At 38.4% G+C, this 144,179-nt stretch overlaps 3 protein-coding genes across 3 annotated transcripts in view; 2 read left to right on the forward strand and 1 right to left on the reverse strand.

Annotated features, from left to right (window-relative positions):
• The first annotated feature begins 5,476 nt into the window (after positions 1-5,476).
• Positions 5,477-28,556, forward strand: LOC146003661 (uncharacterized). The gene is made up of 4 exons (XM_083142015.1): positions 5,477-5,927; positions 15,670-15,864; positions 18,417-18,688; positions 20,789-28,556. Exons 1-4 carry the CDS (start codon positions 5,748-5,750, stop codon positions 24,834-24,836), a joined length of 4,695 nt encoding a protein of 1,564 aa, XP_082998141.1. The 5' UTR covers positions 5,477-5,747; the 3' UTR covers positions 24,837-28,556.
• A 1,417-nt stretch (positions 28,557-29,973) lies between these two features.
• LOC146003785 (androglobin-like) lies at positions 29,974-120,178 on the reverse strand. The gene is made up of 26 exons (XM_083142200.1): positions 120,095-120,178; positions 117,238-117,454; positions 115,824-116,009; positions 110,250-110,468; positions 108,877-109,094; positions 106,897-107,176; positions 105,519-105,681; positions 99,685-99,791; positions 87,438-87,682; positions 83,948-84,132; positions 81,959-82,271; positions 78,616-78,758; positions 69,972-70,114; positions 68,849-68,950; positions 66,927-67,090; positions 64,743-64,928; positions 61,424-61,586; positions 59,488-59,619; positions 58,141-58,355; positions 54,650-54,822; positions 44,995-45,105; positions 43,883-44,046; positions 38,065-38,203; positions 33,522-33,703; positions 32,446-32,586; positions 29,974-30,546 (listed from the first exon to the last, which is right to left on the reverse strand). The coding sequence occupies exons 2-26, from the start codon at positions 117,379-117,381 to the stop codon at positions 30,364-30,366; spliced, it is 4,401 nt and encodes a 1,466-aa protein (XP_082998326.1). The 5' UTR covers positions 117,382-117,454; positions 120,095-120,178; the 3' UTR covers positions 29,974-30,363.
• Positions 120,179-129,081: 8,903 nt separating this feature from the next.
• The window catches only part of LOC146003513 (sialin-like), a 45,368-nt gene continuing 30,270 nt past the window's right edge, over positions 129,082-144,179 (forward strand). Inside the window, exons 1-4 of the mRNA XM_083141800.1 lie at positions 129,082-129,232; positions 132,790-132,992; positions 137,630-137,866; positions 140,866-140,953. Coding sequence (XP_082997926.1) covers positions 129,208-129,232; positions 132,790-132,992; positions 137,630-137,866; positions 140,866-140,953 — 553 coding nt within the window. The 5' untranslated portion in view covers positions 129,082-129,207. The remainder of the gene's footprint in view (positions 129,233-132,789; positions 132,993-137,629; positions 137,867-140,865; positions 140,954-144,179) is intronic.

Here is a 144,179-nt window from a genome sequence, read left to right on the forward strand (position 1 = left end):
AGTAAGAAATGTCACCCTTGCTACTGTGTACGTTTGCAAGACCAAAAGGTTGTATTTTATGGAAGCAAGCGTGGCCAAGATAGAAGAAAAGCTATTACTAGAATGATACCCCTTTTTTGTTCTGAAATAGATCTTTCATGTACGCAATCTGGCAACCCTAGTTTAAAGAGAGCGTTAAATCAGAAATGTACGTTAAAAAGGCTTCATTGAAAATTTCAAGGATATTAGATATTTTCAACAATCATTCCCAAGACAATTCTTACAACATGACTTGGAAGATGCGAATCTCCATGTGCTGCTTAAATGCGAGTACTCGCGATCGAATTAATTTTCTATGTACTTAATTCAGTGTGGGGCAAAATAACACAGTATTTTATATAATAATAATAATCACAGAAAGAATGCTGATCGCTGAACTTGAAACTAAACTAAATTATATACCTATTTATTCGACTATTAATTGTCGTTATGTGCGAGCACTTTGTTCCAAGAACAGATCCCGTGTAACCGCTCAGTTTTCCACTTGATTGGAAGTTAGTTCTAATCACTACTCCAAAGCCATTACAGACGCCACCAGTGAAAGTAGAGTGTGACACACGAGTCTCTGCCCCGAGCGGCGCAACATAATGCGAGAACCAGTGTTGCTAATGGAACATATAGAAAAATCGCTACAGTGCGCCGAGGCACAGGAAATCAGAGAGTTGAGTTTTAAACGCCATGCATTATAACCAGGGCTGGGTTTAATATGTACTAACAAGTGGCTTTATATGTGCATACATATAGACGAAAACTTCGCAAAATATGAAGTAACATGAGTAATTTTACCCAAAATGATGCAAAGAAGACTTCTTCACAGTGATTCGTTATTTGTGTGATTTCAAATAAAGTAAACAATGTATTATTTTTCCATTCCATTAATGGACCTGGTGACATTTTAACTGTTCACTCCCAATAAACCCGTCCGCATTGGTAGTTCAACTGTAACGACATGTGATACACGACTGATACTACAACTGGTTTGAGAACTAATAAGCTTCGAACGTGTTGAACCGCGACAATTGGACCACAAACACTCCTCCTTAATCAGTATTATTGCCTCTCTGTGATGGGTGACAGTCGGCTGCCTTTGTTGTACATTTTGCAGGCTTTCGCAACAATAACAAGAAGAATAGCAAGTATTGCCTGCCACCAGCCGATAAGCCGCGTGGCTTTTTCTTTTGTTATGAACTTGTCACCCATCAAAACTTAGCATAATATTATGATGCTTCAAATCCAACAAAACTCACCGTCACTTCGACTTTTTCTCCTTCCATGATAGAAATAGCGCTTTATTACAGTTGGCAATAGTAATTACTAGCTAGCCAATGAAAATGCACTTCATGAAAGAAGCAACCACTACGTAATGCTATATTGCCACATTAACGTCCCTGCCGAACGGTGTAAACCGTGATATGGAGCGCTATTCAATTGTTTTCAATTATGTTTGCGCGAGTGTGTCCAGGAATGGAATGACAATTGGCAACAATGGCGAAGATGGTCGAGCAGGGTAGAACACGAGACGCTGAGGGAGGGAGACGAAACGAAAATGGGATCTGCGCCGCGGCAGAGACTGGTGTGTCAGTCTCCTAATCCACGATTTATAAGTTACTTTCAATCTCTTGAATGCTGCCCAGTGTTGCTGATTTGATGTTTTGTAACGAAATCTAGTACATTATGTTAGAATTTCAATCTAACTACGTTACAGGATATCTGTGAGTAATCATTCTAGTTTTTTTCTTTTGAAATTTCTTTGCTGTGTGTGTTGTGTGAGAATGATCAACTTGAGCAAGCTAGTAATCAATAATCGATATAGAGGAGTTATGAAATTATTTAGTGGCATGTGTTATGCGGAACGCCGATTAGGAAGGCAGTTGAGCATTCTGCCATGAGATTGGACAACGAGCGAACTGTCTCCAAACCCGTTACGGAATATACTGGATTCTGTATTGCGTGCATTTCATTGTGCGCAAAAGAGAAATAAAAGGGAAAACAGGGAGAAGAGGATGACCTTCAACCGCCAGTACTAGCGAAACATGTTTTATGTTGCGAATCGAAAGTAGGGAGGCCCATTTGCCCTTTGTTAATTACGTGTAGACATGTTTATTTTGTTTCGTATTAATAGTTTCATTGATGTTTTATGTAAACTGTTGTGTTATTTTTTGTTCAAAATTTTCGAAATCTGTTCGCCGGAAAATCCTGTTAAGCCTCTCGAGCAGAGGCTTAGCATAATTTTCTAGCTCCCTGGAACGAGGCTAACAAATTCTCTCTTTTTCCCAACCCACTCTCTCGTGGGTGCTTCCGTAGCAGCAAACAGTTGTCCAGTTTCTGAGCAAACACACATTTATAGTGCCTTCGCTGCGTTATCGCACGTTCCTTCGTTAAAACGATTGTTTCACATTCGATTTGAATAGGTTCGGATCTAGAGTCGTTTTCACGTTCAGAAGACACAATGGGCTCTTATGAGCAATGCTTTTCTTATGGGAAATACGAGCGCGCTGTTGCGAAATTTCTGGATTTACAAATTTAGCTTAAGTAAAATCGGTTCCTGCAGTTTTTCAGGAAATTTTGTAGAGAATACGATGGTGAACACAAAAAACTGGTAACTTGCTTACATAATTTTAAATAAATTAAAAACGCACATTTTCTGTGAAAACACAATTTTTACATTGTTTTCATTCTTAACGTTGAAACATGCCGTAAAATTTAAGCTTTCATTATTAAAAAAATTGACACTGTTTTGTAATTGTCATAGGTGATGGAGGTACTCAGAATTTATCAATACTTTAAAGCATATTTGCATTAAAAAATATTCAAATAAAGTATGTGGAGATTTTTTATATTCGTGCAGTAGAAAATGTCGCTGGCCATTTCTTGTTCTGTAATTCCAAGTAAAAACTTCCAGCGACAAAGTTGTGGAGAAAATAATGAAATTATTTTTTATAACCACTCAAAGGTTCCCAGAAATATTACTTCCATGCATTTGGAGTTTCTTTTTAACCCGAGCCGCGCGCGAAGTAAGGAGACGTTGTCTGGCCATCTTGAGCCGGCTCACCGCAGCATTCCGGCTAATCACCACCAAGTTTTAGAGTTGTCATTTTATTTCCATTCAGTAAAAATATGAACTTCATGCAGTTTGTTATAATAGAATTGAAATTACTTAAATTTAATAATTGACAATTATTTCCAATGCTGCTGTTGTGAGCAACATTAGTGCTGTCGCAAATACACCTTGTTTTTGTTCACATTACTGTCGACATTAATACTGAAATGAAGATCACCTTTCAGTTTCCAACGTACACATAAATTCATAGACACCATATTAACCTTTGAAAGGCTTTCCAACACGTGACAAAATATGGGGCTTCAAGATAGAAATATGACATGCCTTGCTTGAGTCATTCATGTCTTAACAGTTCACGTGGGCCATAACTCATTTGTTTGTTTGGGTTGCAACTTAATCTAACCCATGTGTCAGGTTCCCCTTACTTGAGTGAGAGATCTGCTTTGGTATGTTTAGACTTTTTCCCTCTCTCGAAAAAGTGTTTTCGTTGTGTGATCGCTCAGTGATTTTTACTTTTTTAAGTGATTAGATATTCGTGCATTACACTCGCGTGTGTAGTGATCGCAATGGATCATAGTACAAAGGATAACTGTAACGTTCACAGTATAATATTAATATTAATAATTACATATAATTATCATTATATATACAAAATATGTAACCCCTTCATTGTGAAGGAAGGTCATCATTTCCCGGCGACATAAGCTAGCGCTGTATTGGCAACACTGTGCGGTTTCTCCATAAGCGCCATTGTGTCTTCTGAACGTGAAAACGACTCTAGAGCCGAAAGATTTCCTTACACTATTGAGAATTGTATAGTTAGGAATACTTCTGAGTTGTAACAACTCCATTGACTTTCAGTGGGGCCAAACAGAGTATATAACAGAAAAAAATATATTTAAAAGCAGAATATACTCTCTCCTTTGAGCTGAGCTTTTTATTGACATCTTCTACAAATGTGAGAAGCGGGAGAGTATATTCCTTCATGTTTACGGTCGGGTGTTTATTATCCCTTGCTGTTTCTGTGTTTACGTCAAAGATCGCGAGCTCGCAAAAAACTCAGACCGACAGTCTTTTTTTACTGATCATCTGTACAGTACATATGGATTTTATATTACGTATTATGGTTAACAATCTTTAATATTAATAGAAACTATTAACATTAGCACGTTTTTCATTTACATTTACGTATTTAATTTATAAATCGGTATATTTAACAATAGGCAGTATATTTTCGTCAAATGTTAACGACAAGAATAAAAATTCTTGTCTCTTCAAATGCTTGCGGATCCCATGGGAGCACAGACATCCCTTTGGGAATCCGCGGACCGCAGGTTAAGGCTCGACTGGACCTTTGGCAACCGCCAGGGCGATTATTTTCAAACCCCTTGGAAAATCCGCTGTGATATTCCAAAATCTGAAAAATTACATCAGCTTGTAATCAACATTTCAAAGCTTGGTAAATTTGTTTTTGCAGCTTAGACGGTTGTTTGAGTTTGATGGTTCGCAGTGCGTGGGTTTGTTTAATTTAGAATCCCTTCTAGAGCATTGATTATTCATTATTTTCCAGATATTAACGATAGTTTCATAGACTTACGTAATCGCGAATATATTGAGAATATCTAGATAACAGTGAAAGCAAATTAACGAAAATTCATGTCAATGCTCTAAAAGGAATTCTAAGCTGATGTAATTTTTCAGATTTTGGAATATCACAGCGGTTTTTCGAACGGAGACGAAAATTTGGAAAAAAGAAAAAGCCCTGACGGCTGCCAAAGGTCCAGTTGAGCGAAATGTCTTTACCATTTGTAAATCCTATACTATCTAGGGGCTTCTACTCTGGATTATTCCTTATTCGCAAAGAGGTGAAGGTAGGGTAGGGTGCATTGGCGTTATAATCATCGCGGCCCGGTATAGTTGCAGCCAGGGCACGGCACCAGTCAGTGGCCAGGCTGTTGAGAACACTGATCTAGAGCACAGTGGACAGATACTGATGTTTATGAACAGTGGCGGCGATTAGAGGGTGGGGTGGGAATCAGTTCTCCCCTACTTTTTGCCACTTTTGCCCCGCTAAACCTTATATACCAAGGGAAAGCAAACTGTCCTTGCCCCTCCGCCTCCAGTTTTGGTACCCATTCGCCGCCACTGTTCATGAAATATTTCGGCTGTTCTGTTCTTCGTGTAATTTGCAGCCGCTTTCATCATAAATAAATAACAGAAAACTCTTCCATTATGAATTAAAATAGCGGTTACCCAAAGTTACGTGAGCAGCGCTGAACCCAACTGTTCGTCTAGTGCCAGCGCACCGAATTTTCAAACTGTTCTTTCGGTGAGTGCGGTGTACTGATCTAGATGCAGACAGACGGGACCCTTGGACGGGACGAACACAAAAACACAGCTTTTCGCGCGTTATGTATGCGTGTGTGTGAGTGATTAACTGAAATTTTCTAAAATCATATTAGTTATGAATGTGGATGATGTGAATGAATATACAAAAAGTCAGAAGTTGGACAAAGCATTAATGGTAATCGGAAGTGAAGAAAATGTAAACGAATACGTAACGAACCATGCAGAGTTCCGTCTTTCCAGCTGAACGAAATCACCTGTTCGGTTCCTTCGTGAGTTTTGTGTACAGTGAATTGCGGAAATGTACAGAAATATAAATATGATTAGGAGTACAATGGATTTGAACACATCATTCGCTACAAACTGGATAAATTCCTGCCGTTTGTGTTTAATGGATGACGGAATCCAGTTGGAAATATTCGGAGAGGAAGGAACAAGTAGAGAGGTCTCGCACAAGATACAGGCATGTTTCCCAATAGTGGTAAGTATAGGGTGACCAGATCCTTACCAGCAAAAAACAGTACACACACATACCATGACAAACTTTCTTCAAAAAAGGAAAAGCATAAAGGACAAAAGTTTTAAAAATAATTATTCTTTTATTTGATGAATCCCTGGTACTACTTTACTATACGTGAGACGCCTATCAATGATTTATTTCGCAGCTTTTTACATTACTAACGTACTATTCTGCATTGCGGAACATTTCTTTAGGTGAAATAATGAATTTCCAACGAAAATAATGGGTACTAGTTTACTAAACATTTACCCTTACCCGTTCATCGCGCGTTGTGGCAGTGTTTTGTCGATTTGGAGTGTGCATGCAGTATTGCAACTTGTTCACCTTAAAAATACCTAAATTTAAAAAAAAAAACAAATTGAAAACATTTCACGAAATTTTTTCACCAAAAAAAGTTGAATTTTTGACAAAGAGTAATTATTAAACCATTGATGTTAGCCCCAAAAACCATTGATGTTTGCCCCACAAACCATCCACGGGTAGCCCCAAATACCATTAACGTTAGCCCAAAAATTCACGATAGCCCCCACGAACCATCACGGGGACGAGGTATGCCTACTAGGCTAGGTTAGGCATGTAACAGTGATATAGCCACCCCAAAATTGCTCATTTGTCGCCATATGGATCAGTTACCGATCTAGCCACTAATGATATAGCCTATCGGGTCGTGAGAAAGCATGACAGTTGCATTTCATGATTTTAATATACTGCTGGACAAAGAAAACCGGACACCTTAATATTTGACATCTGAATTGCAATGACAGCTCGCAGGTATATTACAGAATGTTTGGCAGATCATGTCATACCATATGCACCATTCATAGGCCCGCACTTTGATTATGCATTCGTACTTAATTCAGTTTCTGCGTCATTTAGTTAGCCTTCGAATCAGAGCTTTTATCGACCCATTGCATTATCACAAAAAATGCAAGTGTCCGGTTTATTTTGTCCAGCAGTGTATAAAGAATAAACATCAAGCATGAAATGCAACGAGTCATTTTAGGGGTGGCTATATCTTTGTTACTTGTAGACACTTACCATAGAAACTTTTTTTTGGTTGTGTTCCTTGATGTTTATTCTTTGTATTAAAATCATGAAATGCAACTTTCATGCTTTCCTAATATCCGAAATGGTCATTTGTATCTGGGTCGCGAAGGACTGGTTTCCGCGTACATAGTTTGAGGAAATGAAGAAAATTATTCATTTATTTACAGTATTTTGCACTATACTGACATATATTTTTTTAGTTATGCATATATACATTGCGTATGTGTGCAATGTCAGTTTACTTACCTTATTCTACGATAAATCGTGCTTCATTCCATACATTAAAATTTTTTAAATTCGCGGATTGCAACCCTGCCATAAGGGGCGTGGCTTGTATTTGTGGCTGGAGAAAATGTGGCGTTCTTCACATACGTTCCTTGGGCGAGGTTCAGCAAATGCTGATCTACCACCTAACCCGTTGGTTATCATCAAAACCACCTTTTTTTTTCTTTTTTTTTCTTTAATCTGACACAATTGGCGCAATTTATATTCACAATTCACTGCTACAAAGGAAATTTGCCGCAGTCACAAAAGTTCAATAAAAAATATTTTCAAATGTACTGTGGCACTAAAGTGGTCCTTTTATTATAAACAAACAAGTTTTTCCCATCTGGCAATCTGGAAAAAAAATATGCACACTTTTTTTTCATCATTCAACTCCAGTCCACATGACAGAACAAGAGGTAAACGACATAGGGTTTCTGAAATTCAACCCACTTCAATACTCATACTCTTGCCTGGGTATAGGTGTTCTTTGTTACAGTCCCTTCATCAATTTCATCACATCATCGTTCATCCAACCAACCTCCTGTATACTTTGATCTTTGTAACCCTTTCACTGTTGAATGTATATTTGTGACAAGGTGCTCAGTGCTGAATATTTTTTGCAATTGGGGTTAATAGGATAATTACTACTTCAGTATGGTCCCAACACCTCTCACTCATTTATTTCGTAATTTTTAACATTCGTACTTACCTATTCTGCATTGCGAAAGATTCTTCAAGGTGATATTTTGCTGTTGTAACGAAAATAATTTGAATTTTTGACAGGAGGAGTAATTATTGTTCTTCCTTTTTTTGCTTGCGAAACACACAATATGGCAAGACAGCTTGACTAGTGTGGTAGATCATCAGTGGGTATGCAGTGTTTCCAACCTTCTCAACCAAAAAATCCCCACGAACCATACACGCATAGCCCCACAAACCATGCAGGGATAGGCCCACAAACCATGCACGGCAAGGTTAGGTTAGGCAAACATGGTTAAAATTGTCATCTTTTTGCAAAACAGTGGCATGGTTGGAAACACTGACAGTGGTTACGTCATCAAACATACACAACATCTGGTTCACGTAGTGGAAGGAAATGAAAGCAACGGCAATTGTGCGTCGGAAAGATATTTCTGTTGAAAAATGCATGTATTCCAGGTGAAATACATTCCACGATGAAAGAAAATACCTCCATGAACTTCTAAATGCTACAGAAACTCATTTCCGTAAGTAGTTTCTTGTGTAAAAAATGAAGAAATCAGTTGGGACCATATCGAAGTGTTACCATAGGATATAATCCTTAGGTGATGCCTGAAGATCAAACAATATCCAGGTGCCTTGGAAATTTCCTCTTCCCACATAAAATAAATTATAACGCATTAACTTAGTTTTATGCATTGAAGGGGCCAGTCTTCACAGTCAGAACTAAATAATTGATAATGTTTAAGATTGTTTTATGATTTTTTTCAAATTCTCCTAGCAGAAAGATTAATTATCATAGAATTTTGGCAATCATTGTCGCACGAAATTTGAACTTTCCTTAAAGTAATGAACACTGTTTGAAAAAAAAAAAAGAAAACTTTCGCAGCATTCACGGTTTCCATGGACAACACATTCTCTGTTGATAGAAGCAGCAAGTATTGTAAACTAGTGGGAATGAATGTAGAAGTGAATTGGAACCTTTCTGAAACTAATCAGCACAGTTGTTATTTTGAAAGAGTCCAATTTGTGGGCAAAAATAAGATGAGAGCAGTGGCGGAGCGTGACCTTTCCAACAGTGTAAGCCTAGCATAAGCCTAGCATAACGAATGCTATTCCCCGTTGTGCTTATTTTTGGGCTGACATGGTTAGTGATTTATCCACACACATCGACACCCCCCCCCCCATTTTTTCAGAACACTTCCCTGGAATTTTTCACCAAATTAAAAATTCTGGATATCTGATAATTAAGTCAGTGTTATTCCTATCACAATGAGTAACGTATCGATACAAAATATGCAAAGTTAGATAAAATAAATAATAATAAACAAACGAAAACAGAAGGAAACAGACAGGTGCTGAATACTTTTTACAACCGCATAACCAAGTATCAGCTCCGTATCATGAATCGCAAAATCGGCGCACTTTATTTTTTGTTTCTGTTACTATGTCTGCTAAAGAAGGAAGGGGTGGGCATACCTATATCCACAAGTTTCTTCTTGGCAGCAAAATCCTTGCTGGACAACGGCGTCTTCAACAAGTTCTCCACCCCACCGCACAATCACACTCATTTTATTCCATAATGCATTTCACTACTGTATCACACCACAGCACATGGACGACAGTCCGCTTTTCAATAGATGGAATTCGCAAAAGCAATACCTCGAGACTTTAACAAACACACAGCAAGAAGGGGGAAACAAAAAGAAACCAGATCCAAAATCGGTCACTGCACAAAGCAGTGATCTTTCTGACTGTGAGGGGAATATCCCTTTCGGATATAAATAAATTCCCTCTCTTGCCTTAAAATTCCCTATATTTAGTAAAAAAAAAAAAAAAATTCAATATAATAGAAATGCTCACAAATTGTAGGGATATATCCAGAAATTTCTATCAAAGGACATGTACAAGTGCTTTCTTAGGATAGTGTAAAAGCAAATCTAGCACCTAAAATAACATAAACAGGCTTTTCGTAGGTTGTTCAAAGAGTGTTTGAATCACGGACTATGTAATTAATAATATTTGGTTCACATCTGACATGAAATTTGTAAAATTGGTTCAATCTTCAGTTTTCATTAACATTTATTTCACTTTTTATCTCAATTATTACCAGCTGAGTTCATACATAAACGGAAAACAGAGTCTTAATATGTCTAATGTTTATGCTCTCCTACAAGCGAAAAACAGAAACAACAAGAATTTAGCACATTAATGTGTATCTAGTTTTCCCGTATCCCGCTCATTTCTAGGTTTCTCCATTTTCCCCTTCCTGTTAGTTTTTTGCTTCAGAATTCCCTGTTCCTGGGGAAAAAAACCCTCCTTGAAGCACCACCGGCTCAAATTTCCTTTGCAGTCAACCATTCATACCCAACAACGCTGGAGCCCCTCCTCTCGCAGGACCTGTGTCTCGCTGGTGCGTATTCAGTGAAGCCAACCCAAGCATAATGGTGCTAAATCTCGCAAAAGTTTAAAAAGTCGTTTGTAAGTTGGGAATATAAATAAATCAAGAGGGTCACTTTTAGTTGTGGTTGAATTTTCTCAAACTTTTTACATAACGTCGAACTCATGCCGTTGATTAAACCATTCGAATTTATATTTGTTTATGTTATAAATTAATATTTATAATATGAAAATCACAGAACAATTTAGTAGTATGTAGCATAATTTCGGAGTTTAAACGACACCATGGATCTCCAGAAGGGGAAGGGGAGGAGACACTTCCTGAAAAATGAATGCCCACCATTTTCACACATATAATTTCATTTCAGTCACATCAAATTGTTAATTATTGTAAGGGCGTTGCAGAAAAATGTTAACTTCAAATTGAATTAGTATATTTTGAGAAGGATAATATACCTAGTTTTCCCCAACCCCTGAAAAAAAATACTTTGCTTAATCCTCCCTGGTGGAAAGAAATACTGCGGACGTCCATGAACAACACTTTTTCTAAACATGAGGTTTGCAACGCTGCTGTAAGCCTCTGCCCGTAGGTTTACACACCTAGGGTTTCGACGCGCTCTTCTCCCTATACTCCTTGCTCTTCTCTTTCCAGATACGGTGGGCGACGGTAGGCACTGCTCCTTCGAGGTCAGAAATTTGTAAGGCAACATTCAGACGGCTTACAACTTTCCCCAAGCAAAAGGCAGGAGTTCTCATGTGCCCCCTGGTGCTGAAGTGTTGCAATCTAACAAACAGGATCTCGAAGACTGGTATAGGGCCGAGATGAAATTTGAAGTATTTACGAATTTTGCCATATAATTACATACATTTTACTAGAACTAATAAAGTGTAAGCCCGGCTTACATGGACGCTCTGCGCCTGTGTTAGAGGTACCTTGTGCAAAACTCCCCATTTCGCATGACTATTTCCCTCTTCCTCAAGGGTCTCCCTTATCGTACAACCTTGTGTTCTGACGTCATTGGGGAATACTTTCATTGTTAGAACCTAAGGTATTAGGTTTAGTTCTCTTAGCATAAGTAATAAATTTACAGTGTATTTATGCTAAGAGAACCTAACCTAACAATGTAGGCATTCTTCATCTGAATGCAAAGTTGTCCTCACGTAAATCAAAATTGAACCATGTAAAACTGCATACGTAGCTTGATGAAATCACTATAAAACAAAAGGAACTTGAGCCAAATCATTTATAAGAACCAGAATGTCCATCATTCGATTCATTTGTAGTTAGTAATTTTTCCATTTCTGCTTCTATATTGCTTTTCACGGCCAAATCGTCCGCAGAGCGGCGGAAAGCGCACTTGGCGGCAAGAGCTCGTCTGCTGGCAAACTTGGTGCAACATCCGCATAACTGGAACCGCCAGCTGTGTGATGAAATAAGATTGTACAATTGCATGGACAGTTACAATTAGAATAAACATGTACGATGTTACACGAGGTGTTGGGAATGTTCTCCTCCTGCATCCAAACCATTTACGGTATCTTTTTAGCAAATTTTCACTAACAAGTATCGGTTTCTCTTCAGAAATTGCTTAATTTCTCTCCTGATATTTTCTTTCAATTTTTCTAATGTATGGTTCAGGTTTAAATGCTTGGTAGCTCGCCGCGCAGGCAACTTAAAAATGTCTGTTTCTTGTGCAAGGGGAAGGGGGGATTTTTTAGGATTATGTTCCAATCGTGCTCTAACTTTGTCTACTTTCTCCTCAGTAAGCACACGTTGTTTCACTCTTCGCTTCTTATCAAGAACAAACCCTGTTTCCCGAAATTTGTTCACAAGTTTTCGAACACTGTCTCTGTGCGGAACAGGAACATCTGGGAATTCTGCTGCGATACGGCTTATAACTTCCTTCCGTACAAGAATTTGTCATGACTTAAGAGTTGTAGTACATAAAAATTTGTTGTTTCAAATTGCACAGATAGTGTGGCATTATTAGAATACAGAAAAGCACCTGTAATACGTAAAGTAAAACAAAACAATCTAAAACACTTGTTAACGCCTTAACAACTTCACAAACATGTGCAAACTGGACACCAGCTATCTGGATACTGAAGCATTGACGCGTCCAGTGCCAAGGTCAGCATACAGCTGTGGGTCTAAATCCTGGCAGACGTCCTCCCAACTGCCCAGCGAGCAGGCTGCAGTTCCACAGACGACTCGACCGTGAAAGGCACTGTATAAGGTAGCATGAGGAATGCAACACAACAGGTGTATCTCAGTGTGAGGTTGTTGAAAGTAAATTGTGTTCAACCAAGTAGACGCTGTATGCAAAATGAGGGGTGTTTGAGTTCAGAAGATTCAACAAATGCCTGTCTGCTACTTTCGTTTATTTGATTGGTTAGCATGCACCACATGACCATACGTCACACTGTATACCATTCCAGAATGCATTGCAAATGGTGCAGACACCAAATACACTATGTGACACAAAATCAACAAAGTAGAGGACTTTGTGTTGCACTTTGTAACCAGTGCTAATCAGTGGCGGCTCGTGGTGATCCAAAGTGGAGGGGCGATAGCTCACAAATTTGCTTTATTTTACTTCGACTTTTGTGCAACATTTGGCTAATTTGTGAAGATGGGGATGAGTGATATGATTAAATTGATGAATGGACACTCACAAAATCCATGCCCAGGTAGGGATTCGAACACGGGACCCCTGGCATCGTAGCACGATGTGCTAACTACTCCGTCACGAGGGCCGGCACAAATTTGCTCTACTAGTAATGTGAGTTTAAATGATGAATTTCTTACAATAGCCAAAGTGATAAGAAATTGATACGTTCGTGTTTACCGAATATCATGTTTTACACGTTTTAAATTAATAATTATTTAACAGTAATGCGTAGAAGATGGAAGAAGAAATAGAATTCTAACAAATTTAGTCGTTTAACAGAGGGGAAAATTCAGAAGATGGTATATTTACACATCTTGATAAGCACAGTGACGAATATTTACGTGCATTGATCGTGAAAATTTCTAGTAAAAAGTTACACAGAAAATGTCTCCTGTCCAACATGACTAATTGATATGTGAAATAGGGCACCAAAATATATATCTCACTGGAAAGGTGATATCTGCGTTACCAGAAGCTCTAGTAAAAACTTCAAACTTACCAGAAATCTTCAGACATGATTGTAACTGAAGTTCATTCTTCTGTCCTTCAACGTGAAATTTGCGAGTGAACTCACGACTTCCCTTCTTTGACACTTGTTCTAGATTCAAATTTGGACTAGATTTTTTATGTTTATTTTTTCATCAGACTTCTGGTTGAAAAACTTCGCACCAACAATTTCTCCACACTGTTCATCGCGACAAATGCACAACTACAGCACACAACTACCGAAAAGGCTTCTTCACTTTTCCATGGAAAACGAAGAAACAACAAGTGTCAATACTATCTATCGTCTTCCCATCTGGTCGTTTTATTGCTTCGGGGTTGACAGACAATTTTGCCAAATTTTAAGAAATTTGTAGTTCACAGGTTCCTGTAGGGGCTCTTGGTGAGTTTAGATGATGAGTTTCTAATTCATTTAACATACGCCTTGAAAATAAATTGGAGAACTGTGTCACATTATCAGGAATTTTTTCAAATGTGCTAATCAAAATCTGTATTTAAATCTACATGATGTACTTCACATCATTGTAATCCAAATGTACTTTTCACTAAACTCAGAAAAAATACAACGCAGATATACGATAATTTTGCGTGTAACAAGAATCTATAGCCAACTTCCATGGCTAGCATACCTTATTACAAAGCCAGGGCTCCTGGGTTCGAATCCTGGCATGGGTATGTGTGTTCTTTGTGAGTGTCCCTCCATCAATGTCATTATATCATCACTCATCCTCATCGTCGTGATTACCGAAAAGTAGCAGAAAGCGACGGTAAATAACAAAAATCATGCAAGAGTCTGTACTTTTCCAGTTATCGACATTTTCTTTCCTCGTTGAAAATTGCGTTATTTATTTCTCTACTCTTATGTTATAAATGAATAAGATTATGGAATACAGAATATTTTTTTTTCAACGGTTGGTAATTTTCTTTCTTATGTTAACTTCATTGCTTCTGGCAACTCTTCATTGTTTACCGTTCTCCGGAGAGAGGGCCAGTTTCGCCTAGGGGGTGGGTTTCGGACGACAAACCCTCCGTCCTCCCAGCCAGAGATCCCGCGCATGTTATTCCCACACCCACAGTTCCCTCGCCTCTTACCCCTTGCGGCCGTGCCTGAGAATGCTCTATGTCTCGTAAAGTGGGAGAACAGCACCCCGCCAGATTTCTCTCGAAGTTCTTTATTCCCCCACACGGTGGCGTGCAAACTTTGCAATTGTCGCGGAAGAATGAATACAGAACTGACTAACCAACGATCTAAAAGCAGTGGAATATTTGCAATTCAGACAATGTAAAAGCTAATATATAAATGTTAATGTAATGTTTGTTCACTTGTGGTTGCACATGGCAGTGCGGCGTCCGTATCGTCCTTATGACCGGCCGCCCCTGGTGCTAATACAATAAAAAATGCGAAAAAAATCTGTAAATATATTAAAACGTGTAACATATCACTCACTATTTATCATAGATAAAAATTTAAACTAAGTAACTAACTCTGTAGCCTTCTTAAACCCGAAGGTTCATGGCTGCAGCAACACAGGCCTTCCATCTGTCCCTATCTTGATCAAGATCTATATACTCTTTTCCATCCCTACCGATTTCCTTTAGGTCTCAACGCTGTCTTGGCCTTCCTACAGGTCTCTTACCATCAGGTTTCCCAACAAGAATCCTCTTTCCTCTCCCATTCGTGCCACATGGCCTGCCCACCTAAGTCTTCTTGATTTAATCATTCTAATAATATCGGGACATGAATACAAATTATGTAGTTCTAAATTATGTAACCTTCTCCACTCACCTGTCTCCTCATCCCTTTTAGGTCCAAATATTCTCCTAAGGATCTTATTTTCAAATACTCTCAATTTATGTTCCTCTTTTAATGTAAGGGACCAAGTTTCACACCCATATAATACTACAGGCAAAAATTACTGTTTTGTATATTTTAACTTTTAGTTTCTTAGATATTAAACGAGAAGACAAAAGTTTATGAAGAGAGAAGTAACATGCATTTCCTGAATTAAGCCTACTTTTTATATCCTCTTTAATATAATTTTCATTTGTTAATATTACTCCTAAGTAACTTAATTGTGTCTAAGATAAAAATCTGCATTTTTTATGTGTTGCAGCTTTATAAAACGGATCCACTTCCCAAGAAAATATGTCACAGATGCCTCTTCAAATTGGAAACAATTTACGAGTTTCGAAAGCAATGTGTTGAAATCAACAATGCACTGTTGAACCATCTCTCATCTTTGAAGCATTTACAGGAAGTCAGAAAATATTTTACTTGTTTAAAGGAAACCAGTTCATCATCCTACAAGGTAATGTTATATGAATAGTTTACATAGTGATGTGTAATACTTTACAATATTAAGTATGCTAGCGTGGTTAGTTTTTATAATAATTTTGAATATTTTATATTGGAGGACTCTCTATTATTTTACAGTAAAGTGTAAATGATGAATTTTGAATATTGCTGTTATTAATGTTAATTGTTCAATGTTTGTGCTGTGATATTTACCATTACAGGGTCTCTACCAATCAAGAATGTCAAGAAAAAGTCAAGAAATCAAGAGGTAGGTCAAGAAAGTCAAGAAATTGTACTTGTGGTCAAGAATTTTGTTTTCTTCTTCAGTATAGTGAATTTACATTGTCACATACCTGTACTGAGATTTGATAAAATTGAATATTTGGAAATCTAAAATTGTATTGATTTGTGGTTAAGATTTGTTTATGTTTCTTAACAATTACATTCTTGTATGCTTGGAGCTTTGTAAAAATATTAAATAAAGTAATGTGGCCATTCCCCATCCAGGATGAACTCTGAAGCATTAATAATTAAAGCAACTAAATGTCTTATTAAAGTACAGCTTCAGTTTTTCCTTGTGGTAGGGGTTTTTCATTGAATAAAAATATATATTTTCTTAATTTACAACTATGCCTAAGTAGGGGATGATTAAATAAATGTTAAGAAAAAGTCACAAATTTTGAATTTGTTTTTTTGATAGGCACCCTGCATTATCTTTCTGGTATCCTGCAACAGCATGATAACAAGGATAGTGGTGAAATTGTGGTCTATTTCTAGATACATGTAGATGCAACCTTGCCATATTATTACTCTGTGGATTTAACTCATATTCTATATTCCTTTTCCGGAATGTCTGGAGTAGCTATGCGCAGAGGCGAAAGCTTGTGGGCGGGGCCAGACTAGGTGGGGAAGGGTGCAGAATTCTCCTAGTAGGCTTGCGAGCTGTCATGCTTACTACAGAACTACTGGACCAGTCAAGTCGCCCCCTCCCACGTGGTTCTGTCCCCTCCGTGCGTTCATTGGACGAGGCACACAGCCGCAACGTGCGCCAAGGACGCGGAAAAGGAATATAGATTTATTTTTATGCAAATTGTGATAGCTATCTTGTAGATCAAAAATAAGTGCCAATCCACAAATTTCTGTGTGATTATTCATAATTGTGTGTGTTACAACTTTCATTGCTATATTAGAATAAATTTATGATTTACCTTAGTAGTATAGTTTTTCTAGAGTGGATGTTTTGACCAATGAACAGTTGTCTTCATCAAGAAAAGCGTAAAATGTTCTTGCAGCTAAAATAACATGAATTGGAAATTCAGTGAAATATTCAGGTCAAAATAGATGAAAATGTACAGGAATATTAATAATAATAAACAACTAAATGACAACGTGCTGTTGTTATCTGGAAAGGTATAGAATGAGGAACTGGAGGTAAAATCAGCTGAATAATGTCATTCCAACTGCCATAATGTACAAGTCATCTCACTGACCGAGCACATTAAAGGTCAACTTTTGGACTCCACCAAAATTCCTGGGTTCAAATCCTGGCCTGGGTGTTATTCATGTCTCTTCATAAATTCAATTTAATCATCACTTATATCCATGGTGCAGCTAGCCAAAATTCGACAGAAAAACAAAAATGCAAATAACATTTGATAATTAGAGGCATGATGATTTTATCATCCCCGTGATGAAGACAATTGTTCATTAGTCGAAACGGTTAGTCTACAAAAATCTACACCACCATAAGTTACCTTGCAATTTTATTTTACTGCAAATTTCTGTGCCATGAGTTGAACAACCTAACAATGAGCCTTATGATTAGAGGCATGCAAATTTCGTTTTTGACGAAAACACGAAATCTGAAATAACATGATGTCATGTTCCTTTTTCATGTTTCTGAAAGGTCTGAGGTGCATTTTTCTACCCTGTTTTGTCACGAAATAATGCGAAATGAACTGCAAAATGTGAAATTGACTCTCAAACACGAAATTTACTGTTTATATACCAACACGACACTTTCTGAAGTCTGAAATGTCCTGTGAGTTATGCACCTCATGGAAAATTGATTAATTCTGCTGTAAATATTTGAGAAGTAAAAATGGACCCCTTTACACAGGAATAAACTTAATACTCTGGTAACTACATAAATGTGCTATTAGAAGGGATACGTTTATTTTGTGTAATAAGTGCAGTTTTTGAATCAAATTTAGGATTATATTCACAATTTTAAAACCAAAATGTCATCTTATATATCACTTTTGATGTGATCATTCACCGCTATAACACCGAAATTTTATTTTATTTACTGCTTTTGAACCCGAAATCAACTCTGTTTTTGTACCGAAATTTTGCTTTTTTTTTTACCAAAAATATGTGCCTCTACTTATGATGTTTTTTTTCCTATGCAAATTTACTATAAATTTCTATGTGACATGTATGTTCAACAACTTAACAATTAATGCGAATATGATGCTTTTTTCTATTCTTTTGCATGTTGACTGACAATGTCAATTGCAATTTCGATAAAACTGAAAGTAATATATTTTCACTGATTTCTTCTAGAATGTTGTGGAGCACATTGATAAAATTGCAGAATTTGAGAACCCTGCTCCAGTTCCTCATGTGGATAAGGAAAAAGAAAAGAGCAAAGAGGTTGAATCACATGTTGAGAAAAGATCACCTGAACAAGAAAAGGACAAAACGGAATTTCAAGGGGTATTCCTCGAAGAGGGTTCAGCTAACATATTTCTGAAGGAATATGTTGATGATGACGAAGATGATGTCCAAATTATCAGTGAAGATACTGTTGTTGAAACAATAACGATACTGGATGGGTAAATATTTACTTCTCTGTCTCTCTTTTAGAACTCGCCTGGCTCAAGCTCTGATTGTGTAATTATTATGACACATTTGCATTTCCTACTTGAATCCAATGCTTTGTGGGGCCTCCCCGATGGCACAGTGGTATGGTTGTTGCCTTGTAATCAAGGGGTCCTGGGTTCTACACCCGGTGGTTTGGATCCCACTTTAAACTGTAAGCCCAGTCCCGATTAGCCTTACTGTGCATAAAGTGGACTTAAAACACCAACTCAGTCAATCACATGATTTTTATTTAATGTTGTGATGATTTTTTAAATTTAAATGGGATCTTTTTGATTTAAATCTATTTTTTGATTTTAAAAAAAAGTGCTTAATATTTGTTGTTTATTTTTAGAGAGGGGGGAGGGGGGAGATAATACATTTTCATATTGTCTTACAGTTAACAATGTGTTCACTCTGATGGAACAAAACAAGGTTTCAGCATTTTTAATTTTTTTTACATTTATTTAGCTTAAAAGTTCAATTTCGCCTTTTTTAGGATCTCAACTCCTTTTAGCCATTTTTAGGACCTATAGGATTCATGTATTTCATTAACGAATGGCTAAAATAAAAATATATGTTAGAATAGTGACGTTACCAAGTAAGGAATAAAATAGGTTAAAACCTGAGAATCCGGGTCCTAGTTTTGAGGCAAGATAATTAGTGTGTTTGCAGTTTAGTTTACATGTTACATTTTTCTTTTGTATGAGCGTCACTTTTCAGGACATTTATTTTGTTCACGTGCTTTTCCTTTGAAAGTGTCTTGAGTATCCAAGGATGATTGATGATTGAATGATTACAAGATCCTGTAAATGCCCAGCTGGTACTTATACCGGGTGGCCAGAATTAAAGTTACCCAACTCAGAACACTCTGTAGCCTGTTTGAGGCATCGTAGAACTCTGAAATTTGGTGAATCCACTATGCAGACCATGGGGAAGAGGATGCCGATAAAAAAAAATAGTTCAATTTTCCACCACCCGGTTAAAATGTGGCGCTGCACTTCCATGATGGGTTGTGATAATGACGTAAACTGCTCCAATTGGTTATGTATTTGCCTTTACCTTGCAATCTTGCAATAAATGAGAGATTATTTTCTTGCAACTTCCACCCACTAACAAATGTCTTTCTAATTAGTCTTTCTAATTAATAAATCGACTAAATCACTTGACATGATTATTTGTACAACCCATCATAGGAGTACAGTGCCACATTTCAACCTGGTGGCGGAAAATTGAACTATTTTTTTTATCACCATCCTCTTCCCTATGGTCTGCATAGTGGATTCACCAAATTTCAGAGTTCTAAGATGCCTCAAACAGGCTACAGAGGGCTCCAAGTTGTGTAACTTTAGTTCTGGCCACCCGGTATGTACCAGTCACCATCATCATGTAGTGTGACTTGGATAATGTTTAGATATACATGACTGGAGTTTTACATAAACCTTAAATTATGTTGTTAATAATTAGTCAAGTGAAATTTGATTCTGGTAGTATTTTTGGGGGGGGATAATACTGAACTTTTGGTTATATACAAGGCATGTTGTATTACTTTTGAATTTTTTTCTGTAATTAGCAATAACAATTGCCTAATTTTTTCAGTGTGAATGAAACACACATATAGCAACTTGTATGTACCATTTTTAACTATCAGGTGCCTCTTTGGGGACAGGCTGAATTTGAAATTTTGCAGAAAATACTTTTTTTTAACTTTTTTTCCCCATAAACTTATAGCCCAACCTGTACTGAACAAAATGAGAAATGATTTGTAATTCATATTAAATTTGTTTAAAATGTAGTGGAATTTTAAATTTCCCACTGAAAACATGTTGGGCGTTCACACAAACACCAGGGAAAACAGCTTGAATATCTAACGGTTAATGTATTTTCAGTGGATGTCTTTCCGAAATTTACAAAATATTGTTGTGCATCAATCTATAAATTATTTCTTCAACTTCTTTAACCTGAGAGTGATTTAAATCTTAATTTTTAAAAATCAAATAACCTCTGATTTTTGTTCTTCCAAGTTCAATATGAGGTGCTTAATAAAGATTTATTTTGTGATTCCCATTTTTTAGAGACGGAGAGAAGGTTGTGGACCTGGACATCGAGGATGATCCTCTGTCAAGATCTGCCAACAGTGAGAAACAAAGAAGCAGCAGCCTTACAAGTAAAGAGTTGGAGGAAAGAAGATATGGGTGTAATATATGCGACAAAGTGTTCAACAGAAGATTCAAGTTAGCCGACCACATGAGAGAGCACGAAACAACCACCACTGGAATGATTGAAGAAAAACCCAGCACATCAGCACTAGTTCAAGGAGAGAACAGTGCAACACCGGCACCACTTGTGAAAATTGAAACCAACAACATTGAACCAACGATGCCGAAGCGATATTATTGCAATGTGTGCCCGGCTCAGTACCGATCAGAACAGTCGCTCGAAGAGCATTGCAAAATTCACGACAAGAAAGTGAAGATAGAAGAACCCGTGGTGCCTCAAGTTGCCGAGCCTGAAAATTTGAGGTGCGGAGTCTGTTCGTTAACATTTAGCAGTAGATTCCGATACGATGCTCACTACAGTGGACACTTGAAGTGCTCAGTATGTAAAACTCGGTTTCACAGTGTAACCCGTAAGCAGGACCATGTGTGCCCATGCAGGGTGTACACTGCAACCGCATTGATTGTATGTGAGCCGTGCGGTGGTGCTACATATAGTACAGCGTCCAAACTCGTAGTCCATCGCGATAGATTTCATCCTGATGGTATAAACAAATGCGAGATGTGCAAAAAACAGTTTATGTTCAGAAATGATTTGTATAAACATTTACTTTGCCACCTTAGCGTTAAGTTAAAAATCAAGGAATCAGATTTACATCCATGTAAATGCGGCAGGAATTTTGTGCACACGAAGATGTTGTTATATCATCAGAAAGTTGGCTGCAAACGTGAGGCACAAGAGTATGTAGAGCATGTAGAAACTGAAAAGAGGTATGAATGTGAAATATGTTGGAAAGTGTTCACTAAAAATGAGGTATATGTAAGCCACAAGTGGAGTCACATTAAGGAAGGGGTCGATGTACACATATGTAATGTATGTAATGATGTATACACTAGGGTGGACAAATTGAAGATGCATGAAGCAACGCATAACAGTGAAAAGGAAGGAACAGAGTGTAAAATACCCAAACTGGAGACTTCTAAAACAAAAGTTGATGCGAAAAATGAGATAAGAAGCAAAGCACGTGACGTAAAAAGGATAAGTTTTAAGTGTAAAAAATGCCCAAAGACATGCAGTACATTTAGTAAATTGAGGGTTCATGAGAGAACGCAACATGGAAAGAGAGAATTAAATGAAGGAAAGCCAGAAGAGTGCAAGACTGCGAATCCAGAAAACAGAGTTGAAGAAGGCAGCCAGGATGTCACAAGTGGGACCAATATAGACGAGGACAGGACAGAGAGAAATAGTGATAGGTTGAGTACTACAAGTGATGCCGCAGTCAGTTCTACAGGTGATGCAACTCCTAAAACTGGAGACGAGATGTTCGTTTGCGAGTGCACTAAAATCTTCAGGAGCTACCGAAAATTCGTAAAACACAAGGAAAGCCACAGTCAGAATAAAAGATTTCCGTGCAAGTATTGCAATGAAAGGTTCCCGCATTCGGATTTACTTTGGTACCACATGAAAGAAGTGCACAGTGGAGACAACTCTTACAAATGCAGCGAGTGTCATAGAACATTCAATCTTGTCTCGGCATTAGCGAAACACCGCCAAGTCCATTTAAAAGCTAAACAGTATATGTGTAAGATATGCGGAATGAAGTTCTCTGAGAGAGATGCATTGAAGGAACACAAGAACAAATCTGACGGTAGTTGCTGTAAATATCATACGTGCTCCATATGCATGAAAAAATTCAGCAATACCATGACATGGAAAATTCACGTTGACATCCACGAAAAAGTTGTAGAGAAGAACCCAGAGCTGGCAGATGCATATAAGAACTTAGATTCGCTGAAACAGAATCGAACTCTAGCAGAAAAGGATGGGCTTCTGTGCTGTGACTTTTGCAACAAAACGTTTCCAGAAGCAGTAGCTTTGGTGTCACATTTAAAGGACCATGCATACGAAACATGTAACTTGGATGAACTTAATCGAGCCAGTTTGGACAGCGACGAGGAAGCGTTTGCAGATGGCGGTGAAGAAGATGCCAGCTATAAGTGTAATTACTGTGGGACTAGATTCAAGATGAAAGTGCAGCTTCAAAGACATGTTGCACGTGTCCATGAAGAACTAAAGGTGATACCATGCGACCTATGTGATAAGCGATTTATTAATTCTAAAGCTGTGCTTAGACACAAAGGTCACTGTCATCCTGAGAGGACCCGTGAAAAGAAAGAATGCACTAGGGTAACCAGATGTACTTTGACAGTCGAACAAGAAAATCAACCTGTGGTAGGATCAAGTGTGTCGGATACTTCAAGTGATGTGTTGAAAAGTCAGCAAGAACCAAGCCATAACAGTTCAAATGTTGAGCCAGAAACTCTTCGAGTGAGTGAAATTGAACAAGAAGAAACCTCTGGTCAAAGCTCAAGCATTTCGCTGGTTCCCTCGGATCAGTCTGCGAGAGAAAGTCTGGTGCAAACTGTTTCAGCAATCAAGAACGAAACATGCACATATACCACGGAAAGTGGTAATTCAGTAGAAACTGAGAAAGCATCCGTAAAGAATCTGGCTCTCCAAGAGGAATCTCAAAATTCTCGAGAGGAAGAATGTGCCGAAGAGGAGAGTAAGCATGACAAAGATTCTTTGAACAGTCTGAGTTGTAGTAACAGAAGTAAAATAGTTGATGATTGTAATGATGTACGTCGAGAGAAGGCGAGCGAAGAGAGTAATAGGGCAAAGCAAACTGCTGCTGGAACCTCAACATCAGAGCATCGTTCACCAAGTGATAATACAAATTTGCTAGCAGAGACAAGCTCAGACATGGAAAGCCATCAAGACAGTACGCTAGGAAAAACATCAGTTGACAAAAACCGAGAAGAATTTGAAGGAAAGCATGAAGAATATAAGAAAAAACAGCACGAAGACATAAAGAGTACAGATCATAACAGCAAGGAGAGTAAAGAAAAGAACAGCGACTTTCAGATGACAAGTGATGGTCGATTTGGATGCTCAAAATGTGACAAGGTCTTCGAGGAAGAAGATTCATTCACGTCACACTTCAAGAAACATACTGATAGTCTGGATTATCACTGCAAGTACTGTTCATCTGCTTATCACTCTAGACACAGGCTAAAATCCCACATTAAGCACAAGCACAAAGAAAAATATATGGAAGCAAAAGAGAGAAAAACAAACTGGAATAACGTTACAAGCAAATTGAGTGAGAAAACATCTACGTCAACAACTGCGACTGAAAATGCAGGTGAAAATCAGAGATCAGAAAATAATCCAACTTCTGGTCAGGCGAACTTTAGTAAATTCCATAGCAAACAAATGCTTTTTAGAACCAACATTTTGCAAAATCCTTTAGATGTATTTGCCGATATCAGGTTCATGCCTAAACCTGGAAATACTCTGGGTAAGGAAAGTGGAGAAGGTGAAGATTCTGCCAGCAGTATTTCTACAAGTAATTGGCAAGCTCACAATGAGACAATGGAAGAAACAGGGTTAGAAAAAACATCAGAGGATAATATGGCCAATGACAAGCGAGATTCTACGAAAGACCTTTCAAGGGTGAATAATACCGAAAGTAGTACGTCAGACGAGATCTACACGCCACATGCAAGTAAAAGTGAAGATTCTACAATGAACTTAGCGGCTAAAGACAATACAAATAAAGAAATAAAGACTGATCAAAGTTCGTCAGCAAGTAAGGAACTACATCAAGACAGAGTCATGGTTGAAACAATGTTTGAAGATTCGTCCGAGGAGATGGATATCGAAGATACAGTCACAAGTGTGGGTAAGGTAAAAGAGGATGAGATTCGACAAAAAATTCTTGCCAATATGAAGATGCTGTATGATGATGATTCGATGGACAAATCAGCTGCTGGCTCTCCTTTACAGACTGACCATGCCAAAGACACTGCAGACTCCTCCAAAGAATCACGTGAAAAATCATAACACGAATTTGTTTTTGTAGTCAGAGAGATTCTTCACTTATCTTTGCAAGCATAATTTGACTGGTTAATATTGCTTTTAATAGTATTTACACAATTGTATATGTAATTTAAACTTTACCTTTTTTGATACTTTTTTTGTTCTTACATGTAAAATGAAGCGAATTTTCTAGTATTCATGTATTTTTTTTGTGTAATAGGAATAATGTGAAATGGAATGAAAGTAATTTGTTTTTCTGAATCGTTTGAATGGTTGTAGAATCAATTACCATATTGTAATATTCACAATCATATTGAAGTGTGAGTATTTTGTCAGTGCTTTTTTGTTAATGTCCATATTGTTCTTATCTTCAGCGTCATTGTCAGTGTGATAAAAATGGCTGAAGACAATATTCAATTATTGAATTTAGAATCAAGATATTTTCAGTTTGTGTGTATATTTTTCCGCATCAACCATCTTAATAATAATATTGTTATTTTCTGTTTCGTGAGGATCAGTGTGTGTCAGGTGTTGTGCAACACAATCAAGAATTTAGGTTGTGAATATTTAGTTCAGCTTTTTATTTTATGAAATGAATGAAGTTTCCTTGTATTGCTTTTTTTTTTTTTTCTTGAATGAGAAATGAAATTTCTATATGCTGTATTTTCTCTGGCAATGATGTTTTTGTTTCTTTGTTATGTTTTGTGAGGTATTGAGAAAGATTATGTATGTTAGGTTGGTGCACAATATGAGACCAGTTTAAATTGCACTGAAGCACATTTGCACCAACATTGCACAAACTCGTGAGTTTGAAAATCCATGGGTCAGGGTAACCCTAGACTTGGGATCATTTTCCATTGCAGCAATCTGAAAGGCATTCAGTGCAAATCATGAAACCCCAGCTTTACTCTAGGATAGCAGCTAGCCTCAAAGCAAGTGCCTAAACGTCATACAGATGGAAGCACGTGATTGGTTACCTGTTTCGAGAAAGCGTGGTTCCACTCGTGGTGCAACTGCATGACAAAAAAAGAGAGAAAAAGTGGGGGTAACGGGACTTTGGTATCTCCGTAAACAGTGACAAGGGACTGCAACAGGAAAAATTGAAGCACGTGATAAAGATGGGGAAAAATATTTACGTGAATAAATGTTGATATTTTATTGCAGCTTGCGATCATAGTAAGTAGTTTTACTGTGAGGTTTGCAGTACATTTCGATGTATGTACATGTACCTTCATGTAATATTCACGATCGTTTTATGGCTAGGACTATTCCACTTTCTCTGGCTACTGGGTGTATGTTTACGTTTGTATTGAGTCTGCAATTTTACGTACTCTATAGTGCAGAATGTGCACAGTAAACATCTGCCCAAGTATATATTTAATATCATTCTAAATATTTCACGCTTTTTACATACACAGTTTGTGTCTGATACTACCACCCATTTTGCATTTCTTTAGTTTTGAAATTCCGAAGTGATACATTACCGGTTGCAGATGGCAGCCATTACTCTGCTGCACGTGGGTAAGCTCCACTTTTACTCACTGATCTCGGAGGGTAAAGTTGACCCTCTTTTTACTCGCAGCTTACCCAGCGTTTCTGTTGGTGCAACAGATAATCAGACGATTCTTGGGTAAGTGGGAGTTTGCTCTTAGTCACAAGTAAATCACTAGTCCCATCTAGTTGGCTGCACTTTTTGACACTCGGTTCAGTGCAGGTGTATCCAGGGTAATAGTGGTGCAAAAAAAATGACGTTCAACCAACTAGATGGAAAACGGTGTTCAAGTTCAGAAGATTCAACAAATGCCTGTCTGCTGCTTTAAATGGTCATTTGATTAGTTCGTACTCACCACGTGACCACACACCGACCCAGAACGTAGTGCAGATGGTACAGACACCAAATACACTACTTGACTCCAAATTAATGTACTAGACGACTCGGTGTTGCACCGTGCAACCAACTAGATGGGGCTAATGTTGATGCAAACGGGCATTAGTGCTTCTGTGCAGAATTGGTGATTGCATTATTATAACTAAATTTAATGTGTAATATACAATTATTAGAAATAATTGTGAGCAAATAATCGTTGTGATAGAACCAGACGAATGTAACTCCAAATGCTCTGAAGAACTCCATTTGGAGTCAGGCGAATTTACATCTACTTTTAAATTATTTTGTTAGCACCTTCCAATATTATGTAACTCTATCAATTTCATTTCCCCCATCTCAATTTTCAGCTACAGAAAATATATATATATATTTTTTTTGGAATTGTGATGGTCTGACACTCCTTGAGACTTGACTCTAGGACCATCCTCAGTCTTTAGAAAACTGTGAAATATATCGATTTACTGAAATAATTTTCTTTTAATTTCACAGCAAACTTTACTCTTCATTTAGATGCTTTTATTTTCTAAAAATATTATGCCATACTTTTTTGACAGATGTGACATCATGCACATTATTTACTTTGTAGTAGGGATGGGCCGATATGAAATTTTGGCCGATACAGATATAAAATTTACCAGTACCGATATTCAACTGATCCAATATAAAATTAGAAATGGTCCTTGAAGAACTGCCTTTTTAATAAATGTGTGTTTCAAGGCAACTGCAGTGCAAGAGAAATTGCATATTTAGACATTTACTTTTTTAGAACGTATGGCATGTATATTATCCATAAAAATTACAACAAAATATAGAATTTTGCACTAAATTATCAGATAATAATAGATATATCGGATCGGTAAAATAATCGGTAATTTTACCGATAAACTGATATGATGCTAAAGCTGGAAAAAAAATGTGTTTGTGTGAAACAATTACAACATAACAATTGATTTCTTACTTCAAAATATTTTTTGAAATTGGCCAGAATTCACACTATTCGTGGTAACATTAATTGTTTCATGCTTTTATTACCCTTAAGTGTGGTCTGCCTTGCTAACACTTGAAGTTTTAGAATTGGAATTCTTATTGATTGATTTGCGAAGATGGGGATGAGTGATGAAATTGATGAATGGACACTCGCAAACATCCATGTCCAGGCCATGATTCGAACCTGGGACCCCTGGCGTTGTAGCATGATGTGCTAACCACTCTGCCATGGGGTGGCTTATGTAGGAATATGGTTACTCAAGTTACAGTGTGAATGCACAGCATGCAAATTGAAGGAGTTTATATTTATATGTAGGATGCTCTTTGTAATTTTATATTCATGTGTGAGAAATCTTATCATGTTTGTCATAAAAGTAACCGTAGCACTTTAATTCTTATGCATGTGTATTACAAAATGTTACCGTTTTGCATTTCATGGATGTGATCATACAATGACGAAACATTGTAGCCAGAAATATGTTCTTAATATGGCTAATTGGTTCCTACATGCAAGTATTAACTTGGTTTGCATAATATGTATATGCTATTGTGATATGCAAAGTGGAGTTGGAATAATAACTTTTAATTTCATGTACACGCGATGTTTTACTTCGCATGTGATCATAATGGAGAATTTCTTGTTTCTTTTGCACTATATGCGAATATACACATTTATTTTACATTGTAAGAGGCCAAATCTCACTGCACCAAATTTGTTCAACAAGCAATGCAAATAAATATCCTGTATTGAGTGAAGGTTTACATTAAAATGGCAAATTTAAGTTTTCAAATAATTACTGGAGTCAAAAGTCTTGCAATGTACTGTCAAAGATAGTCAGTGTAAATAAATGAATTTATAATAAAAAGTTTGTACAAAAAATTGATTTATATTAATATTTTAAACTTCAATGCGGGATACATTAATATAACAACTGACATGTGTATTCGCACATCATTCTCAAAGCAGCTGTCAAATGCATGGCATGTCAGGAAAGTAAAGATACAATGGAAAATATTTAAGGCATAAGTTGACAACATTTTCAGTACTGAGAATGAATGCTACTGGAAAGAGTAAGTATCATGGTTACTGTGAATGTTGTCTACTTATGCCTTGCATATTTTCCATTGCATCTTTACTTTCCTGACATGCCTTGTACTTCTATTTTGTAGACTAATTATTGGAAACAGGGCGACAGAGGCATATCCTGATAATTTGACTTGGTTTACCACAACAATTCTTATTTGTTGTACAGTGCCTTTCTCGGTCTAGTCGCCTGCGGAACAGTGGTTAGCGCGGCGGAAAATAAGATCGTGTCTACCGGCAAAGAGGATGCAATATCTGCGTAAGTGGAGCCGCTAGCTACGTAAGGAAAAAAGCTCATACAATAACATGGACAGTTACAATTAATATGAGCATGTATCTTCTTACACAAGGTGTTGGAAATGATGTCCTCGTGCATCTACACATTTACGGTATTTTTAAAAGAAATTTTTACTAACACGTATCAGTTTCTCTTCCGAAATTGCTTCAGTTTCCCTCCTGATATTTTCTTTCAATTCTTCTAATGTAATGTATGGTTTCAGGTTTGAAAGCTTGGTAGCTCGCCATGCAGACGCCGGAGGGATTTTTGATCGTGTTTCAACGTTTCTACTCATTGAACACATGCCGTTTTATCCTTAGCTTCTTATCGAGAACAGACCCTGATTACCTAAATTTGTTCACAAATATCCGAACACTGTCTGGAACAGCAACATCTGAAAATTCTGCTGCAAAACGTTTTTTAACTTCCCTACAAGAATTCGTAATGATATGCATAAAAGTACCTGTAATACGTAAACTAAAACAATCCAAAACACTTGTTAACACCTTAACACTTCACAAACATGTGTAAAGTGGACAGTCAGTGTACAGCTGTGGGTCTAAATGCCGAAAGATGCAATCTTACTTCCATCCGAGCTACCTGCCATTCTGTGGGCGACTTGACCAAAAAAGGCACTTATTTATTATACACTCCATCTAGATGAATTATATGTAATCGAAATAAAACACGAATGCAGGTCTGCAAATAAAACAAATACGGAAGTCTGACAACTAAATTTTTGGGCAATTTCGATATTTTTCATACAATTTCCCTTTCCACCAAAATTTAGACCTGGATTTTCCTTCATGTAGCAACACTGCCTCTACCAGGCGATGACAAAGGGGAAAAAAATACCATACTGATATAAAATTAGCACTATACTAATAATCACTGATTTGAATTACAAACATTTTGTGCAGTACCTGAATAATTTATTTACGTCCATGTTATGTTAGCTGACAATACAGGTCATGAAACATTTATCTTGCCAGAAAAACCATGCTTAAAACAACTTTTCAATTTGATAACTTAGAACAGGACTATAAACACAATATTGTATCATTGGGTATAAACTAATTATAAAGAGCAGAGACTAAAGTATAATTTGATACTTAGTAAAATAATTAATAGCTGAAGGGAATTAGAAACCAGGTAATAATCATCAATATACTACATGCATGGGGGACAATTCTGTGAACAACGATACTGCAAAATGAGTACTTTATTATTTATTGCAACAAAATTCAGGCTGAACAGCACAAGTCGCATATACAGTATTTAGGCAGTAATCTTTTTACTACATACTGGCTATTATTTATTTCTTTTTCCCTTTGGTGCCTCCTTTGTCTGACTTGCCTGTACCCTTTCCTGCCTTCTCGTCCTTCTTGCTTTGACCTTCCAATTCCTTTTGCTTTGCAAGCTCTATTTCTTTTAGCTTTCTCCTTACATAACCATCCCTCTCTGCATAAGATGCTTCCATTTCAATTACGGAATTATGCTGTTTAGGAAAGGCATAAACTTAGTATTGTGACAACTACAGAAATTTGCTATTTTTTGTGTACTCTAAGTATAGTTTTTAAAACAAATTCTTGGGGTTTTATTCACAATTTTAACATACGAATACAAATGCTATTTTATATACCGGTTTAGATTCCAAAATGTGTTCAGTTTTTGAATCGAAATCTGGTTTGATTGATTAATTTGTTGTTTTAAGTCCACTTCATGCACAGAAAAGCTAATCGGGACTGGACCTACAGTTTAAAGTGGGATCTGAACCACTATGTGCCTCCACCGGGTATCGAACTTGGGAACCTGGGACCCCTTGATTACAAGGCGGCAATGCTACCACTGCGCCATCGGGGAGGCCTGTGTCAAAATCTGGAACTTTTATTCACCGTAAATATGTTTGGTTTTTAGTTTCTACGAGGGTCGTTCAAGGAAAAAGTTTCCCTATGTTGCAAAAAATTTATTTCTTAAGTTACAGACAAAAATCAAGTTGCACCAAGTAGCATGGTTCTTTCTCACTTTTCAACATCATTTCCAAGGTGGCACAAGCATTTGTCCCATCTTTCCACAAGTTTTTGAAAGCCATCTGCAAAAAATTTGGGGTCCAGGGAACGAAGGACACTTTTCACGTCTGTTTGAATTCTGGAGTGTAGTGATGAACGAAGCTCTCATCCTTATCTACAATACGGCAGAGAAAGTTGTTCCCTTCATTGTGGTACCGGGTCAGAGAATCCTGGCAACATGTCATATGAGTTGTCGTGGGACCCAATGCGATGAAACCTTCACGTATCCCAATTACAGAATCTCCATAAACAACAACCAGCTTCCTGTGGATGTCGATAGGAGCAAGAGCATTTGCCCACTCATACCGGATCACAGAATGAATCTCCTTTTTACTCCACAGCGCCGAAACACGTTGTTCCACCATGACTCGCTACTCCTTATGACCAGGGCACGCTTCTCACTGCATGACTCATGTGAATCACGTGCCACGCATGAACATTGCATTGTGTGTAAATGTAGAGGAAAGACGAAAGAACACATTGCTAGATTAATTTCATTTGTTGGGCTCCTACTTTCTCTTTCTAAAAAAAAAAAAAAAAAAAAAACTTTTCCCTTGAACGACCCTCGTACATTGCTTTTCTGGGGCCTCCACAGTGTCATTGTTGCCTTGTAATCAAGGGTCCTGGGGGGTTCGATACCTGGTTGAGGTGCACAGTGGTTCAGATCCCACTTTAAACTTTAGGTCCAGTCCCGATTAGTATCTGTGCATAAACACACAAACAAACATTGCTTTTATACCTGCTGTGCATGTGTATCAGAAGGGGAACAGGGCGTCAAACTGTTCCATCACCCTCCTCCCCCTGCAAATTACCGCTCATTCGAAGTTGCAAAGAAGCAGAGAGCTTATTATTTTTATTGTTAATAACAGAAATAAAGTTCAGTTAGTATTCACACAGAATAACCAAAGAAAAAACTGTGTTAGATCAAAAAAGTTGAGTATAAAATACAGGGACCAGGTTACATATATTTTTTCAACTTTCTACATTTTATTTATTTTTTATAGATTTGCTTTATTTTACTTCGCCTTTTGTGCCACTTTTGGATAATAAGTGATGATATGATGAAATTGATGAATGGACACTCACAATCTTCCATGCCCAGGCCGGGATTCGAACCCGGGACCCCTTGCATCGTAGCACAATCTGCTAATCACAAGGGCCGGCCAAAAATTAAGAGTTTCATGCAAGATGTCAACCAACATAAAATTTCTTCCTAGTTAGGCAACTCCTAAATCTTTTCCTTGAACAAGGTACGTAAAAGTTAATAACTAAATAGAGTACAGACTCCATTGCATTTTTCTCAAACCTAATCATAATAAAACACTTACGTGAGCCTGTGACAAAATTTGAGAAACCTTCTTATGATTTTCTCTTTGAGTGGCAAGTATCTCGGCATGGTTATCAAAGAAGTTCTTTTCAGATTCTTGAAATGATGCTTCCAGTGCAATTTTCATTTGGTCATCATCTTCCTGCAATGAAAAGTGAAAGCAAATGTTCTCCCATACAGTGATTTGTACGTTGTGTCTGGAAAACTATGGACTAGGGATGGCCAAATTACTACCTGCAATTCTGAGAGTAAAACTGGAGAATCTGTATTTTCAAGACAATCTGAATTTTGAAGGGAGTGTGGATTGTGGAAGGAACGCAGATTTCAGACAATCCAGATTGCTCAAAAATTTGGACTCTCTCCAGAATCCCGATTCTGGATATTTTTCTCCATTCGTAATATCAACCACTATTGGTGATTACATTTGAACTGATATTTTTCCACCGATTATATCAACTATACTGCTCATCAACCATTCAGCTTATAGTTACGGTGCTAACATGGAAGTCACACGTGTGTGAGCAAATTTCACACACATTACAATACAAAAATTAATTTCTATAGGAATCCATTGCGATCCATTATGAAATTTTGTACACAAATAGTCAATTGATGTCTTTAAAACATATTTTTCAAAAAAAAAAAAAAAAGTGTTTTTGAAAAATTACAAAATTCAAATAGCACAGTCAATGTTGAATTTCAAATTAAAGCTCATTAAAAGCAGAAGAGAATGGCACCAATTTGAGCTCTCTAGGTCAAATAGTTTTTGATCTACAGCTGTTTAAAGATTTCAAACTATCAAATTTTGTGATTTTTGCTTTTTTTGAAGTTAATAAATCAAAAACTAAGAACCCAAAAAATCTGAAAATTGGCAGTTTGTGTCAACTTTACTGGTACTACCATTGTACCAAAAATTATCAATTTTGACATGGAATGACCCGTGTAGTGACTGCATCAAGTAGTGGTAATGCAACAGAATCTGTTGCCTTTGAATTAATGATGCTCTTGATTAAATTTCTAAGCAGTACGTTAGTGTGTGCCAAAGGTGAAGGCATTACCATGATTAAATCAGCGTACCTTAATGTCCGCCAGGACAACTTGCTCCTCTTCCACTTCCTGTATGAAGGCAGAAAAGTCTCTGTCCAGATTTGGTGGGGCGAACAGCACATTTGGAAATTCTGTGAAGCGCACTTCGCTTTCGATAATCGGCTCCCCTTCCAGAGAATCTAGTGTTGTGTCTCTTTTGCTTTCCAGTTCACCTACAAATACACAAAATAAAAAAAATTAGAGTTTTTGATGATAGCTCCAGTAAACGTGGTTTTAGTATTGAGTACATAAACAGGGTGGCTACTCACCAGGAATTGTGCGTGAATTATTGGCTCCGGGATTTACGAATGAATTCTGCTTCAATTTATCTCCGTAGACGTGAAAAATTACAACTTTTATTAATCCAAATCCCATTCATGTTATACCAGATGTGCCGGTTAATAATTCTTAATTTCGTCGTTGGATGGCGCGGGAAGCAAGGGTTGGTGCACAGTCTGAACTGTTACATCAGTGTGTTGCCAGGACAGTACCTGTCAAAATGCCGTGGATGTGCAACCGAGTGCGAGTGATCGTGATATTGCGTTTGTGTGGTAAACATGTCGACCTTCAAACCAAATAAGGAGCATGTGCGCAACGTCCTGCTTTTCTTGTTCAATCAAAAGAAAAATGCGAGTGAAAGCCATCGTATCCTTGTGGAAACATACAGTGGCAATGTCCTAATGGAAAACGTGTGTGCGCGTTGGTTTCGACGATTCAAAAGTGGTTATTTCGACTTGAAAGACAAAGATCACCCAGGCCAGCTGAAAAAAAATTCCAAGATGCCAAATTGCAAGCACTGTTGGACGAAGACGATACGCAAACGCAACAACAACTGGCAGAGAAGTTAAATGTTGGTCGCCAAACCATATCTCATAGTCTTCATGCCATGGGAAAGATCCAGATTGGGCGACAAGACACGGAAAAGTGATTTTGCAGCATGACAACACCTAATCACACACAGCGAGAGGCATCAGAGACATCATTTCTGCACTTGGCTGGGAATTCTTGCCCCACCCGCCATACGCACCAGACTTAGCCCCTTCAGATACCAGTTGTTTTCATCGAGGTCTCACTCACTTTCCCAGCAACACTTCAACAATTACGAAGATGTCGAACAATGGCTTGCTAACTGGATCACCTCAAAATGTGAATGATTTTTCTGGTAGGGCATCCACAATTTGACGGACAGATGGGCAAAATGTATAGCTAGCGATGGCACATACTCTGAATAAAGCATTTGTTACCTTTCTCCCCAGATACACTTGTTTTCTTTCGGATCAATTAAGAATTATTAACCGGCACATCTGGTACATACTTATTTTCTGAATCCGTTTGCTTTGTTAGTGTCCTTTGCAGATAGACGGAAGATTATGGCAAGATAAGATATCTTGAAGTTGATTAGTTAAATTTGAAATTGTTAAACAATTAACAATTTTTTGTAGATGAGTATATCCCGTAAAATTTAAGACTTGTGTTTGTAGATGTACTGTATTTCTAGGTTAAGTATGTGAAATAGCATTGAATTAGAATTTTGGATACATTGGAATTGTACAGACCCTATATATTGTTAATATATATGTATTTGTGTGGGCACGCATGGGGGGTGGGGGGGGGATGAGGCGGTGGTGAAACGTAAGGTTGAAATAAAGAAAACATCTGCTTGTACCCTTGAATTTTTGGAAAGTTTGCCTTGAAAACCGGGAATTATACTTGAATGTTATCATGGTGCTAGAGTGGCCAGCCTGATAAAGTTTGGTGTTTCAGTGTTGCAAATTTGAATAAACTGAGGATGTGGCATTTGGGACAGAGATGGTAGAGCATCACTGATGAAGATTGTAGTTAGTGTCATTCCGTTCACATAAATAAAATTATACCTTCTTTTTTTTACATCTGGTTCAAACTTGTTCGTAAAAAAAACAACAAAAAAAACTTTTATTAACACAGGCAAAGTTTGAAAGTGGGACCCTCAATGGACTGTTTTTAAAGTTATATAGATACTCGCTGATTCTTTCAAGACAGCCAGTTCCCCGCGCATACAGTACCATGTCATGAAGGCACATTTAGGGAATGTGGGGGTAGAGCCTGACATATTCTCGATGTCTGCCATTTTGGAGATGATTTGAACAGCACCATGCTCAGCACCTTTACCCCCAAGTACCCATTGATTTGAGGCTTGGTGAGCCCCTGAGTTCCTTTATGCGGGGACAAAGCTGGAAATATTCCAACCTTAGATCACCCCCCTGCCCCCCTCCCAGGGGAATTGAACTGGGTCTACCGCATGTAAGTCAGATACCCTACCGACTAGAATACCATGGCTTTTCAGAGAATACAATACAATACAATTATCCTTTTGTATACTAAACAATCCTGGACAGGTATTTGAATCCTGGGATTCCATTTAAGTTTTGTTCTGTAGATATTGCATACTCTCATATACAGGGTGTTTCTGTGACTGTGTTACAGACTTGCAGAGATGATGGAAGGGAACAAGCACAACAAAATGAGATAGGGAACTCTGGTCCAGAAATGCCCCAGTCAAAAGTTACAAGCCAAAACCTTCGAAGGGCAGGCAACGATGCACAACGCAGAGGGGAACCATAAAAGATGTGCACAGAAGAATCACTGTAGTGACTTTAATGAGTAGTAACTGCAGCCACAATTACAGCAGGCATGACAGTGTCACAATAAGCTCTGTCGCATCTGCTCTAATATCCCAGGAGTCGTTCAGACCAGATCACAGGCTGCAAGGATTCTTGCCAAGAGTTCCTCTACATTACTCACTGGTGTCTCGTAGACAACACTTTTGACATGACCCCACACAAAAATCAAGTGGGGTCAGATCAGGTGAACGGGGCAAACCAAGCAACAGGTCTGCCTTTCTCTATCCACCACTGTGGGAAGGTCTGCGTCAGAATATCACAAGCACCAGCTACGAAGTGAGCTGGAACCTCATCATGCTGAAACCACATACGTTGACGAACGAGAATTGGGACATGTTCGAATAACTCGGGGAGGATGTCTCTCAGAAACACAGTGTACGCTGATCTAGTTAATCGTGGCGGTAAAAGATACGAACCTATTAAATGTCCGTAAGTCAGCTGGACCCAAGGCATGAACATGCTGTGTTTGGAAAGGGTGCAGCTGCTGCTTCCTCAGAACTTTCTAAACATTGATTGATTGATTTTATTTGGTGTTTAAGTCCACTTTGTGCACAGTAAGGCTAATCGGGACTGGACCTACAGTTTAAAGTGGGATTCGAACCACTATGTGCCTCCACCAGGTATTGAACCCGGAACTCCTTGATTACAAGGTAGCAACGCTACCACTGCGCCATCGGGGAGGCCCAAACTTTCTAAACAGTATTAGGGCCACACGAATCTCACGTACCACAGCCCGTGTTCTAATGGATGATTATCCTTCCACCCGATCCAGCACTGCTTTTTCAAGGTCGTATCCTTGCGGTTTTTGTCCTCTTTGCTCATGGAATTGAGGTCACACTTGCTCAGTTTCCCGTAATCGTTGGAAAAATCTGGGGAACATGGTGTGCATTGGATGTCTGAGCTGTGGATACGTGGTCTGATACAACCTTTCTGCTTCCCTACAGTTTCCATTTGCTCGTTCATACACAAACACCATATCAGCCAGTTCCTCTAGCGTATACTCCATTGCACTGATTGCAGCCACGACATTGGGGTTTTAGACTACACACGTACACGTCGAGTTTGACGTTACATCTTCTCCGGCATGCACGGTGGATTCTTTCCCCTTTCTTTTGTGGTTCCTCTCCACATTGTGCGTGGTTGCCTGCCCTTTGAAGGTTTTGGCTCGTAACTTTTGACTGGGGCATTTCCGGACCAGGGTTCCCTACCTCATTTTGTTGCATTTGTTCCCTTCCATCATCCCTGCAAGTCTGTAACAAGGTCACAGAAACACCTTGCATATTGTATTTGGGTCTTGGGTATAGCACACTAGATTGTGGGGTACTCGAAGGATTATGAGCAAGGAAAAGTGATCCCATGCAGGACTCTAGTACTGGTGCCTCCATATTCTTCAAAATCAATCAATTGATTATGCAATAGAAGTTACTTAATAATTAGTTAACATTAGAGTTGGGCCAATATCATTTTGGACCGATGCTTGAAAATTGTAACAATTAGAAGATATTGAAATATTGATTAATATTAGTTTGTAAGTATTCGCTCCAATTATATATATCAATTTATCAATAATTTGGCTTTAGAGCATACAATAATTATATCAGATTATTAAAATACATGTTATGCAATCACAATATCCAGTTTTTCACACAAAACTGATGCAAATAAAAATAAAGTTTGAATTTTGCACAATTTACAGGGTAATTCAGCTACGCAAAAGTGTTGTTCGACATTTTTACGGATTCTGTTAAAGACCAAAATGCTGGATAAGTATTGGCCAGTATCGGTAAATAAAATCCAACCGATACTTTCTGATACCAACACATCCGTTCAGCCCTACTTAACATGTGCCAAATCAAATTATATGATTAATATACCTTGAATCGGTTGAGAGTTTAAGTACATTTCCCTCAACTGTTTTCCTCTTTCGTTTCTCCCAGGGTCATTCTCTTCCCAGGATAACTTCAGCTGCTTGTAGCTTTCCTCTTTACGTTTGTCAACTGTAACAGTTGCTGCCTGCAAAGTAATTATTATTTTTTAACAGCGTAATACAAGAAACCAAAACAACAATTCTAGACAAAATGAAATGCACAGACGTATCATAAATAAAAATTCAGAAGAAAATTAAATCATACAGCACAATGACAAAAGTGCCACGATCTTCTAAAGGCAACATGGCATCAAAAGAAAGAAAATGTTGCACCCTTCACACAGCTTTTGCATGCAGGATGTGCACGTTCTATCATGCTTTGTTTCATCTAATCATCATCCATCTTCATTGTCGCAATTAGCTCTTTAAAAGGTTATAGAGGAGTGACCTTTAATACAACACGTTAAGCATTGTGTGTTCACTCTATTAAAAGACGGACATAAATGAATAGTATTTGAAAATAAAATCCTAAGAAAAAAAATTTGGACCTAAAAGGGATGAGGAGACAGGTGAGTGGAGATCATATATAATGTAGAACTGCACAATTTGTATTCCTGTCCAGATATTACTAGAATAATTAAATCAAGAAGACTTAAGTGTGGCATGAATGGAAGAGAAAACAACGAGTTTACAGGAGTTTCGTTGGGAAACCTGATGGAGGACCAAGACAAAGATGGAGGAATACCGTTGAGATGGACCTAAAGGAAATAGGTAAGGATGGAAAAGTTTGGATTGATCTTGCCCAGGATAGGGATTGATGAAAGGCTTGTGTTGCTGCAGCCATAAACCTTCGGGTTTAAGATGGATAGAGATCTAGTTCACTTTGTGATGAATTTCTTCAGTTCCAATCTATTTATGTTACCAAAATTATAAATAAATTAAAGAGGAGACAAAAAAGCTATGGGAAAGATATGTGAAGTAAACATTACTTCTGTGGAGTGATAAACTCCTGTGTTTTTACTTGCATTTACATCTGTAGCTTGAGTCATGTAGCAGAAGCTCTGGGGAATGCTTGCTGCGGCACGTGTCACCAGACTAGCAGCTCCTGACTTTCGCCACCATTTTGAGACAAGACATCGATGAAAAAACAAGTGGCAGCTATGTGACAAGCGATGATGTCTAAAGTGAAGCGTTCATCACAGAAACATGATGAAATTACAAATTTGCTTATTTATAGTATGTATATAAAAGGACGTTAAAAACTGTACTTACGTGTGCGAGTATGTTGTTCCTATTTTTCTTTCTTTAGAACTACGTTTCGGAGATTAACTATCCCCTTCTTCAGGTTCCTATGAAAAAACTAGGTACTTAGCATAGTACCACGTCGAAATGTAATTAAAGGATTTTGGACAAGGGTTGGTGTGGATACATTTAAGATATTATATCCCCACTCCAGACACACATAAAAAGCTCGTCGTTCACTAAAAACTTGCACAATAAACCTATTCTCATGTTAAAAACGTTAAAAAACTAAAAAAAAACGTGTGTCACTATATACAATTTGCAGGTTCGGCCATTCCTGCTCAACTGTGCTTCCTAATCTACATAAACATCAATCCTCCACGAACGCATTCCTATCCCCTTTATTTCCTCATTTCCCCTTACCACGTCACAAATCCAACGTAAATTCTCGTTTTTCCCGAGCAGCTTGGATAACTTCCGGAGTGACGTGGAAACCAATATTGGGTGCAATCTTCCAGGCTTTGTCCCATTTTTTGAGGAAATTGATCCACCCTTCTTCTAAAGTTCCTTCATACCTATTAAGATTATTCTTCCCCCTCTACAAATATACACATTTCTTCCTAACTTCCTCTTTTCTTTTCTAATGATTTCCTTTTTTGCAATTCTACGAGGGGGGGCTGGAAAGTTCGTGAAATCACCCAGAAGGAATACAGCTGGAACAACCATTTTAATACATTTTTCAAGGTATTCCCCCCGAAGCTCAATACATGTTTCACAACAATGTTTCAACATTTGTAACCCTTTCAAATAGAAGGTTTTGTCCTGCCATGCAAAACAGCCCTCCACCTCCTCAACCAGTGCTTCTTCGGACGGAAAATGTGTGCCCTTGAGATGTTTTTTGAGGTTTGGAAAGAGGTGATAGTCGGATGGGGCGATATCAGGGGAATAGGGTGGGTGGGGTACACAGGTAAAGCCCAGATCCGCCAGCAATTGCATGGTTTGATGGGCCTTGTGCGAGGGCGCATTGTCCTGGAGAAATTGCACACCACGGCTCAATTTTCCCCGACGTTTTTCCTTCAGAGCCACCATCAATTCAATCAAATATTGGGAATAAACAGCAGCACTGATGTTTTCACCCTGTTTAAGATATTTTATGAGGATGACACAGTCCTTATCCCAAAAGACCGATGCCAGAACCTTCCCTGCTGACCTTTGACTTCGGAACTTTTTCGGTCGAGGAGACCCACTGTGGCGCATCTCCATGGGTTGCTTTTTAGTCTGTGGGTCATAATGGTGAATACATGTTTCATCTTCAGTCACCAGACAGCGCAAAAAATCATAAGGGTGTTGAAATTTGCGCACGATCTCCCGTGACATCTGCACTTGTGTTCTCTTCTGGTCAGCATTCAGACATTTTGGGTTCCATTTCGCACTGAGCTTCCGCATGTCCAGATACTCTGATATTATGACACCCACACACTCACGCAATATCCCCAGATACGCAGCAATGGTTTTGGTGGATATGCGCTTATCCTCCATGAACATGTCGTGCACTTTGACAATGTTTTCCCTAGTCACTGCACTTGCAGGCCTGCCAGAGCAGGGTTCATCTTCAGTCTCACCATGTCCAGTCCTAAAACGCCTCACCCATTTGGCTACTGTTGTATATCCTGGGGCATGTTCCCCCAAAGTCTCATGCAAAGTTTTATGGATATCCATGGGGGATTTGTCTTGCAACACGAAAAACTTGATGACACTGCGAAGCTCATTCTTCTTAAATTTCCTTAGGTCCTCCGCCATCTCTTCTTACTGAACGTGAAACAAAAAAAATAACAATGACAAAAGGATCATATGCAGGATAAGAGGTTTACAATATATGCTCTTTCTAATGGCTACAACAATTTGTTTCAATTTTTATTTCTTCTGGGTGATTTCATGAACTTTCCAGCCCCCCCTCGTATGTCTGCTTTCCAAAATGTGTTCCGAGAGGCCTGTTTTGGGAACTTTTTATTTTATATCTTTTTCATGTTCGCTCCATCTTTTACCCATATTTCGACCAGTCTGTCTTATGTACTCCTTCCCGCATTAACATTCTATTCAATATACTCCCTTTTGTTTTTCCGGTATTTCCCTAGTCGTTTTTCCTTTCTTACAATCTTCATTGACCTTGTTCAGTGCTACCCTCTTTCCTATAATCAAGATATCATTTACATATCTCCCGTAATATTTAATACCTATTCCCGTTCTTTCCAAAGCTGCCTTCTCTATGAAATGCATAAAAATGCTGGCTACTATACCTGAAATGAGGTTTCCCATCAACAAACCTTGTTTTAGTTTATAAATTTTGTCACCGACGTAGAAAAAGTTATATTCCGTTACAAGGTTATACCATCGTACATATTCCTAGGCTGTTAGGATGTCTATTCCTTTTTCTAATAGCCACCTCTGTAAACAGTCTCCCGCCTTCGCTCTCGGTACACTTGGGTATAGGTTAATAACATCGAAACTACTTATTACATCTTCGTCATCTATTTCCAGTTTTTCAATACATTCTTTAACTTCCACGGCATTTCTAACGCTATATTGGGTGTTCTCATTTATTTTCTTTATTCTTTTTACCAGCATTTTTGCTAGCCCATACCCCAGATGTTCGTAGGTTGGTATAATAGGCCTAAGCGGTATGCCTTGTTTGTGCATCTTAGGTATTCCAAACGTGATTGGCATGTTGCCTTCTTTGCCCAATGTAATGCTTGTCTCTATCCCTTTTTTTATGTCACTTCTAATCTTATTAATAGGATCTTTCTCTATTTCCTCAAAATCATTACCTTTAAAGCTTTCTTCCCATTTTCGGTGATATTCTTCTCTATCTATAATAACCATCTTGTTTTCCTTATCCGACCTAATCAGATATACCTTATTCTCTTTCACCCATTTTTTTACATTGCTCAAATCACGCCATAGGTTTTTGTTTATTTTCTCTTTCTCCGTTCTATTTCCCTGTTTCATCTTCATTTCCTTTTTAATTTCTTTTTGCAAATGTTGTTCCACGATATTACATATCCTTTGTCTAACTTCAATTTTATCCTCCTTTTCGTCAATAGTTGTTACAATCGTTTCTGTTGCTATTATGAATTCCTCTTTTTCAAGTTTCTGTTCCCCAATTGCAAATTTCTTCCCCTTATTCATAAAGAAGAAGGGAATAGGATTAGAACAGGAGTACATCATAAACCCCTATCGGGGAACCTATATATTAATAAGGAATCGGCGCATCCTGAAAAAACAAAGAAAAATGTATTCCTAAACTTTTTATTAGAGCTGGTAGACTATGCATTAGTGGAAAAGAAAAATAAAATGAAATTTGGTGGATAAGAAAAACAGGATTGAAAAACGGATACACAAATAAAGAAATGGATAGGATTGCGGGAAGAGCACAGAAAATTATTATGAAAGAAACCAAAAAAGAGGAAGGAGATCAAAAAGAAAAGGAAAAATAACGAAAAAATCGAAAATGCAAAGGTAAAGTACGTTGGCATCCCTTACCATCAAATTGTATCCGAAAAATCGGAAAAATAACAAGAGATTTCGGGATCGTTTGCGAGATGAAAGCCCCAAAGAACGTGGAAAAATACTTTACCGATTATAAGAAAGGAAAAACGACTAGGGAAATACCGGAAAAACAGAAGGGAGTATATTGAATAGAATGTTAATGTGGGAAGGAGTACATAGGACAGACTGGTCGAAATATGGGTAAAAGATGGAGCGAACATGAAAAAGATATAAAATAAAAAGTTCCCAAAACAGGCCTCTCGGAACACATTTTGGAAAGCGGACATAGAATTGCAAAATAGGAAATCATTAGAAAAGAAAAGAGGAAGTTAGGAAGAAATGTGTATATTTGTAGAGGGGGAAGAATAATCTTAATAGGGATGAAGGAAGTTTAGAAGAAGGGTGGATCAATTTCCTCAAAAAAATGGGACAAAGCCTGGAAGATTGCACCCAATATTGGTTTTCACGTCACTCCGGAAGTTATCCAAGGTGCTCGGGAAGAACGAGAATTTATGTTGGATTTGCGACGTGGTAAGGGGAAATGAGGAAATAAAGGGGATAGGAATGTGTTCGTGGAGGATTGCCCTTCATGTAGATTAGGAAGCACAGTTGAGCAGGAATGGCCGAACCTGCAAATTGTATATAGTGACACACGTTTTTTTTTGGTTTTTTAACGTTTTTAACATGAGAATAGGTTTATTGTGCAAGTTTTTTGTGAACGACGAGCTTTTTATATATGTCTGGGGTGGGGATATAATATCTTAAATGTATCCACACCAACCCTTGTCCACAATCCTTATATTACATTTCGACGTGGTACTATGCTAAGTACCTAGTTTTTTCATAGGAACCTGAAGAAGGGGATAGTTAATCTCCGAAACGTAGTTCTAAAGAAAGAAAAATAGGAACAATATACTCGCATATGTAAGTACAGTTTTTAACGTTAATTTTTTAACGTCCATTTATATTCTGGAATTGTGAGTAATACGCACCAAACCTACAAAATGTTATATAGTATGTATTATGCATGAACACACCTTGGCTGAGTCTAAGACGGTCTGCAGAAGCCAATGTGGATTTCCATGAATCAGAATCTGACTCGTAGACTTCTGCCTCTTTAAGCTGGTTGTTGACACAGTTGTTGATCGTGAAGATGCGCTCTGTGGCGTTGTTGCTGATGGAACCCTTTCTTCACTGAAAACTAAAAGATGCAATTACTTATTTATTTGCTTACACTGTGAAGTTATCACATTTAAAAGAAATATGGAGAAGCTATGTGTGTGAAGTGGAGACAGCACTTCATCAGTTATTCAGTAAATTTGACAATAAGCTAAAGCTTCTTGAAGACTGCTACTTCTTGAAAATTATCTTATTTTTAGAGCTGAGCCGTTACCGATACCAATGTATCAGTATTGGAAAGTATTGGTTAGATTTTATTTACCGATACCTGCCGATATACTTTTTTGGTATTTTGGTCTTTCACAGGTCCACAAAAATGCTAGATGACCCTGTTTCTAATTATGCAAAATTAAGTTATTTTTATTTTCCACCAGTTTTGTGTATAGTGGTTTGGATCCCACTTTAAACTGTACGTCCAGTCCGGATTAGCCTTTATTTGCAGAAAGTGGTCATAAAACTCCAACTCAACCAGTGTTGTGTGAAAAATTGAATTTTGGGATTACATTACAGCTATTTTAATATTAAGATGTAATTCTTGAATATTTTGAAGCAAAACTGGTAAATGGATGCCAATATCCACTGTCACTTGAATGCCAGGCAACATGTTTGGTGGGACATTTCTAAAGAACAGGGAACTTAAATTGTCTTACCATGCTCTCACAATATGCAAGGGCACTCCAAAAATATATATATATATATATATATAAAAAGACACAGTAACAAAAAGCACAGTCAGTTATCCTTGACATAGTCCTAGCAATCAGAAACTGGCAACACAAAGCACAAAACAAATGTACTCTCAAAATAAAATAGTGTTCAAATTAGTGTTTCGCTGCTGTGTACTGCATATTAGAAAGAAATTATTTTTACTGTAGATGAATACATCAGTTTTGTACTTTTGAAATTACTACTTGAGGAACTGAAAATATTCCATGATGAACATATACAAATTCCAACAGTATGCTCTTACCTAGAAGTTCTGCACTTCTTTTGTCAACCAAACTTTTCACGAACTTCCATTCAGCAAATGTCAATGGCCAAGTATTACGCAGGACCTCTGCTTCTAGTATATATAATGTCTCTATAATTGAAAAAATATATTATAAGTGCTTTTCCAAAATAATTTAAAAACTCAAATAAAATAAAATTCATCTAACAACAACCATATGATAATATATGGTCAAAATTGGACGAATCTGTAAAATATGGGAAAATTGTAAGCAACATATTGTGGCCCTATAATTTGACTTCCACACAGGAGATACATTACATAGAATTTTCAGGAAAAAATCCAGGACTTGAACCCAAGAAGGGTGGCTAAAAATAATAATTTTTTATTTAAAAAAATTTTGATTATTTATTTTATTTAAATTGATTTTTGGCACCATACAAGTACATATAGATATATGTTGTTTTATAAAAAGCTTTTTTGTGGTAAACGGACCTGTAAAATACGAGGCGCATCCAGAAAGTAAGTTTCCCTATTTTTTTCCCGTGAAAGTAAACATAATGAGCCGTGTAAATTGCGCATGCGCAGCAGAGCTAAGACGTATCAATCATATGCCAGGCGGAGAGATCCCGCCCGGCGCCAGTAGCGAGGCAGCAGTGGTCCGAAGTGGAAGCTCGAATTCCTTCTCCCGCCGCATGCCAGTAGCGAGGCAGCAGTGGTCCGAAATGGAAGCTCGTATTCCTTCTCCTGCCGCATGCGAGGTTCGGTCGGTGATAAAGTTCCTGAATGCACAAAGCATTGCGCCAATTGACATTTATCGTCAGCTCTGTGAGGTCTATGGGCCGAACATTATGAGTAAGCAGATGGTGCGTCACTGGTGTCGGTAGTTTTCGGAAGGTCGTCAAAGTGTCCATGATGAAGAGCGCAGTGGGCGTCCGTCCCTCATCACTGATGATCTGGTTGAGCTGGTGCGGCAGCGCATCGTAGAGAACCGTCGCCTCACGATTACGGAGATGAGTAGCCTTTTTCCGCAGATATCGCGATCTGTGTTGCATGAGATTGTCACGCAGCGCCTGCTGTTCAAAAAATTGTGTGCCAGGTGGGTGCCGAGAAACCTGACACCCGAACACAAAATGAAACGTTCAGGAGCAGCACTGACATTCCTGCAACGGTACCATGATGACGGCGATGATTTCCTCGACAGGATCGTCACGGGCGATGAGACGTGGATTTCGCACTTCACCCCGAAACCAAGCAGCAGTCAATGCATTGGCGGCATAGTGGATCTCCGGTCAAGAAGAAATTCAAACAGATGCTGTCGGTACAGAAAGTGATGTGCACCGTGTTTTGGGACAGGAAGGGCATTTTACTCATTGACTTCCTTCCCAGAGGTGAAACGGTGAACGCTGACCATTACTGTGAAACACTAAGGAAATTGCGACGTGCCATTCAAAACAAGAGGCGTGGCATGCTTACTGCAGGTGTTGTGCTCCTCCATGACGATGCTCGTCCACATACGGCTCGGCGCACAGCAGCTGTTTTGACGGAATTTGGCTGGGAGTTGTTTGATCATCCACCTTACAGTCCTGATCTGGCTCCCAGCGATTTTCACGTTTTCTTGCACCTCAAGAAATTCCTGTCCTCCGGTGAGCGTTTTGGCAACGATGAAGAGCTGAAGACGTCTGTCACACGCTGGTTCCATTCACAGGTGGCAGAGTTCTACGACAGTGGGATCCAAAAGTTGATACCACGATACGACAAGTGTCTCAATTCTGGTGGTTGCTATGTTGAAAAATAGCTGAACCTTTGCTGTACCTGTTGCCAATAAATGGTTTCCTGAAGCTGTGTTGGTTTTTTCTAAAAAAAATAGGGAAACTTACTTTCTGGATGCGCCTCGTATTTGAATAGGTTGATTAAAGCAAAGAAAAAATTATATGTGAATATAAATTTTTCTCTTTCTGATACTGTATGGAAATGTTTGTTGAGTGTGTTAATAAAACTATAATAATCTCAGTAACTTTTCTTCCAGTGAAAATAAAACATTTTGGGTGTACTATATAATTGTAACGTAACATTTTCTTTATAGTCTTTGTAGCTAAATTTGGGCATTTTTTTAATGATAGTTTGGAAAATATCAGCTGCTATGTTTATTTACAGTGCAATGATAATGACACTATTCATGGTTTAACACGATTAGTATTTTGTATATTATGCTACACCAAATTTTTGCTATCTTTTCCTATACAAATTATTGACTTTAAATCAAGATAAAGTTAAGTGTTTTTACAGTGTGCACATTACATTTCCTTTCGTATGAGCTTCACCCCATCACTACATATAGGCATGGGCATCGGCAGGGGGTCAAACCGGCTGGACGACCCTTCCCCCTGGAAATTTCCATTTATGTAGGGCTACCATATTTTGAAATGCTAAAAAGAGGACATTTTCTTCGAAAGCCACACACACCATCAACTTATTCACAAACACGAAAACATTACATAAATCACACAATTTATCAGCAGCACTTACTTTATCTTCATGTTCACTGCCAGGTTTCGTGAAAAACTGAGTCAGTTTTGCTTTTCGCACTCCACGTGGGCTTGCAAGTCTAGCCCTCCTTTGTTTGCCACAGACACATATGTACCGGGTTTACAAACCACACACTCGCTTTCAAAATCGTCTCTACCACATCTGAAACATGAATACTTGTCGTATGCCGATTGAACTTGAACGCCAGACCTGGTTATTAAATGTTGTTTGTTATCAGTCCGTATATTGTTCCTGTCATGTATGCCTAAAAAGTCATAGCCGTTCTTCGTGACGAGACTTCTTTCATTTATACCAATATGTAAGTTGTTGTACTTGTTCTGTTACTGTGTTCCGGAATTATACACTTTTGTTTGTGTTGCAAATACTGTCTTATTCTTGACTCCATTTTCTGGATTACGGAAGAACTGAAAGAACCCAAAACTCAACAATGGCGACGAGGATCTTGGAAACTTCATTTGATAGATTCGAGCATTTCTGCAAAGCTTCAGACATTCCCGATGATAAGGCTAAACATGTTGTATTAGCAGCAATAGGGCACAGAACGTATGCTGATTTATACAATCTCATACAACCTAAATCAATATCAGAGCTCAGTCTTGCTCAAATTCAACAAACATTAATCCGCCATTATGAGCCCAAGAAGAATCTCGTACTTGAAAGGCATAAGTTCTTTCTTATTAAACAGAAAGATAATCAAAGCATTCCTGATTTCATTGTGCAAATCAAAGAGCAAGCCTCAAAATGTGATTTTGGTGATCTCATTGATTCAATGTGTCGCGACGTATTTATTCTTGGTATGAGAAGTGTGTGCGTTAGAAATAGACTGTTATCAGATCCTGATTTGACCTTGAAAAAGGCAATAGATATGGCCATGTATCTCAACGAACTAGAATTAAATGAGGGAATTGTTAACCAAAGTCACTCAAAGAATGCTGTGGAACATTCTGAAACTCCGACTGAATTCACTTCGCAAATCCAAAACAGGTACAAGGGCAATCTTCGAATGAACATCAGACAAAATAGAACTGATACAAGGAATATTGGTAACAAATCAAACAATGATTCTGGTAAACCGTGTGATAATTGTAATTATTTTCATCCTAATGGAAAATGTCCAGCTTTCGGAGCTACTTGCAGATATTGTAAAAAGAAAAATCATTTCTTAACAGCCTGCAAGAAGAGAGAATATAACAATTCTAACAAAAACAAATTGGTTTCTAGCACAAACATTGTGCTTAACACACATATCAATGAAAGATCTATCCATGTTCCAGCTAATTCAAAACCTACGATTGTACCAAACAATCACAGCAATTTCAAACATATAATCCGAGAATCATCCATTGATTTTTCAGATGTTAATGTGCCGTGCATTCCCATAGATCACAAATTTGCAGATATTCAAGAAGAAAAATCTAAGAGCGAATTTGTTGATTACAGCACCGCTGGTATCCAATGTAACGCTCAGTGTCCAGAAATTTTCACTACTTTCGTTACCAAAGAAAGTGAATCTGTTTGGCATACACAGGGATCGTTGTTTATCGACTTACAAGTCAACAATTCTAAGATTCCATTCCTAGTGGATACAGGTTCTGTTTATACTTTAATTGACAGTAGACAATTTGAGTCTTCATTGCAAGGTTGCACTATACACAATTTTCCTATCATCTTGAAAGCAGCAAATGGTAATAATCTTGGTGTATTAGGAAAAGTTAATGTTGAAGTTGTACTTCAAGGAATGAAACATAACTTAGATATGATTGTTGTAAAGACAAAATTGAATCGTGCGATTATGGGTTTGTCTTGGATTGATATTTTCATGCCTGAATGGCGAAACATTTTTGTTTCACATGTTCCTCAGATGGTTGCAACTACTGTTGAATCATCAGCAATAAAGGAACTGGTTGCGAATCTAAGGAAAGATTTTCCTATACCTTTTGATGGTGACATCTCCAAGTCGATCAAGCGCTTCGAGATAGACTTGCCATTGAAAGACGATGCTACGCCAGTGTTCAAGAGATATTACGACGTACCGGACTCGCTTAAGGAACCAGTCAAGGATGAATTACAGAAGTTGGTTAGTGACGGAGTCATTGAACCGATCAAATCATCATCGTGGGCTTCTCCTCTTGTTGTTGTTCGTAAGAAAAACGGTGAATTAAGGCTATGTGTGTCCTACAAGAACACTGTAAATCCGCAACTTAGGAAGATGGGACATCTGTTACCTAAAATAGAGGACCTCTTCAACAAGATGGTTGGTTGCAGTTGGTTCGTTTCATTTGACCTTCGAAGGGCTTTCCTTCAGTTACACCTATCTGTACAGGCTCAGAAGGTCCTTGTCTTCAACACGGAATTCGGGTTATTCAGACAGTCGAAGCTTCCCTTCGGAGTAAACTCTGCCAGTGCCATTTTCCAAGCCACGATGGAGCAGATATTGATGGGTGTAGACAAGGTTTCCATTTTCCATGACGACATTTTAGTAGGAGGAGTTACTCTTGAGGAGTGCAATGATAATGCACGAAAGGTGCTGAATCTTTTCTCCGATTATGGCGTCCGCATAAATGAACAAAAGTCTGTGTTCTTTGTGCAAAGTGTGAAGTATCTGGGACATTCTCTTTCACAGGAGGGAATTCGTCCTCTGAAAGAAAACATTGATAAAATAATTTAGTGTAAACCACCCACTAATGTTGGCGAATTGAAGTCATTTCTCGGTATGGTCACGTATTACGCTTCGTACCTGCCAAACCTAGCTGACTGTGTTGCCAATTTATATGATTTGTTGAAGAATGGGGTACGCTGGTCATTTACAGATGTTCATCAGAAGGAATTCCAGGATGTCAAGGATCTGCTATCTAAGGACTTAGTACGTACTGTATATGATCCTTACAAAGACTTATACCTCATGTCGGATGCATCTCCTACCGCCACGGGAGCAGCCATAATGCACAAGATAAACGGAGTCCTAAAGCCTATCATGTGTATGGCCGGTACTTTATCCGCTGCGGAAAGGAACTACACTCAATTAGAAAGGGAATCACTTGCATTAGTCCGTGGAGTCAAATACTTTCACAAGTATCTCATTGGACGACATTTTGTTGCGTTCACCGACTCGAAACCTTTATCTCACCTGCTGGATCCTAGAAGTAACCTGCCTGCTTTAGCCATCAGCAGAATCAACAGATGGAAGTTAGTATTGGAAGAATATGACTTCAAAACTGTTTACACGCCTCATGTTGAGTTGGCTGATGCATTGTCTAGAATTTGTGTTGCAGACGATTCAGTTCATGATTATTATGATGATTTCGCATGTCAGTTGACAGCTGAGCCGGTTGTCCTTAATCTTATTGAATCTTCGGTGTTGACGCGCATTTCGCTGGAATCACAACGTGATCCTGAGCTTTCTAAAGTCTTCGAATATGTTCAAGGGAGATGGCCACAATTCATCGGGAGAACAAAAGGTCATTCTCTCAGAAAAATATTCGACAGGCGATATGATGTCCACATACAGAAGGGATGTATTTTCGTGGGCGAGAGACTGGTCGTACCTCAATCTTGTATCCAAAGTGTCCTAACTCTGTTGCACAAATTCCACCAGAGAACATGCAAAATGAAGGAAATAGCTCGTTCATCGTTCTTCTGGAACACGACGAACGAAGATATTAAGAGGGTTACGTCTTTGTGTGACACACGTTTGCGATACAATAACAGGCCCAACATACCGGGTACCGCATTCGAAACGTGGCCTATTGCATCGCAGCCTTTTGAGCGTGTTCATCTTGATTTATTCCATTTCTCAGATATGAATTTCCTGTTGCTGGTTGACGCTTATTCTCATTGGATATCTGTATGGAGAGTGAAGAATATGCAATTTGACACAATGATTGGTTATTTAGATGAATTTTCTTCATGCTTTGGATATCCGAAAACCTATGTTACAGACAATGGCAAACCATTTGCATCTTCAGAGTTCAACTCTTATTGCTCAAAGAGGAATATCAAGCTTCTTCACTCAGCTCGGTACACCCCCCGATCAAATGGTCTAGCTGAAAGGAATGTTGGGGTGGTGAAGAACTTACTCGAAAAGAACTTTTCAAATCGTTCATGCATCACGTTGAGAGAGATGGACAAGTTCGTTCTTGAGCTTTTAGGCAGATTAAGGAATACTCCAGTGCACGGGTATAGTCCAGCCGACCGTTTGCTTAAGTTTTGGCCAAGAACAGACATTTCCGTTTTGACACGTCAAATGGTCCTAAGAATCAGCCTATTAGTCCCGTTCCGTTTATGCCGGGGGAAAAGGTACTTGTGGAACGTCACAAGAAACAATTCAGCCATGGGTCCAAGTACAAAATCGGCGAAATTGTTAAATTGATAGGCTGGAAGATGGCGAAGGTGATTGTAGATAATGACCTGATTGTTGTTCATCTCACGAAGATCAAGAGGTATCCCGACAATGTTGGAGAAGACACCTTTGTCCGAAATCAAAGTCGACCGCGCAGAAACAACCCAATGCTTGTTAGAGAGGAGGACTATCTTCCAGTACCTGCTACTGAAGATCAAGGGGAGCCTCCAAATGCGACCTGCGACAATCAACCGGTTAGGAGATCACAGAGACCAAGACGACCGCCTGACCGCTATGGGCAAACTCCATGAAATGGGAGTCTCTTCAGCCGAAGGGGAGGAGAGTGTCGTATGCCGATTGAACTTGAACGCCAGACCTGGTTATTAAATGTTGTTTGTTATCAGTCCGTATATTGTTCCTGTCATGTATGCCTAAAAAGTCATAGCCGTTCTTCGTGACGAGATTCATTTATACCAATATGTAAGTTGTTGTACTTGTTCTGTTACTGTGTTCCGGAATTATACACTTTTGTTTGTGTTGCAAATACTGTCTTATTCTTAACTCCATTTTCTGGATTACGGAAGAACTGAAAGAACCCAAAACTCAACAATACTTTTCTTGTAACTCATTAGAACTTGCACTTTCTTTTAGGCATATTAGTAGCTAACACCGTGTTCGCAAACTCTAACTTCCACTTCGAAACACGAACAAACAAATGACGTGGAAATCACATCGACCGGAACTTGAAACTGTAACAACAAACGACTAACGCTTAGCGCATTGTCCAGTACTGCCAACATCAGAAGTTTAATGATTCAAAAAGTTGTAACTTCATGATCTCTGACCTATGATGATTGGATAAAAGGGTCCAAAAAGAGGACATGTCCGGGAAAACCAGGATGTATGGTAGCCCTAATTTATGGCAATTTTTAAATGAAGCACTTCATTTCACTTCATTTTGCGTCATTGTTTAAAAATGGTCTTGAGATATCGAATTTGGTACGAAACTTTCATAATTTGCAACACTGAAACTCTGCTAATTTGTAACTTTACACATTTCGAAACTTATACTACTGTGTTTGCTGCTGCTGCTGCTACTGCTACTAATGTTAGAAGTAACCATTATGTAATCTTGGTTGTAAGAAGTACTATATTATTCATATAAAAAATTTATTGGATGCTACACTAAACTAAACTAAAACTGCTACTGCTGCTACTACTAGTAATATTATTATTATTATTATTATTAACAAAAACAACAACAACATAATTTAAAATACCCATTATGCAATAATTTTAAAAATGAACCCCACCTTGACAAACTTCTGCATATGCCACTAGTTTTGTGTCACAATATTTTTGAGGGGAGTCTCCTCGACATCTTTGATTCAACCCCCCTAGGAAAATTTCTGGCAACGTCCATGCATATACGGTATTTTGTTTTCTTTATTTTCCTTTCTTAGAGCTTCGTAAACACCATTAAATGAGTATGGCACTAACGTACTTTCACCAAAAGTGATTCTGATATCTACAAAATCCTGATTTACATTATTCTTTAAATTAATTATTTAAAGTAATTTAAATGAACCACCTTGAACCGAGGTCTGTAGCATACCATGATATTGCTCTACCTCAAGGGGGTCAGATATCAGAAACACTTTTGGTGAAAGTACATTACTCTTGTAATCGTGATTATTACTTTCTAAGATAGGAAAATAAAGGAAATAAAATATATGTACTGATGGTGCAGGAAATGTAAACACAGAGGATTTCTCTAGATTTAAAATTCCATAATTTTATGGCAAAAATAACGAACATTTTGTGTAGAAAAATATACAAGATACTAATCATGTAAAACCATAAATAGTTTCAATATCATTAAATTGTAAATAAACGTGGCAGCTGATATTTTTCGAACTATCATTAAAAAAATGTTCAAACTTCTGGTACAAAGACTGTAAAAATATTTAAGTTAATATTTTAAGTTACAATTATAGAGTACATCCAGAATGTTTTAGTTTCACTGGAAGGAAAGTTACTGAAATTATTATTAGTTTCATTAACAAACTCAACAAACATTTCCATAGTAGTTACAGTATCAGAAAAATGTATGTTTTACATATATTTTTTATTTTCCTTAATCAAACTGTTTAAATATTTTACAGGGCCATTTACTAGAAAGTACATTTCTATAAAAAATATATATCTATGTGCATGGTGCCAAAAATCATGCAAGCAATTTTAAGCATGTTTTTTTTTAAAAATTGTGGCCGTGGTGGCTCAGTCGGTAAAGCGTCTGACTACCATGCTAAAGGTCTTGGGTTCGATCCCTGGCCGGTTCAAATCCGGGAACTTTTCTAACGTTGGAAGCAGCCCCGGCGCCCACCCAGCGTCAAATGGCATGGGTACCTGGGGGAAATCCTGGGGGGGGGGTAAAGGTGGTCAGGGGCATGATGCTGATCACATCACCCCCGCTCACGACCGGATCAAGAAAGTGTGGGGCGTTACCCCCACACCCCCTATATGCTTTCATGGCATGGTGCTAAGCACAGGGGAACACTTTACCTTTTTTTAAAAAAAAAAATGATTTTTTAAAATAAAATCGTGACTTTTATCCAGCTTGCTCATAATACAGCCCCTCCGCAAAGGGCTTACAGATTTAGTTTTGGGTAGAGGCATATAATAATTCTACTACTACTTTAAAGTTCAAGTCCTGTCACGGATAGCCCACATGAGCGTAATGTTGACGAAACACATTTTATTGTATAATTTAGAAGATATCATTACCTGGCATGCCAGATCCTAGAACAACAACTGGTATAATAGCTGTAGTCTGAGCAGTTAGACTTTTCAGAAGAGAACCACTTTCAGACTTCAACCGTAATTCAAATTCAACAGGTTCATATGATACCTTGAATCTGAAGGATACTAAAGCCCTGCCGTAAACTTTTATGAGCCACCTGTAATAGACAAAAAATAATAATAGTACAAAGAATCTTGCCTTAAATACCATGATTCTGATTTATTTTTATATACAGGGTGCAGCAATGAATCTGGCCATTTTGCAACACTAGACACAGCTAGTTGTTGTGCCAGATGTAATGTGGCTACCGCCAGCTTGCAGCCCTTCCTTCACCATTTAGTTATAATGGGAGTCGTAGAATGAGACACATCGGGCATTCACTCTAAAGCATATTACAAGAAAGCGGGGATATTCTTTGGCCCACCAGATCTCTCCGCACGTGGTTATTTTCTTTGGGAGTAAGTGGAAGCCCCTCAATGAACTTAAAGATCGAATCAGGGAAGAGGTGTCTCAAATTCCTATCTTACTGACAGAATGTGTGGAACAAAATGGAGGTCATTGTAGTAATGTTATTTCCAAACCCATCACAATGTAAGGACTTAATTTGTATTTTCTTTTGGTATTTCTTCTTCAATGAATAAAATAGTAATTTTTGTCAAAATTATGAATGTTTTGTGTGTATTATGTATTATTTTTGTCTTAAGTGTCTAGTATTTAAAATTGGCTGATCAGTGACGTGCACTGAGGAGTAGCTAGTCTAGCAGAGATAGATCAATCAATCTCACATCTCGAATTATATTCAAATCCCAATATTTATTGTCTTGTTAAAGCCACCACAGCTCATACGCAACACTGTCTTTTCCAAACGCTTCTCGTCCATCGGTGTTTTCCGTGGGCAAAGCTGGCTGGATACCATAGCTCGCTCTTCTTCCGCCAGACCAGTTTCCAGGTAGAAACGGCCGGCCCAAGGAAAAGGAAGATTTCTACCTCTAACTCCCTTGCCTCCTCACCCCCCGCTGCAATGGTTGAAAGCCCGTGCTTTCAGGTCCCCCAGTCTATCTCCTATAGGACAGATAGGGGATTGGTCTCTCATAATTTTTTTGTAAATTCTCTAAAGAACTCAGGGTAAAATTTTCTGCAGTACTTATGTTCTCTGTATTTACACAATCTTTTACATGTTGTACAATATGTGCGTATGTATAATATGGGATGTAGTTTTATTATTTATGAAATGGGAACGTGTTATGTGCAGACAATAATGTTATGCTTTCTTTCTTTTTTTCTTTTTCAAATATGGAATATATAATGATTAAATTACAAATATGTGCTCAGGCTCTCTCTGACTCTCGTTTTAGTAGTGTTTTATTTAAATATGCTACTCTTGGTCTCTAACGATCTGTTGTTTCAAGTCCACTTTATGCACAGTAAGGCTAATCGGGACTGGACCTACAGTTTAAAGTGGGATCCGAACCACTATGTGTTTCCACCGGGAATCGAACCCGGAACCCCTTGCTTACAAGGCGACGACGCTACCATTGCACCATCGGGGAGGCCTTGGTCTCTAAGAGTCATAAATACGGATGTATTTATTTGGGCAAGAGAACGCGTGTTCATATTGTTGTTGGTTTGGTTTATTTTACTTCGCTTTTCTGCCACATTTGGTTATCGCGAAAATGAGGATTGAGTGATGATATGATGAAATTGGTGAAGGGACCTCATATGAACAATCCAGGCCAGGATTCGAACCCGTGATGAGTGCGCATTCTTGTCCTATGTGTTGCAGTGAATAATGAAATAATTTGGAATGAAAAATGTATCTCAGAACTCAAAAAGTCAAATGAATATCATTGAAGAAACTACAAAAAAGTGTGTTGTGTATTGTTACTTGTCACCAAATCAACCAAGCATGGGGGAGTGGTTATCTATCACAGCGCGCTACGACACCAGGAGTTCCGGGTTCGAACCCCGACCCGGGCATGGGCGTTCCCTGTGCTCGTCCCTTCATCAATTTCATCGTATCATCTTCGCAATTAACCAAATGTGACAAAAAAGCGACGCTAAGTAACAAAAATGAAATCAAATCATTGATTAATTGCTCAATTTGGTTTATTTTACTTCGCTTTTCCGCCACCTTTGGTACGACAAAATTGATGAAGGGACACACACACAAAGAACACAAATGGCTAATCCGAGATTCGAACCCAGGATCTCTGGCTTAGAGTCAAATCAAATAGTTTTTTATTTTCGAATGTGGGTGGGGTTACGTGTACTTTTTTCTAGTACTCATTCATAATTTTGCAATCTTTTCCTGTTATTGACATTCTTCTTTTTTGTAGGAATACTGGCCCTAAAGGGAGGAGGGGTGTGATCCACACCAACCCCCAACCCCCTTGAGCACGCCACTGACTGCTACCCCAAGTGTCGACGTCACCGCACGTCACTGTGGCTGATTCATTGCCCCACCCTATGTATCAACACTTTCAAGACACCATGAACAATAGTGGTTAGTGTATTCTTCAAATCCAAGATGTCATCGAATGTAAACAGGAAACACACTTAATTTGGTGTCCATCATTGGCTACACCCAGTGACAGCACTTTGTCTCCAACCACCACCTCCAACCAGTTTCTTGATGACCCCAGGATTAGGTTAAGCTTGTTTTGTGCAGTTTTTGTAGCCCCAAAACCTGGATAACAGATATTAGGATTTCAAATTATCCAATATCCATTTCAGATGCAAGAGATATCTAAATATCTAGATAATTCAGATATCCAGATAGTACAGATTTGATGAACGTTTTGTAGAAAATCTATACAGTGAAATACAAACATGAAGAATAATAGCCTGTAAAATGGGCAAACAATAAAACTCTCCAGATAATGCACACATCGGATATCCGGACATTTTGGATAACTTGGATGATCTGAAAATCCAGATATTTCAGATAATATGTATATCCAGATATCAGAATATCTGATATCTGAATATTTGAAATCTGGATAGAAAATTATCAGATATCCGGATAAAATTTTATCTGGATTTGGCCATCCCTAGTAGGGATCTTTCAGACCAAAGCAACACGAACACATGCACATTTATTTCTGAAGGTTGGTTTGCAAGAGACACGTGTCGTTTGTTGCTTCAGTCTGAAAGCTCCCGTACATGTTGTGTTCAAATAATAGGATGTTCCCAGCATGTTTTATATGATCACATAATCAAATTTCCAGCATTTAATCAAGAAAAATCACTTTAACCATACAAGATTAACTCAAAACTGTACATTTTGCTAAATTTCAAGAATATTTGGATTCTGCAAAAGTGTCAGTCAACATTCTGCGATTCTGGCATCCATCAGCCAGTACCAGTGATTCTGATACTAACAGTACTGTGCAGAATCAACTCAGCCATAGTGTTACACATACCACACTTTTAACATATTCACTGAAATATATTCACTTATATGCAATATACAAACCTTTCTATCATATTATCCTTACTGGGTATATAGTAACCTGTAAGTTCATCTATATACGGTTGAGGAACTTTATTTATTGGCGAACATGTATTATTGGCCTTTGTACATGCATGAATCACACCGTAACCTGGTTCTGTCATTACACGAAGCCTCCACTGATTGTCTTTTGTTTTCGTTCCTTCAGTATATCCATAGGCAAATACTGTATAACCATCCTAAATGAAAACACCAAAAGCCTAATGTCATTTTTATATTTTTAAGTTACAATGGTGATGAGAATGAATGGTGATTTGATGAAAGACTAACCAATCGTGGCCTCTCTGGGACTTTAAACCCAGAACCTTCACTAGAAGTATGTGAAGTTATCAATTTTTCAGTTATTAGTGAGTCTCCCTGATGGCATAGTGATAAGGTTGTTGCCTTGTAATCAAGGGGGTTCTGGGTTCGATACCCGGTGGAGGCACATAATAGTTCGGATCCCACTTTAAACGGTCCAGTCCCAATTAGCCTATCTGTACACAAAGTGAACATAAAACAAGAACTCGGTTATTAGTGTACTTTCCTTTAGACAATAATCCTACATATGTATATTTGTGTGTGTGTGTGACAGAGAAAGGGAGAGGGGGGGAGAATGAAAGAGGGCAAAGTAAAGCATGTGACCCCCTCCCTCCAGACGAGAAAAGTTGGTGAGCGTTTTTCAGTTTTTAATTATACAAATGTCCCTAGTATCACTTGGTACCTTTGCATGGCGTCCTCTGACTTTTGCTGCTATTAGGCAGACAGCAATTGATGTCGATGACCAGGAGCATATCCTGATTGTCATTTGTGCATGTTTAGCCTTTACTAGTGGTCTCAGCGGGAAGGGGGGCCGGGGTGGATTACATGTTTAATGTTCACGTTTTCAACTTTTTTAAACTTTAAACATCGTCATCAATTCTTTATTTATCTAGTACAATATAGTATTGCGATGATGTGCAGTATTCCAGATGAAGTATGTGAAAGTTTTGGTTACCATTGAGGACTGTACCAATGTACAGCCTCAACGGTACATGCTACGCTTAAAATTCAAGCACATTAGATTCAAACCCGCATATTTCCAACAACTTCCCTCTTTTTCCCATTTTTCAATATGTACACTAATAATAGAGTTGTCCTATGGGACAATACTTTTGAATCACCCTGTCGCTAACAAATATAATATTTTCCCCTAATATCTTCAAAATTGCTTTCGTGGCTATTTCACAGATGAGGACAAGCAACGTAAGCAAATAAAATACCTAGTAGTGTGCATTTAATTAATTGCCTACAAACTTTATCCTAATAAAACTAGAAAAAATGACAACCTACCTCATTTGGGGTATATTCATATGGCTGAACACCAGTTGCTGTTTTTGGTAATTCTAAACCAGTGTCGTTATCCATGACATGCACGACATAATAAATTAGAGAGCAAAATACATCAATGGCACAGGGTACAGCCTGGGGGGGAAAAAGACTGACATGAAAAAGACTCTGGAAACTCAATTACAAAATTAAACAAGACAATAGCCACAATATTTACTTCGTTTTTTACAAAAAGAAATTGAATTGATATTGGAAAGGTTATCAGAAAGTACAAATATGATTGACTCATGGTTTTGCCGCCAATTTCCATGGTGGAATGGTTAGCACTAGGACTGAGCTGATAACAATACTCTTAGTTAATCCCACTGATAGCGATAATACCAACCTCTCTGGTGGAGTGGTTATCACAGCATGCTACAATGTCAACGGTTCTGAGTTCGAATCCCAGCCATAGCATCAATTTGTTGTGTTTTAAAATATTAAAAAAATATTTAAAAATTACATCAGAATATAAAAATACCTGTTTTATAATCACAAAATACAGTATTTTGGTGCAAAATCAATGGAAAGTGTGCAGATTGGTTCAAAATGGTATCGGCACAGACATGGATGCCCGATTGTTTATGTCCGTGTGTTAGCGACTGTGCTTGTATATGGGTCTTTGACCCACCACCCCACCTTGGGAAAAAATCCTATGGGAACCAATGGGTACAGCCCCAAATATAACAGGGTGTCTGCCAAAATAACAAATCCAAAATTCTTGGCTTTTTCATGACTTTTTTTTCTTAACCTTTATTTATTCAATCCCTAATTAGGTACAGTTGGAAATTAGCAATTAAGAAAATAAATATTTGTTTTATGAAAAGAAAAAAAGCTACAAAAAAAAAAACAACAGTTAAGATGAAAACTGAAGCTGTATTTAACAAGATAATTAAACTTCGTTTATCTAATAATGCATCCTGGACTGGCTTTGGCAGACCAGCGAGGCTCTGACATCTGGACTCACAGCCAGTATAATCTTATGTAGGGTTCATGATTGTCCCTTCGTCCACCTTATCTAACCACCATTCATCATCATCTTAGCAATTAAGGCGAGGAGAAACAGTTTCACACCATGTGTGCATTTATTTGAATGTATCATCGGAATGGACAATGCTACTGAAGAACGTGGGAGTACAAGAGAGTATGAATTTCTCCACATGTGGCAGGTCGAAGCATTTTTCAAAGTTGATTATTAAGCTAGATATGACCTGTAAAAAATATGACGAATAGTGAATCATAGTAAGGCACGGTGGCAGACACCCTAGTTCACAGGCAAACAAGGGCACAAAAGAGCCAGATCTGGCTCCAAGAGAGCTAAGTTGGCAATACTGACTTGGATGGAAAAGCCGGGTGGAGACTGTCTCCCATGCCCTTAACCAAAAGGGACAGAAAAGTGACATAAAATAAACTAAATCAATCAATCAGACATTGTGATAGCTCAAATTCCTAACCAAAATGGACAGAAAAGTGACATAAAATAAACTAAATCAATCAATCAGACATTGTGATAGCTCAAATTCTTAACCAAAAGGGACAGAAAAGTGACATAAAATAAACTAAATCAATCAATCAGACATTGTGATAGCTAAAAAATCCTTAACCAAAAGGGACAGAAAAGTGACATAAAATAAACTAAATCAATCAATCAGACATTGTGATAGCTCAAATTCTTAACCAAAAGGGACAGAAAAGTGACATAAAATAAATTAAATCAATCAATTGGACATTGTGATAGCTCAAATTCTTGACCACCTATAATTTCTTGACTTTTTATTGACTTCCTAACCTACTTGTTAATTTCTCTACTTTTTCTTGACTTCCTTGACTGGTAGACATCCTGTATAATGAAATTTGACAGTGTGAGGTTGAACTGACATCAATCAATCGTCTATCTTACCGTAACAGAATGGCAGTTCAATGTGACGCGAAATAGAAGAGCCCATTCACTGGCAGGCATAACATTGTAGGCTCCTTTGAGCTCAAGCAGAGAGAAGCAATAGTTCAAGTCTCGCCCCAGCGGAAAATATTTGGTAATAGGAGGATTGCTGACAAACATTTTTCTGTAATGAATAAAAAAAAACATATTTTCTTTATCTTTGCATTCAAGGAACATAAAAAAGTAAGTGCCCACATTTATTACTTTCTTTACTTCAAATATTACTTAAAAGTTTCTTACAAGTCCACTTTATTCTCAGATGAGCTACCTGGGGTGGACCTACAGTTTAAATTGGGATCCAAACCAGTGTGCAATGTGCTTCCTCCGGGATAAAACTCTGAACCCGTTGATTACAAGGTAACACCATTACCCCTCCTCCATTGGAGAGGTCCTCAATTATTAGTTATAAATGGATAAAGCAAAGTATCACTGAAGTAGCACAAAGATATCATGTTTTCTAAAGTACAATGAAATGCCTACAACATACATATCAGAGGAGTTCGATTGCGAATTTGTTTTTTAAGTCCACTTTATGCACAGAAAGGCTAATTGAGCCTGGACCTACAGTTTAAAGGGGATCTGAACCACGACCCAGTACCTCTTAATTACAAGTTAATGATCTTATCACTGCACTATCAGGGAGACCCATGTTAGAGATGTAATTCATATCTATCATTATCTGCATTGGAGTATGGGAGCACTTTCACTCAGTCATACTTATTAGAGTAACCTCGAGGCTCGAGCATATACATTGGCATATCATTTTAATGTGACAATTATTGTAAACACTAGAGTACTGCATTGGACCACTTTCGCTTGCTCAAACTCGATCGAATCTCCCATGCTCGAACGTGATTCGCTCGAATATATAGAATGTCAAATATCATTTCAATGTGACAATTATCGTACAAATATATGTGTAAAATTCATCCTGGTAGTTTCAGCCCATAATCATCTCTTCATTTTCATATATTGCTATGTATTGGTAAGATAGACTAAATCACATTTTAACATGGAGATGATTACTATGTTCACTTTAGTTTTAATTTCACTGCATCTTTCACTTCACGAAGCATATTTGAACACCCACTACCACAGACAAATTACGGTTGTACGTGAACTATGAGGGGCAGTCAAATGAAAACCGAACACCCACTACAAAGTGACAATGGAGTTTGTTTTATTCAAAAGTAATTGCCACAAGTGTTAAGACATTTATCCCACTGGGACACGAGACGATCAATTCCAGTCTTGTAGAAAGAGGTAGGTCGCTGACGGATCCACAACACTGTTGCACTTCCTCGTCCGAATGAAACCGACATCCACAAATGTCTTTCTTCAGGTCACCAAAAATGTGGAAGTCACAAGGGGAAATATTGGGGCTGTACGGAGGATGTTCAAGCGTTTCCCAGCCAAATGTCTGAAGCTTATCCCTCACCAGATTGGCAGTATGGGGGCGGGCGTTATCATGCAAAAGGATGATTCCGTCCGACAGCATTCCAGGGTGTTTTGACTTTATGGCACGTCGCAGTTTCTGCAACGTGTCTGCATAGCGCTGCACATTGATTGTAGCTCCACGCTCTAGGAAGTCGACAAGCAGAGGGCACTTGCAGACGAAGAAGCAGCTCATCATGACCTTACCGGAACTCGTATGGACAGCTTTCGATTTCTTTGGCTGGGGAGAATTGACGTGTTTCCATTGTTGGCTTTGCCGTTTGCTCTCGGGCTCAAAATGGTGGCACCACGTTTCGTCCCCTGTGACGATACATGACAGAAACGCATACTCTTCCTCGTGGTACCGCTGCAAATGACTCAGACATGCAGTCATTCTGTCAATCTTTTGTCCCTCCGTCAGTTGATGCGGAACCCACTGCATGCAAATTTTTCGGAACTGCAGGTGATCTTTGATAATGGCATACACAGAGCCATGACTAATGCCAACCTGAACACGAATTTCTTCCTCTGTGATTCCTCGGTCTTCCCGGATCAGACCATCGATCCTTGCAATCACATCAGGTGTAATGGCTCGATGGGCCTGTCCCGGGTGCAGATCGTCTTGCAGTGATGTGCGTCCTTCGCAGAATCTCTTCTGCCACTTGTGCACACTTGTTAGGGAGATGCAGTGTTCGCCATACACTGCAGACATGCGAAGATGAATTTCGCATGTTCCAGCACCCTCAGCCACCAAGAAACGAACCACACCTCTCTGCTCTTCTTTGCTTGCCTCCATTTCCAATGCTGGACGAACACACTTTTCACTATGCTCACCTCCTGAGCAATGACGAAGCAACTGTGTGTGGACCTGTGCTTTTTCACTATGCATTTCTCCTACCCTATCGATACGTAACAACAGTGTTGCCAACTTTTGCAAGGAATGTGTTTTATGGTGGGTGTTCGGTTTTCATTTGACTGCCCCTCATACTTGGCTTCAAACGTTTGCCTGTTTGAGCGTTATTCACTCGAGCGAAGAAACTGTCGATTCCGTAAGCCATCTAGCGTCATCCGTGCGAACTATTAGACGATAGAGCAAAACAGCCTCGATGCAGCACTCTAGTAGAGTAGACACATAAATGTAAAATATCCATCGCGGTACAATCATCTATTTCATTTTCATGTATCACTGTATTGGTAAGATAGACTAAACTACATTTTAACATGGAAGTAATGACTAAGGTTACGTAAGTTTCAATATTACTGTGTCTTTCACTTCACGATCCATATTTGAGGGCAAATTACGGTTATACGTGTACTACTGGGCTTCAAGTGTGTACTGCTTGTTTTGCCTGTTCAAGTGTTATTTCGCTCGAATGAAGTAGCTCTCGATTCTGTACTCTATCTAGCGTCGTCCATGCAAACTATTTGGCACTCCAACGAAATCCTCTCCTTGCAACACTCTAATCTGCATATAATGGTGTGTTAGTAAATTGGTAGAATTTCTGATATTTTTACCAAACTAAAACATCTGTAAATAGTTTGTAATTGTGTGTAAGATCTGCTATTATTTTATTGTTCTCATGGATATGAAAAATGTACCTCATGTTCATTTTTGTGAAAAAATTCTAAACACACAGGTTTTGCCTTAGTAAAAAAGAAAGTATCAAAGTCATTGTTGCATACACTGATTAAGAAGGTTCTTCATGTAATATGTGTAACCAGTCAGTGCTAAATTTTATTATAGTACTGGTTAGAATCCTATTATTAACAACAGAATACAAATAATAAATATATTGTCTTGCTGTAACTAGACAACCAATAGGTTTCATTAACCATAACTAATTACCTCATGATATCAACTCCAACTCGCTCCTTCTTGCTTAATGTTGTAACAACCGCAGCCATCTTTTGCAAATTGTCATAAAGTTTAGTATATTCTGGTGACAAAGGACTGTGCTTCTTTCTCATTCTCATAACCTGGTATCTTCGTATGTGCGACTGAAGACAAACAACACACTCTTCTTTGTTTATACTAAAAAAAATAATATGAAACAGTTTTGACAACACAATAGTGTGTAGCTGATGCTACTTTGATACCAATGCTTGATAATTGCAAATTAAAAATTGTTCAAAATATTAATTTATATTAAAATGTGAGTATTCCACTGCAATTATAGTCATCAATTTACTTGAGTTTTGCTTTAAAATATTAAGGAATTGTATCGGAATATCACAATATTGGTTTGTGAATATTAAATCCATTTTCTCACACAACAGTGGTGCAAAATAAATATATAAACTTTGAATTTTGCAAAATTTTCAAGATTTTTAAGAATCCATCTCATCACATTTCTGTGGACTCTGTAAAAGCCAAATTCTGGAAAAGAATCTGCTGATATTGATACACTGGCATTGATACAATAGAATACTATAGCCCAGTGGTGTGGGGTGACTTTTTCAAAAGTGTTACCGGCCATCCGATGTTATCATCTCCACCCTACCCTTCCCCCCCCCCTTAAAAATATGCCTTTGATCTAGATTTTTGTTCATTTCGTTCTTTTTTTTTTCAATCCACTCAGTGATTTAGCCACAATCATCCTACAAAGAACTACCACTCATGAGAAAGTTACCATGAAAATCCAGTGAATAGCAAAGAGGTGGAAAGGGGAAGAAGAACCACACATTCGGGTCAGTTTGACGTTTGTGCGGTGAGCAGACGACAGAATTCCCCTCCTCCAGCGGTGGAAGAGAAGTCCAGATGTTTGTACTACTGTTGCCAACTTAATTTTTTGGAGCAAGGTTTGTCCAAATCACGAATTGCATCAAGTACTTATCTTTTTGTCTATTACCTCAACGGTCTCAGTTGTAGTTAAATCCAGTTTTGGCTTTGCAGTCTAGCTTTAGTTGTTTCAGAGAAATAGTATCCCCGTTTTAGGCGGGATTTACCACTTTTCTGGAAATCCAATGTGACAACACTTGCTGATCCAGTAGGCTGGACCGGCAACTGGGCCCCTAAACAGGCATATGAATAACCCCATAGCACACTTGCCTCTAAGTATTTCCCCACTCTTCCCTTGCATTGGCACCCTTTTCCTTTGTTATCTCTTGAGGGTAGCGGAACGACCTGCCTCTTCTCTTCTGTCTGCTGCAGAAAAAATGTCCTCTGCAATATACACTCGACTGCAACACTGTCGGTTAACGTATTTAACAATGTTGTTATTTTATTGAAATTTTTTTTTAAAATTTCTTTACATTTTGCTGTTACCTGCAGTAACACTGGTTACATGCACACCACACCTATCCTATAGCCCTACAATAAATAAAGGTAGAAATAAATTAGCACAGATAAGGGGACAGTTTTGGGGGACTCCATTTTCTATTAAAAATTATTTATTTATTTGTTGTGTCTTCTTTAATGTATACCAGAATAAAATTATTATGGGTATTAGAAACAAACTTCAACATGAGACTGGCCTATTGAGCACCCATATTTGATTAATAAATAATTTTTAATACATGAATGGACCAGATTCTAGTCTTTCAGACGTGCTCACAGTGGCTCGCTCATCAATTAGAAGATTTTTCCTGGGATTTTGCATCATTCATAGATTTCCAAACATGTTCTTAAATATGAATTATCTAATTCGTAAAATAGGTAGCTGGGGTGTGGTGCTGATTACATCACCTCTACATCTACCCCCGGTTATACATCATCCATGGCACTTTGCAGTGCCCAGAAGGTACTTTTTCCATTTGAAACACAAAAATTCGCTATAAAATTCAAAACAAGTGCCAGAAAAAAAAATGATTCAATTTGTAACTTTGGCCTACTAGTTCATACCCTATTTTGCACCTAAACCCTGTGTTGTGCACCTAAAATTCCTTCAGTGGGCAAAAACTGCTATTTCTGCCTATATAAGAACCTTAAAAGGTCTGAAATGTGCTGTCATTTTCACGTACTAAAAATTAATTTCACAAAAAAATATTTGTACATCATGTAAGTAAGAGAACCAAAGTATTTAATACATACGAGTGATCTTCTGGAATAGTTTTGACATTTTCTGTCCAACTATACTGATTAGCAAACTCCTTGCTATGCATATGAAGTGTCTCATCAAATTCTTCGATGATTTCTTTCTCTGTCCTCTCAGCAGCGTAACGTGAAAATACAGGATGCTTTTCCGTCATCCCAATCTAAATAAAGGAGCATGGGAATGTAGCACTTGTATTTAATCCTTGCTAGTTCAACACAAATGTTAAAATAAAAAAGATGATAAGTCACACCACTTGTCATCAATATCATAAAAACAGCCAAGACAAAATCATTAGATATTTTTGTAGAATTTTTCAGCGAAAAATGCAGGCTCGACCAGGACACGAACCTGGGTCTCTGGCATACTGTGCCATTTCTCTAACCACTGAGCTACCGAGCCAGACTGGCTTCACCTGATTTTTCGTTGCCGCTGCTTTACCTGTGTGGAATCGTCTCTGCTAGTGCTACCGCAACAGGTTCTGTTGCCTTTAAAACACTGTGGATGTCGACGTTGCCTGGTTCCTCCAAGCATAGAGATGTTAATTCTTTAAATTAGGCACACACAGGAGATACAGTGTTTCAAAGACAACACATCCCGTTGCGGTAGCACCAGCAGAGACAATTCCACACAAATAAAACAGTGGCAGCGAAAAATCAGGCGAAGCCAGGCTGGCTCGGTAACTCAGTGGTTACATCATTGGCATGGTATGCCAGAGACCTGGATTTGTGTACTGATCAAGCCTGCATTTTTCACTGAAAAATTCTACATAGTACATTTCCTGTGTGTGCCTATTAAATATAGTTTTTGGTTTTGTTGTTAGCAGTGGAAGGACAATTCCGCCTATGTGATCAAGTTTTTATATTTTTCAATTAGGACTGAGCCAATATCACTTTGGAACTATACCAATACTAATGGCGATACTCTTATTAACGGTGATGCTTGAAAATTGTAACAATCAAAAATTGTTTAAAAGTCAAGTTTAAACTGGCACCTACCCTTCGAAATGCAATTACCCCCCCCCCCCCCAGAGACATAGAAGTAAAAATAAACCACTTATTACAAGAAGAGTAAATGGTGTCCTCCCACTTTTCTTTTATATCTAAAATAAAGTTACCACCCCTAGACTACAGGTGATGGACAAAAATATGGAAACACCACATCGGAACGGGTGATATCGACACAACTGTTACCAAAGTAGCCATGTTATTTGACTTATCGAGAGGGACTTCATCCAAGATCATGATGACATAATAGTGTGTCCGGATAGAAATGTTCAGATAAACACCTGCGTGGACGAAAATGTACACTGGGTGACAAGAGACAGAAGGACACCGAGAAGGACTGTGGCCATGTTTTGCATACCATCCAGGACTTGTATTTGTCCATTTCTCAGAGACTGCAGGCCGTATTAAAGCTACATGTGGTCCTGCACCTTATTAGCTACAGCATTCCGGCTTTTCTTCGCAGCTGTTTCCATATTTTTGTCCATCCCCTGTACATCTCAAGGTAATATAGCTTTCAATTATGCTAGTACCCCTGCTGGAAATTTACACAGTTTACAGTAGACAAAATCTACTGTTATGATGTTTCAACGCTTATTAATCTACTGAAAACAGTACATAAAAATTTTCAGCAGGGACAGGACGATAGCTAAAACAAGTGTATTTAGAATTAAATATGGATCCTTTTGACAGCTGTAAAGAAAAATCGAGCAGAAATTCATGCACGATTCCCTGTGCCAAACATTCCTAGAATTCAAGGGATTCCCAATCAGTGGACACCCTGTATTATTAGGTATATCTACACAACACTTAAATGCCCTGGAAAGAATTCAAAACAGATCTAACTGTCAAGTTAGGCCCATGAAATACTTGTGAATTCCAAAACTTCCATCTACAGGTAAAACAATGAACTATACCTTTGGATTCATAAAGAGTGTCCGCAATAATCTTGGTAGGATTTTTAGTTGCTCTCCAGTAAGCTTGGCCTTAAGAAAATCATACAGGGCCTTTTGGAACCTCTGGAAAGGCAAAAAAATTAGTGTAAAATAGAAAATGGCAATGAATAAAAACCCAAATACCAGAAAACTATACTTTATTAAAAATTTACACTATGTCTAACAATTTCCTAAAATTTTTGGTTTACAAGGGAGCACTAAATAGGTAGTTATTGTTGAAATATTGAGCTACTTTGCAAGTATTATTAATTCACTGTGCATTCTAATTCTTACATCTGTCCAGGGGTGCCCATAGGGGAGATACATAACGTGCATATGCCATGGGAATTTCTTGGGGGGGGGGGTCAGTTCGTTTGATTGACTTGTTATTGATTTTTAGTTATGGTTATTATGTACAGTTGGGGTTCAAATGAAACACCATCTCTTATGCCTTTAGAATCAGTTTGGAAGAGCAAGGTTAGTCAAGCAGACAAACTGTTAAGAATTAGGTTCAGTACACTAACAGTGGCAGTGAGCCTAAGCAGTTTTGTACGTTTTATGTTAGCAAACACGAAAGTGAGCCATGCTTTTTCTTTCTTTAGTCTTCTAATTTCTACTGCAATGAAAGGTTACAAATGTCATGCGCCTTTCGATTGTTGCCATCTCGGCCATGGTAAAGTTCTGAGTCAGCTAGTAACTTCTGACGTGGGAACTTCAGTTTTAGTGTTGGATGATTTCGACACGGATTTGTTTCACTTGTGTGTGTGTTCCTGTAATTCGACTGACTGGATACTAGTAAAATACTGTCAATTTTCACTGTAAATTTATTTTAGAGAATGAAATCAAATTATCAACATTCAAACAAAAATCAATTACTGCAAATCAATTACTGTTTGTCCAAACTATATTTGTGTGTGCGTATGCGTGAGGGGGTTATGATGAACAATTCTTTTGGGGGAATGGGGGGGGGGCGATGTGTCCATGGCTTGGGGGAAGGAGATGGGCACCCCTGCATCTGTCCAAGAGAGTAAAGGCCATAAACCAAAACAAATATCTGTTACAGCAAGGAGAAATGAAAATAATAATTTGTATAAATATTATTCACCTCATGATTTCCCTTTTGAATAAGTTTCTGTTCTGCGGTTTGCACTGGTATCTTATACGTCAGGCAGAACTGTTGAAGTGCAGATGCAAAAGTTAACTTCCCAAATGCTTCCGTGAGGATTGGTAAATTCACAACTATAGCATCTTCAAAGACAAACATATTTATGGCAATATAAATATAAAGAAATCATATTTTCCATCATATTGTAAATACAATTTGATTACACTACATTGTTTGTTCTAATTATGGTGAGGGATGTAAAATGTAGTATTTTTTGCACTTTACTTCCCTTATTCTACCTCACTTTTGGATAGTTGTGACCAAATGATGAGGATGAAAGATGATGGGATGTAATTGATGAAGAGACACTCATTTGGCTGCTAGGAGGCAGGTTTTACAAGATGGCAGGTCATGGCTGTGAGAAGTCATTTTTTGCACTCAAATTCCAGTAAAGTCAGTCAGTTACGATTGAGCCACACACTTCTCCGAAAGTCTTGTTTCGATTATTATGTATTAAAGCTCGAAGAAGCAGAAGCAATATGGCTTCATTCTTAGTCAGTTTTGGTTTGCAGAGTTCCCTTCGATTTTGAAGGGCTCCATTGGAAAGCCTCTCCTCTAATGTGGTCCACTTCTGCTTCCGATTTATCCATTATGCTGGCACCCTGTTTCCTGAAACTGTGTGTATCACCGGCGACAGTGACGTGGGACCGGGTTTGATTTCTAGGGTGTGTGATCTAAGGTTGGAATTTTTCCAGCCTTGTCCCCGCATAAAGCGGCTCTGGGGCTCACCCAACTTCAAATAAATGGGTACCTAGGGGCAACCCTGGTGGGGGTTAAGGTGGCCGGATAGTGGTGCTGATCAGAACACACCACATCTGAAATGGCCCAAAATCGAGAATGTGTGGGGCCCTACCCCACATCCCCTAAATATGCCTTCACAGCATGGTGCTATATGCAACGCCCCTCTAGTGCACTTCTTAAAATAAACTTATACCACGGCTACAGATATCTTAATCTCAGGGGATAGGTTCTTTATTCGAGAATTCCAAATAAGAAAGCGTTTTATAGCCAAGAGGATATAGTTAAATGCGGATCTATATTCTGAAAACTATACACAATACAGAGAAAATATATAGCGAAGCTTGTATATACATTGAAATATATATATATGTATAATTGAAAGGAAATCTTCTTCTTTTCTTCCTTCTATTTTGGTAAAAGGCTTCTTCTTCCTTGGGAAAGGCTTTTTCTTCTTTTCTATCGTTTATTAGTGAAAAGGCTTCTTCTTTTTCTTCCTTCTATTTTGGTAAAATGCTTCTTCTTCTTTTCTTCTTTCTATTTTTGGAAAAGGTTTCTTTTTCTTTTCTTCTTTCTATTTTTGGAAAAGGCTTCTTCTTCTTTCTATTTTTGGAAAAGGCTTCTTCTTCTTTCTATTTTTGGAAAAGGCTTCTTCTTCTTTTCTTTCTTTCTTCTAATTTATTGTCTTTCCTTTTAAAGCGTAATCTTATTTATTACATATATGCGCTCGCTTTCCCCGCTTCTTTGGCAAACAATACAAGCTATACTTATAGAAAGAGTAGGGTCGACTAAACTGACAATAGCGCCACCTCCTATGTAACGACCAAAAGGGGAATAGCCCAGGATCGCCAACCGCAAGCACTGCCTATGGCCCAGTGCGTCTAATAAGAAGCGCAACCGTAACTGCTTCGGGGCATCTAATTTGACCACAGCGCCACCGAGGGACAGACAAATACAAAAGCTGACGATATTCTCCTCGTCAGAGGTATTAAATCAAATTCTGATCACTAAGATCTGAATGGAGAGAGAGATATATTTCTGAATTCATTTGCTCGCTTATTAACTTTCCTAGAGTCGCAGAGCTATATGAAAGCGGCTGACCTTGAACAAGCCTCGATGCGCAGTAGCAAAAGGAGGAGGTACAGACTGCCGTGGAAAACGAGGGATGTCGTTCTTTTGTTTTTCGAGCGGCAAGAATCGGTTTGGTTTTCGTTGTGACTGTTCGTGTTTCTTCAGTGTGATCACAAAATTTTGTCAATATACGTGTGCAAGATGGCTACAGAAACACATAAGCGTCGTGTTCTACACAAACAAGCACGAGATATGGTGTACAAAGTATCAGTTCTTCCAAAGTGAATCTCGCAGTGCAGACAGTGCCTCGTGTTCGTCAGGAAGCAGTGTTGCCAAATGTCAGGGGCGTACAGCGGCTGCATGTGGGATAGGTCTGCGTACAGTTCAGACGATTGCGAAGGAACCCAGGTCGTCGATCGGTGATACAGGGTCGGTTTCTTTTCGCTCGCCTGGCAAACGTCGTAATCGGCGAAAGAATGTTACGCACTTGGACGATTTTGATAAGGGGGTATTGCGTAATATTATATTTGATATGTACGCAAATGGCGAATTTCCTACTGCAGTGAAACTTAGGGCTAAATTGAAGGAAGCTATCGGGTTTGCAGGCAGTACGTGGTCAGTGTTAAAAATTTTGAAAAACATGGGGTTCAGATATAGGAAAGGCAACGACGGGAGGAAATTTTTAATGGAGAGGGGTGATGTTGTAGCTGCGAGAGTGATCTTCCTCAGAACCATGCACGAAATCAGGAAAGCTGGTACTGCAAATATATACTATTTAGATGAAACCTGGGTCAACCAGAATCACACGAAGACGAGCTGCTGGAGAATGAGTGATGGTTCTGGTGGGTTAAAGGTACCATTAGGAAAAGGTGCTCGTCTTATAGTGTGTCATGCGGGTTCAGCTGCTACAGGCTTTGTGCCCCAAAGTAAATTGGTTTTCCGCTCCAAAACAAACAGTACTGACTATCATTCAGAAATGACGTCTGCCGTGTTTCGAAAATGGTTTTGCTAGCAGTTCTTGCAGTTTCTCGCCCCCGAATCCGTGATTGTAATGGACAACGCGAGCATACATTCCTTGCAAGTGCATAAAACGTCTTGTTGGATCACAAGGAAGGCGGATATTATGGCATGGCTCTGTAACAAGAACATTCCCCACACAAGCACGCAAACCCGAGCAGAATTGTTGCAGTTGGTGAAACATCATACACCAATTCACAAAAGTTACGAAATCGATATAATAGCAAGAGAATATGGTCACAGAGTTGTTCGTCTCCCACCTTATCATTGTCAGTACAACCCGATTGAAATGATTTGGGCCCAGGTGAAGGGGTACGTAGCTGACAAGAACAAGACTTTCAAAATTGCCGACGTACAGAAACTGACTCACGAAGCAATAGACAGAATAGGTGTTTCCGAGTGGGCAGATTGTGTGGCTCACGCAGAGAAAATACAAGAAGATGACTTCCAGCGTGAAATAGTCAGAGACGATGTCATCGAGAAGGTCATTATAAATTTGCAAGACACGGATTCCGAAGAACTTGAATCAAGTGACGAGGTTGACAGCAGTACGGAATGAGCGTTATGTAAGTAAATGGCATTTTAATTTTTCTTTTCAGTTCATGTTATGCATGCCAGACAGTTGTTTTGTTATTGCGAGTGCCACAAGACCGGCGCATGATATCTGCGGCAAACGAAGTTGCCTTTGCCGCGCCGCGAAAGAATGAATCAAGTTCTTCTCTCGTTTTCTCAGTAACCAAATAACATATCGCTGTAAATATTATACGAACTTAAAATTTGGAGTTTTCTTTGTAACTTTCTCACTGGAAGTTATTTCAAATCTAATTTAATAAAAATCGGCTCGCAAGAGAACTTTTTCTCTATATAATAATGGTCAATAAAATATTTAATTTCTTTCACTTACTTTCAAGATTCTACACGTTTAATTTACAGCATAATACGATTGTCTAAAGCTTTCTGGTAATACTCGTGCAGGATTGGTATCGATTGTTGCAATAATAGCCGTGCAGCTGCAATTTACAATTGTTCGAATGTAAGCCATTGTTTTTTATTTTGAAAGAGCTGGCGAGAACCCCGAACAGTGAGTAGGTGGCAACAGCGGAAATGTATCTCCCTCTCTCTCTGCGCGGACTTGTCAAGGTCAGCCGCTGTCATATCGCTCGTTGACTCTAATTGTTTCACATACGAGCATATTCTTAATTATCTTAATTTGCTATATACAACATTTTATTTACTCCTTCTATAATTTTTATATTCATCCTTTATGTATTTTGCATTTACTATAATATATACAGGGTGTGATTTTAATGGCGCCCACGGACCACAGATTCGTATAGAGGACATCAAAACAAACAACTTTTCTCAGTAACATTTTTTTCATTGGTGCGTTGATTCGATGCTACAGCAGTTCAAAAAAGACAGTTTTGCCACCTGGATGCTGGCAACCCAACACAACATTTGATCGTATCTGTGACGTCATTTCCTGCGGCGAAACGGCGCACGGCAGGGTTGCAAGGAACACACAATTTTTTTGAAAAATTACATACTACCATTATTAGCTGTAAAACGAAGCGAGAAACACCTCCAGTAGACCGAACATCATAACGTACAAGCCAGATCAGCAGTCATCTCAGGGGAAGGGGGAAGGGGGAAGTGAACCAACGATATGAGAAATGGTAAAAACGTATTCAAAATGAAGTGTCAATATCGGATTTTGTCTCAGCCTACATGTCAAATATCAACAACAACAAATTTTATTGGATTTGCAGCTTACATGTGGCTGTTTACGCCCAGCTACATGTGAAATATTTGCAAATCTCGTTGCACGGTTGATATCTACAGGTTTGTGTCCAAATGCCTTGTGGTACTTTTGTGCTGACAACGGAAGTATCAGAGGTTCACGTAGTTACATTACGGCTAAAACACGTACAACCACAGTAACAATCTAATGATGAATCAGTAGCGAATATACTGCTCTGTTCAGAGTTGCAAACTATTACATGTGTATCCAGTGCATAGATAAACACAGTCGTCGGAGAGCTTGTATTACTACTACTTATATCCCTGTTTTTTCAACCATTTTTGCCACTTGCCTCATAATGCCCTGAATATACATTATATTATGTGTTGCTTACCTTTGGAATTTTGAGTTCTTTCATTTCTATTTTGTCATCTGTTCAGTGTGTCACAGACAACTAGTATCAGAATGATGAAGTGGATAGACTAAATTGTAGATGCCAACTTGGTAACTAGATTAACAAATATTTGACATGTAAGCTGAGACAAAATTCGATATGACCACGTCCACTTGAATTCTATTTTCTTTTCTACCATTTTTTGTATCGTTTGTTTACTTCCTGTTGGGTTACAGAACGTGTTTTCTCGTTTTGTGTTACGGTACATAATGTGGGTGATTGTAGCTATGTCATTTTTCACAGAACATGTCTGTTCCTGGCAACCCTGGAATGCATCGCTTCACGACGGGATATGGCGTCAGAAATGCAATCAAATGTTGTGTGTGGTTGCCAGCATTCAGGCGGCAAAATGGGCTTTTTTGAACGACTGTAGAGCCGAAACGATGCACCAACGAGAAAAACGTTACTGAGAAAAGTTGTTTGTCTTGATGTCCTCTATACGTTTCCGTGGTCCGTGGGCGCCATTAAAATGACACCCTGTATAATCGCTTTTCTCCGCTCCTAGTTTCTACAATTAACTCTGCTCTTCTTCTGCCATCTATCGTTGCTTTTGGGAAACATTTCTTCCTTGCATTTTTCATTGTGTCGTCGGAACTGGCACATGACACATAAGCATGAGGAACTTCACCTATGCACGGACATACAAGCAGACAGGGAATTTTAAGAAAGCACTCTTTGAAAACAATAAAAACTTGAAAGAAAGGCATTGAGTTCAAATTCCGAGTACAGTATGAATGTTTAGGACTTTCCTTATCACCATGAGTTCGTTCGTCACTTGTCGCTTTGCAATTAAAATTCAAAAACAGAAAAGTGATATGAAATGGCACTAATGTAAATTAGCACAGCGAGAAAACTGATAAGGAGATTTTTTGTGCGTAATTTGACCCTTGTACAGTTTTTCACTGTACTTTGTCTGACAAAGTACAATACATCTAGCCCCAACCTCCACCCCTTCAAAATTTCAGATTGTTAGGCTTATCAAAATGTATTGATGAGTTCTCTACTTGTTTTTTTTTATGTAATTTCATTCCTTACTGGAAAAATAAGAAATGTTTCCAGCAATTCGTCCGCACGCAAAATACTCACTTTCTCATTTCATAATTAATAAGACTGAAACTATAATTGATTGATTGAGTTTGTGTTTTAAGTCCACTTTATGCACTGCAAAGCTAATCGGGACTGCACCTACAGTTTAAAGTGGGATTGGAACCACTATGTGTCTCCACCGGGTATCGAACCTGGGACCCCTTGATTACAAGTCGACGATGCTACCCCTGCACATAAATGAAATGTGCAAGATTTGTGGTGTAAATATTGGAATAAAACTCCCGAGCTTCTTGAAATGAAAGGGAATCGAGGGAAACCAATCCTCTACTATGTAGGCGATAGACTGGGCTACCTGGAGAAAAAAAAATGGGCTTGCAACCATGGCTCTGGCTGGAGGGTTCGAGGCGAGGAGGTGGGGGGAGTAAACAGAAATCTTTCCTTCCCTTTCCGATGCAGTCTCTATAAATGAAACTAGTCTGGCACCGGAAAGGTCAGCTGGAGTAGCTTCTTCCAGGCTGGCTAGCGATCGTACCAGTGGGTGGGCAGTGCATGAAAAAAAAGTGTTGCATATGAAGTGTGGCTTCAAAAAGACAATAAATATTGCAATTTAAATATAATTAGATCCGTGAGATCATTGATCTATCACTGCTAGGCTAGCTACTCCTCAGTGCCAGTCACTTTCCGACGAATGGAATTTGTCATTGGACAACAGCAACTGGCTCACTATGATAAGGTGACCAGACATCCTATATTAAACATTTTTTTTTCTTAGTCTCTGTCCCGATTTTTTCAAAATGTAAAACAGGATGCCAAAATGTCCCTTTCTTGTGACAATGACTTATCGACATAAAATTACTGCAACCATGGTTGGTTTGATTTGATTTAGTGTATTTTACTTGGCGTTTTGTGCCTCTTGGCTAATTTGCGAAGATGGGGATGAGTGATGAAATGATGAAATTGATGAATGAACATTCACAAACAACCAAGCCCGACCGGGATTCGAACCCGGGACCCTTGGCGTCGCAGCACGATGTGCTAACCACTCGGCCACAGGGTCGGGCGCAACCATGGTTGGCAAGGTAATTTACTCGTTATGTTTTTTACGTAAGTTACATGTAATTTACTAGTAATTTACTTTGCGTAGAAAACCAGTTCTTTTTACGCAGATGTAAAGAACTAATTTTCTTTCATAAATTAGTAATAGAAATGTTTCAATTATATTACACTTTAAACTTTAATTTTCTTTCATATTTAGGGCCTCCCCGATGGATCAGTGGTAGCATCGTTGCGTTGTAATCAAGGGGTCCCGGGTTCGATACCCAGTGGAGGCACATAGTGGTTCGGATCCCACTTTAAACTTTAGGCCCAGTCCCGATTAGCCTTACTGTACATAAAGTTGACTTAAAACATCAACTCAACTAAACTCTTTCATATTTCAACACAAAATCATTATTTTCTGAAGCTTGTTTACACAGCCACCTCACGCCCTCACCTTCACTAACAGATTTTTAAAAATAGAACTCTTCTTTCATAATTTAAAAAAATGAGAAACCTGTCAATATATACGTCTTGCACTATTACTTCTATTTATAACATAACATAACGATAATTTATTTGAATTGGATTTCAAAGTTTTAGTAACAGCTTCAAATTCCTTTTTCATATGTATTATGCACTTGCATAGGCTATTTATGATGTGAATGTGAATATGGCAGTTTGTAAAATTCCTACATACGAGCACATACAAATTCAGAAGGAAAGTTTTTAAAGCCTTTTTTTGTTTTTGTTTCCTGCCATGCCAACTGCCATACATAACAATAATCATCACAAAACCATGTGTTATTTTTATTTTTATGTTTGATTCTAGCTTTTTTTACATATTTTACATGTCTTTTACGCATAATTTACATGTCATGTTGAAAACCTTTTTTTAAATGCATAATTGACAGCAACAATACACCTTCTCTACTATTACTATGAAGCATAAGAAGCGATTGATGTCCCAACTTTTGTCGCTCTGCACGATGGCAAGAAGAAACTGACGGCCAAATATTCTAAATATTTATGAGAACAGTTTTTATATTAGGATATGTACAATTTGCCATCCCGTTTTTCCTTCAGGAAAATATGAAAAATGTCCCGTTTTGTTGTTTTAAAAATCTGGTCACCTTAGATTATGACGAAACTCAAAAAAAATGCCTTCTTAGAGCCGTGACCCACCATCTTGTAAAACCTACCTCCTACCAGTGAAATGCATACTTACAGGTCACTGCCTATTACGAAAGAAAACTTTGAGTGTGTGTCTATCAATTGGTGCAGTTGCCAAATGTTTAATGACCTACTTATGAAAAAAATACTGAAACCCCGACAATCATTTTGAATAACCCTGTACTTATGACTGTTAATTATCTATTATCCTGCATACAATCCGCTAATATTTGCAACATTAACCTACAGTTGCTACTAAACATCAACAAACTGATTATATAATGTATTTTTCTACATTTGTCACGTACCTCCACATGCTACCAATCTGTCACTCTCATCACCCATGTATTCAAGGATTTTATCACGGTTTCCCACCACAAATGGAGATGTTGATACCATTTGGATTACATAGGCCGATTGCACCCTCGCCCATATTCGTAAAACAGTGCGCCTGTAAAGTAAGGAGTCTTTAAATTAAAACTTTCATTTTTTAAAATTAAATTTGCACCTTAGTATAAATAGTAGTAGTAGTAGTAATAAAGTAACATACTGTTAGTGGATGAGCATGTATTTCTCAACATTTGGACTAAATAGTATAGTATATTATATTATATATGTTGAAATATAATGTTTCAGCCACTAATGGTACTACATCTGTATTTTTGTGGTTTATCACTTACCCCCTCCCCACACACACACACAGACAGAGACAGACTGAGCTTGGAGGAGGGGCAGGGGTAGAAAGATAAATATCCTTATTATTATTGTTCCATTAATTTCCGTGGCCATCTTCATTGGAACTTGCTGCACTTTTTCTGTTGTTTTTGATTTGTTGAATGTTCCTAGATGCACTGTTGTTGTCTGCATACTTGCACTAATGTCATCTGCTGTAGTAGGATTAACAATGTTCTTCTTAAAGGTTCGCATAATTTACAGATGCAAAATAATATATGGCTATTTTAAATTGGGTTTTTTTCATGCAATATTTCGTCCAGGTTTCCCAGAACTTTCTCAAGCTTACATACAAGGCTAACCAGAGCTGTGTGAAGACACCAGTGGGAAGAACAGAGTGGTTCAGTATAAGTAATGGACTAAAACAGGGAAGTGCTCTTTCCCCACTGCTCGTCATAATTACAATGGATGCAATTAACGAAAAGGTGGGGAAGAAGATATGAGAGGGAGATATGAAGGCCCTGTTGTGCACTAATAGTGATGACTTACTAATATGGGGAAACAGGGAAGAAGAAGTACAGAGACAGCTTGATAGTTGGAATGAGGAAATCAGAAGAGCAGGAATGAAATTCAGTGCAGAAAAGAGTGAGGTGCTAATAACAACAAGAAACAGAGCCAGAAATGAACCAAGAGTAAAGATGGACACGGAAGAGTTGAGGGTAGTGGAGAGCTTCAAATATCTAGGAAGCATAATTGAGAAAAGTGGAAGAATAGATGAGGAGGTAGACAGAAGAGGACAAATGGGTGGTGGACTATATCAAAGTGTTCGAAGATTAATATGGAACAGGGATGTACCCTTGAAATAAAAGAAGGTAATATACAACACATACAATGTGCTGATAATTATGTATGGAGCAGAGACTTGGACAATGGCAGAGAGAGACAAAAGAAAGATGCAGGCAGTGGAGATGAAATTTTTAAGGAGTATCGTATCATGCCACAGGTATATTGGGGAAGACTAGAAGGGATAGAATAAGGAATGAGGAGATCCGACAAACAGTGGGTGTGGTGAAGTTTCAGGCCAGGATAGATCAGGCACAGATGAGATGGTTCAAACACATGAAGAGGATGGATGCAGAAAGACTGCCAGTAAGAGCTTTCAATACACAAGGAGTGGGAATAAGGCCAAGGGGGAGACCAACATGTTGGTGGAAAGAGCAGATAGTGGAGAGTGTTAGGAGAAGAGGACAAGATTGGAAGACCGTGGGAAGAGAGACGAGTGGTGGAAGGCCAGGGAAAAATGGAGAGGCTTGACTTCTATGCCGACCCAGCCAGAGGCAGGAAACGGCGAAGAATGATGAAGACACCTAGATAACCACACCCACAACACACAACTTTACATGACTAGTCACTCTACACTTCTAAGGAACCTCCTAGGAAAACTGGTTCTATCTAGACACACTAAAAACCCTCAAAATAGGCAGACAAAAAACACCAAAAAATACAAACTAGGCATTAAAAGTAATGAACATCAACAGATTTTTATTATTTTCAAAGAAGCAGTTATCTTTGAAATACGAACTTAAGACTAAAATAGACAAAAACTATGATAAAATTCATGCATTCCTCTTAGAAATGGCCTGAAATAGTTTTTAAATGAGAAGCTGACATGAAAAACAGGCAGTAATTTAAGAGAGAGAAATGTGATATTTAAACACACAAGAGCGACATGACATAGAGTGGGATGAGGCTAAGCAGATAGGAAGGGAGAAGAGAATGCTAGTGAGAAAATGGAAGGAGGCCAAGGAAATAGAGAAGAAAGGTGAAGAAGACACAATGAACTGGAATGGGGGACTGAAGTTAAAGAAAGAATGGAAGAAGGTGTTAGAAAGAGTGGAAAGGACAAGAGAGAAAGAGGAGAGAAGAAGGAAGAAAAATGAAGGAAAAAGAGCGTGAGATAAAGAGTCCAACCACATTCTATATGGAAGTAAATATGTTTAGCCTTTTAGGTGACAGTACAGTTGACCGACAAGGGAAAGCCACCTGCTAGAATGTTCCAGATCAACTTTCTAATAGTCTGGAGGGAGTAATGTTTGTGTATATATAATGTCCTGTTTTTGTATCTTGTTACATTTGTACTTGGTACACAGTCTGAAGAAGACCTTGCTAGAAGGTTGAAACGTTACATTTAGTTTATGTTTTATAATAAAATAAATTACTGCCTTGGTCAGCATATATAGTTTTTCATATCATGGAAACAAGGCTTAATGGTGTTATAAAAGCTGACATTTTCTGAACAAGGAACAAAAAAAAAAAAAAGGCATTTTAGGGCAAATCTTCAGCCAACATACGACATATTGTCCTGTACCAACTGAATATCTATGCCATCAGTGTGTGCCAGACCTTGTTATTATATGTTGTTTAATGTCAGTTTTTTGTTATCTAGTTTCCATCATGTATGCCACAAAATCTATACCGTCCTTCGTGACGAGACGTCTAGCATCTATACCATTATGTAAGTTGTTTATACATATTGTGTTATACTGTTTGTGAATTATATACTTTTGCTTGTGTCTAAACTCTAGTCGTATTCTTTACTTCATACTCCGGAATATCGAAGAATCCAAAGAACCCATACTCAACACACATATTATCGCATAAACTTATAAAACAAATGTCCAAGTTCAACCCACCCAATGTTTGTCAAAGTTGTCATTACCGAATGTAACACCAACCAAGATAAGCCGGACCCTGTGGCCGAGTGGTTAGCACATCGTACTGCGATGCCAAGGGTCCCGGGTTCGAATCCCGCTCGGGCTTGGTTGTTTGTGAATTTCCATTCATCGAGTTCATCATTTCATCACTCATCCCCATCTTCACAAATTAGCCAAGAGGCACAAAACGCGAAGTAAAATAAACTAAGTAAATCAATCAATCAAACCAACCAAGATAATGCTAAGATTTCTGTGAAACACCTACCCTTCATCCAGCTGTAGCAATACAGCAAATCTGCCCACGGTCTTGAGCAATTTGAAAGGTCGACCGATTTCTGCACTCTTCCAAGTGAAATCTTCCACAAAAAGAGATGCGGAGAACAGTTGTGGTGTGGGAGCTGTTACCACACCTTCTTCACTCTCTTCTCCACCAGTTTCCACATCCATTACATTCCCCTGGGTGACTGAAACAGCCGTGTCGGTCGGAAGAGCAGAAACAGAAGCAGAGTTTTTTATTTTTAAGAAAGGAACAACTGCTAAAGACAAAACGATATTCTTCTTTTCAGGCGATTCAGTAACTGAATGTTAGTTAAGGATTATTAGTATTATTATAGGAATGATCAGTAATCAGAACGCTACACTTTAAAAGTAGCTTTGTTATTCAGGGTGTCTGCCAGTCACGAAAGTCAAGAAAGAAATCAACTGGCAGGTCAAGAAGTCAAGAAAAAGTCAATAAATCATTAATAATTTATGATGATAATTTGAGCAGGTGACCGAGTTAGCATCTTTGCTTTATTATTTGAATTGTGGTAAGGATTTGTTAACCTTTGTTTCTTAATAATTACATTCTTGTATGCGTGAAGTTTTGTAAAAATATTAAATAAAGTGATGTGAACATCCCCATCCAGGATGAACTCTGAAGCAATTATTATTACATGCATTAATAGATAAAGCAAGTCTAATTCTCTTGTTAAATTACAGCTTCAGTTTTCATCTTCACCAGCAGTTTGGTTGGGTTTTTTCATTAAATAAAAAAAAAAGTATTTTTCGTAATTGCTAATTTCCAACTTTACCTAAATAGGGATCGATTAAATAAGGGTTAAGAAAAATGAAAAAAGTCGAGAGAAGTCATGAACAAATGAAGAATTTTGGATTTGCTTCTCTCTGCTATAGCTACTCTCCACACTACGAGTACTCGCTACTGTTGTGTAAAAAAATTAACCAACCATATGAATATTCAAAAAAAGCTCTCCACAGGTTCTGAAAGGTTCTGTTGTTTAATATCATGCCATTGTTTCATATATTTTGATAGCAGTGTTACCATTTGTGACTTGCTTTCACTAGTTTCTGAGAATGACAAGGTGCCTATATATTAGTGCCCTAGCAACTCGAACTTGATATCTGATAATTGCAATTAGAATGCTGTCCAAATGAATGTTTACAACCATATATAAATATAATTTGATGGGCTACTTGTGTTACTATATCAACATATTTTTATTAGGAATAATTAGAGGCATGCATAATTCGTTTTTGACAAAAACACGAAATGTGAAATAACACATTCTAATGTTAATTTTTCATGTTTCTGAAAGGTGTGAGGTGCATTTTCCTGCCCTGTTTTGTCACGAAATGATGCGAAATGAACTGCAAAATGCGAAATAGACTCTTAAACACGAAATTTACAGTTTATATGCAGACGTGACACTTTCTGAAGTCTGAAGTATCCTGTGAGTTATGCAATTCACGGAGAAAATTGATTAATTCTGCTGTAAATATTTGAGAAGCAAAAATGGACTCCTTTATACAGGAATAAGCTATTAGAAGGGATATGATTATTTTGTGTAATAATGCAGTTTTTAAATCAAATTTTGGATTATATTCACATTTTTTAAAACCAAAATGTCATTTTTATATGGCACTTTTTCACCGCTATGACAGTGAAATTTCATTTTATTTACCGCTTTTGAACCCGAAATTGACTTTGTTCTTGTACTGAAATTTTGTTTTCTTATTTACCAAAAATATGGGCCTCTCGGAATTATCATTCCATTTTTAATAAACTAACATGAAGGCAGTATTTTAGATGAAAAATATCAATGACAACCGTACCAACGCACCAAATGAGAATGACCTAAAGACAAAGGTTGTATTTATACTTGCTAAGGAACAAAGGAATCATATATATGATTCAGCTATAGAGAATATCTTGATAGTTAAGAATTTGAGTGACAAATCACGGATAGAAGGATACACAAGTATATACCATCATTGCGAGACTGTGCCAGTTTCACTGGAATACTCAACTGGAAATTTCCAGGCATATCTTTGGGGTTCTTCTTGTCTTTTGCAGCACTCTTTGGTTCTGCAGTACTTCCTGCATCCGTTATCCTGTAAATGTACGGGTATGCTGAAGTTTTGTGAAAAATGATGAACCTCCTGAAATTTTAAACAAATGCATCACATAATTAATATTTCATAATAATAATTAGAATTATTGGTGAATTAGAAAGTTAGAATTCCCACATATTTTGCAAAACCACTTTTTCTGATTTTTGCATGTTTTCCAGGTACTTTTAAATAACTTTTCAGACAAGTTTACAATGCTTCTTTGTAGCTGATCAGTGGCGATTCATTCATTTTGAGTAGGGATGTGCCGAAGCCGATTACAGATGTATGAAAATCGGCAGAAATTGACATATCGGCATCGGCAAAAATCCGATATTTAAACCGGTACAGGTAATACTAGTTTTACCTTCTAATAAGTTTTATATTCTAGTTTTGTAAGATTTATTGAAAATTAGGTTGTGATTCTTCATCATTTGTAATACAATTATTGCAAACTCTCATTCAGAGGATCAACCTACCTCAAAATCAGAAATAAAACAGTACATTGCTGAACCAATCAAAATGAGTATCCAAACCTGAGGCAAGTGGCAAGAAAATACTTGGGCATACCTGCTGCATCAGCATTCAGTGAACGAGTGTTCAATGTTGTTGGACAGATTTGCGATAAGAGAAGAAGTAGGTTACTTCCTGAAGTGCTTCCAAATCTCGTGTTTCCGTAGTTGAATCTGCCAGCATTAAAATTACAAGATTAAGAACAGGAATTCATTTTGCATTTCAAAGAACTGCTTGTCAAATCTCTTGAGAATCTATGTTCTTCTTAAAGGTTCACATAACCACTTTTTTATATATGCAAATGTACATTTGCATCTCTTGAGAATAGATATGTATATACATATGATATGCAATAGAAATGTATATAGCAAATATATTCTTGTCATGCTGAAAATAACATCCCATTTCTGTTGAATAATCTTATGTATCGGAATCGGTTAAATATCAGCATCGGTATCGGTTCCAAAAATTATCAGTGAGTACATCGGCATCGGTAAATTTTCAGCTTTGTCACATCCCTAATTTTGAGTTATTTTACTCTTAACCACTGTTTTAAATCTTTATGAGCCTATGTTTCGGAGACTGATTCTGTCTCCATCCTCAGGGTAGTGTGTACTGTGTTTATGAATAAGTTTACAAAATTCCCTAATATTTCCATGATTTTTTCACACCTACGTTGATTTCAGAGTTTTCCAGGATTCCAGCGTGGAGGATCCTGAAAGCAAAATTTCAGTACTTAATTTTATATTATCGAAATAAGAAATACAGGGTGTGTAAAAATTATTTGTCAGTATTGCAAGGCCACATTTTCACAAATAGTGAACAGTAATACAAGATATTACCACCATTTGAAAGAGGAATATATGCCATTTTACACAGACTTTAAATGCATTCGATGTGCACCCCCATGTGTGGCAGACCGATGTCCAGGTTGCACTTCCATTCTCACCAAAACTTCTCAAGCATGTCTCATATGACGTTTCCGATGTTGATTCACATTTGCAATTCTGGCTTTGTCTCTGGAAGTGGAGGAACGTAAACATTGTTTTTGATGAAACCCCACAGGCAGAAATTGCATAGAGTCCCATCGGAAATGCTACAGAAGACATGCTTGAGAAGAATTGTAGCTTTCCTGGGAACATGATTTGAACAGGTGTTTTATGGGGTTACCAGCCAGGTTAAATCGGCGTTAGAAGCCAACCATGAGGACGAGGCCCTTACAAAACCCGATTATGCACCGCACAGCCCCTCTTCTAGTAGCAACACAGGACAGGAACACTCCACTGTAGCAGTTTTACCATTCGTCGAACACACCTCCAGGAAGTTGAGCAGAATTCTAGCCAGGCACGGGGTAAAGACCATTCACAGGCCGCTACTGAAAACCAAGGCCCTACTCTGTTCATTCAAAGATGACACAGTAGTTTACTGTGTACTATGCGAGTGTGGGACACCATATATAGTCCAAACAGGACGCACTGTTGAACAGTGACGTAATGAACATTAGCACAACATCAGGATATTCCAACCAGAAAAGTCAGGACTTGTGGAACACAGCATCACCGAGGGCACAGGCTTTTATTTGCAAACACCAAAATAACTGCCAAATGTGCCGGTTATGGGACCAACGAGTGAAGGAAGTTACAGTCATTTCAAGATAAAGAACCAATTTCAACAGGGATGTGGGACTCCAGTTGAGTCACACCTGGAACCCACTCCTCTGCAAAAATACGACACCAGCCAATGAGAACACCAGGATCCAGAGCAAGCCAATATGAAGACAGCATCCAAGCTCCGCCCCCATTATAGTCATATATATAGGGTGTTCCGTGTACAGCTCCGAATTTGAATCGAGTGCTATTGTTTTGTTTCGAGGTTGGCAGACCTGTTCTTACCAATGTTGGCATCTGCCGATCAATGTAGCCTCAATTGTTTTGACTCGTTTGTTGTGGTTACGATTGAGCAACGTGTTCTCATTGTGAAGACATTTTACCAAAGTTGTGAAAGTGCAATGCAGACAGTGTGAAAACTTCGTATGATTTTCGGAAGGAATAAAGCACCTAACAAGTTCACAGACTAATGTTGAAGTTTCAGTCAACTGGTTCAGTGTCAACGGTGAAATTGCCTAGGCGGAATCATTCTCATCGGACAGAGCAACAAATAATCAATAATTTTGTGGAGGGTATAAATGCATGCAGACTCAGTAGGGGTGGACATACGCCTGACATTGTCTTTCATACGTAAATGGGAGATGTTACTGCTTACATATATGTGAAATATAACTATTTTCATGACATTTTCCCTATTTTTATTTAATTTTCTAATACGGCATCCTATACGGAACACCCTATATGACCCTACACTGGTCTCCATTTTTACATTCCCTGAAGATGAGAGCAATGTATGCGCTCGAAATTTTGGAAGCTAACGCCAATTTAACCTGGCTGGTAACCCGAGAACACCTGTTTGAATGCTTGAGAAGGTTTGGTGAGAATGGAAGTACAGTGGAACCTCGATTTTACATTTTTCAGGGGACCATGCTGAAAAAAACTAAAAATGCGGGAAAATGTAAAACAGGGGAAATTTCATAACATTTTGCTACGTTGGGACCATCAAGCTTGAATGTAAAATCCGGGAATGTAAAATTGGGGTTTCACTGTACCACCTGGATATCTACATGCAACACATGGGGTACACATCAAATGCATTTAAGGTCTGCAGAAATGGTGCTAATATCATGTATTTCTCTTCACTATTTGTGAAAATATGGCCTTACAATATTTACCAATCACTTTCGCACACAGTGCATAATAATAAAATAATGTACAAATAAGGATTTCATTTACTTGACTGCAGAACACAGCTGTCGCAGAGGAACCCATGTTGTTAATTCCATAATATCAGGTTTGACAACTACTTCTTCTCCTTTCTTCTCCTGGCCCTTGGAAAGATCTTTTTCTTCCTTCTTGCCCTTGGAAACATCTTTTTCTTCCTTCTTGCCCTTTGCAGCCTTTCCACCTTTACCCTTTGCATCCCCGTTACCTTTCTCACCCTTATCTTTGGAAGGGATAGCCAAAACGTCATTAGAAACCTGAGGAGGAAAATACATTGTTCTGAATTTTGGAAATTGTGTTTCTATTCCAGGTTCAGGGTGGCTACTCTAGGACCATGATAAAATTCAAGTATAATTCCAGGTTTTCAAGGTGAACTTTATAAAAATTCAAGCAGATGTTTCCTCTATTTCAACCTTACGTATTACCGCCTTTCAACATCCACACACAAAGATCGTAATAATATAAAACGTCTATGTGATTCCAACATCCAAAAATTATAATTCAATTAAATGGTATACGTAATATAATTAAAATATTTAATTTAAGGTGCTGAGTTTCTATTTACAATCAGAGGTGCAACCATGAATTTTTGTCTGTGGGGGGCAAGTACCAGGATAAACATACTAATACTACTACTACTAATAATAGCATTAATAATATTATTATAACATTATTATTATTATTATTATTGATTTGCTTTATTTTACTTCACTTCTTGTGCCACGTTTTGGCTAATTTGCGAAGATGGGGATGAGTGATATGTTGAAATTGATGAATGAAGTCACAAACATCCATGCCCAAGCTGGGATTCGAACCCGCCAGGACCAACATTATTATTATTATTATTATTAATATTATTATTATCAAAGATGTTATCCTCGTAAATTATGCAAAAAGGGGGTAGAAGTTGGTGCTAAAGCATTTGTGTTAGAGCAAACGATTTGAATTATTTTTTCAATACGTTAAATTTCACATTAATAATGAAAAACAAGCACACAAACTATTTTTGAAAGACAGAAAATGCTTGATAAATGCATTCCAAATATAATTCTTTTTTACATTAACATGTATAACTTTCATGCACGATATAGAGAGAGGACGAGGGATTTTTTTTTTTTATATGTTTCACATATACGCAACATAAACCGACATGTTGCTCACAATAAACCAACAGTAAAAATTACATAAAATGTCTCTCAAATGTACACGCTCCCTTTCCTCCAAACAATTGTTCGTGCATTTAAAACATAATCAATTAAGACAAGTGTTATTTCTCTGTCTGATAATTTACAATACAATGCATTACGGAGAACAGAGCAAGAAAATTTTTGGATCTAATTTTTTGCAGGTTGAAATCAATATTGATTTAATAGGGTGCAAATAATTTCACGGGATGCCAATGCATTCTCTCTTTTACAACTTTTATGCCTCCAGATGGTGTAGTGGTAACATCGTCGCCTTGTGATCAAGGGGTCACTGGTTCGATACCCAGTGGAGGCACATGGCACAGTGGTTCGGATCCCACTTTAAACTGTACGTCCAGTGCTGATTAACCTTTCTGTGCGTAAAGTGGACATCAATTTTACAACTTTTTTCCATTTAGATAGTTCAGCGCCCAGGGCCGACTTCCGCCGCCCCCTAGCTATGGTTATAAACTTGATAAGACTAGGAAAAGGAGAAATTGCAAGCAAAGCAAGGAAGAAAATTTTAATAAAATAATTTTTATTGCATAAAATGTGAATAGGATTTGGATTAATAAAAGTTGTAATTTTTCACGTCTACGGAGAAAAATTCAAGTAGAATTTACACATAATTCCCGGAGCCAATAATTCACGCATAATTCCCAGAATTCAAGGAATTTCCGGTGAGTAGCCACCCTGAGGTTGCAATATGAATTACCATTATTGATTTAAATTCACCTTCACCGAGTTAAACATAATGTCCTGCACCGTGGCAGTGCGGTCTAAGGTGTCATGCTTTGAGCTTGGGCAATGGGACGTGTGCAGGTTCGAGTCTCCTGAGGGAAGCGTAACAAATTTCCTCCTGAGATTTCAGCCTGTGTATGGGACCGGGGACCACCCACCATCGTAAGATAATTTGGCAGCTACGAATGAGTAGTGCAACCTGGTCATGGAAACCTATAACAATGACTGGGGGATCGTCGTGCTGACTACTAGTGTTGGGCGATATGAACTAAATGATATATCGTCACGACATTTTGCCAATTTATATCATGTCAGCAATATATCGTCACGATATTTTGGAATATACAGGGTGTCTCAAAAGTAATTGTGCAAACTGACACAGGTGAAAGTACACGATAATAGAAGCAAAAAAGTCTCAGTAAACATGGGTCAGCAAACGAGCCGTTTTCGAGAGAAAATTGCGAATGTGTGGTTACAAGCCGCCACAGACTTCATTGTTTGTAAACATCGTCCTAGTTTGTAAAATTCTTCCGAACACCCCCGTTTCATTTCTGAATTGGTCACAAGCATGTACAATTCTCCATACTGATTGTATCCATCCTGTTCGATTCCAACGTCACCTCTAGGATATGTTCTGTTTTGTAAACAAAGAGCAAACCTCGGAACGCGCAAGGAGTAAAGCACTTGGTGTTTACAAAATGCAATCAATGACGGCTTGTAACCACACATTCGCACAATTATTAGCATTTTACCAACTAGGACGACGTTTACAAACAATGAAGTCAGTGGAGGCTTGTAATCACACATTCGCGATTATCTCGAAAACGGCTCATTTGCAGACCCACGTTTACTGAGACTTTCTTGCTTCTATTATCATGTACTTTCACCTGTGTCAGTTTGCGCTATTACTTATAAGACACCCTGTATATCATGTCAGTGATATCACGATATTTAGTGATATACATATATCGTGGAGATGATATATTGCTGATATCACAACATGGAAAAAATATCGCTTGTGACGATATTTTCTTGATGATATATCGTGATCAAATTTCCGTTATCATCCATCCCTATTGACCATACGTCACCCTGTAACTAGTTGGAAGATCTCCACCTCGGCAGGAAGGAATGAGGCCGGTAGTCGGTATGTAGGCCCTGGTCCTCATACTGTTGCGCCACGAGTTATTCTTATTGATTGATTGATTTGCTATATTTTACTTCGCTTCTTGTGCCACTTTTTTGGATAATTTGCGAAGATGAGGATGAGTGATGATATTATGAAACTGATGAATGGACACTCGCAAACTTCCAAGCCCAGGCCAGGATTCGAACCTGGGACCCCTAGCGTCACAGCATGATGTGATAACCACTCCGCCATCGGGACTGGTGGGATTATTCTTATTATATGAGTTAAACTTAATATTTTAACTGCCGTGTGTATGGTTTTTAATAAACAGACAATGTGTATTGTTGATGATAAAGCAAGAATTCAATGTAGACAGCATGTTAGGGTAGCTACAAACAAGCAGAAATAAAATTCCCAGACTTTTCCAGGTTTTCCAGGACAAAATTTACATTTTTCCCTGACAATTACAAACTAAACTAAATCGATGTTTTTGCAAATGGAAATAAGAAACTCATACAGATCCACGTATGGTTTTGCTAAGTACCAATATTATCTTCTATTAAATTGACTTAATTTCTCTATTCTCTATGATTTCAATTCAAACTGCAAAATAGTGAATTTGGAAAATTATTACAATTCACAAGCTAAGGAAGGATTATGGAATTTTGTCATACCCAGTAAGTTTAAAATAAAATACTTGATTATTTTTAAAGTTAAGACTAAATGAGATAAGAGTGAAGAGTGAATGATTAAGAAATACAATTTGTAATTTATCAGTCTCCTTATACATTCTCGGTATTATATGTTGATATTTCCACTGAGGTTTGGAACCCTCTGCTTGCAAAAACTATGAGTGCGGACTCATTTTTCAATTCATAAAGCTACTTCTCTCTTCTCTGTAAAGCAAACAACTTAACTCTTGCATATAAGTGAAACAACTGAATAGAACAAAAGAAAGTGTCATATTTCCTTACATTATCGATGGAATTTCTGCTTCAGTACAGTATATTCAAGTGAAGTGCTGTGAAACTGACAACATGCAGTTATACCAGTAATGCTGACGAAAAGGATATGTAAGTATTAGAAATTTAACGCAAGGAATTTATAGAATTGCATTGTATAGGTACCTGATTTAGCTAACCAACACATTAAAACAGGAACACTCTAATAATAAAAGCTTCTGAAAGTTCATATACGAGGGGAATCCTGAAAAAAGCTCAAATGGTGCTTATACGCAGCACTAGTGGTCGAAGAGCGACACACACACACATGCAGGCAGGAAGAAGTGGCCTGTAGCTGTAATCTGGTACAGTTGCAATGCAGCCGGTTTAGGACAGTTCTAGGTTAAAGATTACACCTCTCATACAGTCTCCCACCGACTGCGATGTAGCCTACATTGCATGCTCAGAATTTGGCACAGAGCCACCAGCAATCGTGTGAGTTGTGCAGACCGGACGTCGTGAGTGATAGTATGGTCAGACGATGGTGCAGACAATTCACGGAAGGCCAATCGAATGTGCACAACCCCATACAGCTGAGTACACACGGGCCCTTTGCATCACTTCAGGTGAGAGATCTTAGACCACTCCCTGTACAGCCCTGGCCTTCAATGTACCGATTTTCATCTCTTTGTTTAACTGAAGAGGTTTCTAGTAGGGCAAGGATTTGACAGCTATATTGCGGTAGAGATAGTTCCAGTCTTTGCCGTCAGACACATATACCATGGGCATACAAAATTTAGTTCCATGCTATGACACATGCCAGAACAACGGTGGTGATTATGCCGAAAATTAGGCAATAAATTGCAACTGATATTCTTGTTTTATTTATGCCTAATCGGTAGGGACCTTGATATTTTTTTTTTCAAATTGGTGTATTTTCTTATTTTTTATTTTTTACTATTCGGTGTTATTTTTCCCAAAATTCACATTTTCATTTTAGCGCATTTTCTGGCAAATATCTGAAATTATACCTTCATGGTGTTTTTAAACTACTGTTTCAAATTGTAAGTCACATGGCTTACGCGTCTTCGCGAGAGTTTGATATCTAGAAAGTTATTTTGGGAAAGTTATTTTCCATACCCCTTTATGAATTTTAAGGTAAGGATTTTAGATAATGGAATTTTGGTGTGGAGTTAGGGCCAACCACTTTCTTGATCACGGCTGAAGGTGGGGGTGATGTGATCAGCACCACACTCCTGGCTACCTTTATCCCTCAAAGATTCCTCAAGGTACCAGCTTCATATGATGCTGGGTGGGTGCCGGAGCAGTTTGAATAGGTGGAAAACATCCCGGTTCTCCCCCGTAGGGGATCGACCCCGGGTCTCTCGCATAGTAGTCAGATGCCATAACGACTGAGCTCCATTATTACTCGCTCGACAAATGCCGATGGTGAGCACTTAGCTTGGTATTTCAAAACATATCTCGTGCGACAAATACGAAGATGTGGCTCCCGTGTGACGGTAGATACGCACTCGATCTCCTGTTAGAACCCTGCCACTTTGTTCTGTGATGCAAATGGTTTTGATAGAAGTTGAAAAAATCGTGGGAAATAAATGATTTAATGTGGCTGTCGGAATTATTCCACGTACGTATAACTCTATAGTTTATTCTTGAGTAAAATGTTGGAAAACTTGCATGTTCTATGTACACAAACATGGCCTAGAAAAGACAATGATGTTGGATTTCATGGAATATTTCGTTGTTTTAGGACATTTCTTTTAAAAAAATTGCTAAAAACGCCAACAATTTGCATTTTTTGCCAAATTCGCATTATTTCGATATTTCGAACGGGCGAGAAATGTGTCCAGACATCACTGCACATTCCTAAACATAGTTTCGCAGCAATTACCATTTTTCACGGTTTTGGCGTTTGCTAAAAATCAATGTACCTACTAATTGGAAATTACTTTCTGGCCACGCCTTGTATAAATCAGTAGATGGAAAGTGAAAATTTAGCAGGGCTGGCAGAAAAAAGTCAATTCTTGCAGGAAGTGATTTGCTGTTATGATTGAATGATTCGAGTAAATAAAATATTAAAATATTTACGTATTTATTATTAGTATTTTATTTCATAATATTGGACATTAACTTCACTCAGTGAGAGATTAAAGACCATCTCTCACGAGATTAAACAGACAGGACAGAGAGTGGCGTTAATTTCATTGCAATATTAGTGTTGCAGTAAATTTGAGGTTGGGAGCAAGCACTTGCCAATTTTTATAACGTTCACCAATGCAGATTTACGTTTCACTTTTTCGTGATAGTATTCAATATATATCCCGTTTGGTTGGATTCTTCTTGATATCTAAGAATATTGCAATGTCATTGTAAACGTATGTTAACTTGTGCGAAACCAGTAATACGTCAGGATGATAAAAGAAAGCCTTCGTAAGAACTGCTACATTAAATACAGTGAAGTGAGCCAGAAGAGTAATAAAATTCCAGCAGCATATTTGCAGTCTAAAGCTCTTCTTGTTTATGCATGCGATTTTTGTTCGATGTTGCAGTCCATGCAATTTCTGTCGCCTGTTGTAGTGAGATACTTTGTCAGGTGGCGATATTCGACAAAAATCGTATGTATCAATGGAACCTACTTGTTTCCATGTTCCTTCAGTTTGTCCAACAAAATGCCTTACTACGACATCCGACAACTATCGGATGGCGCCACCTGCTCTTATCCCCTCCATCTGTTGACAAGTCCCCTTACTACTCCCATACGGACAACAAAAAATGATAATTCAATCCATTTTCCATGTAATATTTAGAGGCTTAACCTTTACTCCCCCGATGATACCATATGGCATCATCAAAGTAAGGTCGTACTGGCCCGATGATACCATATGGTATCATGGTGCTGATTACGAAATGAATGTGCTTTTCGGAACTTCATACTCTTATGTTTGGGTGGAAACTCTGACACAGGTCTGGAGCAAGCCTGTGAAATTCATATTGATGACCAACCTCCCCCTCTCCCCAACATATCCATGCCACATTTCCGAACAGAGTTTCACATTTTGGCTCATTATTCAACTTGTATGGCACCCAGGAACATGAAACATATTTCATTCTCTTGAGAAATTTCCATTCTTTGAAAAGAATGTAGAAAACTCCAAATTTTTTTACCATTGAAATTCGGGGGTCGCACCCCTACCCCACCCCCAAACCCTCCTTCCTCGGTTCGGCGTTCCGAATTGTACACGGTTGCATGCTATGATGTTTTATCTGCAAAATATCCGAAGTAGATTGCTCCCTTAGTGCCCGAGTTATAACAATTTTCCTCCAAAAAAGCAAATTACCTATTTTTCGTACAAAAAAAATCACATTTTGGCTTATTATTCAACTTGTATGGCACCCAAGAACATGAAACATGTTTCATTCTCTTGAGAAATGTCCATTCTTTGAAAAGAATACTAAAGTTCGCACTTTCTCCTCAAAATAGCGGGTGAAAAGGGGCAAACTCCAGATTTCCATGTTTTTTCCATTGAAATTCGGGGGACGTGCCCCCCCAAACCCCCCTTCCTCGGTCCGATGTTCAAAATTGTACACCGTTGCATGCGCTGATGTTTTAACTGCAAAACAAAACTTATCCGAAGTAGATTGCTCCCATAGTGCCTGAGTTATAACAATTTTCGTCAAAAGAGTGTTCGAAGTCAATGAAGACGAAATTCCCTGACATTTCCCTGACTTTTCCCAGTTTTCCAGGTTTGTCGCCACCCTGCATGTACATGGAAATGCACACACATCACAAATAACAGAATTTGTAGCTACAACAGGCACAACATTATTACTATCAGACACACAGCAGATTGGAAAACACAAAATGGCAGTAGAGTGATATCCACCATCATTTATGGTGATAATCAGGACCTGGATTTCGATGACATGTCATCTTTTTTTCCTTATGTATTAGGTGCATCCAGAAAGTAAGTTTCCCTGGAGTCTTGCACAAAAAGGAAACATTATTTCATTCAATGATTTATTGCCACAGATACAGCACTTGTCAAGTTACTTGTCAACATAACTCCCGCCGGAATTCAGGCACTTGTCATAGTATGGGACCAACTTCTGTATACCTGCATCGTAGAAGTCCGCAGCCTGGGTGCAGAACCACTGTGTGACAGCCATCTGAACCTCTTCGTCGCTGTGAAAATGTTGACCGGACAGGAACTTTTTAAGGTGCAAGAACAGGTGGTAATCACTGGGAACAAGATCCGGGCTGTATGATGGATGATCGAACACCTCCCAACCGAACCTGTCCAGAAGGGCAGCAGTGCACCTAGCCATATGCGGCTTTGCATTGTCGTGCAGCAAGATCACCCCAGCACTGAGCTTACCGCGTCGCTTATTCTGAATGGCTCATCACAATGTCCTCAGTGTTTCACAGTAACAGTTAGCGTTCACAGTCTCATCTCTGGACAGAAACTCTAGCAGAATGCCTTGTCTGTCCCAAAACACCGTGCACATCACTTTTCGCGCCGACACAGTCTGTTTGAATTTCGTCCTGCATGGAGATCCACTGTGACACCAATGCATGGACTGCTGCTTGCAGTATGCAACCTACGTTTCATCCCCATTGATGATCCTGTTGAGAAAATTGTCAACATCATGGTAACGCTGCAGAAATGTCAGCACCGTGCCCATGTGTTTTCCTTTGTGTTCGGCAGCCAACGGGCACACAATTTCCGGAACAACAGGCATTTGGTAACAATGTCGTGCATCAACGATCAAGAAAACTGCGGGAAATGGCTGCTGAGTTCCGTGATTGATGCGACAATCCTCCAATATGCACTGCTGAACCTGCTATACAAGCTCGTCCATAACGGCCGATGGCTGCCCACTGTGCTCATCATCATGCACATTTTACCGGCCTTCAGTAAATGTCCTGCACCATCTACTTGCTCATGACGTCTGGCCCACACACCTGGCACAGCTGACGATGAATTTCGATCGGCTGTATATTTTGTGCGTTCATGAACTTGATCACCAAACGAACCTCGCACGCGGCGGGAGATGGAATAAGAGCCACCAGGTTTCATCGCTGCTGCGACGCTACTGAGGACTTTCGGGAGGAGTCTTCTAGGACATTCACTACCCAGGGCATGTGCCTATCACGCATGCACAAAACCGGTTTCAATACACATGGCCTGCCACCTGTGGGTGAGTGGGAAACTTACTTTCTGGTTGCGCCTAATAGTATGCTTTGCTCTTAAGTATTAAAATCTAAAATGAATCTCTGATTATAAAAACGTGAAGTTTTAGGTCATTTTTACAAGTTTTACATAATTTTTCTGTAGTTTTACATCATTTTTCGGTCATTTTTTACAAGTTTTACATCATTTTTCGCATTTTACTTCTTTTTCTGGTCTTTTTTTTGTTGTAATTGAAGAAAAAAGTAATTAATTGCATTACGTTTCACTCAATCATTTTTGCCAGGAACTGACATTTATCGCCTTGATGTCTGTAACAATGAAAACAAAAATTCTATCGCCATGTGATTTTGTAAGGACAAAGCAACATGTTGCTCGACATTACCTACTGCAATAATTTTGAATAACTTAAGATTCTTGTAGATTCTTATACTTAAAATTCACATACACCAGGTTTCATCGCTACACCAGTTCTAACGTTACAGAAATTAGAACTATGCCGTACTAACTGTCATAATCTGAAATAAAGACAACATTTTTAGGTCATTTTATAGATTACATTTCAGATATTTCAAGTCATCAAAATCCGGGCCCTGGTGATAATCAACGTGTTGATGTAATTAATACCTTCAGCTTTAAAAGTGACAGGGCACTGAGAATAAAAAGTGAATTTATATCACAATGTAAACAGAGTCAAGCAAGGACCTTTATTCATGCCTGTGGAGGGAAGGGTCCACCCACAATTAGACTTAAAAGTATCACATACAGTCACTATGAACAAAGAAGTGGTATTTTTTGGGACCGACGAAAACTGCAGGGGAGAGGAGTGTAACTTGCTACCCCACGTATGAAATCTTCCCAAAAGGAGATATTATGGACATTGAAACCTTATCCAAAACAGGGGATATAAAGATTGGAAAGCGAATTTTGAGGCAATCATGAGGAAATTTTCAGTCTGAACCAAGAACAGCACCGAAAAGAGAATGACCAGTAGTTAAATTGGAGGGTTAACAAGTGGGCTGCAATTTCAAGAATGAAACCTCTTTCGAACAAGTTTAAGGAATTCAGATTGTTTGAAAATATTTCTGCAGGGTGCCCACTCTAAGGCCACGATAAAAGCAAACTTTCCAAAATTCAAGGGTAAAAGCAGGTGTTTTCTCTATTGCAAACTTAGGTATTGCCGTCTCTCGCCACCCACACACAAATATTTTGCCTGTAGTATTATATGGATGTGAAACTTGGTCCCTTACATTGAAAGAGGAACATAAATTGAGAGTATTTGAAAATAAGATCCTTAGGAAAATCTTTGGACCTAAAAGGGATGAGGAGACAGGTGAGTGGAGAAGGTTACATAATTTGCAACTATATAATTTGTATTCATGTCCAGATATTATTAGAATAATTAAATCAAGAAGACTTAGGTGGGCAGGCCATGTGGCACGAATGGGAGAGGAAAGAGGAGTTTACAGGATTCTTGTTGGGAAACCTGATGGTAAGAGACCTGTAGGAAGGCCAAGACGAAGATGGAGGGACAACATTGAGATCGATTTAAAGGAAATCGGTAGGGATGGAAAAGAGTACATAGATCTTGCTCAAGATAGGGACAGATGGAAGGCCTGTGTTGCTGCAGCCATGAACCTTCGGGTTTAAGAAGGCTAGAGAGTTATATATATAATTTAAAGTGTGGAGTTTACATTTGCCATTTCACATTCTCAAACTAGAAATACATCTACAAACACAAGTCAAAAATGTTACGAGATATAGTATTCTACGAAAAATTGTTACTGGTACAAGAATTTCAAATTTCCCTAATCAACTTAAAGAAATCAACTTCAAGATATTTTATCTTGTAATAATCATGTTGTAGATTGTTTTGCAAAGGACACTAACCAAGCTAACAGATTGAGAGAATTCTCTCTTATTTTCAAAGGAGCTTATTCTTTTCCTTCCTCAATAAAAATAAAAGAAAAACTGTGAAAAATTAGTCTCAGGGCATTAATAAATATGTACAAATCCAATAGGACTTGCAATAATAAAAGTTGCAATTTTTCACATCTACAAAAAAAAATCAAGCAGAATTCACACATACGAGGGTCATCCAGAAAATAAAAGCCTGTTTAATAATACAAAATGAAAAACACAATATTTATTGGAAAAAAAACAATTCTGTGACATACCTGAAGCTTCCTTCACTTCTCTACATAATCACCTCCTACATTTAAACATTTGTCGTATCTGGGCACAAGCTTCAGAATTCCCATGTTATACTCTTCTGCCGCCAGTTCATTAAGCCAGATGGTCACTGCATTCTCCAACTCATCATCACTTCCAAAACGTTTACCGCCCAGAAACTCTTTCAGCTTAGGTGGAAATCGCTAGGAGCAAGGTCCAGACTATAGGGTTAATGATCAAAAATTTCCCATCCGAATTGATCCAGCAATTCTTGATTTGCACCAGCAGCGTGAGGGTGGGCATTGTCGTGCAGAAGCACAATTCCTCCAGAAAGCATTCCTCACCTCCTGTTTTGGATGGCTTGCCGTAGTTTTCTTAGAGTCTCACAATAACGATTTGCATTGATCGTAGTGCCTTTTGGCAGAAATGCGCGAGCGGTCTTTTGTTTGAATGCAGTGATGTTTAAATGTAGGAGGTGATTATGTAGAGAAGTGAAGGAAGCTTCAGGTATGTAACAGAATTGTTTTTCATCTTGTATAACCAAACGGTCTTTATTTTCTGGATGACCCTCATAATTCCCAGAGCCACTAATTCACACATAATTCCAAGAATTCAAGGAATTCCTGGTGAGTAGCCACCCTGTTATACAGCTATGTATAAGTACTTGAATGTGAATTGCCTATTTTGGTTTCTGACCTTGCATTAAACCAGCTCACCAGAAGCTTTTCTTTTCTTTTTGCCGCATAAAATATGGAACTTTACTTACACAATACATTAACATGATTACCATGCCAAACTGTTAACATGTTATCTATCTGCAACTGAGGGAACCAATAATGTAAAATGAAGTGGCACTGTAACTATTTAAAAATTAAGTCAACTTACTTCTTCAGGTGCCTTCTCAGTTTCAGGAGGTGGCGTGGATTCTTCATAACACACCTTTTTCATTGCACTGTAAATTCTTAAGCTCCGAATAGGAACTTCTTCTGGAGCTGAAATTATACAGGTTTGCATCCATTAGTTAATAAAACACAAACTTAGTTAGAAAATATGTTCATCTTAACAAACACAAATAAAATGCTTCATATCCAGTATTAGAAGTTCCTGCAGTTCCTGTTTATATTTCTGTAGAAATTTAAGTCTGTGTGTATTTGTGTGTCAATAGAGTGCTATGCAGGTTGGTCAGCCCTGCATGGTAACTACTCGTGTTGGGCGATATATCGTCCAAACGATATATCACAATATTGAAAAAATATCATCCAGGCGATATCAACTAGACAATATATCGTCATTATATTTTGGCAATATACAGCATGTCCACAATGAGACTCCAACATTTTGAAAGTCTATAACTTTTTCATTTTAAATTGTACAGCTGTGATTCCGGAAGCAGCAGAAGCAGAAACTCAAAAAGTTTATGTGGTAACGTTTTAGTGCACGCAATAGCCGTAGTGGCGCTGCAGCAATAGATTGTTCGAAAATTGAGATTCCAAACGAGCGTGCACAGGTTGTGTGGTGGTGTGCAGAAACGAAATCACTTATTCAAGTGCAACGAAACTTTCGTCGTGTGTACAATAAGGATCCTCCGACATTCACGACTATAAAGAAGTGGTGTGATCAGTTTTTGGCGACCGGCAATGTTTTGAAAGGACACAGTGGTGGTAAACCCAGAATCCAGGAACAGGTTGTAGAAAATGTGCGGAGGTCATTCGAAAGGAGTCCACAGACGTCAGTAAGACAAGCAGCGAGAGAACTTGGTATGAAACGGTCGACAGTTCACACAGTTCTTCACTGCTTGCCTTACTGACATCTGTGGTCTCCTTTCGAATGAACCTGTGCACACTCGTTTAGAATCTCCATTTTCAAACAATCGAGATCTGCAGCGCCACTACGGCTATTGCGCGCACTAAAACGTTACCACAAAAACTTTTTGAGTTTCTGCTTCTGCTGCTTCTGGAATCACAGCTGTACAATTTAAAATGAAAAAGTTATAGACTTTCAAAATGTTGGAGTCTCATTGTGGACACGCTGTATATCATCACGATATTTAAGCAATATATATCGTGTCCGCAATATATCATCAAGATATTTGGCAATATATATCGTGGAGATGATATATTACTGATATCACAATATGGAAAAAATATCGTGTCGTATCGCCTGTGACAAAATTTTCTTCACGATATATCGTGATATCAAATTTCCAGTACCGTCCATCCCTAGGAACTACACATTTTGCGAAATCAGATTTCCTGATTTTCGAGTTGGCTCAATATAATGATAAATAAGTGTAAAGTGTTCCTTTCTGCAAACTATTCAAATAAATCATACTGATTCAACAATGCCGAAAATGAACAAAAATAAAATGTGAGAACATTTTTGTGCAAAAGCAAGCAATCAAGAAGCTCACATCTCCCATCCTGTAAAAATAAATTTCTTAGTCTTTTCTAGGCTTTTGCAGGCCATTGTATCATGTTATCCAGTGCTTGAAGTGGAAAATGTTAGCTGAGGGGATCCTCCTATAGTTTAACATTGTGACAGTGAGACAGCTGAGGGCACGCTTTGCAAACATTTTGCAAACATTTTGCTAGCTGTGTGGGGGGATACCATCCCCCTTCCCCCATCTCACTTCGAGCACTGATGTTATCCACAAAGAACATTTTAATACAGTTTTAAAATGAAAATAAGAACATGTCTATTTTCATGTACAGGGTGTCCGAAAAGACCCGCACCATAGTCAAAATGGTAAAAATTAATTTTGTCATTCTTTTGTTGTAAGAAATGATGCTGTCGCAAATGCATCGGATATGAGAATGAAGGCTCCTATACGATGTTTATTGGTTCCTTTGGTGCTGAGAGGAACATGTGGAAATAATACTGCTATGTGTTTTCTGGGGATATGTTAAATCTATGGTGTACAGTGTGAAGATGCATGATATGGCTCATCTTTGCACAAGAATCAAAGAGATATGCGAAGCCATTGGCCCAGATTATGTCCCCCGTGTGCTCAACAATTTGCAATTCCGCCTACAAACATGTGTGGAACTCAACGGAGAGCACATTGAACAAATACTGTGAATTGCCTATGGTGCAGGACTTTTCAGACACCCTGTATGTCTTACCATTAAAGTACAAACCAGAGTAGTTGAAAAGTCAATTTTAACCTTTTCAGTCCCAAGGCCATTTTCACAAGTAAGCCTCTCTGTCCCAAGCCGATTTTGAGCAAAATGCAGAGTTTCAATTAAATGAGTGTAGATCGGAGACTAATTGCCCTAGAGAGATGAGTGATATACCGTTGTACGCGGAATGAACCAGAGATTCAGACTATATGAAATTTATGCAAATTCGGCGTATATGTGGTGGGGGGAAGGGGGCTAACTCTCAAAATTCCAGTGTTGACATGCACATGGACATGACTGTAAGGAACACAAAAATATTTGCATTATTATCATATGACCAATGTAACTTGAGTTGTACCCCCAAAAGGAATGGTTGGCATGCCACTGATTCAAGCTTCAAAATGCAAGCTTCAAAATGGGTGCCACTTGTGTAGGATGTCTGTGTGTGAGATTTCCACCCTCCTAAACATACCTCTGTCCACTGTTTCCGCTGTTATAGTGAAGGGATGTGTACAGCCCAAAATATTGCAGGCCAACCTCCCATGTTGACCTCCAGAGACCATCGAGTGTTAAAGAGGGTCGTAGAGCATTATCGTCAATCATCCATCGCCACCATCACACAGGAATTCCGAACTGCATCAGGATCTACTCCAAGCACCATTACTGTTTGGCACAAGGTGTGGCAACTTGGTTTCCATGGCCGAGCAGCTGCCCATAAGTCAAACATCACACAGACAAATGCCAAAGACCACCTCGTGTGGTGCAAGGAGCATCGAAACTGAACCGTGGAAAACCGTTGTGTGGAATTATGAATCACAGTACACAATGTGGCGATTCGATGGTAGGGTGTGGGTGTGGCGAATGCCTGGTGAACGACATCTACCAGCCTGTATAGTGCCGACAGTGAAATTCGGAGGTGGCGGGGTTACAGTGTGGTCATGTTTCTCTTGGAGGAGGCTTGGCCCCCTTGTTGCTTTACATGACAATGTCACAGCACAAGCTTACGTTGACATTTTAACAGCTTTTATGCTGCCTACCGTCGAAGACCAGTTTGGGGATGACCAATGTGTCTTTCAACACGGCCGAGCACCCATCCATACTGCAGGGCTTGTGGGGGAGTGATTTGACGACAAGAACGTCCCACTAATGGACTGGCATGTGCAGAGTCCTGATTTGAAAGTATGCCTGTGAGAGTGAACGCTGTCATCAAGGCTAAGGGTGGGCCTACACTGTATTGACTGCCAGTGTTCCCAATGAAGAGTTGCCCAAACTTGTACTATATTTCCAGGTCGGTGTCCGGATACTTCTGATCACATAGAGTATATGGAGGGGGAAGGGAGAAAACCCCCAAAAATTATTTTAAAAAATTGTCACTTCACCCAAAAAATGTCCTCGCACTTGGGCACAAAATGACACCTACGCAGAACATTCACCGACGAAAAGCTAGAACGCAGTGAAAAATGAGCACCGATTCTTGCAGCTGCTTGAAATTCTAATTTTAGACAATGCAGGGTAACCCCTGTCACAACTTGTGCTAAAAAAACAAAGGTTTCCTCCAGCGCACTTCGAAATTCCATTCTCACAACGCAGATTCAACAACCAGTCTTCCTCCTCCCCCCACCCCCTGCTTGCACCCTCACAGAAAACTTTCATTTTGACATCGGATACTGATAAACAAGCTTCCTTCAAATGCAGTTCACAGGCGGGAGTGAAAAGCATTGCTTTAGAACAACAAAGCCCGTCTTCCTTTGTCGGCAAAAATTTGACCTTGAAAAGAGACGCAAAAGAGAAGTCCCTTTTTCCCACCTTTTCACCTCCATTTTCATGAAGAAAAAAAAAGGTGCAAGAAACATTTCTGTTAAATACATGTGTTAGGAACAATATAAAAAAAAATCGAAATTCTAGCCAAAAATAGAAAAGTTATAACGTAAAAACTACGACCTTGACACAGCGTCTCAATCGAGATGTTTAGGACCGTGAGGCTTACTTTTGGGTATCTCGATCGAGATGCTTGGTACTGAAAAGGTTAACTACCAACTATCATATTAACTAACTAACTCTCTATCCTTCTTAAGGCAAGGAGGGACAATTACGCACTAGTTGTGCATTTATTTCAATATCGTCGGATTGGACACTGCTATTTAAAAAAGGGTTTAGTATGCAAGAGAGTATGAATTTCTCTCCGTGTTGCAAGTGGAAACTGTTTTTCAAGTTGATTAGTAAGCTAGACACGATGTTTGAAAAATATGATTACATAAGTATTTACAGAATCCCATGTATTCCGTACGAGAAATAGATTCAACTTCAAGTTACGGATAATCAAATGGGAGTTCCTACTCTTCCTACTACTATGACATAGTTCAACGTGTCCTTTTTCCGTCCATGTACTTTTCTACGTCATTGGATGTTTGATATTCCCGAGAGAACGAATAAAATAATGGACCCATAAACCTAGTGCATTTCTCCTTGCCTCATAGGGCCATCCTGGCAGTGTTGCCAAACCTGATGTGCATAAAGAGCTACATTTCACCATTCATAGAGCTAAAGATGATTTTCGAGGAGCTAGATTAACGAAGGCTGCATAAAGTGCCTCCTAGGGTAATTTTAGGTGTCAGAGGGGTGGGGGCGTTGCTATTACCGTTAGCTTTAAATAGATGGCAATTTATTCTTAGTTTTCACCGCCTAGATTTTGCGGCATCACCTATCTCAATAATCCAATGATGTTCATATGAAATCGAAAATAAAGGAATCCCGGATAATAATATTTTCATCTTCACCTTAGCCACAGTGCTATATATAAAAATACCTGGGGAGGAAAGAAGGGGTGGGTGCCGCAGCTTATATATGAATATGACGTCACGTGCAAAATGTACACTCATGGCAAAAGTTTGTCCTTATGGGCCGGAGCCAGTGGTGGCATCATGGTGGGGTAGAGGGCGGGTGCCACAGCTCACAGTCAAACGAGTGCACGAAAGAACCAGATCTGGCTCCAAAAGAGCAAAGTAGGCAACAGTGATCAGCAGCTGCCCCAGCGAGAAAGATGTAGTGGAAATTGTCCTTCCTCACCTTAAACCCGAAGGTTTATGGTTGCAGCAACACAAGCCTTCCATCTGTCCCTATCCTGGGCAAGATCAATCCAATCTTTTTCATCCTTTACCAATTTCCTTTAGGTCCATCTCAACGTTATCCCTCCATCTTTGTCTTGGCCTTCCTACAGGTCTCTTACCATCAGGTTTCCCAATAAGAATCCTGTCAACTCTTCTTTCCTCTCCCATTCATGCCACATGGCCTGTCCATATATTTTTTTAAAAAATCAGATTTACAGCACATGTGATTGATCGATTGATTTGGTTTATTTTACTTCACATTTTTGCCACTTTTGGCTAATCACGAATATGAAGATGAGTGATATGATGAAAGGACACTCACAAAAAACACCCTGTACAGGCTGAGATTCGAACCCGGGACCCCTGGCGTTGTAGCAAGCTATACCAACCACTCTGCCACAGAGGTTGACTCTCACAAGCATGCGAATGTCACAAAGAGAGAAATTTCATACAAATTTTCATCGCAAATACATGTTTAATAAATATGTATAACCTGGAATAATCCCTTTCCGGGCAGCCCAAGATTTCCACCTGTACCTCTTCCACAGAGGAGTGTTAGGTCGAGAAGGTGGACGTTCAAGAGAAATGTCTCGTGACTGCAGAACAAAAAAGCGGTGACTGCAACAGGGTCCATATTCAGGAAGAGGACAATTTTCCTGAAAAATAAAGAAGAAAGGTGTGAGAGTCTAGATATTTTAAAAATGCATACTCATAATACAAAAATAATTAGATGAAGTCTCTAGGATAATTTAGACTCTGCAAAGATGTTGACCAAAATGGCAGAAGTATTGACAGAATGTAAATTAATTCCAACGTTTGAGAAATGTAGGGAGGGCTGAACTTTGAAGATTGTTTTCTAATTTTATGCAATAATATATGTTATACGCAAGCTGAGGATTTGCCCCGAATTTATTTTTTATTCCTTGGCCAGAAAATGCAGGCTTTTAGATTTAAAGGCTGTTCCAGGTCATTTCTGAAAGAAATACATGAATTTAATAGTCGCTGTTTTTGCCTATTTTAGTCATAAGTGTATCTTTTGAAGATTGCTGCTTTTTGAGTTTCCGATCCAGGAAAATGATAGCATAATTTTTAGGGCCTCTTTTTTTTATATTTCGGTGCTTTCTTGCCTGCCTATTTTGCGTGTTTTTATTCCTATCGATCCTCATCCTGGCCATAAGACCTTATTTTCCCTTACTTTCGTAACAACGATGTGACCATGGACAGTGTAAATAATATAGCATGCTGAAAAGTATCATGTTAGAGATGTAACAAATACATAATTATGAAATATTTTGATAACACTGTCAGTAATTAAGCTGTGAGAATTCTTTACATGTATAATGATGAAACATTCTATTTTCTTAAGAGCGGGAACTTTATTCCTAAAATGAAATATACTAGGGATGGGACAAATTCATTGGTATCAGCTGATATAGGCATATCATTGTATCAGTTTATCAGTAAAATTATCAATTATTTTACCGATCTGATATTCTATAAATATCTTATAATTTAGAGCAGTCACCCCAAAACACACATTTATTAAGGAGATCAATGAACCATTCGGGTTCTTCGTGTATCATTTGGGATCTTATATCGGATCAGTAAATTGTATATCAGTACTTTATTGGTATTTCATATCAGCCCATCCCTAAAATATATGAACACTCAAATTATTAGGTGGGCTCGAGCCACACTGGCCCATAAAGTTGGCGCCACTGATTCCAACAGATATTTTCTGATAGTGATACCACTAATATCAACCGATATCTATACATTGCCATCAGTATTGGTTCAGCCATAATTGAATCCTATGTTGCATATCACAAAGCTCCAAATTAATTCAAGTTTATGTGTGACATGATCCATACCTCTTCCATTTCTGCAAACACTCCAATTACAACACAATAATGAGTTATCGGTGGAGGGGTTGTTCCTTGAGATGCCTTTCCTGCAGCCTCCGCTCCCTTGCCTTTAGTTTCCTTCTTTCCCTTTTCGGCTTTCTTATCATCCTTCTTGCCCTTCCCCTTTTCGACTTTCTTTTCCTCCTTCTTGCTTCCGTCGGCCACGACCTCTTCTGGAAGTGGTGGCCATTTGTAATTGGGCAAATGGGAAGTGAAGACTGGCCACAATTTTTCATTAGGCACCTGCCTGGGGGAAATAATATCACAAGCACATTTAAATACAATTTTTGATGTAACGTTTCAGGAGAACACATTCCTACATCAGATATTTACTTTTAGTTTGACTAACGTTAAAGTTGGAATGATGGAATAAATTTAATAACAACAATAACGAAACAGTTAGACAATGAATCTCGTTAAAGATTTGAATGTGTAGAAGCTTTCATTCATTTCAGAAGAATGCTGCAAGAAATGAAATAGCGAGAATGGCAATATTGACTTGCTATGAAGCTCCCTTTTTCACAAATGGGATAAGCCACCACCTTTGAAACTTAATGCTGCAGAAAAGATCGAGAATCTTTCTAGAAAGGATGATGATTCTGAATTACCTGAATATATTTGGGATCCATAAATAAAATTTTATAACATCTTCATTTAAAATAGTAGTAGTAGTAATGATAATAATAATAATACATCATAATTTGCTGTTTCCAGTCTCTATAGGCGATCACAAGTTAAGAGATCAGTATGGGGTCTTTTGGGCTTTTATTTTTTAGATCACCCACAAAATAAGCATGTTTTTGTCAGAATAGAAAGCCGTTAACATTTGAAGAGAAAATAATAAATATGCACTAACCAGTGGTGGCGAGGGGGGGTAGCTACCCCCCTTTTTGCTTCCGCACTATGCTAAACCCTATATACAAAGGGAAATATACTGTCTTTGCCCCCCCCCCCCACAAGTTTTGGCACCTTGTCCCCTCCTGGTTTTGATTGATTTATTTTATTTTACTCCGCATTTTGTGCCACTTGGCTAATTTGCGAAGATGGGGATGAGTGATGAAATTGATAAATGGACATTCACAAACAACCAAGCCTGAGCGGGATTCGAACCCGGGACCCCTGCCCCCTAGTTCTGGAACCCAATCACCGCCACTGGCACTAACTATAGGGATTGTAAAGTTTCGATTGTCTTTTACAATCCAGATCATCTTACAAAGACATGTTCATTTGTGTGTGTGTGCGTTTTCTGTAATTTGGGGAGATAAATATAACAGTGTGCTAGCTGTTGCCACTTGCTACAAATGTGTTTTGTGAAGAGAGAAGGGTGCAGGTAATGTCCAGGCAAAAGGCTTCCTTCGGTGTCAAATGGTATGTTGCGACTGTGTTTGCTCTCTTGTTTTGAGTGGTTCTTGAAGCTATAACAATCCAAGAAGTTATTTATAAAATTCTTCTTCTTCTTCCTCTTGGAGGTCTGGGTAAAAGCCTGTTCTGCAACCAAAAAATAGATCACTGCATCAGTGATATGGTCTTCATAAATTTCTTGTTCCTTTTGACCTGTAATTCAATACTTTTCGAGGCAAACGGTTATCTGGAATCCTCAGAACATGTTGATTCCACTTTATCTGATAATTCTTAATTTCTTCCATCATTGCTTTGACCTTCCACTTATTTTGGATTTCTTCACTTCTAATTTTGACTTGTAAGGCAACTCTACTTAAGGACCGCAAAAATCTCATTTGTGAACAACTTATTCTGATTTTATCATGTGGACGAAGACTCCCAACATTCGCTGCAATATAGAAGACCAGGTTATGAAATTATGTTATGCTATCTAATTTGAATCTCTTTTCTAGTTTGTTTTCAAAATTAGACTTACTTAATCAGCAAAACTTTTAACGAAGAACAACAAAAACTGAACTGTACAATAGTAGTAATAGTACAACTTACTTAAAATCTACTTCTTGACAAAGCCAACCCGTCAAACATGAAGTAACACTGCAGTCCACAAGTTTTGCCTCTGAGGACGTGAGAGCAGCTATCTTCAGAACAGCCTTCGTAATAAGTAGTGGCCATACTTGATTTTTGTCTGGTGTAAGTGGAAGCAAGCATATATCCTGCTCACTAAATGGTACAGAATCATCCACATATATTTTTCTCCAGCAACCCTAACAAAATAACGAATAAAAAATCAGGATGCTTGTTTCTTTCATTGGGTACAAATAAAATAAGGGGTGTATAGAAATACATCTTATGAAGAAACTGATTAAATTAAGGCACTTTTTAAAGGCATATTTTGGTATATTTGACCATTTTTACGTGATAAGAGCATATTTTCATGTATTTTCGGTCATATTCAGAATATTTGCGCCTTTTCAAGAAATATACAGTCATTTTCGAAGTGGATTCGTTCATACTCCCATGTTCACTCGAGGGTTTTTTTTTTTTTGGACTGCAGCAAAATCTTTTTCATTTTTATTTGAAAATTTAGAGAAAGTATTCATTGTGCATTGCAACTCAGGGCCCATAAAGTGAACTAAAAATAGTACGTATGTGAAAATATCTCAGCACATGTTACACATTGATTTTTAAACAACGAAATGAACACTACGTTTTATTTTTTAAAAAACTACAAACACGTCAACTACATCCTTAAACATTGCCATTTGCAAAATATGCAGTCACGTTCATATTTTGAAAATTTCGTTCTAAAGGTGACCACCATTTTGTCATTGACACTCGGACAATGTACGACAGAAATCGTCCATGACACGGTCCAACATCTGAAACCTGTCGGTTTCTGCTTCAATGCACTTCCCGTAGTTTCAAAGTTCTTCACGCACATCCTGATTTCATTGGCTGATGGAGTGATGAAAATAATGAAGGAATGCTCACAAAGAACATCCATGCCCAGGCTGGGATTCGAACTTGACACCCCTGTTGTTGTAGCGTGCTGTTCTCATCTCACCATAATGCCACAAAGGTCGACAGGACGTAGATACAGGACTCCACACATTCACAGCATTGGCCATTTGTGGAGATCATGCGATCAGCACCACCTTTACTCCCTCCTCCCAATTAACCTTTTAACAGAGGCTGGGTGAATCCCAGAGCTGCTCCACGTAGGGACGTTGCTGGAAAAAGTCCCACCTGAATCGGACTGGGAATCGAATTTTGGCCTCTTGCACGGCAGTCAGACACCTATCCAACTGGACCACAGCAACCTCAAATGTTTTATTCCTAGGCTGAAAAAAGATAAATAACACATGCAAATATGTCTGGTCACAAAATACTTTTCAAAGGTAGAAAAATGTGAAACTTGCCAAGTGAAAGAGTCGGACCACATACTTCCCATATGGGTTAATCAATGGTTTGTGCGGTTGCCCTTTTCCTGCTTTACACATTGAGTAGACATGGTGCCACGGCCTCCAGATGGGCCCAGCATTTGGAACAAAATTAGGGCCTTCGCCCTCTACAGGAAAAGGGTCCATGTTGGCTATGTGATAGAGGTTGGTTATGGATGAAATTACTTCTGCCACCAACTACGGAAAATATAACAACAACAATGTTATTTATGTGAGACTTTACAGTGCGTGACTCAAATACCTACTCAAACAACAAGACAAAATACACATGAGAAAATTTGAGATTTTCCTATATTTTTCACAATACTAAATACTTATCACTAGGGCTAGAATTTTCATGACTTATTTTTTTTTTTTTTTAGGTAAGGGTGATGTTCCCTAAACATATTACGAAGAAACTGATTAAATTAAGGCACTTTTAAAGGCATATTTTGGTATATTTGAACATTTTTACATATTTTGATGGATTTTCGGTCATATTCAGTATATTTGCGCCTTTTCAAGAAATATACAGTCCTTTACGAAGTGGATTCGTTCATACTCCCACGTTCACTAGACTTTTTTTTTTTTTGGACTGCAGCAAAATCTTTTTCATTTTTATTTGAAAATTTACAGAAAGTATTCATTGTGCATTGCAACTCAGCGCCCATAAAGTGAACTAAAAATAGTACGTATGTGAAAATATCTCAGCATATGTTACATATTGATGTTTGTAACAGTCCAGTTATAAGGGCACATTTTCTAAAATTTTAGGTCATAAAAATTCTACCCCTACTTATTATGCTATTTCTTTATCTTATTATGAAAATAATAGTTAATTTAGCAGTACACTACATCAAATTCCTCTGTTTATTAAAATTACAATGTGGATGTTCATTATTCATTCATATCAACTTGGATGAACATGAAATTTTCTCATACAATAACATTTCAACATCCAATTCTAATAAGTAAAATAACTGTCACTTTATCAGTGGCGTAGCATGGACATTTCGGGTGGGAACGCCAAGTCCGAAGGAAGGGTCAACCCTTTCTTGCTTAATAATTTACTTATGGTATTAGTCCCCACATGTATTGTTTATTTGCCTGAAGTCAGCTGGGTTTTCAATAAAACATCATCCATGCATGTTTTAGCTAGAAAATTAGATGCCTCACTATGCCACAAATGTTTTGAACTCTGGTGTTTTATACCTTTTTTTATATCTTTCTGCATGACGCAAGTCATTAAACACCTATCTGAATCACAAGCACCTCTGCTTAACAGTAGACGTCATTGTTGTGGATGATCCAACTACTGATTGATTTGGTTTATTTTACTTCGCTTTTCTACCACTTTTGGTTAATTGCGAATATGAATATGAGTGATAATATTGATGAAGGGACACTGACAAAGAACACTCGTGCTCACGCTGGGATTCGAACCAGGGACCTCTGTCATCTTGGCACACTGTGCAAAGCACTCTGACACGGAGGTGGGTGGATGATCCAAATATCGTACACTCTACTGACGTAACAGTGCCGATTAGTAATTCAGACCACTGTTTATTACATCTTGAGAATGCTGATAAACATTTTAAAATAATTTTGTCCAGAGACAATTCGATGTTAAGAGTTTTCAAATGAATGCTAAACATTTCCATTGACACAATATTAAGCAGTTAGATAATAACGAAAAAATAATAACAATAAAAAAAATAATAGTTTTGCGGGTTAAGTGGTAGAGCAGCCACACGCTGAATTTCTAACACGAGGACTTCACCAACTTATTTGACAAAAACTGTGTTGATCTTTTAGTTTCTAATGCACATCGCTGTTCGTGTCATAAATTATACAATGCAGTGGTCATTAAGAAGTGGTATATTTGAGATTGGTAAAATTACGTCAGTCAATATTCTGTACTGTAGTATCACATAGCACGAGTTGCATGAGCGCGAAGAACCAGGTAGGAATTCTACCGCTGTCGTCTGCTTCAGAAGGCAGGAAGGGTAAAATGAACCAATCACGGTAGACCTCTGCTGCTCCGTACGCTGGCGTATGAGAGAGCATTTACGCGCGTGCTGTAGACATCGAAGCTTCCCTCCAGAAAGGCAGCAAGGAATATAGAGTCTTTTACGCCAAACCTGCTCGGCATCCGGCCAGGAAAGGCATTGAAAAAAAGATGCTAGAACGAGTGTTGAGAGTGGAGCGTTGCAAGCGGATCGCGAAAAATAGCTATTATAATGCCATGAAGGTCAAACATATATGAAATTAGTCAAGTTTTACTTTATATTCACAGCATTTACGCATTTTTGAAATTTTAAATCTGGAAACGCCGGGCGTATGGGGGTACTATAACGCTACGCCACTGCACTTTATATTTATTGTAAAGGTCATTTGTAGATGACTCAGTTGAAAAGCAGTGCAAACAACAAATGTGCCTTCCCGACGGCATAGTGGTAATATTGTTGACTTGTAATCAAGGGATCCTGGGTTCAATACTTGGTGGAAGCACATAGTGGTTCACATCCCACTTTTTAAACTGTAGGTCCAGTCCTGATTAGCATAAAGTTGACTTAAAGCAAAAACTCTAAAAAAAAAAAAAAATCACAATATTTTTTGTCTACAAAATAAGTATATAATAAATAAATTTTGCAGTTTCGATAACAATGTGAGTTGTGCAACACATGACCTGGTTACCAAAGGTTTGATTTCCAATCTGGGATGTTCCTCTTTGGTGCACTCTGTCAATATTGATTTGATTTTTGTTGTCTAGCGTAGCTTTTCTGCCACTTTTGGTTAATTGCGACGATGAGGATGAGAGATGATGTGATGGACTTGATGAAGGGACACTCACAAAAAACACCCAGGCTGAGATTCGAACCCAGGACCCCTGGCACCATAGCATGCTGTGCTAACCACTCTTCCACAGATGTTGGCTTATAGGCAATACATGTCTATTTGCTTAATCTTATTTTTATGGTAAAGTTAAGGCTGTGGAGACATTTCTTCTACTTATCAATGATTTGTGTATGAAATTTAGAACACCACATTTCAGTCAATACAAAAAAAAATAAAAAAATAATAAAAAAAAAATTGGGTATTGGAAGCAAAGAGAGGAACAAAATTTTCAAATCTCTTTCATCACAAACTAACCCTACATTTTTAAACTAAAAAGAGAAATCCATGTCAGAACAGCCCTTTGATGGCCCATGGCAAGTGCCAGATCTACAAATCTTGGGACCCCCAGCAAAATATTACCAAAGGCTCCCTCTACCTACCTTTACACACACACACACAATTATACAGAGCATTCTGTGACATTCGCTACGAGACTCAGCAGCAAGCGGCCCGAAGTCTCGTAGCGAATGTCACAGAATGCTCTGTATGTGTCTGTGTGTGTGTATATATATATATACACATTGTATAATGTCTGTGTGTGTAATTCTTGATCTCATGTTGACACGAGGGCCTACAGGGTGATTCAAAAATCTGTTAACACCCCTATAAAAAGTAAAGGAGTTAGGCTGGATACAATTGGTCATGATAGAAACAGGTTAGGCTTAGGGGGAACCACATTGCTGTGTTCCAAGCAGATGTCCATCATATTAGTGGCCGTAATATTGAATTCAACTCAATTTTTTTTAAAAAATGGGAAGGGGTGATGTGCATAGGTGCAGATTTGTTAAGAGATTTGGGGGGGGGTGATAAAGCTAAGTAAAGCATAAATACTGATTTCTTTCTGTTTGCAGGAAAAGGGGCAATTTTCTTTCCTTGTCCTTTTTCCTAATACACTTGAATTAACCTTTGAAAAATAGTAATTGTATTTGATAACAAAACATATATATCAGAGTACATCGAACATTATTAGCTGGACATAAAATTCACTGCACCACTCTAATTATACAAGATAATACTTTACATGTAACTTTTGACTGAGAATTTATTATCATATTCTGTTTATAATACCTATTCTTACAATCCTGTATAGGAGTTTAATATTTTCTCTCATATTTACATAAAAAAGGAAGGCCCCAAGATAAAATTTTCATCTGGGTGAGCGATTTTTGACATTTCCGAAGGGAAACATAGGAGCCTATTTTGCAATGGACTGGCTCATTCAAGAGCATGAAGACTGCAGTATTCCCATGCTTCTTCCTCTATTCTCCCACATATTCATTTATAATATGGCATGCGTTTTCCTTAATTCATTGTCAGTTTGAAAAAGGAAATACTGAAATAGTAAATTCACAGACACAAGAAACACCCTCAAACTGAGTGACAGTCCAACATTATTGATTCTGCCCATTTCAGAGCAGAATCCTGTGTAATTTCCCACCTGTTGTGTGCAAAAGTTATGCAATATGTTGGAAGATATGCATTGGGCCCCTTATAAGGGGGTCAGACGAGAACTGGATGGGCCCAGGCCCCTATGCCCCTCCCTCCCCGTTTCGACACCGGTGGTGATGTGATATACATATATCACACTATTTTCTCATGAAATTGTAGCCTGATTGATGTAAGGTCGGAATTTTTCTGGCTTTGTCCCTGCAAAAAGCTGATCCAGGGTCCACCCAGCATCAAATCAAATGGTACCCATTGGGGGGGGGGGAGGTGTAAATGCAGCCGGAGCATGGTGCTGATTACATCACCTCCAAGATGTCCGGCATCGAAAATATGTGGGACCCTGTCCCCACATATCCTAAATGTGCCTTCATGGCACGGTGCTATGGGTGAAAGGGGCGACCTTCCACATAGGCGCCCAAAAGTCAACCTCACTTCCACGTAGTACACCCTGGACTGCATTTTGCAGACGAACGAGGCTCTGGCGACTGGACCTACGGCCAGTATAATTGTGTGTGTTGTCCTGTTTTCTTGTCCTTGTGTGTGCTGAGTGCCCCTTTACAGCCTCAGCTTTTGACAAAAGTCAGAAAATTTTAATATTTTAGTAACACGACACTGCAATTATGCTATTTGAGTTATGGTAAGGGGCTGGACCCCGTATAATGTGACGGGTGCAAAATAGCCAAAGTGCTGACGCACCCAAAATTTTAAATTCAAATCAAATCAATGGCACGGTGCTACATGCACAGGGAACTTTAACTTTACCTGTGATATTGTATTTGTTTCTCTACCTCTGAGTAACTACGTTTATTTTTTATATTCGCATATACGAACCCTCTACTATGTCAATGGCTGAGCCCCCCCTAAAGGCTTACTTGCGTCTGGGCACCCCCGCACTGCGGGGTTTTGCAGGTTGTAGATCCGGCACTGCCCATGGCAGAACAGCCCTTTGACAGCCAAATGGCTTTTTTATTGGGAGATGTCTGGTCAGCATATCAAGTAGCGTCCCTGCTGTTTTCTGGCTTTTTCTTTTCAAGTAGCTCCCCGGTGTTGCTAGGTCAACATTGAAATCTTGGGAGCTCCCACCGGGGATGAAACCCACGACCACTTGCATCAAAGGCGAGAACACTAACTACATGGCTACATATTTAGATATTGGCACATTAGGAATGTACAAGTGAAGTTCCACTGAACAAGTTTCTAAATACTTACATCACTGTGCAGTAGATGTTTATTCACAGCAACAAAATCCAAGCCTTCAGGTGGTTCAGCATACACCTGGATATTGTTCATGAACTCACTGAAACGTTTCCACTGGGCCACCATCAGAACGGACGGGAGTTTAACTTTTCCACTCGGGTCTTCAAAGAACTTTTTCTCAGATGCTGGCTGTTGAGGCTACATCACAAGCAAAAGTATTACCCGTTTCAAGGCAGTAAAGTACATTACTATTACAATTATCAAACACAATGTTGTTACATATTTATTATTGGTGGAACCCTATCAGTGATAGCAAAACTGATATATCACTAAATTGCTCATGATTTTCCTAACCCAATATAACTACCAATGCATAACTTATATAAAGGGAGCACTGGCGAACACGGGGGGGAGGAAGGGGCTGCATAATATGCTTTACATATCCATTGCGTTGGAAATAATGATCCCTGGTTGAGATGTGTCATTCATAAGCAGATGTTTGATGGTCCAAGACAGAGGGAGAAATCCCTCCTATTCACCCCTTCAAATTGCACTCTATATTAAAATGAATAGATGCATCTTTGTTCACTACTTTCACATGACAAAATTCTAATTTTTCCATTGCATCGCATTCGAAATGAGTTCAGAATGACGTCTAGAGCTTTATAAATCCATTATTTGTATTAATATTGTATTAAATGAAATATTGCATGACTTAATTGTAACCTTATTAAGACAATTATTATTAATAAAAATATGTTTCGGAAGGAACTATTTCTTTTTAAAATAATAAAAAAAGGAAATCCCTGTGTGCTATTCTAAAATGGAATTTCCATGTTACCATATTATGTATGTGCATATATGTGTGTTGTGGGGAGGGTGGATTTGTACCCCCAAAATGAAAAACTTTCCTGTGACACTGTTAGGTTTAAAAAAAAAATTGGATGCACCATCCAATTCTACAAGTCCAGCCCCCCCAGAAAAAAAATCTTATGTAAGCCAGTGAAAGGGAGGGTTTAATGGATCCAAACCTGTTTCACTAGTTTAGTAAAAAAGTTACAAATTCTCCAATCAATGAATTGTAATAAGCGAAAGTATATTCTGCATTGTAGAACAGTATTCCATTGTAAAGTTTGGTCGACATGTCTCACATCACAGCATGTATGTGCAAACATGTGATTCATGAATAAAAGTAAATCCAATCTAATGAACAAAATAAAAAAAAATGAATGACTAAATTTGAACCATTATTCTCTGAAACCATGGATGCTGATTGTAAGATGTAAAAATTAGCTTAATTCTAATTATAAAAATTAAACCAGAGACTCATCAGTCCCTAATTGTGACATATAACAAGGTTCAGAAATTAACTTATTGAAAGTACTTTTAAAAATTATTTTAAATAATAAAAAAGCTCAAAGAATACCGTAGAAACAGTGGCAGGTCCTTTTCCTTTTGTAGCACTTGTGGGTGGAAGAACATCTGAATCCCATTTTTCATTGATTATGTCATTGTCATTCCATTCAGGCCACTGAGGTAATGGGTAGGGAGGTGAAGTAGTTGCAGCCATTACCACAAGCCTACAGCAACTTTGACGCAAATATTTTAATCAACATTATTGTTTTTCTATTAACGTCATCTGCCTAAAAATAAGAAATAAAAGAATTGATAATCTTTTAACAGCAGATTGATATATTTTGAACCACTAAGACTGTAAGTTCATAAAGTTACAATGGTAAAAGAGGAAACTAATACCTAAATTTGTGCGTAGAATACACAATCAGCAATAGTGCCAGACTTTCTGGTGTGGGTAAACTATTGCAAGACTGTCAGAGATTTGGGCGGACCAAATATATTAAAATGTACTTTTATCATGAAATTTCCCTACTTCAATTTGACAGAGTGGACCAGCCTGATTTTGGGTGGACTCTGGCCACAGAGAAGATAATGGCCTACTCTGGACGACCCTTATTGCTGCCCCTGCACTTAATTTAGTAAATGACAAAAAAGTGAGGTAACGTTACAGCGCCTTGAATAACGTAGTGTGGAAAACGACCCAAGAAACTGGGTCCACAGATGGATGAGAAACATAGATGGCAGTGCAATCAATGTCGGTGCTAATTTTCTTATGAAAGTAATGTGGCTTTGTTAGTTTTTGGAATATATTATGTAGATTTGTTTGTCTTGAAAGGCGGTACGTGAACTGATGGAAACAGTTATATTTGTGGAGTGATTTGCAGTCACGAAAAGACATTAATTTGGAAAGAAAAGTAAAATAAAATTAATAAATAAATAGCATGCGTAACACAAGAAGAAACATCGCAAAGTGATTCCGGACGTCAGGTGTTGGATTGTGTACTAGAGTTTTATTTTTCTATGTTATTAGAATATAAATAGTATCCTGAGAGATATTTCATACCAAGGCGATAAACCACAAGTGTCGCTTGGAAGCGAGCAGTCCGTAATCAATGCAGCCTTTCGAACCGTAGGGACAAAAGCTCTGACTGCACAGTTTCCTCCAGGAGATTTTACACCAAAGTGACACGCGACAAACGATACGAGGATTTCACACCAAAGCGACACGGGTCCTTCTGTCCAAGGCAACTTTCACACCGAAGCGACATATGTTGCTTGGAAACGAGCCAATCAAGAGCAACATTTCACATCGTAGCGGCATGATTGGAAGCACAGGCCAGCGTTCGGTTGGTGAAATCCTCAAGCGATAAGTGTCGCGTGCCCCTTCTCGCTTTGGTGCGCAATCTCCCTAAAGCAAGACACTCATTGCATCGCGCATGCACAAACAACAAACCAGGGCAACATGTTGCAAGCTATTGAGGAAATGGCCCAGTTTGAGCGACGCACAAGCGACAAAGCGACAAGTGCGACTTATCATGTCGCCTAGATTTGTTGTTGTAATGTGCAGTTTTTCGTGTCGCCTATCTGTTGTTCGCACAATTTGCAGCGAACGCTTGCCAATAGACTGAAGGCACCATGTCGCTTGTAACTTAGTTGGGAACTCCCCCTGTAGCACGTCGCTTCGGTCTCAGCACCCTTCCTTTAAGGAGCTTTCCAACCGAAGTAACAAGTAGCACGTGAATATGCCATATGAACGTGTCGTTTGCTGTTTGGACCCTCATGTGCAATGAATGCTATTTTAGTCTGGAAGTGTGTGTCACTAGTGTGACAGTGTGAACATCCCGTGTCGCTTGTCCCATTGGTTTGAAAGTTTCCTTACACTCATGACGATGGCACTAAGAAAGTTTTGTGGGGTTCCCCTTGTCGTTTCATGGAATCATCATTATTATCATCGCCGCAATTAGTTTAAATCGGAAGAAAAGAGACAGTAAATATCCAAAATACAAATGCTTCAGTGTGTATATCTTTAAAAGAAATGATGATAATGATAATAATAATGAACCTAATTCATACACAAAAATTTAGTTGCCAAGAGCATTCCACACGTATTTTTTCTCCCGTATTATTAACGAAAGTATGACATTAACAGGACGTGGTCGACTGTCTAGAATGTTCGTTAATATCTTCGCGACCACTGTACCAAATATCATAGCAATTATCACATTCATAGAAATGCTTCATGTAAAAGAATCAGACGTTGCAGCGAAAACTCCATTTACTTCCATTATAAGCAGACGAATACCAAGCACCGGGTTCAACACCAGCGCCTCTAGCGGATCATTTTCGAGTGGAACCAGCCAGAGCGCACAGAACTGTGCAGTTTTCCACACTACGTTATTCAAGGCGCTGTAGTAACGTTTAAAATCCACTTTATGCACAAACAGGATAATTACTCCTGCATCTACAGATTAAAGTACACTAAGAAAAACTTATTTTAAGGCTGCTTCTGCAAATATTTGAAACTACACTCTGTCCCGAGAAGCTCTGGAGCAAGCAAACGAAAACAATTGTCTGCGGAAGTAGTGACTCGATAGGACTCGGCGAACGAACGCGGCTTCAGATACAGCTGTTTGCAGCAGCTCACACTGCTCTGCTCTGCCCACTCACTTTCTCCCCTACTCTTCACGTTAACTTGCTACACAGATCGCTGGACAGAGTATAGTGGTGTGTTATTTATTATTACTTGAATTATTGTCTAATTTAAATCATTGACGTATCGTCAAAATCATAAAATGACTGAAACGAGGTTATATTATAACTGGTTTATTAGTTGCAAATTGAATGCATGAACATGTTAGTGAATTTATTTCTCAATATAAATTCAACCACACTAATTATATCATTAACTTATAAGTAAACACAACTACCTTTCTTCAATCTACTGTGACATATTTTGTAAACACAATAATTACATAAATCTAAGCTTTTAAATCACACCATTTGTGGAGAATGTTCTATTCACTTTAATCCCATTAGTCCCGTACCGCACACTTAATAGCAATGTAGGAAAACGCTACATCATTTTCGTTACATATTATCCCAGTCAGTTGTTTAATGCTATGATTCTCAAGTTAAACTCTTAGATTTAGTCTTCCTCAATCTAAATTTTAATGTATTACCAGGTACGAATTTACTGTGCGACAGTAGACAAGTTGCAAGACCATACAACATTTTCAGTCTCTGATGATGAGTCTTTCGCAAACTAACGGATCTTTCCAACGAACGACTGAACTGAACTGTAGTCTATTGGAGCTCCGTTACCCCCCCCCCCCCCCCCCGTCTCGGCGACCATCGCCGAACTTGTCGAGACTTTGCGTTTATGTGCGCGAAAAATTTTGATTTGTGCGCGCTTAATAAGAACGCAATAAGATGTCAAAATTCGCGGATCAGGGTTACGCCTCTCCGCGACTATCAGATAATGATCTCAACTTCGTCCCCCATATGTGCTCCTTATGTGCGTTTATGTGCGCCAAAAAATCCATTTGTGCTCGCTTAATAAGAACGCAATAAGATGTCAAAATCCGCGGAGCAGAGTAACGCCTCTCCGCGACTATCAGATAATGATCTCAACTTCGTCCCCCAAATGTGCTCCTTAAGTGCGCCAAAATTTTCCATTTGTGCTCGCTTAATAAGAACGCAATAAGAACACAAAGTAGCTTCGCGTAGCAGGGTAACGCTCTCCGCGACTTTCAGATAATGATCTATAACTTCGTCCTCCGTATGTGTTCATTAGGTTCGTTTATGTGGGTGAGAAAGTTCCATTTGTGCGCGCTTAATAAGAACGCAATAAAATGTCAAAATCCGCGGAACAGGGTAACGCCTCTCCGCGACTATCAGATATTCAGCTCAATCTTCGTCCCCCATATGTGCTCCTTATGTGTTCGAAAAATTTCCATTTGCGCGTGCTGATTGTGATTGATTTGGTGTTTTAAGTCCACTTTATGCACAGGGTAAACGGCACTGGATCTACAGTTTAAAGTGGGATCCGATCGAGTATGTGTCTCCACCGGGTATCGAACCCGGTGATTTGAAGGCGACGAAGCCAGCACTACGCCATCAGGGGGGCCCATGCGCTTAATAATAAGAACGCAATAAGAACACAAACTAGCGCTCGGAGCAGGATAATGGTTTAAGGTTCTAACACAAACGTGAAGTAAGATACAATGATTTATAAGTTAATGCGTGTCATTCAAAATGGAGCCGCATGAGGCGTATACGGAGATTTTGAAAATCAGGGTACTCTGAACCCCTTGAACAATCAGTGACGTGCACTGAGGAGTAGCTAGTCTAGCAGAGATAGATCAATCAATCTCACATCTCAAATTATATTCAAATCACAATATTTATTGTCTTGTTAAAGCCACCACAACTCATATGCAACACCTTTTTTTCCACGCTCTTCTCGTCCATCGGTGTTCTCCGCGGACAAAGCTGGCTGGATACCCTAGCTCGCTCTTCTTCCGCCTGACCAGTTTCCAGGTAGAAACGGCCGCCCCAAAGAAAAGGAAGATTTCAGCGTCTACCTTCCTTGCCCCCTCTCCCCGCTGTAATGGTTGAAAGCCCGTGCTCTCAGGTCCCCCAGTCTATCTCCTATAGGACAGATAGGGGATTGGTTTCCCTTCGATTCATTTGTAAATCCTCTAAAGAACTCAGGGGAAAATTTTCTGCAGTTCTCTGTATTTACACATTTTACACGTTGTACAATATGTATGTATAATATGGGATGTAGTTTTATTATTTATGAAATGGGGAACGTGTTATGTGCAGACAATAATGTTATGCTTTCATTCTTTTTTCTTTTTCAAATATGGAATATATAATGATTAAATTACAAATATGTGCTCAGGCTCTCTCTCACTCTCGTTTTAGTAGTGTTTTTTTTTTTAAATATACTAATCTCTTGGCCTCTAACAGTCATAAATACGGATGTATTTATTTGGGCAAGAGAACGCGCGTTCATATTGTTGTTGGTTTGGTATATTTTACTTCTCTTTTCAACCACATTTGGTTATCGCGTAAATGAGGATGAGTGATGATATGATGAAATTGATGAAGGGACCTCATATGAACAATCCAGGCCAGGATTCGAACCCGTGATGAGTGCGCATTCTTGTCCTATGTGTTGTAGTCTGCAGTGAATAATGAAATAATTTGGAATGAAAAATGTATCTCAGAACTCAAAAAGCCAAATGAATATTATTGAAGAAACTACAAAAAAGTGTGTTTTGTTTCCTGTTTGGTTTCTGTGCATAAAGTGGACTTAAAACACCAAATCAACCAACTATGCGGGAGTGGTTATCACAGCGAGCTACGACACCAGGAGTTCCGGGTTCGAATCCCGACCTGGGCATGGGTGTTCTTTGTGTTTGTACCTTCATTAATTTTATCGCATCATCTTCGCAATTAACCAAATGTGACAAAAAAGCGACGCTAAGTAACAAAAATGAAATCAAATCATTGATTGATTGCTCGATTTAGTTTATTTTACTTCGTTTTTCCGCCACTTTTGGCTAATCGCGAAGATGATACGATAAAATTGATGAAGGGACACACACAAAGAATACCCATGGCCAAGCTGAGATTCTAACCCAGGATCTCTGGCTTAGTAGTAAAATCAAATCGTTTTTTATTTTCGAATGTGGGTGGGGTTTACGTGAACTTTTTTTTAGTACTCATTCATCATTTTGTAATCTTTTCCTGTTATTGAACAATCTTTTTTTTAGGAATACTGGGCCCTAAAGGGGGTTGGGGTGTGACCCACACCAACCCCTCCTTGAGCACGCCACTGGCTGCTACCCCAAGTGTCGACGTCACCGCAGGTCACTGTGAACAATCATAATAAATTGACATTTTTTGAATCAGCATCAAACATCCTATATTTGTAAACAATCTCATCAAAATTTTAAGTTTGTTGGGTGGCATGGCCTAGATTATTGGACGTGATATGATCAATTTTGTGATCAAATGGCGGCCATCTTTGATGACGTCATATTATAGCTGGAAAAGGAATGATAATGAAATGAATCCTACTGAGTGGGGAAGAATAAGAAACGGAGATGTTAATAATGATCTCATGTGCTTTCCATGCAGGACAACATGGTTTCATGCATATTACTGTTACGTAACTCCTGAAATATTGAAACATTGCAGCAATATTGCGAGACATTACAGTAATGTTTCAGGTATGTTTCGGTAATACAAAAATGCCCTCGATCATAACATAACATTTGTAATTTTAGAGAAACTTCTCAGTAACATTACAGATACAGTTACGTAAGGGTTGTGTAATATTTCAGTTACACGACTGTGGTACTATTCTACATTATGGTTATATTGCATGGAATCAGTACACTATTGTGAGTTAAGCCCCTTCAAAAATTGGTTGGTGGGTTGAGTTGGTGTTTTAAGTCCACTGTATGCACAGAAAGGCTAATCGGGACTGGACCTACAGTTTAAAGTGGGATCCTAACCTTCTGTGCCTCCGCCGGGTATCGAATAGGGATGGCAAAAAAAATCCGGATCTTGGAAAGTTTAAAAATCCGGATTTCGCAGGGGTCTGAATTTCCGAGCGAATCCGAATTTCGGAGGCATTCCGGATTTCGTAGGGAGTCCGGATTTCGTAGAGAGTTTTAATTTTGACGACACGATCCCCTAGCGAAATGTCGCCACCTGTTCGAAGCCCGACTCTTTCTTGACCTCGTAGACAGCTTCGCAACGCTTAATGAATGGAATGACGTCAAAAAGTTGCGAATAGTTGGTTCGATGGCTGGAAAGCTGTACAGGTAGACGAAGCAGTGACCTACGATTATTTTAAGACCCAGTTGCTCGACGAGTTTACAGATTGAGGCCGATAAATTGCAGCTGAAAGAGAAAATCAAATGTCGCCTCCACACGGACGTCGAAGCTGTCACGGAGTATATTCGCGACAAGCAACAAATGTTGCACCGTCTCGATCCCAACATGCCCACGGCCAAAGTTATCAAACACTTGACCAAGGGCTTCCAACCAGAATTTATGCGCGAGACGTACAGGCGAGACTATGCTTCCGTCCCGGACTTTTTACGTGATTTAAAAGAAGCCGAGAAGCTTCAGTTCCTTATAAGAAAACGTAAGGCTCAGGAGCCTTTGTCCGATGCTAATAAAGATTCCCTGCTGCGCCAGATGGGCGACCTTCACGCGCAGAGTCCCAGGAATCTCGCGTTTCAAGACACCGCGGCGCCGGCTCAGGATCTCCCACGGACCGGTGAAACCCCGGACCTTGAACAGAAATTATTATGATTAAATTATTCTAATAATAATTAAAAAGTCGAAATAAACAATAGTTTTGCCGGAGGAAGTAACGCTAAGATGATGTTTTTATTTGTTTATTTGGAAATTATTTTAACCATACCCAGGTCGGGCTTTATATACGTATGTGGAGGCTCGGAGCTGCAGTCCTCAAGTTCAACCTAAATTCTGATCTAATCTTGATCATACCCTGCATAATTTTTGAGCCTCCTAAGCCTACTAGTTGCTTTTAATCATTGAAGTATTCATTTGATCACAGTTTTTGCTTCAATAGCTCTAGAATTACTTTCACTTCCTAATGACAAAATTGGCTTTTAATGGGTTGATAATATGTGAACATTTCTAGCATAGATAATATTCACAAGTAAAATATACATGTTATGAACACCAGAATACACTTATTTAACGAATCATTCATATAGCTATCTCCAAGTATATGTACTTATTGAATTTGATTGGGTGGGTAATCGGGTGGGCACAGGAAATTTTGGTGTCGCCATCCCTGAGCCTAAGAAGGTATGTGTCGCCATTGTTTCACCTGCAGTGTGTGGCGAGGCATTGCCATGCAACAGAGTGACGTATTTGCAGAGCTTTTCTGGAGGTGCTACCATTTTCACATTGGACATGAAAGGCAAAGGGAAGTTAAAATCATAGAAAGTCTACTTTTGCAGCATTACATATACAGTGACGGCGCCAGCTTGAAATGAGTAGGGCGGCTACAGAATTCGGAGTCATACTCTCTGGGGGGGGGCTAACTTATACCGGCTAAAAAGTATTTACTTAATAGTTTACTACGGTTTAATTTTACCAGTGACATATTTTAAAGTCATAACAAGTCAGAACCGAGATGTTGCATTTTGTCCCACAATACACAAAATATCATTTAGGCACGAATCTTTTATGTCAAATACAATGCAATAATTATATTGTTTTCTGTTCCTAAGCCATTTGTGAGTGGATATAATATCACAGACTTTCTATTCAGATGAAGAGTACAAAATACACCATAAAACTACACTCATTACCAACTCGCTGGATATACAATTAATACTATTTCTATGTAAAGAGTGTCAGTACTTTAATTGCTAAAATGAGAAAATGAGCCACAGCAAGATACGTCTGTTTTTATGAGCAGCTACAACCTTGTTTAAATCCAAAGATTTTGCAAGCTCTTCAACGGACTGAACAGATAGCGCACTCAACCTCTTGTTACCACTCGATTTTCCACAAGCAGCTATTGAAGGGGGTATGCACATTTCAATAGCACAAAGGATATAGTTTGTAAAAGGCAATTTTGAATGTTTCAACCAGTGCAAGCAGTTGCTGAATGGTCTTTATTTTGAGTTCCCTTTTGCCTCATAGTCTGCCATAACTCTAAACTGTCCAATCACAACATAGGGAGCGTCGAAAGATTGTACTTTTTCATGCTTCAGAAAACCGGCACTAACTTAATAAAGTAGACATCAAATAAACAATGCCATTTTTTAATAGAAAGTGTGTTAATGATATCATTTTCTCTGCCATGATGAAATATCTTAGGTTTTCTTGTTCAACGACTGGAATTCCGAATTTAGGGCTAAAAGTGGTGAAGATGCGAGATATGATGTGTCACGCTCAAGGAACAAAAATATTTTCACAACAAATTCACCTGAACTAGGAGACAAATACACTGACATAAATCAATGAATATTGTTGCAACTCTTAAACTAGGCATTTTGATTAGAGAAAATAACTTCTGAAAATTATAATTTTATTTCAGAATAAGTTATGCATAAATACTTATCAGAATTGTATGAATAGTTTTAGATGTGCTTCAAAGATTGATTCTCCTGCATGGAATCAAATTTGGCCACTGTGACGGTACTGCAGAAATTATTTTCTAACCTCACAAATGATATTTAAATAACGTTTAGAACTAGGACTGCGAGCAATAAAATTGCCCAAGCAATTTTCTCACCGTATTGAAATGATTAGTTGATGGATTTGTATTAAGGTCCACTATATGCACAGAGGCTAATCTGGACTAGAGCTACAGCTTTTAGTGCAATCCGAACCACTTAACGGAATGTTACCTCCACTGGAGGATCGAACCTGGGACCCCTTGATATCAAGGCAGCTGTTTTATAGCTAGACTTTTGGAGCTGGAAGCGCAATTTTAAACTTTCCAATTCTTAGCATTTAAGAATTACGTAGTTTGTGTACTCTCTGATTCTTTAACATCTTATTTCTCTCTCTCGAATATTTGCAGCGATAAGGATAGATACGAGCACAATGAAACCAACGAGAGAACATCGCTAACACTCGCGCAATTGTCGGTACTCGAATGAGGAAATAACAAACAGAAATAAACATAACGCTTCTTTAGATGTTGAACATCGTCCTACTTATAAAAAATAATTTTGTCACACCAGTTTGACTTATTCCAAAATATAGCGATACAATTTTCAGAGACTATTAATTGCACCAGTGACGTGCACTTAGGAGTAGCTAGTCTAGCAGAGATAGATCAATCAATCTCACATTTCGAATTATATTCAAATCACAATATTTATTGTCTTGTTAAAGCCACAGTTCATATGCATATGAAGGTGATACGATAAAATTGATGAAGGGACACACACAAAGAATACTCATGGCCAAGCCGACCGAGATTCGGACCCAGGATCTCTGGCTTAGTAGTTAAAACAAATCGTTTTTTTATTTTCGAATGTGGGTGGGGTTTACGTGTACTTTTTTTTAAAACTCTTTCATCATTTTGCAATATTTCCTGTTATTGACATTCTTTTTTTTTAGGAATAGGGGTGTGACCCACACCAACATCATCCCCTCTTGAGCACGCCACTGACTGCTACCCCAAGTGTCGACGTCACCGCACGTCACTGAATTGCACACATTTAGCTTTATATTCCACCAATTAAAGACCAGTCTCACAGCCACTGGATACGTCCACGTACCACACAGGCAACAGATTTTGTAGCAAGTTTGGCGTCTCATAATTGACAAATTGCTTAGTATCAAATTATCAGTGGCTCAGTGGCCACTGTTATCCAGACATATTTGCAGCTGTCCTACTCCTTGATTGTAGAACGCATTGTAATAAAGCAACCTATCCGAACCAGAACATGTACTTGAGCATTGAAGCCCCCCTAGCACCCTGTAGCGCCGTCCCTGTACATATACAAGAATTGACGAGTACACCCTGCAAATTTCAGCCTCCTTTGTTTCTGGGTAAGGCTCAATACTTCTCAGCAGCCCCTCGTATACGCTTTGTGGATGACGGCGGGAGTGTGAGGTCATTGACACAAAGCATTATACTAGAAATCCCCAGTGGTAGCGAATTGGATCTTGATTTCGCCGACAGTGACGTGGACACAACCTTTAATCCGAAATGTATAGGGTTGGGCACAAAAAAAACTGGACCGTCTCATCTTGTCAGGCATTCACAAACTATTGTTTCATCTGCCGACCCCCGTGGCGGAGTGGTTAGTACATCACGCTACGACGCCAGGGGTCCCGGGATCGAATCCTGGCGAGGGCATGGATGTTTGTGAATGTCCATTCATCATATCATCAGTCATCCCCATCTTCGCAAATTAGCCAAAAGTGGCACAAGAAGCGAAGTAAAATAAAGCAAAACAATCAATCAATTATTTCATCTACAATCGCCCATTCCACTACTTTCCCCATCTGGTTACGTCACCCCTCCCCCGTATCTGCTCATGTTCTTGTTTCTAGAGCACATTAACTTAGCGTTTAGGAGAAAGTTTTGTTTGGGACCAAGTGATATGAGGCGGACCAGTTTATCGTGGACAACCCTGTATAATCTTGCAATTTATATCTTATAATAATTATAAAGTAACTCAATGCATGATGTTGCCATTTGTCACATGAAAATTGTGCATAAAATTAATATTTTTTCACTATTTTTCGAATAAAACTTCATTTGTATATGTTTTATGTTGAAATTTGTATATTCTAAGAATAAAAAATAATCACGACTCAATGCATGATGTTGCCATTTGTCACATTTATGAAAATTGTTCATAAAATTAATATTTTTAACTTTTTATTTCTTTAAAACATTTTTTCATGTGTATATATTGTCTAGAGAACAGAATATATTTTTTCATTTCATTAAAAAAAAATCATGAATTGTAGGGTTAATTAAAAAATAAGTTATTTTGGCAAATGTTTTAAACATTTAATTTGCTTAAAAAATAGTTCCATGTTCTTGCTTAAAGCACTGTTTTAAACTTTTAAAAAGAAAGAAAAAAAACGTTTCTTTTGGAAGACACAATTTTTGCTATTCAATTCATATGCATAGACAACCTCCCATCCCTTATACACACAGACCGGGCGGGTGGAGGGAGGCAGGAGTGAGTGTATGCATCAACAATAGATTTAATGGACGCACTGGAAGTATTCAATTCACAAAGCGTGACAATTGCATCACGTCTTCTCGGATGGATAAAGCTATTATTCTATTAACAACTGTTGAATGCTCCTCCGTTACACAATATCCGCCAGATACCGTTTTCATCTTCTGATTAATTACGGAACAACCTGTAGGAGCGTATCGTAGCACGCGTCTTGTTTGCAGAGTGATAAATATGTTATTTTCTTGCAAAAGGCAAACAGAAACACGGTGAAGCATTCCAGTAGCATTGAAGCCAAGAGGCTGGCTCTACCTACCATGGCCTGCTGTCAGAGGATAAGTGGTGAGTGCGTAAATACATACACTGAGTAGTGGCGTAGCGTTCACTAAATGTTTGGGGTGTTCGAAATCAGAACCAGGGTGACTAACAAGCAAAAATATAAAAATGTGGGGGAAAAACACCCCAGGGGGGCTATCAGCCCTCCCTGGCACTGCCGTCAGCCGCCTTGACATTAGGCAAAACTATTTTGTGTAATTTGTTTGCAGTTAAGAGTGAAAATGTAGAGAACAGATATTATTTTGCTCACAACTTTGGTGAAGGATAAATTCACAGAACGTGAACAACAGCTAATAGCCTACATTTGTTCGGAGAAGGGTAAGTAGCGGTAAGTATTTAGAAGATTATCTTCTCTAGACTCTAGAAAGTTATTTCACAGGGAGCTTCTTTATCTGTACCTTCCTTGTCCCTGTTGGAATCTGTGACTTTAAAGTCATCATGCAAATTCCCTCCGCATCTGTGTCAAAGCTCAACAGCTCCCAAGTTTTCGGAACGAAGGGGAGTTTCATTGCTTCGGCGGGGGGTGGAATGTACAGTGGGATCCATGAGTATTACCGTGCAAATTGTCAATCACCATGTTCATGCACTTTATTTGACCCAATAAGATCTTCAAGAATTAAAAGAATACCAAAACAAGAGGTTGACAACTTCTGCACAAGCATACATAAAAATTAATCGCTTAAAAACAAGAATTTATGAGAAATATTAATGATAATAGTCATGGTCAATTTGCACAGTAATACTCATGGATCCCACTGTACAGTAGGCACTATGATTGAATATTGTGCATTTTTTTCTTGTGTGATATAAATATCTGTTTAATCAAAATTAGTATAGTGTGTGCAGTAAGGAATTTTTATTCCTTTTGTATTTTATTGTACTATCTTGTTCAATTTCTTTGTAATCTTGAATTTTATTTTATTTTAATTTTAATCTGTACTTTTTGGAATTAGGTGGTAGACCAGCAACAGCTGAACCTCGGACAGCAATAAAGTAATTTATATTCAATTCAATTTACCTTCATTTAATACTCTTAAACTTTTGAAAATTGGACTCGGTTTACAAAGCCCCCCTGATAACTCGTGATCCCCCCCCCTGGAGATCAATTCTAGCTACGGGCCTGGGGCCGGCTCTAGCTTACGGGGCCTGGGGTATTCAATATAACGCGGGGCCTATAACCAACATTTTTCAGATATGTAAAAATCTTAATCTTTTCCTTAGTCTGAAGTATAGGTGTACCATATAATCACAACATAAACATTATCACAATTACTAGAAAAATAATTTATAAATTTTGTATTTTTACGTAAGGACAATAAGCTGAACATGCTTAAGGTTAAAACCAATCAGGAGGCTAATAAAAGTATCTATTTTTTTTTCATTTTCGATGAGCTAGGGCGTGACGTTCATTATATTTAATTACAAAACTGTGTGTGTTCATGTTCAGTATCACACTAGTGGCAATTTTTAATCATATCCAATAAAATTATATGCGATAAATCTCTCTTGTTTACTTTTAATTGAATTTTGGTCTTGTAATGAATTTACATTTTTCATATAAAATAATATTTGTGAATATTACTTTTGATTGTAACATTTTAATACGATTTTTATGTAGTACTTTTCTTTAGAATATGATTTCAGTAATTTTGGATATTTTAGGTATGTCAAAACAATCCATGATATGAGGAAAATATAAGATTAGTTGCTCAATTGGAATCACCAACGTCCTATACACTTGTAATAAACAATTATTTTTATGTTGCGCGGAGTCCCTTGAATCTACCTGCTCTGCATCAAGTTACACTTAAAAGTATAAAACATTATTATTTATTGCCTTCCATCGCTTTCTGTTCAAATTATAGCTATTGTGTTTTCCGAAGTTAGTGCAGTTTGGAAAAATTACGTACACACGGGTCTGCCACTATCAAGTAGAGGAAAAGGTCTAAATTTAAAATGCATATCTATGAAATATATACTTAAATGTAATAGCATGCTAAAGTATAGAAGGCCTCCATTTTTTTTAAAAAAAAAGCAATATCCAAAAAATTGTAAAATGATGTATTTCAAAATTGTGGTCTAAATATGGGCTACTAGTGGCAATATCACAAAAAGCAATTAAAATTAAAAAACAGTCATTTATCGCTAAAACATTATAAAATTCATATTTTTGAATAATCTGTTGTTTTGAAAATCACGCGGAATGGGAAAAATCGAAATTAAGAAAACATCCAAATATTTGTTGAAAATGTGATCTCAACATTAGACCTCATGTCATAGCCCATATTTGGACCATCACGCTATTTTTCTTCTTCAATTTATTTTCGCTCTCTGTGGTACATATTTCACAAACAAATCATGGCATTATAAAAGCCCACATTTGTTTTATGTACAGTGGGATCCATGAGTATTACCCTGCAAATTGTCCATCACCATGTTCGCACTCTTTATTTGACCCAATAAGAGCTTCAAGAATTTAAAGAAAACTGAAAACAAACTGTTGACAACTTCTGCACCAGCATACATAAAAATCCGTCGCTTAAAAACACATAGGATGCAAGAGAAAAATTAATGAAAATAGTCATGGACAATTTGCACGGTATTACTCATGGATCCCACTGTACCGCTAATATCATAGGCCTAACCTATTGAAAGCAGATGAGAAGAAAACGCTGAGTTAAAACATACCTGCAAAAAGTTTTCAGAGGTCGCAATTCTATAACAGCGTCCAAGGCCGAAACTAACCACCACTTTCTCTTGAGAATTGGTGCCGCAACCTTTGTCCTTGACAGATAACCAGTTCCAATAGCCTCTGCCAGACTGCAGCACCCGAGAGCGCTGATAACTCCAAAACCCATATTTAAACCTTCGCCCATATTTAGACCTTCTCCTCTATCAGGTGATTCTCACGAAAGAGAAATATCATATCTCACTGTTAAATACAAAATATAAAATTAAATAGAAAAGTTAGTTAATAAATTTGTAATAATTCATTATTATTAAATATATATAAAAGAATTAATTTATGAAGTAGAACTTAGTAGCAAACTAATTCCTTTACTAATACTAAATTACGAAATGATTGAAATAATAGTTGTTTTATGAGTCAGTTTTTGTTTGGTTTTTGCTTCTATTAATATAAATCAATCATTTCATAGTTATACTTATCTTGCATCCTTGTTTTGCTTTTATTGTGCGTATATTGTTATTGGTGTTGATCTGTTTATGATCTCTTGAAAAGAGAGAAAGAGAGAGAACTCATTCAACACTCACCAGTACACTACTTTGTGTGTGTTTTTGATACTATTCTTAGTAAATTATATTTGAAGTCAAAACTAATTGCTTATATTTTGATTTATCAAACTCTCCTCCCCGAAATTTTTTGTAGGGGGGGAATTTGTGAGACCAAGATTGTTGGTGAGTAAAATCCCCTCCATCCCCTCAGGATTTCGCACCTTGTTGATGAAAGATATTTGATAAAATTGTTTTTGACGCTTGTTAGATACTCTCAGAACACAAAACAAAAAATATTAAAATAATGAACGTAGAACATTTTCTTTCAGGAAAATTACCAGCCCGTATTGTATTAGGTATTATGGTATTTGCAATAGCGCTTACGTCATTCACGATGAGAGTTAGCCTCAGCATTGCCATCATACGCATGGTCAAGCCTCGAAACCATACATTGGAAACAGGACAGCAGATAAGCGAATGCAGTGAGCTTGAAGGCAATTCAACACTAGCGTCACCTGCCGAGGAGAACCAAGTGAGTGGTTTCTTACATTGTACAGTGGGATCCATGACTTTTACCATGCAAATTGTCCATCACCATGTTCGTGCACTTTATTTGACTTAATAAGAGCTTCAAGAATTAAAAGAAAACTCAAAACAAGCTGTTGACAACTTCTGCACCAGCATACATAAAGTCCATCACTTAAAAACAGACAGGATGTAAGAGAAAAATTAATGAAAATAGTCATGGACAATTTGCACGTTAATACTCATGGATCCCACTGTACGCACCAACATTTCTGTGCTGATAATTCCTCAATTTTATTCGCTGTCACTTTATTAGGCACATTGCAACAGACGAGAATAATCATTATAATTGGCAATTAGATGCTTGCTGGTTAACTAATGAATCACACACGGACAATGTAAATGACTTATTATGGGGTGTTTTAGCATGCATTAGGTCTTTTAGTTGTATTAGGCCTGTAGGTTCTCTGTGAGTTTGAGTTGTTTCATTTTAAGTCCACTTTATGCACACTAAGGCTAATCGGGACTTGATCCACCTACAGTGTAAAGTGGGATCCGAACCACTTTGTGCCTCCATCGGTAGGCTTACCATATTTTTTTGGGTCCAACCCAGGACATATTCGCAATCAACTCGTTACTGCTGAATTTCATTTTTTTTATAAAAATAAATTTAAATTACTTGAAAGCGTTAACATTTTATTGGAACATTAAACTATAAATTGTACAAGAAAGAATATTAACATTATTTTCTAAAACCAATCAATTAATTTGCAAGTGTTTAATTGAATAATACATTTTCTGATGTTTAGGAAACCTCTCTGTTCTAGGTAGCATTATCTCTTAGTTGACTCAGTTGTACTTTTTACTAGATATGACTTTTTTCAGAAATGGCTTCCTTGTTTTAATAACATCATAAAATTCAATATTATATAAATGTTTAATACCGGTAGCTATTTTCATGTTCAGATTCTCAACCCCGGACATTTTGCAATCCCGGACATTACCCCGGACAGCACTAAAAAACCAGGACTGTCCGGGCTAATCCCGGACGTATGGTAAGCCTATCCATCGGGTATCGAACCCGGGACTCCTTGATTACAAGGCGACAACGTTACCACTACCATCGTGGAGGCCTAGGTTCTCTGCGGTTGCGTTCGCACAAGCAGTGGCGGTGTTTAGGTTCCAAAACTGGGGGGTAAGGACAGTTTACTTTCCCATAAGGTTTAGCATAGTGCGTGGGCAAAAGTGGAAAAAGGTGGGGGGGGGGGTGCCGCCCTTAATCACCGCCACTGCGCACAAGAAATGAACGAATACACGAGTCAGTAATATCATTTGCACATTTCGGAAGCAAGAGGCCTCGGAAAGAGCGAGGGGCCTGTGCGGTGGCATGCGCTGCACATCGCTAGAGACGGTTCTGGGATAATGCATCTTTCCTTACAGAGAACACATCGTCACAGAACGGTTTCAGGCAGTGGCGTGCCCCTAATTTTCGAAAGAGATGGGTTATGTATATTCTTTTTATTAGTGGGTCCTCATTTTACCATCTTTTCCTATCTTTCATGTTCTTTTTTTTTTTTTAGGAATACTGGGAGGTTATGACCCCCACTAACCCCGCCTTGGGCACGCCACTGGTTTCAGGCATATGTGGATGTCTAGATAAACAACAATTTTTACTAGAAGAAATCCGGAAATTGGCAGGATAAGTTATACGCATACGCAAAAAGAAATCCCAACACAAGCTAATCAAACCATTCAAATTCCTTTCCACACAATTACTTTTTAGGTATTTACCTCTATGTTTGTAATTGTATTGGAATTGATGCAATTTTTTTGTGTGTAAAGTGAGCTTAGATTTGGCAGTGGTCATTGGCTCACTGGATTGGAAATTTTGTCAAATGATCTAGCAACATTGAAAGATACGTACATTAAGGGCATTAGCAAAAAGTTGTGACACAAGTGCTGGTCTTGAAAATCATGCCTTCATTCACGAGGATCAGGGCGGCGCCAGGAGGGCCCAAAGGGGTGCTTGCGCACCCCCTAATTTTCTTCCGCAACCCGTTCAGCACCCCCTATTCAAAACCTATCTTATTGTATTCAACAGCCAAGCATTGAAAGAGAAGCCGCGTATATTTTCCCGTACTCTGTCGGCAGTCTCTACAGGGTGTATCCGGGCTGATGATACAAACTTTCAGGGACGATGGAGAAGGGTACATGTATCAATTTGAGATAAGGAACCCTGGTCCGTAAACGACTTATGAGGATGTAATACTTTTATTACCTGCACAAGTTTCACAAGCTGCTACATTCACAACAGTTGTTCAAAGTGGCGTCCCCCAGCTTCACTGCAGGCAGGACATCGTCGCACAAAGTTTTGTCCAAACACCTGTCGAGACTGAAGAGGATCTCCTGGCAAGAATTCTCGCTGAATGGTACATTGTACGAACGACCCCGAGGTTGTTCGAACGGGTACGCCAGTACTTTGTGCGACGATGTCATGCCTGCAGCGAAGCTGGGGGACGCCACTTTGAACAACTGTTGTGAATGTAGCAGCTTGTGAAACTTGTGCAGGTAATAAAAGTATTACATCTTCATACACCGATTTTCGCTTATAACTTTCGACTAAGTCGTTTCCGAAGGGGATTTTAACAAAAATGAAGTTGCCATGCACTTCGCGTTTTGTCCTGACACCGCAGTATCTAGGTAAGACGGAAAATAGCCAGTGGCGCAATCACAGGGGGCATTACCCCCCCCCCCCCAACCTTGGTCGGAAATCAATTCCACGGGGAGGGGGAGGGGTGGATCAAGGGCGCAAACATTGAAGTAAGAAAAAAGCAAGGCTAGCAGAATCTAAGAGCAGCAGGACAAAATGATACTCAAGATGTTATAGTTCTAGTTTTCATGTATTTCTTTATTTTTTTCCCCAGACGGCAAGGGCCACCTGCAAGAGAGGAGGGGTGAGGCAATTGCCATCCTCGATTTCAAATTTTATGCAAAGAAAATATATTTCGTAATTCTTTTCGTAAATTCGTAAAAGTTCAGAGCCGTAGCTAGGAGCAGCGAACAATCTAAATTAAAACATTATAAATGTGAGAATGCGGCGCTCTATTAAATTAATATTGTTTCTAGTTTGCAATAATTTGAATCTATTTTTTTTTACGAGCGAAGCGAGCAATATCATTATTTTCTGTAATGCATTGTAAATTGCTAGATAGAGAAGTAAGACCAAATATGTACTTCAGATTGTTACTGCTAAGCAGTTTGGTATTAAATGCATGAACAATTGTTTGGATGAAAAGGAGCGCGCACATTTCACAGATTTATATAAATTTTGCTGTTGGCTTGTTATGAAGCGGATCTTCTACAAACATGATGTTGAATGTTACATTCCTAGCCTACAAGGTTCTAGTGTTTGTGTTTGGAACTACTGTCACTTTTATTAGTCATATATTTCTTTTTAACTTGCTGCCACGATTATCAAGTTTTTTAAACAATGGAAGCCTGCACAGTTCTTTGGAAGACAAAACACGACTTTGCTTAATATGTAGATGTGCGTTTCGTGCATCAAAACAATACAAAGGATTAACACTGTTCACAAGAAAGGCACATAATACATAAGGACCTTCTCTAGTGTCTAATCTTCATGAAAATAATCAGCAATAGCTGGAAATTCCTGTTTTTATTGTTCTGAAGCATAGGCTCATGTGCAAAAGGCTACTAGATCAGTAACAGTTACAATCCCTCTCCCAACGATAAAGATGGGTTTTATTACTATGTGACAATACCAAGGGGTGAAAATCTTAGTAATTAAACTGATTTTTACCTTATATTTCCCATGTAATATCATGGGGGCCTATGACAGACGGTCCCTTTCAATCTCCCCACTCATTTTATCTAGCATTGTCTATCCCCCGTTATAATTCGTGCCCCTTTTGTCCTTTGACTCGTTCCATTATATAAGCAGCATCAAGTCATGAACTTTGCATTTAGTTCACGTTTCTCTCGTACATGTCTCTGGCAACTGCTGTCTGGTAGTGTCCTCTAACGAGAGGTTTCCGAACTACTGTCAAACAGCCATAGCCCGCTCAGCAGATGCAAGATATTCACTCCAGGTTTCTTGCCTCAAAAGGCCTTTTCCATCGAGAAATATTTCAATGTATTTGTTTGCCAATTCAATCCGCAGAGGAAATACTAGAAATTAATTAATGACTCAAGCCAGAGAGATCCTTCCCCCAAAATGCCAGTTTCTGGAGATAAAAGGTTAAGAAATTATTACAGTGTTCTAATTCGAAATTGAGTGGCTAGCGCCATGCTTCTCTGTGGTTTATATCCGATGAGGGTCACGTGGAACACTTAATGGATAAGGATATATATTTTATGGGCGAAGCGGGAAAAAGGGGCATTTTGGTGATATATATAATAATGGTTAGCAACAGTAGCAGCCCAGAATTTCGTCAACAGAAACAAAAACAAACACGGGCAACAGGTACCCAAGTAATGGTTATTCAACAGCATGAAAAATCATAAAATATAATTTTGCTCTACAATTACCTGCACTGCCGCTATTCCCAATCGGGTCTTACTTTCTGAACACACCTCGTACGTTGTTGCAATAGTATAGTGACACGGAAACATTTTACTTTTCAGGACGAAGGAGAGTTCGAGTGGGATGAAGTAACCCAGGGTTTGCTTCTCGGAGCTTTCTTCTGGGGCTACATCGTCTCCCAGGTGCCTGGAGGGAGGCTGGCGGAGGTGTGGGGGGCCAAGAGGGTCCTCGCCTTCTCACTACTCATCAACTCTTTCCTCTGCTGCCTCATCCCTGTCCTGGTGAGGTGGCACTGGGCACTGCTGTTCGCCACAAGGGTGCTTCAGGGGATCTTTCAGGTATATCGATGTTAATTTACTGATCATTTAATTATGATATAATTTTCTGCTATAAGGCTCCGTCCGAAATGTCCAACATGCAGGCTTGTCGGAAGTGACGTCACATAGTGCAGTTCGAAAGCGCCAATTAAACGAGCATTCGAGTCCTCAGTCTTCTGTACTAGACTTCTGCACTCGTTGTTCACTTGTTTCAAATCGTGGAAGTATAAAATCATGTTGTAGTTCTTCCAATGTGTGAAAATATGAGTATAAGAACTTTTTAAAATGTTATGTGATTTCCATAGTGAAAAACAAGTGTTTATAACGTGGGAAAAATATATGTTCTTAGTTTTTATCTACTGATCGTATTTGGCGCTGCAGTCGAAGTGCAATTCGAATGACTTTCAATCCAAGTTAAGACTGCACTGCGAGACCATTCTCGACGTACGGTCTTGCACCTTTCAGACACGGCCTTATTATTCTCTCAGTATTCTATACAGAATCTCGGCGTACAACTTTGACACATTTGCACAGAGCGCGGATGTAATACCTTCTTGTAGGCCTATACCAGGCCCGTACCCAGGACATTTTTGAGGGGGCGGGGGCAGACCCATAGGCGATTTTTTTAAAAAATGTTCTCTCATATTATACATATGGGGAGGAGGGGGTGTATAGGAGAGGCTGGGTATAGAAATTTGCTCATTTTGTTACGAAATGTTGAAGAATTACATTATCTAACCAATATGTATGCAACCACGTGACAAATATTTGCAGTTGATACTGGCATTTGTTTCTATCAGAGAGAAAAAAATTGTATGATAGAGATAGACTACATATGTGCATAATGCAAACAATTCAAATAACCTACGACAAGCAACATATGTGTGTGGGGTTGATAGATGAGGGTTCACACCCATTTTGCAAAGTCCCTGACTTTTCCAGGTATTTTACATAACTGTGTAATGATTTAACTTGCTAAAAAATAAAAGTTACACTTCAACTTTGTAAGTTAATCAAACGAATCACGTTTGTTGAACATTTTTGAAAATAAATTAAAAATAAAATGAAAGAACCTTTTTATAAGCAATATTACCCAAAAAAGAAGATTGTTGGGAAGGTAAAACGAAACGTGTTTCCGGTTACAAATTCTGCTTAGCAGAAATCATTTAATTCCCCTGACTTTTCCAGTTTTTGAAAGATTTTTTTTAAAAAATCATTTGTTTCCAATGACCTCAGTCCTAGCCTTGTTTTCCTGATTCCTCCAGTTGTCCAGGACTTTGGAGTCAGTGCGAACCCTGTAAATAAATTATCTGAAGGAAACGGCTAAGTGACTTCACCCTGGCAGTGTGTCTGCTGGCATAATATTGTTTCCATGGCGTGACTTCGGTTTTAGAATCTTATTCGACAGTAAAAGCAATGCCAGTGGCAACCAATAAGCTATTAAATGGGGATGTATACATGTGGGATAGAAAATGACATTATCAACAGCTCGTAGCATCGAATATTTTGGCCTTGATGTCTTCTGTATACTGTGAAAGTTGTCTGTTATACGGTCGCATCACTGTGTATTTATGTTCAAGACAATTACAAGTAGAAAACAAGAAAAGTTGCACTAAATTCCGATTGACAGAATTTCGAAAATAACAAAGTACTTAATTTCTTGAGTGTTTTGGACAAATGACAATATATGTTAAAAGTACTTCAGGCAACTTTTTGCTCCAAAAATCTAGCAATGATTCTGCTGTGAAGTGGATTCTCCTATTTACATAATACGTATTAATTAACCCTAAGCCATTGAGTGGCAGAATGGATATCAGTTGCAAAAAAAACCTGATATCGGAGAAAGAAAACAAAAAGTTTTTTTCATCCTTCTGCTCAGTGATTGCGAAAAGGGATCACAGACCTTACGGTGCGGGTGGAGAGCTAAATGCCCCTTATATGGTTGGTTTTGTATTGCAGTCATTGAGGAACCTTTCTTCCATAATGGAAAGCGTATAGAAAACAACCTATTCATTTGTGCAAGGACAAAATCGAAATTCATGCAAAATTTGAAAAATCATCAACGTAATTTTTGTAGTTTTTTATATGTTCAAATTGAAAATTTTCATGGCTCGAGGGGGGTCATGACCCCCCTGCCCCCCTTTGGGTACGGGCCTGGCCTATACAGTGTGGATAGAGACTACATGCAACGTCATCAGTGGTTATAGGTCAAGAATCACAACACGATATCAGCATTACAGTTGTAAATTGCAAATATGTGTTTGTACAATTTTTTGCACAATACAAGTACTACATCCTGACTAATTATTTTTTTCGCCTATTAAATCCACATTTTTGACTGTAATGTTAATATGGTGATCTATGACATATTCACTGTTGCTATTGATATATTTTTTTTTATGTCAGATATCGTTCTAAAAATTAAGATCCGTTATTTACCCAGCACCCAGCACCTTGCTATCGTGCAAACATGTATATTTAAAACTTATAGAATGTGATGCTTTGGCGCTAAAAAAAAGAACTTCTTAAGTTTTGTTCATATTTTTTATAGACATCCTAGACATGTCGGTATCGCTGTATCTTACTGTAGCTATTTACATATGGGCCAATCAGACGTAGTGAACATTATCGTCTTGCAAAAAATTGCATCTTGTAACTAGATTGTATATGTAGTACTTTAAATCATCGGTTGAAGTGGAAAATGTTAGCTGGGAGGGGGGTCTTTGGTCTTGCCTTATCTGTGGTCTAGCTTTGGGGTTAGCTGGGTGGATGATTCTATGGTTCAACGTAGTGACATTGAGAAAGTTAGGGGGGGTGCTTTTCGATAATTTTGCTACCTGGCGGAACTCGGAACTCGATTAAAAATTGAAAAGTAATTCAGTTTTCTAGGCTTTATGATGTAAATATCCAGTGTGAATATAACTCCTTGGGCTACCAACGTAAGGGTTCAGCAATTTTTGAACCACCCGGTATTTTTTAAAAAAAACTGAAAATGTTGTTGCCTTTTTCTATTCTTCCAGGGAGTTCTCTTCCCATGCATCTCAGTACTCATTGCAAAGTGGATCCCTCAATCGGAGCGTTGCAGGTTTTACTCTACATTTAGCATGGGTAAGTGAGATTTTAAATTGTGTGTAGATATGTTACTTCTATCCAGTATATTTTTCTGGGAAGAAAGGTTCCGGTACTATTCAACTAGGTTTGTTCTCTTATTGATCGTTTCTTGTTCTGTTTTCCCTTCCATTTTCTGTCTGTTTCTTCTTTATCTATATTCTGCTTTTTCTCTTCCTTCTCTTCTCTGCCTGTTTTTCTTTTAAACTTATATTTTCTTTCTCTCTCGCTTTTCTATAATATTTTCTTCTCTCTCAATTTCTCTCTCTCTTCTCTATTTCTTTCTATTTTTTATTTCTTTCACGCTCTCTCTCTCTCTGTCCCTCCCTCTCTCTCATGGCCGTATTTAGAGGGCGGGTTTTAGGGTTAAAACCCCCCGAAACTTCTGACATGTTGGATTGAATTAATGCAAGTTCAGAGACCAAAATTTGTAACACATTTTCAAAAACTTATTCGCAGTTTCACAAAAAATCAACAGAGAGACAATGCTGAAATGATCGAGCTAGAATTTTCAAACATTTCAATTCTGAAATTTGAGAGAAATGGGTTTAATTCTTGCAGCTCACCTGCAACCTCTTAATTTTCACTTCTGCTGTCCTCTTTCCAGTGCTGTTCCTGTCCCAAAATTCCCAATGATAACCTGTTAAGACTTGTTTCCATGTTAATAAAACATTCAAATGCTGGCCAAGGCAAATAATTGGATATAAAAAAAATAAACTAAGCAAAGATCTCTTTCAATAGGTGGGTTTCATGTGACGTCAGGATTCGCATCGCCGCCATGTTTGCGGCAAAGCTGTGTGTCGTCTGCAAGGAAATACCCACCACGCAGCATTGGTTACACCTGCGCCAAATGCGTGTTTGTCGTTAGTAGGGGAGACCGGGGCAGCGTGATCCCCCTAAGCTTTGACCCTTCCTACAGAACACTGTATGGCGACGAATACATTGAAACTTAACACAGTTGATACCACAACATTTGTTTTTACATTGATATATGTTTGAAGTTATTTCATTGTGTATTTAAGAAGTAACTTGGCCAAAAGTAAGGTACAAAATGTTATTATCAAATACGATTTTTTTTCAGTTTACAAGTAATTAATTTTATTAATAAAAAGTAAATGCAGTAAAAGTAAGTAACTTACAAACACGTTGAAGAAAACAAGTGTCATTCAGAGAAGAAAATATGAAGCAGGTTCATATGAAAAAAAATAAAAACAAAGAAAAATTTGTTTTAGCGAAATACAAGTTGGTAATTTAAAAGTGTACTTATCCTAATTTTCAAGACAAAAGTCACAAGTATAAGCACTATCATCTTCCTCCACACCAGCACATTTTTCGTGTGTCCATTGTTTGCATCCATTGCACTTTATCCATCCTTCCTTTTCAGGGATCGCTTTGCCCCACACAAGTGTTGATATCATCGGCCATTCTCACCATCAAAGAACACTCCGAGAACAGAAGTATTCATATGTGTATAGCGTTCATATTTTGCCCTCTCACAACAAGCTTCAACCAGCAGACTCAGTCAATAACGCAATTAACAATACACGATATTGTAAACTGCTTACCTTAGTTCAGACGTGCCAAAAATATTTTTTTATCGCCGCTTGTTGTTCACAGCCCACTTTGCAACGATACCTCACACTGAATATAATATATTATATTGTACGCGAAGGATGAGCAGACTTTAACACAATTTTAAAATTAAATTGCAAGTCCTCAGCGCTCAACTGGTTTTCATAATGTTATTATACTTACATTGCAAGAATTAAACAACACAACTCAACTTCCAAAATATTATTTCACTTTATAATATTTGATATAAACTCATTTTCGATTTCTGACACAAGACATTTTAAGTCAATATTCTTACATATAACAAAAACGAATCGAAATCAACAATTTAAAACAAATATCGACATTAATACAGCGTTCTAATTTTATAAACTTGTACGCAATAGAAATCAAGTAAATATTAGTTATTTGTCAATGTGGAAGACAGTCACAACGTTCCGCAACACTCATCGGCTACAACACACTCACGATGGCTGCTCTGCAGTTGACATGTTTCCCGCTTGTTAGAAGCACCGTAAAGTGCATTTTCGTCGAGGGATTACTTTGCCCCAGGGAATCGCTATGCCCCGGTCTCCCCTAATGTGTAAAATGTCGGTAACATTGCATAAAAATGTAACAAAAAGGCCAACTCTAGTTCACCTGTGTTTATTTACTTCAACCAGCTACATGGAATCAGTTTGTTTTCGTATTTATTAGTGGTTCGGATTCTGCTTGAAATATTTTCATCCAGTAAGTAACCTGTTTTCCGCTCGGGGTGGGAGAAAGTGGTCATCCACGACCTTGAGTACAGATTAACTGAAAATTCCAAGACTCAGCCATTATCTTCTATGCTTCCTCTTAATGTTTGTTCAAGCGCAGTAATTTCAAATGTTGAGTTGTTCAAAAACAGTAATTTCACTTCTTGCCATAGGCGTAGCTACGGGGTGTGCCGGGTGTGCCTAGGCACACCCTAATGGGCTGCTTTATCAAATAGAATTAAAGACAGATATTTCAATAAGATAGAAAATAAGCGGCAGTTTGTAAGAAGTTGAAAATGTCATTACTTGGTACAAACGTGTGCATTATCGCTGATGAAACGAGTGTCTGTAGTTTTTCGATTCTTTTATGTCATTGGAGAGAGAAGATATTTACTGCATTCTACTCTGTACTCTGTACTGCAGCGCTTTTCTTCTATACCTGTCACAAGCTGCACGTGTGAGAGAGCTTTCTCCAAGCTTACTCAAGTTAAAACTAAATTAAGAGCAACTCAAAAGCAGGATAGATTGGAAGCCCTGCGCTTGCTATTTGTGGAACAGGAAAAAACTTCGTCTATTGATGTAAATGAAGTTATTGATGAGTTTAAGAACATTGTACCCTTTGACAGACGTCTCTCGTTATAGATGACGTGTATTTTGATGTATTTTTTGTAACATTTATGAACATTTTGTGTGTGTGTAATTTCTATGCAATTTGATTTTTTTCTACTACATATATTCAAAAATTTTCAACACTGTCATTTAGTGAATTTATATTCCTTTAAAAACATCAGTGCAGTTAAAGAGCCAAGTGATTGTGTTGCAAAATATGCTATTAAAAAGGTACAAGACCTCATTTTTTTCTTTGTGCACACCCAAATATAAAGTTCTAGCTACGCCTATGCTTCTTGCTTTAACAA

The sequence above is a fragment of the Lepisma saccharinum genome, chromosome 20, assembly GCF_977018435.1.
Source record: "Lepisma saccharinum chromosome 20, izLepSacc3.1, whole genome shotgun sequence".
NCBI lineage: Eukaryota > Metazoa > Arthropoda > Insecta > Zygentoma > Lepismatidae > Lepisma > Lepisma saccharinum.

Coding starts and splice junctions, on each gene's coding strand:
- LOC146003661 (XM_083142015.1), top strand. CDS start 5,748: ATGTACAGAAATATAAATATGATTAGGAGTACAATGGATTTGAACACA. Junction 5,928..15,669: donor AGGCATGTTTCCCAATAGTG/GTAAGTATAGGG, acceptor TATGTGTTGCAG/CTTTATAAAACGGATCCACT. Junction 15,865..18,416: donor CCAGTTCATCATCCTACAAG/GTAATGTTATAT, acceptor GATTTCTTCTAG/AATGTTGTGGAGCACATTGA.
- LOC146003785 (XM_083142200.1), bottom strand. CDS start 117,381: ATGGCTGCAACTACTTCACCTCCCTACCCATTACCTCAGTGGCCTGAA. Junction 87,683..99,684: donor CTGAGAAGGCACCTGAAGAA/GTAAGTTGACTT, acceptor TTTCCTCCTCAG/GTTTCTAATGACGTTTTGGC. Junction 61,587..64,742: donor GTTGGAGTTGATATCATGAG/GTAATTAGTTAT, acceptor TATTCATTACAG/AAAAATGTTTGTCAGCAATC.